This window comes from Microtus oregoni, unplaced genomic scaffold (assembly GCF_018167655.1).
Source record: "Microtus oregoni isolate MIOR12 unplaced genomic scaffold, Mior012 000016F_ref0000370, whole genome shotgun sequence".
Lineage (NCBI taxonomy): Eukaryota > Metazoa > Chordata > Mammalia > Rodentia > Cricetidae > Microtus > Microtus oregoni.
In genome coordinates, this window is record NW_024543075.1 from 19,476,911 (window position 1) to 19,619,049 (window position 142,139).

General features: G+C 47.8%; 3 protein-coding genes and 1 pseudogene across 11 annotated transcripts; 2 read left to right on the forward strand and 2 right to left on the reverse strand.

Moving 5' to 3' along the window:
* Positions 1 to 24,413: 24,413 nt before the first annotated feature.
* On the forward strand, positions 24,414 to 55,794 carry Nsmce1 (NSE1 homolog, SMC5-SMC6 complex component). 4 transcript variants are annotated; one of them, XM_041665952.1, is made up of 8 exons: positions 24,414 to 24,471; positions 30,988 to 31,133; positions 48,998 to 49,119; positions 49,281 to 49,358; positions 50,202 to 50,348; positions 54,141 to 54,257; positions 54,970 to 55,090; positions 55,554 to 55,794. In XM_041665952.1, exons 2-8 carry the CDS (start codon positions 30,998 to 31,000, stop codon positions 55,631 to 55,633), a joined length of 801 nt encoding a protein of 266 aa, XP_041521886.1. In that variant the 5' UTR covers positions 24,414 to 24,471; positions 30,988 to 30,997; the 3' UTR covers positions 55,634 to 55,794. The 4 variants fall into 4 exon arrangements, with proteins under 4 accessions (XP_041521886.1, XP_041521887.1, XP_041521889.1 ...); XM_041665953.1 differs by lacking the exon at positions 24,414 to 24,471 and adding an exon at positions 24,482 to 24,634; XM_041665955.1 differs by lacking the exon at positions 24,414 to 24,471 and adding an exon at positions 25,519 to 25,540.
* LOC121457312 (ubiquitin-conjugating enzyme E2 L3-like) lies at positions 42,036 to 42,739 on the reverse strand. The gene has a single exon (XM_041665956.1). It carries the CDS (start codon positions 42,721 to 42,723, stop codon positions 42,259 to 42,261), a length of 465 nt encoding a protein of 154 aa, XP_041521890.1. The 5' UTR covers positions 42,724 to 42,739; the 3' UTR covers positions 42,036 to 42,258.
* Positions 55,795 to 58,806: 3,012 nt separating the features above from the next.
* Positions 58,807 to 81,070, reverse strand: Kdm8 (lysine demethylase 8). Of its 6 annotated transcripts, XM_041666641.1 has the most exons (11): positions 80,880 to 80,981; positions 75,348 to 75,433; positions 75,122 to 75,220; positions 74,839 to 74,946; positions 67,647 to 68,156; positions 65,087 to 65,253; positions 63,455 to 63,587; positions 63,008 to 63,052; positions 60,261 to 60,410; positions 59,289 to 59,381; positions 58,807 to 59,205 (listed from the first exon to the last, which is right to left on the reverse strand). In XM_041666641.1, exons 5-11 carry the CDS (start codon positions 68,145 to 68,147, stop codon positions 59,041 to 59,043), a joined length of 1,254 nt encoding a protein of 417 aa, XP_041522575.1. In that variant the 5' UTR covers positions 68,148 to 68,156; positions 74,839 to 74,946; positions 75,122 to 75,220; positions 75,348 to 75,433; positions 80,880 to 80,981; the 3' UTR covers positions 58,807 to 59,040. The 6 variants fall into 6 exon arrangements, with proteins under 6 accessions (XP_041522575.1, XP_041522576.1, XP_041522573.1 ...); XM_041666642.1 differs by lacking the exons at positions 75,122 to 75,220; positions 75,348 to 75,433 and adding an exon at positions 69,199 to 69,407 and having other exon boundaries at positions 80,880 to 81,070; XM_041666639.1 differs by lacking the exons at positions 75,122 to 75,220; positions 75,348 to 75,433 and having other exon boundaries at positions 80,880 to 81,068.
* A 59,777-nt stretch (positions 81,071 to 140,847) lies between these two features.
* On the forward strand, positions 140,848 to 141,391 carry LOC121457970 (annotated as a pseudogene).
* The last annotated feature ends 748 nt before the right edge of the window (positions 141,392 to 142,139 follow it).

Here is a 142,139-nt window from a genome sequence, read left to right on the forward strand (position 1 = left end):
TGGTTCTTGCTCAGGGTTGCTGTGGCTGTGATGAAACACCATGACCAAAAAGCAAATTGGGGAAGAAGGGTTTGTTTGGCTTACACTTCCACATTGTAGTCACTGAAGGAAACCAGAACAGGAACTCAAATGGGGCAGGAACCTGGGGGTAGGAGATGATGTAGAGGCCGTGGAGGGGAGCTACTTATGGGCTTGCTCCTCATGGCTTGTTCAGCCTTCCTTCCTTCCTTCCTTCCTTCCTTTCTTCCTTCCTTTCTCTCTCTTTTTTCCTTCCTTCCTTTCTTTCTTTCTTTCTTTCTTCCATTTTATTAATTTTAAAAGAATTTCCCTTATACATACATTTGACTGCAGTTTCCCATCACTCCACTCCTTATTAGCCCCTCCCCCTACAATTCTTCTCCCCTCCCCCCATCCACTCCCTCTTCCATTTCCCTTAAAAAAAGAAAGGAAAAAAAAAGATCAGGCCTCCCTGGGATTTAATCCAGGACCACCAGCCCAAGGACAGTTTACAATGGGCTGGGCCCTCCCCTATTAATCCCTGATGGAAAAAAAAAGTCTTACAGGTGCCCCCTCAACCTGCTCTATGGAGGCACTTTCTTCATTTAGGGTCCCTCCTCTCAGATGACTCTAGCTTCCATCAAGCTGATGTAAAACTATCCAGCACAGTCTGTATACATCTTTCTATATTAAAACAATTTTCATCTTTACACCCTTCTAATATTTTCTTTTATTTCCTAATACCATGAGACCTAATAGCATTAACAAATGAATTTTCTGTCTGTTGTGAGACTTTTCCCCCTAAGGGAAAGGGAGACTAGATTATCCCCTCCTCATAGGGTCCCAATGACTAATCAAAGTTTGATTTCATTAATGCTCACCCTGGGGAAACCACTGAGTTTACTGGGTTTACTTAGAGAGAATTGGTAAGGGGCTACTGATGGAAGTGTGGACTACCCAGAAGCAGTCATTCTGAAACGTCTCTACTTAGTATGCCGGAGGGCTTTTTTACAGCCATATAGATAGACCTCCCTTCTGTCAATGTAAAATTGGCTGGGATGGCCCGTTCATCTCCTCCTTTCGTGAAGGAGTATGAACATTGAACATTTCAGCCTGGCACAGTCGAAGGTGTGAGGATGGCAGTGGTTTGCCTTAGAAGACAGGACAGAAGCCCTGTGGTCTGAATGGGTACTAGTTTTTTTGTTTGTTTTTTAAAGTATGTCTGGCTAAACTAAGGACTTTTCATCCATTGCTTGTTTTTAAAGAGGCGGTAGTGGTTTAAAAATCTTTAAAATTCTTAAAATGTTTTTATTTATACACACTATTTGTATACAAAATACATTTAAAAGCACAGACATAAGTTATTCTTATCTAAATGGAGGGCAATTGTTCAACAGGAAAAATGTGTCAGGCAGTAGAAACAATCATCTCTTGAAGTTAATTTATACCCTCAAGCAATAGGGACAACAAGCCAGTTGTGGTGGCACGTGCCAGTAGGATTTGCTGAAGGAGGCAGAGGCAGGAGGATCACGAGTTCGAGGTCAGCCTGGGCTACACATTTTTTTTAGCCAGGCGGTGGTGGCGCACGCCTTTAATCCCAGCACCCGGGAGGCACAGGCAGGTGGGTATCTGTGAGTATGAGGCCAGCCTGGTCTACAAGAGCTAGTTCCAGGACAGGCACTAAAACTTCAGAGATACCCTGTCTCAAACAACCAAACCAAACCAAACCAAAACAAAACAAAACAAAAACAAAAAAGGGACAACATTATAATCAGAATCAGGATACAAGTGAAGGGGATAGGTAATATCTTGACCAAAAATGTAGTCTGGCTTCAAAAGTCACATGGTCTTTCAGTCTCAAAACTATTTTTAAGTCCAAAGTTCAAAATCTCTTCTGATACTCAAGGCAGTGTCTTAATTGTAAAGCCCTGTAAAAGTAAAAAGCAAATTACATGCTGGAGATGTGCATTTTGTTTATAACCATCTTAAGTCCACAAGTTAAGTAAAATATTCATCTCTGTCACCTCTGCAGGGCTAGTTCCGGACCTAGGAGGGGGGGACGCAGGCCTCATGAGAGTTCAGCAGACAGTAGCTCTCAGCTGCACCCCTAACACATTCCGGTCTTTCCGAAGAGCTGTATTTCCCTGCTTTGAGGTTTGACAGTTAAGATAAAAGGCAGGCTTTCTTACCTCCTTCTGTCTTTTCCCTCTGCCGGAGCCCCTGTTGAACTCCTGTCCAACCCTGAGAACCTGGCTGCGACTGATCCCCCGTGTGGATCCTGGATTCCCTCCGAGGCACAGGCAACAGTGCGCTTCTCATTCCAACTCCCCTGGGCTTGCAGCTGCCCGCGGGTGGGACTTCTCTCGAAATGTGTGAAACACCATAGGATTTGTCTTTCCAAACAAAACGAAGTCTGGTGCCAAGGTTTGAAGCCCTAGGGTCTAATAGACCATTTTCAGTGGTTGGTCAGACACTGCCTGTGCCTCCAGAGTGCCACTGCGGTGGGGGAAGGTCCATCAAGGTAGGGAGACACTCCCACTGCCTAGCGAAAGACAGTCTTCTGTTTCTTTGCTTCTTTGATTTGGGGGAGCTCGCCCAAGCCAAAGCCCCCAGATTGCACTGAGATCTCCTGAGCACTTGCCAGTAACCCCTCCCTCCTGTTGACCTGGCTTGCAGAAGAGGCCACACCCTGACCCCTGCTCAATATCTTAGCTCACTGTGCTGTGAGGACTTATTTCCCCTTTGGGGCCTTCTTCTGAACTGTGGTTTCTAAGGTCATGGATGGTCTCACTGATCTTAGCATCAAAAGGCTGAGTCTGGGCTTTCTAACTACAGGACGAGGAGCAAGATTTCAGTACTTCCCTGAGCCTCCATTTTCCTGCCAATACAAGGGAGATAGGCCTTGTAGTGTTATATATATATTCAAGGGAGAGAGAACACTGACTTTTAAAAAAGATTTTATTTTTAATTATATGTGCATGTGTGTGTGAGGGGGTTGTGAGTATGTTCATGTGAGGAGCCAAACCTCTGGAGCTGGAGTCAGGTGTCGTGGGCAGCTTGACTTCAGTGCAGGGTCCTTGGGAAGAGCAGCAAGCGCACTTAGCTGTTGGACTATCTCCCCAGCTCCCAACAACAATGATTTTGTATCAACTCAGCATTGCTGGCCTGAACCAAGCTACTGCCTGTTGATTGTGTAGCACTGTGCCCAGTAAGTGGTAACTGTCAGGTCATAGAGGAAGACAGATGAAAGGACAAATGACTCATGACAAGACAGGCCTTGTCTGGGAAAGGATGGCCCCACAGCAGGCTCTCTGGTGTAGGAGTTAGAGCTGAAGACCATTCACATACTGGAGTAGTTAAAAGGCAGGAAAGGGACAGGGCTGACAAGGTTTCTTATTTGGCCGTGGTTGGTTAGAGCTTGGGGGTAGCTAGGGAGATAAGGTGAGCAAGGAGTTGTAAAAACATCAGTCAATGTATTTTGCCAACTTCTGAGATTTTTCTCCAGAAGTGACTTCAGGTTATGCATATAAATAGGGTTGCTTTTGTTACTGTAAAGAATAAATGTACTTGTTAGTATGATAAAAAAAAATGCAGTCAAATGATACATGGCTGTCTTTGTTGGCCACAACTGGGTGGATGGAGGGCAATAGGCAATAATCTAGAAAAAATACATTGTATACAGTTCTGAGACATGCATTGTTTAACCATAATAGAGGAGCTTTTACGAAATAACACCCCCATGGCTGACAGTATCAGTACCTTTTGTCCTGGTTATTATAATGGTGGTCACCTATCAAACAGTCATTCCAGCTCCATTCTTCTACCATAGCAACCAAACATGCCAGATGCTCACTCCAGCCTCCCTTGTAGCTGGCACATGGACATACGTGATCCAATCCAAGGCAACAGAACTTGGATTGGAGTGTGTAGGAAGGTCTGGGAATGATTATTCTCTAAATTAAGGGAGAGAAGATGAGAGAGAGAGAGAGAGTTTAGACATTGTCATGGAAAGAGAAGGGAAGCTTGGAGCTATGGCCTCTATCTTGTGACCATGAGGACAGAGCTAAGGTTAAAGTCAACACAATTCATGTTCTGCCCTAACCTGGGAACTCCCATTATGCAAAACTTTGTCAGATCCATTCTGAAATGCCTTCATTACGAAGGCGACTTTTAGTCAGATATTCTGGTTCCAATGAATATAGTATTATGGAAATTTATACGTAGTCATTATTAAAAGGCAGGGACAGGATCAAGAGTCAAGATTCTTCAAAGAGTGTCCTCTGCTCCCAAGTCCCACCTCACAACCACTCAGGGACTCAGGGAAAAGCAGACAGATTCTTAAAGAGTAAGTCACAGGACTAGAGATATGGCTCATGGTACAGAGCTTGCTTGAGGATGTAGGAAACCATGGGATCCAGCCTCAGCTCTGCAGAAACAATTTTTTTTTTAGCTGTTGAGGTGGGTAAAAGGCATCTGTTGCCAAGTCTAATGACCTGAGTTTGGTTCATCAGTCCTGTACATTCTAACCCTAACCCTAACCTTAACCCTAACCCTAACAGTTGTTCGTTGACCCCTTACCTGTGTGTGCATACACTCACACAAAAAGCAGAGTGTAATACATTTTCAGTACAAAGGAGGAGAAAGGATATGGAATCAAATTGCATCCAATGAGCTCATGTCTGTAGGCTGTTGCCCTTTCGTCTCATCTCAGCCATATTCATTCATCTGGGCAGCTGGTTCCCCTCACAGGAACAGGGTGCACTGGCTTGGACCATGAACACTTACCAATATTTCTTCCTAGCTTTGCTCTGGTACCTTCACTCTTAGGTTGGAGACCTGAGTTGCTGAGAACTAGGGGTAGGAGGGTGAACTCTGCCTCTTCTGTTGTTTCCAGTTCATTTTTGCCCTCCTCTGTAGTTGGATGTTTCTCTCCCATCCACCTGTTCCCAAATACCCGGTGACTGCTTCCCAAATAATTGACTCGGAGGCTTAATATTGCTTATAAATGCTTGATCAATAGCTCAGGCTTATTACTAATTAGCTCTTACATTTTAAGTTAATCCACATTCCTTATTTACACTCTGCCACACGGTGTTACCTTTATTAGCATAACAAGTTCATCTCCTGCTACCTCTATGTATGACTCCTGACTCTGACCTTCTCCTTTCCATCATCCTTAGTTTGGTCACCCCACCTATACTTCCTGCCTGACTACTGGTCAGTGTTTTATTAAAACAATTTGAGTGACAAATCTTTACAGTGTACAAGAGGATTATTCCACAGCACTTCTCTCAAATATATGTATGGAAACAAAATCAGGCAATGTGTTTTTAAGGCAGCTGCTGATGTTCCTGGGATGATGTGGGGCACAGCAGGAAGAGCTAATGGCTCCTTAAAAGGTCGTGTAATGTTTTACACTTCTTGGCCTGTCAGAAACCGTGGTTTGGACATTGACATGGTGTGTCCCCACCAAATGTTCCTAATGGGGTAAAATAAGAGTTGGTAGACCTTTAAGAGGTGGCAATTACTGTGAGGGGTGTAGATCATTGAGGGTTAATGTAGTTCATTTGTAGCTCTGATTACCCACCACAAGAACAATTTATTTTAGGGAGGGGGTACTGGAGAGATGGCTTCACTTCATGATTTGCTGCTCTTGCAGAGGACCCCAGTTTGGTTCCTGGCACCCATATTAAGTGGCTCATAACAAACCTCCTGTAACTCCAGTTTCAGGGGATCTAATGCTTCCTTCTGGCTTCCACAGGTGCCTATATAGATAGATGTAGCAGACACATACAGATACACAAACACAAAGACATATACATACAGAAACATACACAGAGATATATACACACATTTAAAAAATCATTAAAGAAAAATCCCCCACCCTGCATGCCAATCAGCACCACAGGCTGGGGGATTCTACCCTCCTACCCCCTGGCCCATGACTGGACTTCAGAGAAACTCCCACTCCACACCATGGAGCCAAACATACCAACCAGGAGCCTACCTGGCACCTATGTGGTAGGGCACTATAATGATCTCTGTGTGATGAGGAAGTATGGTCCAGCAGGCCACCAGGGTGTCCTAGATGGGCCAAGGAGTTCTACACACAGTCTGGGCCTATTCGTTCCAGGGTCTGAGAAGAAAACATAGGCCCACCTGGTCCCTTGCAGCACCAGCCAGATGGATACAACTAGTGTGAGAAGAGGTATGGTATGGCTGTTCACGGGAGGGAGAGAGAGAGAATGGTCCAGGTCCTGTGGACAGAGGCATATCTGAAGAGATGAGAGAGGAAAGGAGTGGGCTGAGATGCCAAGGGAGCTGATCTCTTGATCAGTGGCAAGACATGGGAAAGCTTGCCCTGCACTTTGTCTGGGCAGCACAGCAGAGATCGCCCTGTGCATGGGAGCACAGGTGAGCCAACCCTGAGAAAGCGACCACCCCTCATCTTCCACAGGCTGGCATGGGCTGGGGAGAGATGCTCTCTCTTCACCCTTGTCCATCAACGTCTAAGGCAGATGGGAAAGTGGACCCTGGAGTAACAAGGGTGGGAGTGCTACTCCTGCTCCCTAAAACACTCGGGAGAGCAGGCCCTGTACTTTGCCAGGGCAGCACAATAGAGCCAACCCTGTGAATACAGGCGGGGGGGGGGGGGGGAGGGTGAGCTCTCCCCATTTCTCATTTGTCTTCTGGTGGTATGGGCGAGGGAATGATGCTCTCCTGCCTGCCCATTAGTCCTGAGGCAGATGGTAGAGCTGGTCTGTGGTCATAAGAGTGGGAGACCTATTCTTAAAAGATAAGAAGAAAGAAAGAGGATGGGGGAAGGGGAGGGAGAGAGAAGGGGGATAGAGGGGAGAGTCTGACTTGAGTCCCTCTGATTCCTATCTTGCCGCATGACTTCCTCTCTCTTGCACATGCTCCCTGTGTGGCCGCCCACCATATTTGTGGTGTGCTAGATGCTGAGCTGAGAGAGGTCCTGGGCTTTCAGCCTCCAGAGCATAAAGAAACCACTTTTCTTCTTACAGTAGCCGGCCTCGGATGTTTTCTGATGCCAACAACAAGCTAAGCAGGGTTTGAGGACGTGAAGAGTGTTTTGTCTACAGCTTTCTGGGACATTTGACTCATGCTTTAGTGTGGCCCTTGTTCATGTAGTCCAGAGTTTTATGACCCACCCTGGTGGCCATGTCCCTTTAGTCGTCTTTTTTTTTCCTCTTTTCCTTTCTTTTTCCTTTTTTATTTTTTTTACTTTATAAATAATACCATTCAAAACTTTCACTTCCTCCTCTCCTACCTCTTTCCTTCTGCTCCCCCACTCACTCTCCCCTCTCCCCCTCCAGTCCTAAGAGAAAGTGGGGTTCCCTGCCCTGTGGGAAGTCCAAGGCCCTCCCCTCTCCATTCAGGCTTAGGAAGGTGTGCATCTAAATAGACTAGAATCCCCAAAAGCCAGTACATGCAGTAGAGACAAATCCCAGTGCCATTATCATTGGCTTCTCAGTCAGCCCCCAATGTCAGCCACATTCGGATGGTCCAGTTTGATCCCATGCTCGTTCAATCCCAGTCCAGCTGGATTTGGTGAGCTCCCATTAAATCAGGCACACTGTCTCAGTGGGTGAACCAACCCCTTGCGGTCCTGACTAGAGTCTTCACTTTTAGTAGTCTTTTGACCAGCGTCATTGTCTGGACCCAGGTTAAGTTCTTCTCTGTGTGCTCAGCCTCAGGGATGGCGTCAGTGTCCAGTGTAGCCAGCTGATGTGATTTGTCACTTACCTTCCTTCCTCACTTCCTGCTCTCCGGCGACCGCCCTGACCTGACGTGGCGGAGGGGGGGGAGGGAGGATGGGGGAGCGGATGGGGGGCTGTCTCCCCCCCTCTGCTCTCAGTTTCACTTTCACGTGTCCATTTTCCCTTCCCACTGCTCTGTCCCCGTCAGGCCCTCACACCTGTCTCCCTGCCACATTCCATTGCTTGTGACATACTTTTTCCGGATCCTAACAATAACTTTCCCTCCATGTCCTTTGCTATTTGATGCCTGAGAATGAATCGGGCCTGGCAGTTCTCCTTTCCTTAGTGGATTCTTGCTCTGTCTGTCAAGGTTCTCCAGAGAGGCTGTCGACAGAGGATTTCTGTCCGGCCCGGTCCTGAAGCCGTTCAGTACCCCCCCCCCCAAAAAAAAAACCACACACACATAGGTCTACATTAATCATAAAACTAGTTGGGCTATTAGCTCAGGCTTCTTATTAACTATTTATTATGCCCTAAATTAGCCCATAATTCTTGTCTGTGTCAGCCACATGGCTCGGTACCTTTCGCAGCACTAATGGTGTAACTATGCCTGTCTAGAAAAGATCAGCATGGATTTGCTGGCTGGACCGACACTTACGATGATGAAAGACTCAATGTCTCATATAGAAATTCCCTCTGCAGATGGAGACCTCAGGATGCTGCCCGAAAGGCAATGTTTGGAATCTCAGGTTTCTCTGTGGCTTGCATTAAGGGTCTGCCTGTCAGCTGATGGGCTTCTGAGAGAGTGGGTCCCTTATAAACACACTCACACAGAAACAATCTCGTGGGGTTCCACCCCTAGACAAAGAACTTAGTATAAGAGAGGGAGAATTAGCTTCTCCTAGGGATGAGCCCCCTAACTGGTTATCCAATGCCAGTCAGTCAGTCCTGAAATCATGTACACACAAGGCACACTAAACGGACCAAGCAGGTTGTATGCATCTATTTATACATATACATGTATCAGTAATAATAAAAGAAAAAGAGGCATCCCTAACTTGAGAGGGAGTAAGGGGTTAGAGGTAGGAGATACAGGTGTTAGAAGAAAGAGCTGGGGAAACTGATGTGATTATATTTTAATTTAAAATGTTGTAGTAATCTGAAAAAGAAGAAGTTAAGTGGGTGCTGAGAACTTGGGGTGACCGACTGATGAGTTCCTAGCTGAGCAGATCATTAGGCAGGGTCTGCCTGGAGAAAGGTCCTGGGGCATCCCTTTGAAAGGTATGTCTTGTTCGTGGACCATTCTCTCTGACTCTTTGTCAGCTTCCATAAGGGGAGCAGCACTGTGTTGTATATGCTCCCCAAAGAGATGCCACAGTCCAGGAACAGCAGAGCCAAGAGACCATGGATTGAAATGTCTGACTCTGTGAGCCAAGACAGATCTTTCCTCCTCCTCAGTTTGTCTTTCTAGGTATTAGGTCACAGAGATGTAAGGGTATTGAAAGGCTTATTCCATATCTGGACATTTTATTTTGAGCATGTTATGTCTCATTCTGAAGGCCTGAGGACCCAGAATGCTGTCTCTGCTGCTTTTGTCGTGAGCCTGGAGTTCTGACATCCAAGGTCAGAAGACTGAATGCTGCCCACACACTGAGCGAGTCCTCCCCATAAGCTCATGGAGAGTCAGAAACAGTTCTTCAACACACACACACATACACACACACACACACACACACACACACACACACAGAGAGAGAGAGAGAGAGAGAGAGAGAGAGAGAGAAAGAGAGAGAGAAGGGGGAGCGCAAATATGCCCACCCAGAGTTCTGTATTCCTTAATTTAATTGGCTGAATTCCTAAAATCAACTGTCACTTTCCTGGCTAATCTACATCGTGAGCTGTGGATGTGATACAGTCCTGGCCAATAAGAAATGGGAGGTGTCCTTGTTAGTTTCATGTCAACTTGGCCCACACTAAAGTCATCTGGGAGAAGGGAAGAGCAGTTAAGAAAATACCTCCTTAAGATCCAGCTGTAAGTCATTTTCTTACTTAGTGATTTATGAAGGGAGGGACCAAGCCATTTTGGATAGGGCCACTACTGGGCTGATGGTCCTCAGTTGTATATAAGAAAGCAGGCTGAGCAAAGTCATGAGTGTAAGCCAACAAGCAGCACTCCTCCATGGCCTCTACATCAGCCCCTGCCTCCAGGTTCCAGCCTTGTTTGAGTTCCTGTCCTGACTTCCTTCAATGATGAACTGCAATATGGAAATGAAAGCCAAATAAACCCTTTCCTCCCCAAGTTGTTTTTGGTCATGGTGTTCTGTCACAGCAATAGAAACCCTAAGACAGGAGGTATCAAGGAAATAAAAGAACTCACACAACAAAAGGTTTAAGACAATGAAGAAAGACATTGAAGAAGACACCAGAAGATGGAAAGACACTCTGTGTTCTTGGATTAGTAAGCAGGATTAAGATTGTGAAAATGGACGGTTGCCAAAAGCAATCTACAGATTACAATGCACTCTCCATCAAAATCCCAGTGCAACTCTTCACAGAAATTGAAAAACAGTCTACAAATTCATATGGAAACATAAAAGACCAAGGAGCCAAAACAAAACAATTGTCCACAATAAAAATACTAGAGAGTCTGAAGTGTTGGCTCAGCAGTTAAAAGCATGAATTGTTCTTGCAGAGGATCCGGGTTCAGTTCTTAGCATCTACGTCAGACTGATCACAACTGCCCGTAACTCCAGAGACCTAAAACCCTATGGCCCCTCAGGGCACCTGTATGTATGTGGCACACATAAACTTGTATGTGTGCGGACATATGTACATACACACAAAAAATGAAAAAAAATAAATCTAAAACAATAAAATTACCAAAGGTATCAACATCCCTTGACTTCTAGTTATACTGCTGAGGGATAAAAACAGCTTGGTACTAGCATGAAACAGAGAACAACAGACTAACATCGAGGATCCAAATATAAGTTCATGCTCCTGCAGCCACCTGATTTTTGACAAAGAGACCCAAAACATACATTGGAGAAAAGCTAGCATCTTCAACAAATGGTGCTGCTCAAACTGGACAGCCACACATAGAGAAATAAAATTAGAGGCTTTCCTCTCACTTCGCAAAAGCTCAACTCCAGATGAGTCAAGGACCTCCGCATAAGACCTGATGCCCTGAAGTAGAAGTACAAATCATCTTATAGATACAGGAAATGCTCTTCTGAACAGCACAGGCATTTGACACACAGGACCACATATGAACTCACAGCACCTGTGATAACATGTATAAAAGACCTACAAACGGTCAAGCCAGCCAAAATTCCAGCATGGATAGGGGAAGGCATCATAAAGTTCTACCCCGAGTTGAGAAGATTTTGGCAATGGTGGGCTTCTGGGAGAGGGAGAACCTGTTTTCTTCAAGGATGCTGCCTCCGTGAGGCTGCCCATGCTCCAGTAGATTGGCCTACCACACACACACACACACACACACACACACACACACACACACACACTTGCACATGGAGGCAGCGTTAGGTAGACTTAGAGGACTTTTAAAAAAGAACATATGAAACTGGGTGGTGGTGGCACACGCCTTTAATTTCAGCACTCAGGAGGCAGAGGCAGGTGGATCTCTGTGAGTTTGAGACCAGCCTGGTCTATAAGAGCTAGTTCCAAAACAGGCTCCAAAGCTAAAGAGAAACCCTGTCTCAAAAAACAAAACAAAACAAAATAAAAAAGAACATATAAAATTGGAGGGGAATGTGGTAGTGGTAGAGGGAATAGCAGAGGAGTTGGAAGGGAAAGGATGAGAGACAGATTTGATCATACATACATGAAATTACCAAACACTAAAAAGAACATATATATCACTAAACTTGCAAGAATGGAGGCACAGGGAAGATGCCCTCTGCCTGTCTCTGGAGAGAAAAAAAAAAAAGAAAAGAAAAGAAATGGGAAGGACTCCTCAGGTCATTACAGGGTCTGGAACTCAAGGTCACCTCTTCCTCTGAAATCAATGACTTCTGCCAAACAGGTGGTGTTGCGCAACTTTAATCCCAGCACTCAGGAGCCGGAGGCAGGTGGATCTCTTGTGAGTTTCAGGACAGCCAGGCTGTTACACAGAAGCTCTGTCCTGAAAACCAAGAAAAAAAAATGAGAGAGAGAGAGAGAGAGAGAGAGAGAGAGAGAGAGAGAGAATGACTTCTAATATGGCTAGATGAGGTGAGAATGTATCGCAGGGTTTTGCTGATCTGCATCCTTTACAAAGCCCAGTTTTGGAACAGCTGAGAAAATGGTCAATGTTATTTTTAGGTGTTGTTTTCCTAGAGATTTTTAAGAGCAAATATGATATTTTGGGTTATTTCTAGGTCAGTGGCATGTCGGAGCTTCTGGACTGAGAAACGCTTGTTATAGACTAGGGACCCACAAAGCGAGTGTAGACTGTAGCCGACACAGGCACCCACTACAGACTTGCGTTATGTCCATTATGGGGAATAAAGTTTTCCACACAAGCACATGGCCCGTGTGTTTTATGATGCTTTTCTCAGGATATGTGTTCAATCTTAATTTTGTTGAAATCCTTTTCTTTCTTCCTCTTGAAAAATAAATTCCAAAATGTTGTTTCTTGTATCACCCATCATGAAGAAATGTGTTTCTTTTTCATGATTGGCAGCTTGCATCACAAAAAGAGCATCCTGTATCACTGTTTTGTGTATCGTGCTCATTTTACAGGGCTTCATCCTAAACGTCAAGCTATGTAATTGATTCTTTGCCTGCTTATTAACAACCTGTGTTTCTTTCTTTAATAAAAGCTAGCGGGCTTAGTGTGGTGGTATGTGCCTGCAATCCCAGCATTCTGTGGACTTAGACTGCAACACCGCCCTTTTGTGCATTCGAGACCAATGTAGGCTACATGGTGAGTTCAAGACCAACATGAACTACAAAGTAAGATCCTATCTCACTGATTATAGGAGAATATTGTAGTGGGGGCACAATAAACAAACAAGAAATGAATGAATTGGAAATGGGTCTGTGAAGAGACTGTCTGCCTGGCCTGCCCACAGCGTCACATTTTCTTTAGGCTCTAGAAGTTTGGACTCTTTCAGCTAGCAGTCCAGCTCCAATGCCCTTTCCTACAGCATTCCCTGCCTCTCACCAACTTCTCCACTGGGTTATGGCAGGAACACAGTGTGCCTATATCCTCCAAAGTCCCTAGATGAAGCTGCTTCCCAGCCACTTGCTCCCAGGCACCATCCTTCTCCCCCACTACCACCCTAACCCTGCATAGGTCCTGTGAACAGATTAACTTACAGCACGGGCTGTGATGATTATTATTGCCAATTTGATGGAACCTAGGATAACCCCTGGAGGTAAATCTCTGAGCATGTCTGTGAGGAAGTTTCTAGATTGGGTGAACTGAGGCTAGAAAACTACTTTGAATAGGGACATTGCCATTCCATGTGGGACCTCGGGGAAACTCTGAGGGGCCCGAGAGACCCATGGAGGCCCAGGGGCAACCAGCACTGAGGGAAGAGTGCAGTGGCCTGGTGCTTGCTTGGATCCTGCCCTGGGATGCCCTGCTGAGCTGCAAGATCTCTCTGACTCTGGGCAACAACAGGATATCTGAGATGACTCTCAGCAACGGTCCAGTATCTATGATGCTTCAGAAACCAGAAATCTTGAATCCAATGACTCACTGGAATAAGTATTTGCATGTAAAGCTGTTTGAGTGAAAAATAATATATACTGTGTAACACACAACAGTTTGCAAAGCTACTTTGATGAACAAATGTTTGCTGGAGATGGGGGAAGGATATCGGAAGAGGGCAGCGGGTGCACAGAGACAGAATTAGAGACACAATGGCAGCAACAGGTGTGTAGCCTGGCTGTGGTGACTGAGGGAATGCGTTATGCCGAGCAGGGCCGAGGGTGGTGCGCAGCAGCTTGTGTTTGCATAGACTCTGCCCCCAAACTTGCGGCTCAGCTGCATAATCACCCTGGCTCTGGGCAACTGCAGGATGTCCGAGATGGAGATAGATTCATTTTCTGGACTGGGTCTCCTTGAAAGGCCTTCATGGGCTGTGCTGCCACCAGAGACCACGGTGATGTTCCTGGTCTATTTTACCACTGGAGGACCTATGGCTATATGTGTCCTGGGCTGTTGCCTGAGGCCGTGTCAATTGCCTGTGGTCAGTGTTACCACCAGAAGCTATGCGGATGTCCATGGTGGTCTGTGCTCCTGATTAAGGCCATGTTGATGTCTGTGGTCTGTGCTTCCACTGAGGACCACGTTAATATCTATGATCCCTGTTGCTGCTGGAGGCCATGAGGATGTCCATAGTCTGTGCTTTGGCCGAGGACCTTATTGATGTTTGTTGTCTATGCTGCCGCTGGTGGCCATGTTGAGATCTGTGGTCCATGTGGCCACCAGAGGCTGTGTGGTTGTCCACGATCTGTGCTCCTACTGGAGGCTATGTTGATGTCCGTGGTCCATGTTGTCACTGGAAACCATGTGGAAGTCCATGATCCGTGCTACCACTGTTTGTTACAGGCATGGAAACTTCTTTTTACAATGGTATCTGTGACTGCAGACTCATAATTGAGAATGAGAACTATTGAAGGCTTCTGTGACAACTCCTGCCACGCCCACCAAAAGAAACAGTCTGGACAGGAAACCATTGAAGAGAGCCCTTAAAATTGTGATAGAGATGCTGAAGTGTAGCTCCTCACAGTTGATAGCTTCTGGCAGGGTGGGTGGGGGAGGCTCAGTTTTCTTTAAGGGACTGAACACTGGGAGTGTGAGCATGCTCCAGAGAGGATATGGGCAATACAAATTGAACTTGGTGTACTTTTTCTTCTTTTGTTGTAGGGTAGGGGGGATGACAAAGGGTGGATCAGGGTGCTTTGTGTGAAATTCCCAAATAATCAATGAAAATATCATGTTGGAATGAGAGAGAACCAAGCTTAGCACCAGCGTTTCTCTCTCCTTCTGCTTCCTGATTGTAGGTGCCACGTGACCAGCTGCCTCACGCTCCTGCAGTTGGGCTATATTCACCCTTCAAACTGTGAGCCAAACAAACCCTCTTTCTTAAGCCGCTCTTGTCAGAGCAATGAGGAAAACAACAGAGGCAGCATTCAAGGGGACAACACGCCCAACAGTCAGCGGCCTTAAGGAGACCTAGCTAATGCTGTTTCTGCTCTGCCAGCAACCTTGAGTGAGCCCCTGATGCAAGACACCCAGATTTCCTGAGCCAGTCTGTGAGGAAGTGTAAGACGGTTGCCAGGAAAGGCCCAAATGGGTGTATGACTGGGGCTCCAAATTCAGCCACATACCACCCACCTCCCCAAGCCATCATCACATAGAACGTTAGCAAACCAGGTGAGTTGGTGTGGGAAAGTAATCAGGGGTCCCTTTTGCTAGTCATCTGCATAGCCTCTCTTCCTTGCTAAAGACTACTCTGCTCTCTTAGCCTGGGCTGGCTTCCCTCTTCAATGACTCAACCCCATTTGTCAAGCCTGGTCTTGAATGCTATCTCTTCTTGTAAAGCCACTGTGGAATTTTGCTTCTTGCTGTGGCAAACTATCTGATGGGAAGGAAGGATTTATTTTGGCTCGGGTTCCAGGTGGTTCCTGACATTGTGGGCTGGAGAAGAGCAACACAATGAATGTCAAGGTGGGGCTAGGTGGGGAGGCATGGGAACGCTCACATCCACTGGTTTTTCTCATTCCCTGTGGGATGGTGCCTGCTCCACTCAGGGTAGCTCTTCCCGCTCTGGAAACACTTCACAGACACTCAGAAGCCTGTCTCCAGGGTCATTCTAAGTTCCTTTTATATTTATTATTTACTGACACACAGCATGCAACAGGCACGCAAGTGGTTCTCACACCATCTTTTTTTTTTTTTTTGGTGGTGGTGGCAGTAGGATGGAGGATGGGGACAGCACTGGAGAGATGGCTTAGCACTTACAAGTGCTGGCTGCTCTCCAAGAGGTCGTGGGTTCAATTCACAGTATCTACAAGGCCATTCAATCCCAAGGAATCTGAAGCCCTTTCCGGGCCTCCAAGGGCACACAGTTGGAGCACAGACATACAGGCAAAACATCCCCTACAAACTAGAGTTGTGGGATGTGTGTGTGTGTGTGTGTGTGTGTGTGTTTACACATACATATTTAAAGCCTGTGTCCAGCTTTGGTCTGTCTACCCCATCACACAAGATTGTGTTTTAGATGGCACAGCTGTAGATGGTGGAGTTTCCAATTCTCTGAGTCCCTGGGTAAGCTTGGAGGCAGAGCCAGCTACCACTGAATGGGTCTGGAACATTCTGAAGGCCCGTGGGCTAAAGCTTGATCTCTAGCTTTCTGCTTTGGGAAGTGCAGGAGCCTTTCAGAGTCAGGGCTTGGGGTCTTTAGGCTGTTGGGGCATGCTCTTAAAGGGGGATTATGAACCCTTAACTTCTCTGTCCTTTTCATCCTCACTTTCTGGTCATGAGGTAAATACATTTTCTCCCTCATCTGCTTCTCCCAGGGGGCCTTGCCAAAGGCTTCAAAGCAATAGGGCCAAGAAATCATGGACTGAGGCCTCTAAAATATGACCCCAAACACACATTTTTTAATTTTATTATCACAAACATTTGTAATAGTGACAGAAAGCTAACATGAGTCATAGACTTTTGGCATATGTAACATGGCCTAGAACAAGAGTTGTATAACCTAGCCTATCCTGACTAATACACTTTTTGCCTAAATTATAGACAACATTTTTGCACTTAATGACTTAATTATACTCTATTAGCACTCAGTAATTTCCGTCTAGATTCTCCTTACTAATCTCCTCTCAGCAATCAACTTGACTGTAAAGACTATTTTTAAAAGTTTTTATTGCATTAATTTATTTTGTGTATGTGGGAGAGGATTGGTGAGTATGTGGCATGACCCAGACATGGAGGTCAGAGCACAGCTCGAGGCACCAGCAGGAGCCAGTTCTCTCCTTCTATGAAGTGGGTACAGGTGTTTGAGCTTGGGTCATCAGACTTGGCAACAAGTCCCTTCTACTGTTGGTCATCTTAGACTGTTAAAGTTTGTCTCTGCGGGACTGGCGCATTGCCATAGAGTGCTTGTCTGGTAGGAACAAAGTCCAGAGTTTGATCCCCAGCATACATATGTGTGTGTGTGTGTGTGTGTGTGTGTGTGTGTGTGTATACTCACACACACACATATATAATATTATATACATATATATGTATATACCTTGCTGTATGCTTCTAAAGCTCTTGATGAATGCTAGGATGAGTGCCAAAAGTGAATGAAAATGAAAACTTCAATGAGTCAACTCGAGACTTTCTTTTCAACTGTGGTTTCCTCATCTATTTTCAAGTGAGTTCTAAGTAAGAGAGACTTAAAAACACGGTTTGACTTCCATCTTTGGGAAGATGAGCGCCACATGTGTAACACGCGTTAGAATCACACTGTCGTTGTCATTCCAGTCACGCTCCAGGGAACCCCTGTTTCATGATGGTCGTGGTGCGTGTCTATGAGGTCAATCATCTTACAGTTTATAAGCTGCCACAGGGAGCCCACCAGACAGGGCCACTCCGACACAGTTTGTAGCCTAGCCAACTGAAAGTCTTTATTCCAGCCGGCTGGGACCAGGCTCAAGTATTTGGGTCCGAAGTGTAGAACAGAGAGTGTCTGGAACACAGGGTTTTTGATGGCAGAAGCCACGTCCTGGTCCTGGTATCTTGCTTGGCGGCTGCAGTAGGGGCTTCTCATAAGAAGCAGTTTGACAGAAGCTGAGATAAGCGGTTAGCTGGAGGGGGTTCCGCACTGGCAAGCAGTTAACAGTAGCTAAGATAACTTAGCTGGGGGCATCTTGACCTTGGGTTCCCAGAATAGAGCTGGGTAATTTTCCATGGGATTCTCCATCAAGGAGATCGAATTCTAGTTAAACCTGAAATGGCTTCAGCAAGAATATAAGATGCAGGAACTTCTACACTGTCTTGTCCTATTACACTTCAAAAAACTTCGTTCGGCCCCAAAGAGTAAAAATGTCTGAAATATTAAAACAGTGTTGCTCACCAGCTCCTAACCTTTGACAAACATCTTTTCACCCCTCATGCCCCGCATTCCATCCAACCCTGGGGCTGGTGGTTTCCAACATCTTACTGGAGACAAAAGGAAGAGGAATGATTCGGAAATTTGAAAAGAATTGTCTGCTGTTCCAAGAGGAATGAATCACCTTCAAATCAGACAAAAGCTCCCCCCTCCCCAGGCTGCTGCAGCCTGAAGAGAAAGGCAAGGAGCCCACTCCTCAGTGTCTTCATTCTAAAAACACTGAGTGTGAGATCGTCTCCCAGTGAGAGAATGAACAGAGAGGGCATGCGGCAGGGTGGGAAGGAGTTAATGCCAGGTGAAGATTGATCACGCTGGTCCGTCTCATTGTGCCTCTTCTCTTTGCAGATATAGAGAGGGGACTCCAGCTGCCTGACTGTGTAGACTCCCGGCTCCCAGGTGGTTCTCTGTACGCAGGTTAACTGTAGATTGGAGGAGGCACAGTAAAGCCTCCTTGGAGGGCGATCTGGGACTTTGATTAGCTTGCTCCGAATTCAGCTTTTCATCAGTGTTGGCTGAGACGCTGGGAAATCATTATCACCTGGCATCTTATCTACAACTAAAGTCTCTACCTTGTCAGAAAGCAGTCAAAAATAGTTAAGAATGCGGAAGTAGGCCAAACCGAGGGCTGAGGAGAGCAAACGGGTGAGGCAGGTTCTTACACCTGGACACTTTACTGACTTTAGCCTTTCTGTTTAACCACACAGGCTACATGGAGTTAAAAGAATGTAATTAGCTGGGCATTCATGGTCACAGCTGCTCCAGAGGTTTCTATTACATTAATTTGGTGTGTGTGTATGCATGTGTGTGGGCATGCGCCCATGGCCCAGATGTGAAGACCAGAGGGCAGTTTGCAGAGTTGGCTCTCTCCTTACACCATATGGGTCCTAAGAGTTGACTGCAGGCTTCTTGGCAAGCACCTTTACCTGCTGAGATTTCTTGCCAGATATATATTTTCTTTTTACTTTAGGTAGGGTCTCACTAAATTGCTTAGACTGGCCTTGAATTCACTCTGTAGTCTTGATTTTCTTTTTTAGACTCTTTTAATATGCCTGGCTAGGCTTTTTGTTTGTTTGTTTAATTCAGTAACTAAACAAATTCAAAGGGATCCAAGGCTATCAGCCAGCACCAGCAGATAGAAGTGGAGGAGTCACTACATCAGACCTGCTAGAGGGAGTTCAGCTCTGTGATCAACTAAGACTCCATCCATCACTGGCCACCCAGGACCTACTAACTGAGGTGCCAACTAGGCTTTGGTTACACACAATGCCACAGCACAGAGGCATCCTCAAGATACATCAGGCTAACATCTTAGAAGTATGGTGAAGGCCCCCAAGACTAAGTTTTCCAAAGATTCTGGTCTAAAGTCAGCAAACAGTCAGACCTGGAGTAACAGACATTAGAGACTTATGTAAATGGTTCAACTGTCTTCAGGATAGTCGGCTGTGTTCACCAAGAGCCCAGATGTGTGTGCATCCTTCAACCCCATAATTCTACTTCTGGGCATCTGAGAATGCAGAGATGTCTTCTTTAGTTAGTGTGCACAGAAGGCATCTTAGACTTCACGGTGTTGGGGAACATCCACTTGTCAGCAAGGGCTTAAAAAGAGTGATGGTAGCAAATGATAATTCTGCAAAGATTAGGAAGCCTAATTATCAGGTTTTCAAGAGTATTTAGTGCCAGAAAAAGAGCCACAATGCAGCATCATATTTAAAGAGAGGACAAAGATTAGAACTAGGATTGGGGACACATATCTGCAATCCCAGATACTTAGGGGTTTGAAGTGGAAGCTCAAGGTCTAGTTGGATCTAGAAATACTTTTAATACTAGTACTTGGGAGGCAGGCAAGAGTTCTCTGTGAGTTTGAGGCCAGCCTAGTGTACATAGCAAGTCTACATACAAGCAGGACAGCCAAGACTAAATAGAGAGATCCTGTCTCAAAACAAAACAAACAGCAAATAATCAACTAAAATCTTTAGTAACTAGAGCCCTAGGGTGCAGAGATGTCACACATCCCTCATTTTTTTTCTTGTATCTCACCAATCTTGCATAGATAGTAACCCTAATGCATGTATCCTTTTGTCTTGTGGTTTTATGTTTGCATGTGTGCATGTGTGTGTGCGCATACACACACAGGTGCATGTGTGTGTCCTTGTGAGTGGCCACATGTGTGTGCAAAGGTCAGAGGATAGTTTGGAGCAATCAGTTCTCTCCTTCCACCTTGTGGGTCACAGTGATCAAAATCAGGTCTCACTACTCTCTTCCTCCTTCTATGCTTTCAGGACTCACACGTGAAGGTGCTTATGAGTCTGAGTTAACTCATTCCTTTTAAGGTCACAGGATATTGGCACGGACATATTTTGCTTTTTCATTTCCTTGTCACTGGATGTGTAGACTGTTCCCATCTTTCCTCTCTTGCAGCAATCTTCTTGGCACACAAGTGGGATTCTCCAGCTGAGTTCCAACAAGTCGAATTGCTGGATGAGCTCTTGCAATGTCAGAGACACCAAACTGTCCTCTGTGGTGGCTAGGATGCTTATATCTCAGCATGTGACCACAAAATGTTGTTCTCTTCTTACTCTTGGCAACAGTTCACCACTTTCATGAGTGAAAATTTATCTTTGTTTTTATTTTCAGTGAGAGTAAGGTTGAATGTTTCCAATTATCTTTTTAAAAAGATTATTTATTTTATGTATGTTTTTTTTTGCCTGCATGTATATTTGCACAATAGAAGAGGGCATTGGGTCCAACGGGACTACAGTTATGGATGGTCGTGAGCCACCATATGAGTGCTGGGAATTGAACTCAGGACCTCTGGAAGAGCAACCAGTGCTCTCAACCATAGAGCCATCTCTCCAGGCTGCTCCACACCTTTTGCTACACCAGTGTACTGGTCAGGGTTCTCTAGAAAAGCAGAATATGTATTTACACACACACACACATGCATTCATATATATGGTACTTATTAAAGTGCCATACAGGCTGTGGTCCAGCTAGTCCAACAAAAAGTCCAAGAATCCAACAGTTGTTCAGTCCCCGAGGCTGGATGTCTCATTGGAATCCTAAGGACGTAGGCTCTAATGCCAGCAAATTGAGAGCAAGGGTAAGCAGCAAAGAGCAAAAGCTTCCTTCTCCCACGTCCTGGGAGGAGTGGGAAGGTGTGGTCCAGATTAAAGGTGGATCTTCCCACCTCAAAAAGTCCGGTTTAAAGGTGTGCATCTTCTCACTTCAAATAAAGAAGAAAAATCGCTCACAGGTGCATCCATACTCAGCTTCTTGGGTTTTAGTTAATTCGAGGTACAGTCAGGTTTGCAACCAAGAATAGCCATCACAACCAGTAAAGGGAATTTTTGCATCTGTGTCTTGATATAGCTGTGCTGGAGGTGGAGAGGAGCTCGGTGATTAGGAGCATGTTCAGCTCTTGCAGAGGACCCATGTTTGGTTCCATATATATACTTTCTTCATCCACCTTATTTTACAGGTCTGTAACAGAGCAACAGCTTTTGGTTTCTATAACTTCATTTTGTGCCATTTCTGCTTTTTTATTATTATACCCTTCCTTCTGCTTTCTGTGTTTATTTAGCTGACATTTTCCTACTGCTTATCTCTGTGACGAAGGCCATTAGCAAGAGCTCCCTCCTAATGTCTGTTGGATCGCAGTCCAACAGTCTTGCTATGCCGGCTTTCACACTCGCTCCCTTCGGATTCTGTTCCTCGGGTCAGAAGGCTACTTTGCCGTCCTAGCTTTAGGCACTCACTTCTGAGTATTTTGCAATTTCAAGCCTGCTTTTCTTGTTAACCTGCATGTAATTTTCAGTTTTTCAGATAGGTTATTTTTCTTTTCCAAAAAATGTATAACAAAAATATTTATTGTTCAGACAGGCCACAAAGATGAATACAACAAACACCTGTGGGTACATCTGCCATGGGCATCACTTCTCTTCAGAAAGAAAACTCAAATGTATACTTACAATTTTTAATTTTATTTTTTTGCAAATAGGTGCTTACAGTAAAAAAGAAAAAAGAAAAAAAATCGCCTGACTTCCTGGCCCCTTCCTCAGAAGCAGCTGCAGTAACGGATTTCGGGCACTGTTTGCGCATGGGCTTCTGGCCTGGCATGTTGTTGACTTCTAGTCTCGCTGAGCTGTGGTTCGTTGAGTGTGATCTGAAGATTCTCTGGAAGTTGCCGAAGCTTTGAGGTCCAACATACAGTCAGCTTCTATACCTGTTCCAGGAATAACTGAAAAGAACACATCAAAGCTCCTTCTCTACACTACAAGGCTAAGCTCATAATTTCTCTGATCCCTTCCAGAGCATTGAGGCGAATGACCCACCTGACCGGAAACTTCCTCCTCAGCTCAGGCCTTGACTACCCTCCTCAACATCCTTTGTCTTGCACAGCACTTCTGTGCGAGCAAAGTTCTCTCACATTTCAGACTCAACATTTCCCGGGAGCACGTGAGCAGCAACGCTGTCATGGAGTGGATAGTTAGTTCAGTGCTTGGTATCAAAATGGTAAACACCGAGCCAAAAAGAGACTTTGAGTCTTCATTACTGGGGTGACAGGTCTGTTCTCCCTGGCGGATCTCAGTCATTTCTCAGTATCTGTTCCTACGGAACGGTCTTGTTTGTGGGTTCAAGAGGGACACTGAAACAAAATGTTGGGAGTATGACGTTTATTAGAAGTGTTATTAATGTCATAGACAGACAGACGGCAGCGTGGAGCAGGCTGTGAAGGGAGGAATCAAGGGCCCACAAAGCAGAAACAGGAGGAGTACTTTCATGAGGATGCAGATGGTTTCACAGTGTAAGCCTGCAGCCTCCCTTTCTGACTCCAAGACCAACACTCTGTTCTATGTAAGCTCACTTCCCCAGCACTGAGACTGTTGGAGATTCAGAGACCACGTCTCAGAAGCTGTCTTTCTCCGTGAGAGGGAGAAACTCCTGCAGACATTGCAAATGGATTCCAATACCACATTCTTAGGCCCACTGCACCAGTTCACCTCACTGAGCCCTCTGTCTGACTTACCCTCCTCATCCTCATCTGCCGGAACGGCGTCAGGGGTTGAATGTGAACAGCCGGCAGCCTTCTGGTTTCTGCCATCTTCACATCTCAGAGTGAGCTGCGCAAGCCCAACCAAAGGCCGCTGTAAGATGACTCTGTATTAGCTTGTCCTCTGAGCGTGGTTCAGCTAACCATCACACTTGCAGTTGGGGTGCCAACCTTAGCCTCTCTTTGGAACTCATCTTGACGTATGTTCCAAATCTTTTGGCTCCATCCTCTTACCCGTCCCCCTCAGTACTTCCTCAGCTCCTATAGGCAGAAGAATATTCCTCTATAGAGAAGATATAAAGTCAATGCTGTGGCGCCAGGCTGTTCACCTCCCATTTCAGGGACAGTTTATATAAGTTTTTTTTTGGGGGGGGGGGGCAGGAATGATAGTTTACAGTTACTGAGGGTTTACCCCACCCCCAGTGGTCCACAGTTCATCTTCACAACCCTGCCTGTCCACAGTCTGACACTAATAGTCTTCCTTTACAGATGGGGCAAGGGGTTCATTCAGTGCTTTGTTACAGAGTGCAGAGATTTGGGGTTCAAGACCCAGGATTTGACCCCGGCCTTCTGCCTCCAGAGATCAAGCTTTTAGCTACCTCGGTGCTATTAGTCAACCTACTTAGTTGAAGACCTCTCCAAAGGTTAAGGAGCTGTGTAAGACTCCAGGGTGGATGAGAGGCAGAGTAAGAATGTACTTTCAGAGATTTGACTACGCACTTTGTGCAACTGCATCATCAGTCACTCTTCCTGGGCCACGGTGCACTTCCAGCTCAAGAGTCGGGTCTGGAATGTATGCAAAGGAAATGCCTTTAGAGGTCAACTGGAGAGACTTCAAAGAAGTGACTCCTTTTGGTAATTTCATCAGGTCTCACAGTTCTTAGGGGAGCGTGGCTAGGGCTTAACCAGCACCATGCCACACGTCTCAGCTGCTCTCCTAGCTCTGGCAGCAATCAGTTCTTTGAAAGCTCGCGAACACTTCCGTATTCAGGACTTTTATTTGTGTGTGTTCGTGTGCGTGATGTGGAGGTCAACTATGTGGTTCCTCAGATGCTAGCTATGGAGCCAGTCCTGGGGATCCGCTCTGTAGACCAGGTTGGTCTCGAACACACTGCCTGCCCAGTAAGCACTTTGCAGACAAGAGTTATGTAACCGACTGTTATTAACCTCATTTAGCAGCTCCACAAATGGCCAACGCTCAACTACTAACGGCAAAGCCAAGTTTCTAGCTCAGGCTACAGGAAAACAAAACCCACATTCTTCCTCTCCAGTTTAAAGCCAGCATTTTTAACCCACAAGACAGAACGTGGGCTCTTCTCCGCAGAGCTGGCAGCGGGGGCGGCGGAAGTCGTTCCGGGAAGTACAGAAGCTGCCCGGGAAACTTCGTAGTTTGGGACTCAACCCACAGCTGTTGAGGCGCCATAGCAACGGGGGTGGGGGGGCCGGAAGTACTCCCCTAGTGAGCGGGAGAACGCGAGTAACTCACCAATAGGTGTTCCCTATTGCAGCTCTCCCCGCCTCGGAGGCGGGCCCCAAGAGCGACTTCCGGCGTGACCGCTGCTGGTCGGCTTCCGGGCGTGCGGTGCGTATGAAGGCCGCGGGGCGCTGCGGGGACCAAAGCGGGCGTCGTTGGGGCGACGGGAGGACGGCAGTGGGGTCTGCGGGGCGTACGAGAGCGGTGTCCGGCTCTGACGGGGATATTGATGCCCGCAAAGGGCACGGATTGGGACCTAGCTCCGTAACAAGTTAATTGTTTATTTCTAATTTAATTTTTTTTTTTAAATATTGACTTTTTGAGACGTGGTCTCACCATGTAGCCTAGGTTGCTCTGGAACTCCTGTAGCTCCTGTCTCTGCCTCTTAGTGGGCCAGGCGGAGAAAGTGCGCCTCGTCACTGTGTTCACTGTCAGGTGACTGCACGTACCTCTCTGTCCAAAACAACCACCCCAGCCTCGTGCCTGCCCCCCCCCCCCCCAGTGCCCCCTTTGTTTGTTTGTGGAGCCGGTATTTGAAAGCCCGAAGCTAAATGTGTTCAGAATTATCGGTTTGTCCGATTTGGGAAAGGTTTAGGGTTCCTGTATTATGTTGCACATAGTACTGATAACCCCAGATCACATGGCTAACCCTGACCAAGTTCTCAAACAGAAGACTGGAGAAGTATAGATAAGGAGCCTAGACTGCGGTTTTACTTATTTGTGATTATGTGTACGATCATGTTTTTCAATACGGAGTTTCTCTGTGTAGTCTTGACTGTCCTGGAATTCACTCTGTAGACCAGGCTACTCCGAACTCAGAGATCCACCCGTCTCTGCCTCCTGAGTGCTGGATTTAACGGTGTGCTCCACCACTGCCCAGCAATCATGATTTTATTGTCTGTCGAGTTCGTTTTTTTTTTTGTTTGTTTGTTTTAAATCTACTGGAAGGGGCATAAGAACAGAGACTGCTTTTGTTGTCCCACCCCCTTCTCCATCTCCGTCACCTGTGTCCCTTTGTAACTTCAGTTCCTTCCTCTGTGAAAATGCCCCTCTTGAGGTTCTGGTGAGTTTGAAACCAGGCTGTGCGGTCGGAACACCAACACTACCTAGCACAGGCCGCCCGTTGGTGCCCAGGCTTTGCTTATCGTATGGACCCCTGAATTTTAAAGTCCTTTGGGTAAGCAGCCAAGTAATCCTCTCTCAGTCTCTCTCCTATGGCTGTCATAGCAGCATGCAGGCATGGCTCCTGGGCACCTTTCCTACTCCCACTTCTGACCCCCTTCCCCAAGTCACCCCATTTGACCTTTCCCTCTGCCATACTTCTCTCTTTGACTGTATTTACATATTTTTTATTATGTTATATGCCTATAATCTGTAGAACAAAATAAAAAGCACCTACATGTGTGCCACCACCAAATTAAGTATACTATTCCCCCCCCACCACCACCACCACCAGAGTCCTCTCTACTCCTCAGAGTACTCACTGCTCTGGATTCGGCTTCCTTGCTGTTGGTAGGTCTCACTGACTGTGTATGGTCCTGTGATGAATACCATTTTCAGTGTTTGGCATCCTGTGTGAATGTGTGACTTGCTCTTTGCATCTGGTATAGTTTTGTATTGTTGTTTTTTTTTCTTTTGAGACAGAGTCTCTCTGTATCACTGGCATTGTAGAACAGGCTGGCCTTGAACTCAGATCCATCTGTCTCTGCCTCGCTGCTGGAGAGAAAGGCATGCGCCATTATGTCCAGCTTTCATGCAGTTTTGAGCAGCATCCATGCTGATGTGAGTAGCCCTGCTTTCTTCACTGTACTGGTCCACGATGTGATTAGAATCCTTTTAGATGGCTATTCCTTGGTTGATAGGCATTCATAGTGTTGCCAGAGTTCCGTTACGGGATGCCTCTATGGACACATTTCCTGGGGCCAGTATGTATATAACAATAGTGTCTCTGGGGCCACTCAAGACTGCTGGAATCTACTCCACCAGAAGTGGAGGGAAGTCGTAGTCACGCATTCCACTCTTCACCCATCTGAAGATCCCTTTCCCTCCTGTTCCCTCCCTTTCTTTCTGTTCCTCTCTCTTCCTGTTTTCTTCTCTCCTTTGGATTTAGTGTGTGTGTGTGTGTGTGTGTGTGTGTGTATGTTCATGGTGCCCTCAGAGGCCAAAGCCTTGGATCCCCTGAGTGTGCTGGGAACAGAACTCCAGTCCCCAGCAAGAACAGGGCATGCTTTTAATCCCTGAGCTGCCTCTCCTTTCTCTTTCCTTTTTGATAGGCAGTCTGTCTCTCTAGCCCACACTGGCCTGATCTCAAACCTGCTCTTCCTCCTGCTAATGCCATCTGGATTCCAGGATTCCTGGGTGTTGCTGTAGTGGTGTCAGTGTGGCGCTGTATTCACTTGCCTGACCACAGTAAGACTTTTTCTTTCTTTTTTTTTCCCAAGACAAGGTTTCTCTGTAGCTTTGTGGCCTGTCCTGGAACTAGCTCTCGTAGACCAGGCTGGCCTCAAACTTACAGAGAGATCCACCTGCCTCTGCCTCCTGAGTGCTGGGAGTAAAGGCGTGTGCCACCACCACCGGCTGACTGCTCAGCTTTTTAATGCACTCTTGTGTACACCAGCCTCTTACACTGTTTCTGTGCTATTCTCTTCAGTTCTTCCTTCTTGTTCTGTCGGGGTTCTTAGTGTATTCTAAAGAAGATTCTTGTGGTTATGTGTATTTTAAACACCTTCCAGCTTGTAGCCTCCTCCCCTTCCTCCCCCTCCTTTGGTATTTTTGGTGCAGGTTCTTTAATGAAATCAGTCAGCAATGTATTTTATGCTTTGTCCTTTGTGGCTTTTGTAAAAGGACATCTTTTTCTACTCTTGGATTATATGTTCTCCTAGTGTCATTTAAAGTTGTAAAGTTTTTCCTTTTTAAAAACCATGACCCTGTAGGTTTGAGTTTGTATATGGTGTGAGGTAGTGGTTGAATTTTATTTTTCACATATGGCTAATCATTTGCCTCAGCACTGTGTGTATGTGTGTGTGTGCGCGCGTGCACACACACACACAGCAGGAATATATACCACTGCATGTAGGTGTAAGTCGGAGGCCTACTTTTAGGATTGGTTCTCCTTTCACAGTGTGGGCCTGGGGATCAAGTTCAGGATGTCAGACTTGGGCTTGGCAGCAAGCATCCCCATCACTGACGGATTCAGCCGAGAGCCCACCATGGCAGCTTTCACAGAAGGTTTGCTTTGGCCCGAGCCCTGTGCTCCACCGTGGCGCGTCTCCACACTCAGGCACACCTCCTTCTGAGTTCTCCATTCTGCTCCACTGGTCTCCTGTCAGTTTCTGTACCCTTACCATGGTTCGTTCACCATTCCTATTCTGATGTCTGGTGGGACTAGTCTTTCCACCTTTGTTCAAAGATATTTGACGTTTTGTCTGTAGTTTTAGAATCAGCTCGTCAATCACATTTGGATAATTCACAGAGCCTGCTTGAATTTTGATTGACTTCGTATTAGTCTGATAGCACTGGTCCAGTGTCATTTTGAAGTGGCTTCTTTCATTTTTATGTTTGCTGCCGTTATTTTTATGTGCCATTTTGTTGATTAAGACAATTTGTGCAGCACAAGAGCTCCGTGGTAGAGAACCTGTCTATCATGGGTGTGGCAATATGTTGGACCCCCCGCATCACACATATGCATGCATACATGTAGTTTCCCTGCTTTTTATCTTTGTTAGCTTTTTAGTGTGAATGCATTTTATCAACTTGTTTTTTTGTGTGAACTGACTCCATATTTGCTTTTTACCTTTATTCTGACTCCCACTTTATTGATTGACATCGTTGCTGGAATGGATTATTTATTTATGTCTCTTTTTTTCTTTCTTTCTCTCTTGCTTTCACCCTACCAAGGCCTAGGATCTTGGGGCCCCTGCATCACCAGACCTGGCTAGGAGGGATTATTTATAACTGCATTCCTTAAGCTTTGAACAAATGGACTTTTCTTAGTCACCTCTTTGCTATTGGCTTCTGACTTCATTGCCTCGCGGTCAGTCCAGTCTGTAGCCTGTCTCTCCAGCTGCCTTGGCTTGTCCTGTTCTGCAGCCAGCATGGTGGGCACAGTCATCCCCTTCATCTTCTGCTCTTATGTACACCACCTCTCCCTGTGCTCTGTGTTGTGTTCGCCTTGTGAACCCGAGGACTGTGAGCTCCCACCTAGTGTGGACTAGTGTGTGCTGCCAGGATCCTGATGAGTTGACCTTGAGGCTCATGAGGCCTCATTGTAAAGGCCGAACATTTTAAGCAGTTGTGTGTTCTTGTGTGACCTTTTGCCACTTTGTGATGCTCTCTATTTCTGCTAATCCTTCATTTATTTTACTAGAAAGTCTATTTTGACTCATTAATAAAAGCTCTCTCAGTTTGCAGGATAGTTAGGTTTCTAGCATTTAGAAATAATGGAACATACTTTAAAATCTTGTCTAAGAGTTTTTAATCTTTAAATTGGTTTTCCTTTCTTCTCTTTTCTTCCCTTCCCCTTTTCTCCTCTTCTGTATCCCAGGGGTTGAACCTAGGGCCTGGTGCATTTTAGGTGAGCTCTCTGTTATTGAGCTATTTTTCTTCATTGTTATTATTAATCTAATTGTGTAACCAGAATTCATGTTACCTGTCACGCAAAGGCAGAAATTGAATCTTTAAGCCATGCTTATTTATTGAGCTGGCAAACTGGGAAGACAGAATTAAATTAAAAAAGAAAAATGTAAGCCAGGCACGGTAGTGCATGTCTTTTGTCTCAGCGTGCTCAGGAGACAGAGGCAGGCAGAGGCAGGAGGATTTCTATGAGTTTGAGGCCAGCCAACATAGTGCTTTTTACATAGTGCATTTTAAGCCACCAGGACTGCATACAGAGACTTTTTCTCAAAAACAAACACAAGTCTACCTTCCTTCTCTCATCTTCAGAAAGTTAATTGACGGGGCAGGAAACAGGCTGGCATCACTGCAGGGTGCAGTCTTGGCCCTCTGCTCTGGTGGTCAGCCTAACCTTCAGGGCTCATGATGCTTTTCTGGGTATCCTCTGCAAAGTTTTCCCTTTTATAGTCTTTCCTTGTGTTTGGGGAGAGGAGGACCAGAGTGCGATGCATGGGTGTGTGGCTGCTGGCCTGCATGGACAAGAGTAGATAACGGAGGGGGCAGACTTAGGGCTTGTTGAAATGTACATGCTGGTGAAGTGTTCTTGAAGGTGGCTGGCAGGCAGGCAGTCAGAGAAAGTGGCTATGAGGAATGTACCTTTCCAGCTTAGAGAGCCAGCCCATGAAGCTGACGACAGTGACACAGATTTTTATTTTTATATCTTTTTTTCATTAAGTTCTTGGGAAGCCTTTGGTAGTCTTATTTCACTTAAAATCAGGTTTTTTTTGCCTTAAAGATATGTTTTCTTATTGCTTTATAGACAAACAGACTGAGCATAATAGCTAAAAATGTTCTCAGTCTGTTGGCCTAACGTCTTGGCAATATGCTTGTTGGAACACAGGATCACCTCAGATGAGTGATAACTGCTTCACAGTGCTGAGCTGTGCCATGAGCAGCAGCCAGCCAAAGGGGCTCGGTTGTAGTACAGCGTAGATGCATGTGAGGACCAGGCAGGCCTGGTAAGCAGGACTCTCAGTGCCTCCACCCAGCTTCACACCCATGTGCTTAGTGCTTACAGGGCCCCGCCTGCCTGGCAGGAGCAGGTGTTTTGATCTGCCTTGTGTCGTGTGCTTATCAGCTCTGATCTTTGTGGTTTGTAGAAAGATAAGTTTTTATTACATTTATTTTTGTGTGTGTGTGTGTCTCTGTGGGCGTGGATTGACACATGCTGTAGCATTTGTGTAGTGGTCAGAGACAACTTGCACGAGTTGGTTCTTTCTTTCTACCATGTGGGTCCTGGAGATTGAACTCAGGATGTGAGCCTTAGTGGCAAATGTCTTTACCTGCTAAGGCATCTTGCTAGACCCAGAAGATAGCTTTCTGAGAGAGTGCAGTGGACTCTAGAAATAGCCCACAGTCCTCCTGTGATAAATGCTTTATTGGCAGCTGGGGAGAGTGGAAGGAAACCAGAGTCAAGTGCTTCTCGGGCGTGTTCTCAGCAGTGGGTGTTATGCTTTTATAGGGAGAATTCAAAGCTTTGACTTAGTTTCTCAAGGCTGTTGAGCTGGTAAGTGGTCCAACTAGGGTCCAGACTCAGAACTGTCCAGTCGTAATTGGCACAGGGTTGGTGTTTTTTTTTTTTTTTGTGGCACTAGGCTATTACCTGTGTTAAGTCACCCGAGTTACAGAAGTTCTTGGGAGAATATTTCTGTCATTGTTCCCACTCTGCAGGCCAGAAACTGAATCATATGGAGACTTCAGCTGCCTGCTTACCACTTCATACACAGTTAGTCCAGGAGGCTGTGGTTCAGCTGTGGCTCCAGCAGCTCTCAGTCCACACTGCTCAAAACCAGTGGCACGAGCTTGAGCCCTGACCCGATCTCTTCACTCCTGCAGTCATCAGCACAAGGAGCCGAGCTCTGACAACCGCAGCAGTGTTTGCTTGTCAACACAGACTAGGGCAGACCCCCCACCATTGCTCTCCCGCAGGTGACGGTGGCTCTTCTTTTTCAGCTCCCCCGACATGCAGGGCAGCACGAGAAGAGTGGGTGCCATGACGGATGTCCATCGGCGCTTCCTCCAGCTGCTGATGACCCACGGTGTGCTGGAGGAGTGGGAGGTCAGGCGTCTGCAGAACCACTGTTACAAGGTCCACGACCGTAAGTGTTGTGTCCCTGTTCCCAACAGCCCCTGGTCTGTATTGACCTAGTAATTTTGGGATAACAGCATGAGAGGTCATCTGGTAGTCCTGACCCGACCATTCAAGACTCTGATCTCATCTTTCTCCACCTCCCTGAAGTGACTCTGACGCTTAGTCTGACAGGCAGAAGCCTGGACTCTGAAGGCGTAAGTTACAGTTCACAACAGGGCTCCAGTGTATACTCCAGCTTTGATGTCTGTCTTAGCTAGGGTTTCTATTGCTGTGAAGAGACACCATGAAAACAGTAACTTTTATAAAGGAAAACATTTAGTTGGGGTGGCTTCCATTTTCAGAGGTTTAGTCCATTATCATCATGGTGTGACATGGTGACGTGCAGGCAGACATGGTGCTGGAGAAGTATCCAAGTGTCCTACATCTTGATTTATAGGCAAGGGAATTGGTCTGTCTCACTGGGTGTGGCTTGAGCATATAAGAGACCTCAAAGCCTGCCTCCGCAGTGACACCCTTCCTCCAACAGGACTACAGCTCCTCCCAAAAAACCACACCTCCTAAGAGCACCACTCCCTTTGGGGAACATTCCACCTCCTGGTCTCCAAAGGCTTGTAGCCATATCATAGTGCAAAAATGCGTTCAGTCCAACTTCAAAAGTCCCCCATAGTCTATTATTGTTTCAAACCTATTTATAAGTCCAGAGATCAAAGTCTCTTATCTCTTAACTGTAAATCCCTATAAAATCAAAACCAAAAGCAGATTACTTACTTTCAACATTACCAAATGCAAGGAAGGGAGCATAGCAAGGAAACTTGGACAAAAACAAGACTGAAAACCAGCTGGGCAAACTCGAAGCTCTGTGTCTCCATGTCTGATGTCAAACACCCTTGAGATCTCCAATCCCTTTCATTTTGCTGACTGCAGCACGCATCCTTTCTTGGGTTGGTTCCACTCCCTGCCAGCAGCTCTCCTCAGCAGGTGTCCCACGACTCTGGCATCTCTAACATCTTCCAGTCTCCAACAGACCAGACTTCAGTTTCGCAGCTTCATGCAATGGCCTCTCTAGGCCTCATTCAGGGACACTCCTGACACATGCCTGGCCTCAGTGGCTTTCCTTAGTCGCAGAGACAAATTCCATAGCCCTTCCTTTTCTTCTGTCCCTAATTCCAGAACCACATCGCCAAAGCTGCCAGTTCTGCTGCTTATTGGGGCTGGAACATGGCCTTCTGGTTCAATTACATCTTCACCAGCTCTCTGTTTTCCATGGTTTCCTTCACTGTCTAAACTTGGCTGTTCTGGAACTTGCTCTGTAGACCAGGCTGGCTTTAAACTCAGAGATCTGCCGGCCTCTGCCTCCCATGTGATGGGATGAAAGGTGTGGGTCACCATTCATGGCTCTAGGCTTCCTTTTAGTTCCTTCTCACAAATTGGAAACTTAGCTGGGTGGGATCTTGCCCTGCAGTCACCATTCTCTTTATTCTATTTCTTAATATATTTATCTCCTTGAACACAGGATTTAGCTCTGTTCTGCTTCCTGGTGCTCCTTTTCTCCTCAAATTTTACATTTTGTTATTTACCCTGCTTAGCTTTCTCCTTTTCATTATAAATCTCCATCAGAGTTAACACTAATAATCACACAACAGAGTCTGTACTAGGCTGTTTGTAGATTTCTTCTGCCAGCAGAATAAATCCAAAATACTTTAACCTCAGACAGACTTTTGGATAAGGACAAAACCACAGTCAGGTTTACCACAGCAATACCTCAGTCCCTGGTATCAACTTCTGTCTTAGGCTTTCAATTGCTATGAAGAGGTACAATGACCATGGCAGTTTTTATAAAGAAAAAACATTTAATTGGGGTGACTTCCATTTTCAGAGGTCTAGTCCATTGTCATCACGGTGTGACATGGTGACGTGCCGACAGACATGGAGCTGGAGAAGTAGCCAAGTGTCCTACATCTTGTCTGTCTTGTGGGACATGGCGTGAGCATATATGACCCTCAAAGCCTGCTCCACAGCGAGACACTTCCTCCAATAAGACTACACTTCAACAAGACCACATCTTCTAGTACCACTCCCTTTGGGGGCCATGCTCCTCCAAACCACCACAGTGTCCTTGTCTCCAGGGTGGGGAGAGTGAGCATAACTCACGGGATCCTGAGAGTTGAGTGTTTAAAGCAGAATGCCTGGTACTGGAGGAGTGCTAGGTGGCTGTTGTTAGGAAGAGGGCAGCTTAGCAAACTGGCGGGGCACAGCCTTAGACACAGCCAACCATGGAACAGGTGCCAGTTGTTCCCTGGGCTACCCTTACGCATTTGGAACCTCTGCTCTGCAGGTCATGGGAGGTGTGAGATGGTACTTGGGGATGGGGGTTGGCACATACTGAGGCCTCCAGTCATTGGGGACAGTAGAAACACGAGGTCAGTGGTGAAAGATCCCTGGAAGCACAGAAAGCCGACCTTGCTGAGTGTCTATATGGGCAGATTGGTAACCGAAAAGGAAAGTTGACATTACTTTGCAGTATTACTGTTAGTTTCTGGGAAAGTGCAGAATTATTTTCCTTGCTCAGAAAAGTACCAGAGTGGACTGGAAGGCTGTGCTGTGTACTCAGAGGTGCTGGCTTTTGTGTGGGAAGGTGCAGAAGGAGATGGTCAGTGGGAACCAGACACTCCTTATGCTGTCTTCCTTTATGAAGGAAGAAAACTGAAACTGAACACATTAGAGTGTTAGTGTACTCCTTTTTTGTTTGTTTTTCAATACAGGGTCTCTGTGTAATATAGCCCTACCTGTCCTGGAACTCCCTTGCTTGCTCCTTAGACAAGGCTGGCCTTGAACTCACAGAGAGTTCACTGCCCACCTCTGCCTCTCTGGGATTAAAGGAGTGCGCCAAGACCGCCTGGTATTGTTAGTGAACTCTTGACAGTCTCTTTTAGCTCATGGCAATAAAAGTGTTTGGTTTTGTTCTGCATTTTTGTTTCCCTCCCTGTATTTCTAATTTTCAAGGGAAAAATGGTTTTTAAAAAAGCGAGCCCAGGCAGGAGGAGTGAGGAAAGGGGTAGGGCCGAGGATAGAGAGGAGAGGACACCAGGAAAGCACATGCAGTTGGAGCTCTATAGAAGGAGGTGGTGCCCATAGAGACGAGGGCCAGTGGACCGAGAGAGGAAGGCAGACCGTAGAAATGGGGTTCCTTCGAGATGTGCCGTGGGGAAAGAGTGAAGGAAGGCAGGAAGAAACCTGTTCTCCAAAGCAGTGGGTCATGAAACACTCTGGGAAGTTCCAGAAATGGGCTGATGCTCAGGAGCAAGCGGAGGCTAGAGGCCTGAGTGGAGCAGCTTGCTGAAGTGACCTCTGCTCTGGAGCTGAGCTTACTGGCCTAGACAGGACGGAGTTATGTCAGATGATGAAGAGCTCTGAGCCCCGGCAGGGTTTGGAGCAGGGAAGTGTGATTAATGCCTGCTTGGGAACTGACCTCTAAGAAGTCTGTGAGCTGCAGTTGCCTGAACAGCAGTGAAAGGGGAACTTGAGGGACTTACTGAGAGGGAGTCTTAGACCTGTCTCCCTGCTTCAAGCCCCATAGGACTTGACATGTACTCCTCAGCATCCTCCAGAGGTGGCCTGGCCATGTGCTTGCGCTCTCTCTCTCATGCATATGGAGGTCAGAGGGCAGCCCTGGTGTTGGCATTTACCTTCTACCTTGTTTGAGGCAGTGTCTCCTGCCCATGCTTCCAGGATTCTTCTGTCTCTGCCCCATCTCCTCCTGTGAACACTGGGATTAGATGCGCACCACTATGTCTGCTTTCCCTGACTGCTGGGTATTGCAGCTCAGTCCTCAGGCTTGCACAGCTGAGACACATCTCTCTAGCACAAGACCATCTCTTAGTTATGGGGCAGTTTCTGCCTCTTCCTTTTGGTTTCTTGCTGACAGGATAGGTTTGTGGTGCTGTGCTGGAGCTGTACAATGCCTTAGTGCTGGTAATCAAACTGTTCTTGCCTTTATTTGACCTCTAAGTTGTGACCTAACTTTGGAAAGTTCTGTAGACTGTGGTCTAGGAATGGATTTACAGCAGTACTCCCTTATCTGCTGGGATATGTTCTGAGATCCCCGAGTGCACGGCTGAAATTAGGACTAGGACTAAAGCACGGATGTAAGCACAGCAGGAGACTCCCACAGTGACAGAGACCAAGCGAATGTGTACTCCTGTCCTCATGCCACCGTCCTGCCCTGTCCTCACTCGTCTGTGGCTGGCACATGGTAAGTAAAACACCAGAATGTGGCACCTTGGCTAGGCGAGGCTTCTGAAACTATCACACTGTGTGTAGCCTTTCTTCCTTTTTCTTTTCTTTTCTTTTCTTTTTGTTTGAGACAGGGTCTCTCTGTGGTACTGGAACTCACTCTGTAGACAAGGTTGACCTTGAATTCATAGAGATCTGCCTGTGAGTGTTGGGATTAAGGGTGTGTGCCACCACACCTGGCCATTGCACCAGTTTTTGTGCCTGCATGTGCTGAAGCAAACAGGATATAGCCAGTCTGTCATTTCCTGCCCACTATTAAAGAAATAAAAGGGCCACTTTCCAAGAATTTTTGTTACTAGAGATTTTAAAACAAATAATAATGGAGATAAATGATGTGAAATTAAAAATGCTTACAAGACCGAGTATTTCTTTTATATTTTGAAGCAGTGCCTAGGAAGGTCCCTTGTACAATGAGAAAAGCATTTTAAGTGTACAAAGCAGCAATTGACCTGTAGGGCATTGCCCTGCTATTGCCGCATTCATGCGCACCAAAAGCCCTGCTTGTTCTAACCTCCCCTTTTACTGCCTGTAGGGGAATGTTTATTCCTCATTCTCCTTCCAGGGCAGAGTGTAGATTTGTCCCGAAGTTCTGGTGTAAAGCCTTCTGGCTCCTCAGAAAGAATCTGGAGACTTGTCTGTGTTTTGAGAGAACTTGAATTCTATCCAGGGTTTCCATCCATGTGCATGTACATTGTTCCAGCAGTACGGCCTGTGGCTGTCAGCTCAGCTCTGTGCTAGGAACTGGTGACCTGAGTCTCACGAAACATATCATGTCTGCAGACGCCCCTTATAATCATAGGTACACAGGACATTTAGAGAACAGAGGTCACGACCTAAGTGGAGGGTTTCCATATTGGGTTTACCCCAAGCAGTCCAGAGATGGACAAGGTGCCAGCGAAGGCCAGTGAGCTCTTGAGAGACAAACTGTGGGGTCCCCTGCCCCATACTAGACACAGACTGCTTTCTCCATTCTCCAGAGAGTGACTGTTATCCAGCAATTCACTTAAGTTTGACACTCTGTGAGATTAACATCAGATTCCACAAGTTAAAGGGTGACAGTCCCACACACTGTCCCAATTCCAGGTGCTAGTTGCAAGTCTTGGGTCACCTGCACTTCTGACTGTAAATCAAGGGCTTTTGTGACCCCATCCCCCTGTTAGATAATTTGCCAGACTGACTCAGCACTCAGGAAAGTACTCTTATCTATATACATTTGCTGGTTGATTATTAGTGGCTTATCTGCCCTAGTGATGTTGTGATATGACATCATCTATAGCTGTTCTGAGATGCATGTGGCGTGTTGGCTGTAGGCTGGCCATGTCTGCTGTCAATTATATAGCTCAGACATAGGCAGATAGAGGAAATGTGTAGTGTGGGGCTTGGAAGGTGAGATGGCATGGTGCTTTTGAGCCTTCTAAGTATACCACCCTCCTGGAACCTGAAGCTCCTGGGGCCCCACTACTGCTCAAAGGTTTTATGAGGGTCTCATTCCATAGGTCTAATTGATTAGACTGTACCTATTTATAACTCAGTTTCTAGCCCTTCCTCTCTCTAGAGTTTGGGGGATTTTGATGCTGACAGTATCTTTCTGGTGACCAACCCCTACCTTGAAGCTACCTAGAGTTTCCTCATTAGAACAAAAGGTACCCCCTTCACCTTTGTCACCCTGGAAATTCCAGGGCTTTTAGGAGTTCTGTGTCAGAAACAGGGCAGAGGCTGGGTGACATTTCTTGTATGATAGGCAGCAATGCGGTAATACTGCAGCTGACCCGGCTGTCAGCTGTGCAGGGCACAGCCATGGCAGCCTGCCCAAGCTGAGCTGGAGGCACATCCAGAGCACCTCAGAGGCTCTCAGTGTCAGGAGAGTCCCTGTCCCCAGAGAAATGACCTCTTGAAGGCCAGAGAGCCAGGCAGCTTCTGGGAAGACTGGAAGAGTTGCCACTTCTAAGCCCAAGAACCCTCTCCGTAAATTTAAGTAAGAGATATAGATTGGTGGCTGGCTGGCAAGATGGCTCAGTGGGTAAAGGTGCTTTCCACTAAGCCTGATGACTTGAGTTCACTCCCCAGGACCTACGTAGTGGAAAGAGAAAACTAACTCTCTGGCCCTTGCAGAAATAAACAACTGTAAAAGAAACTCAAATTAAGAATACAGATTAAGCATTCCTAAAGCAAATGCTCCACAATTTGAAACCTTCTGAGTACCAGCCTGGCACAGACAGAAGGTTCCTCACCGAGACTTGCGTGCATATTCTTTAAGCTATTATATAAAATTGTCTTTGTCGTCAGGTGTGAGTAAATTTCGTGATTAGACTGGGTTCTCATCCCAAGATGTCTTGTTATGTACAGTCAAGTCTGAAAAAGATCCAGACTGCCTGCCTGTAATTCCAAGTCTGCCCTGACTCTGAGGGAATTGTGGTAAAGAGAAGGCAGTACCTATTCCTTTATTTTGTGAGGCCTGTGTCCTGTGTCATTGTCTCGTCAAGAAACAAGTCATAGACCGCGGTTTACCATGAGCATCCCAAACCTTGATGAGCTGAACCCAACAATGTATGAAAAGATGGTACAGATGAGCAAGTGGGCTTGTTCTGGGAGTGGAGGGTGAGTTTGGTGTTTGAAAAGTCAACCAGTGAGGTCATGGAGCTCAGCTGCTAGTGTTTACCCAGCATGCATGGAGTTCTGGGTGTCCCTCTCAGATGGGCTGCAGCATGGAGGAGATGCTGTGCTAGGATTCTGCTCACTAAAGTGATTGATACGTATTATGTGGGAAGATGCTTTAAGAAATACGTTTTACTGTTTTGTGTGTGTGTGTGTATGTGGTATAGGGGTTGCCTGCCAAGGTGTGCTTGTGAAGTCAGCTTCTGTGCAGTCTGTCCTTCCACCTTTACCTGGGTTCTGGGGCCTGAACTCTGGTTCTACTGCCTCCATGGCAAGTGCTTTGCCAACTGAGCATCTCTGAAGCCAGGAGACATTTTGAGACAAGGTAATGTCCGCTTTGACCCACTGGCTCATCATCCACTAGCATTTCTCCCTAAATTCTTCTTCTAGGGACTGTTGGTACCACTGACACTTTGGTGTTGATTTTCCTGTAAGTTTTATGTTAATTTTTAGTCAAGTTTAAAAATTATCATTTTGGAGATAAAATATCTAAAATGTTAGGTATAAAAAAATTAAGGGTTGGGCAAATGCCTTTAATCCCAGCACTTGGGAGGCAGAGGCAGGCGGATCTCTGAGATAGAGGCCAGCCTGGTCTACAAAGCGAGTTTCAGGACAGCCAGGGCTATATAGACCCTGTCTCAAACAAACAAACAAACAGACAAACAAAAATATTTTTGGCTAAAGAGATGGCTCAGGGTTTAAGAGCTCAGGGATGGCTACTCTTCTTTTTCTGTTTTCCTTGTTTTTTTTTGTTTTGTTTTGTTTTTTTTTGTTTTTGTTTTGTTTTGAGACAGGATATCTCTGTGTACTCCAAACTGTTGTGGAATTCACTATGTTAGCTTCAAACAGAGATATACCTGCCTCTGCCTCCCAAAATCTGGAATTAAAGATGTGTGCCACCACTGCCTATCATTTGGGGTGGCTACTCTTGCAGAGGACCTGTGTACTTAGTTCCCTGCATCCACACTGTGGCTTACAAACATTTGGAACTCCAGTTCCAGGGGATCCAATACCCTTTTCTGACCTCTAGCATATGGAGTGCATAAGCATCCAGGCAAGCAAAACACCCACAGATACTAAATAAATAAATACCTCTAAAAAATGGAAAGATTTGAAAACTTCGCAGTAAGCCTAACACACAACAAGTGCCTGCCATCTGCTGTATAAACAGCTCAGTGAGTTTGGTATCCACCGAACATGGGAGTCTTCCCAGTGTTTGCAAACCTTTCCCTGCCTCACCCTGCTGTGACTCCAGCAAGCTGCTGACACACCTGCATTGCTTTCCTTGTTCTGGTGAGTCACATCATGCTGACCTTCTAGCTATGTTCCACTCTGTCATACTGTCAACACCTCTTCCCAGAGTAATTAGAAGCTGGCTCCAAATAAAATGATCTTGTATTTTTAATGAATTCATTGTGCATCTATCTTCCGTGGCTGTGATGAACAGTTAATAGGCGCACCTGAGTCTGGGTGTGTTTCCTCTGGAAGGGGTGCTAAGATGGGGTGGAGTTCTGTGGGTGAGCCACTGGACTTCATCAGGAGAGGGACTGTGGAAGGAGAGAGGGTGTGGGTAAGAGTAAAGAGATGGGCCTGAAGGTGGGACACGGCATTTGGTTCCACTCGGACAGCACATGGAGCAGGGCAGTCATTGCCTGAGTGCAAGGTGCAGGGTATCAAATGAAGGTGAAGGAGTGGCCTGTGCAGAGGGGGACCCTAGAGTCCTGGTGACAGTGCATGCCTGCACCCACATCTAGCCCCCAGGGATTGTGCTCCACCTCAGACCTGCAGGATAAAGTATTGAAGGACAACAGCTGGGCTGTACAGCAACTGGGCTGTGTAGCTGTTGGCTTCGAGCCTGTTCTGTACAGGGACTGCTCCTCCCTGGGAGGAGGAGTGTGGAGGCCTTGGGTAGGTTGGTGCAGACTGCTGGCCTGGGGAAGCTGGAAGCAGGCAGATCCAGGGGATGCACACTTGGCCTGAGTTGAAGCAGGGAAGCTTTTCAATTAATATGTCCTGGCCATGATGACCCTGTTAGCTCTGAGTAGGAGCTTTGTTTCCTGTGTTGGTTGTTAGGGCTGTGGTCTGACTTCACAAGTCTAGTTGGAGCTTGAGAAGCTGCCTGAGCTAGGTGTGTGGCTGCCTGGGCTACCGGCTCATGGTTAAACTTTGAGTATGGTTGACCACTGCCTGTTTGTCCAGTTTTTGGAGAAGATATCTCCATCCTGCCTCAGTCAGAAACTACAACTTCATCAGATGGCCAGGGACCAAGGTGGATCTTTAAATCTCCTCACAGGAGGCTTCCAGCCCACAGTGGAGTTTGAGAACTGGTAGAGCCCTGTGGTGTACACTGCCCTGAAGGGTCTAAGTCAGTAAACATGCAAAAAAGAAAACACCATGTGTGTGTCTGCTTGGTTGTTTAATAAAAACCTGACTGAGTGCGCAGTTGTCATAGCCTGCCCCTTAGGTGGAAACCTGAGAACCTTGCCCATCAGGGATACAGTAAAGCTCTGGTTTCAGCTGGGCCTCTCCTGTCCCCTGAAGTGCCCCCTATCAGATACTCCTCGAGGGCACTGGGAAGCACAGAACTGTCACAGCTGCTGCTTCTCTAGAGGATAGGTTGTAAGAGTAGTTGCAGTAGAATCTATACGAACAAGGTCACCAGTAAAATTCTGCTCCAAGTAGTTTGCATAGTCTGTGGCGATTTGTGTTGATGTTCAGAATTCAACCATGCTGGAAAAAGTGGCAGCGTGGAGGAGTGCTGCACAGCAGAGCTCTGGCCAGAGGAACGTGCTTGTGTGGCTATACTGTGTACACGGTGGCGGTGCTCATGGGCATTCAGGCCAGAGGCTGGACGGTTAGGTGCTCTGTAGTGAGCACGCCGCCTGTCTTATTTTGGTGCAGCTGAACAGACTTGCTTGCTAGAATGTCTTCCTATGGTAAACTGTGGCTACAGCATGTTTGGAAATGGGCCTCTGAACAAAGTGTCTGCAACCTGAACTGGCTGACCCATGCAGAGAGCTGCAGGATGACCATGAGTCTATTGAGGTCAGCCAAAGAGACCCTGTCTGAAAACCAAACAAAAATACCCACATCCTTTTGTGTTGTGCTGGTTAGTTTTATGTCAACTTGACACAAGCTGGAGTCATTTGGGAAGAGGGGACATCAATTGAGAAAATGCCCAGACCAGACTGACCTATGGACAACTCTGGTGCTTTTTCTCTACTGATTGATGTGGGCAGGCCCAGATCATTGTGTGTGGGGGTGCCACCCTTGGGCTGGTGGTCCTTGGTGCCATAGGAAAGCAGGCTGAGTCAGTCAACAGCACTCCTTCACATCCTCTGCTTCAGTTCTGCTTCCAGGGTCCTGCCCTGAGCTCCTGCCCTGCCTCCCCTCAGCGATAAGACTGTGGTGTGGAACTGGTTTTTTTTATTTTTTTAAATTTATTTATTTATTAAAGATTTCTGTCTCTTCCCTGCCACTGCCTCCCATTTCCCTCCCCCTCCCCCAATTAAGTCCCCCCCCCCCCCTCAGCCCGAAAAGCAATCAGGGTTCCCTGTCCTGTGGGAAGTCCAAGGAACCCCCTCCTCCATCCAGGTCTAGCAAGTTGAGCATCCAAACTGCCTAGAAGCTAAATAAGGAGAACCCAAAGAAAAACATATAGGCATCCTCCTGAATATTAACCTTCAGCAGGCGATGAAAGGAGACAAAGACAGAGACCCACATTGGAGCACCGGACATAAATCTCAAGGTCCAAATCAGGAGCAGAAGGAGAGAGAGCACGAGCAAGGAACTCAGGACCGCAAGGGGTGTGGTGTGGAACTGTAAGCAGAAATAAACCCTTTCTGCCCCAGGTTGATTTGGTCATGGTATTTTATCATAAGAATAGGACCTGCATAAGGCAGGAAAGTCCATCTCCTTATCCCAGCCTGGAGTCAATCTGCCAGGTGCCCTGCAGGCTATTTTTTTTTTTTTTTTTTTTTTAGAACATCTGAATTTTTTAATCCTTCTTTACAGGTTACCTAGACCACTTTTGATTAAGAAAACTGTAGAAAGTTAGTAACTGCCACAAGCGGACGCCAGGTGGTGGCACGTGTCAATTTTCCACAGAGTCCTGCTTTGCGGGGTATCTGAATGCACTGCTCGGGGGCTCTGCTCAAACTTGCTGGAATCACTCATGGCAGATTTTAGTCCACAGGTCGCTTTTCCCCATATTTCTTTGTAAACTCTTCAGCATTCTTACAGAATTTTTTACGGTCCTTAGAGTATTCTTCAGCTAGGTCAGCCCGGAGTGGGTGCTCAGGCTGGGGGTCGTTCACCAGTGCTATGAGGGACTGGATTACTTGGTCGGTTTTGGTGGCTGGCTTCCAGTTTTCAGCACTAATTACCGGCAGACAGACCTGCCCCTTCTCATCAATGTTAGGGTGGTAGATCTTGGTTTTAAATGTGATCTTGGGTGGTTTGAATGGGTACTTTGCTGGAAAGTTGATTTCAATTCTGAAGGCCCCCTTGTCATATGGAGGGTTGTCAGGAACAATAAGCCCTTGCCAAGTCAATAAATTAGCTTCATCAACCTGGATGTTACGGAAGTTTTTCATTCCACATTTGCGGATCTCTTCAAGCTCCTTCATCAGCCTCCTGCTGGCCGCCATCTTGGATCTGGTGCTGCTGCTTTCCCCTATGTTTCTCTTTCTTGACCTGACTCCTGATAATGGAGGAGACAAGTTAGGCAGTCCTGAGCCCAGGGGTTTTCTTTTTAAATGTTGTTGCTTGGAAGAATAGCCACAGAAGATAGAGACCAGTGCAGGAGGCTTCCATCCATGCTGAACAAGAAGGATGACTTCCGTAAGATATTCTCTCTGACCCGTCACAGCATATTGTCCTGGGTGGTGGTTCCTGAGGGTTGGCTCAGAAGAAAAGACCAGTGCTGGGGTAAGCTGATGTGCCTGGTACTGAGAACTGTCAGATTATTCTATGCTTCATGAAAGGTGCTCCACCTCTCACCCCGCCCTCCCAGCATGGCACACTGCTGCACTCCATGAATGTTGCAAGGGAAAAACCCAGAGCCCTTATGCACTCTTTGTGTCCTTCTTGCCAGCTTTTCCTTTGTTCAGTGGTTCTCAACCTGTGAGTCGAGACCCCTTTGAGGGTTGAACGATCTTTTTACAGGATCACATATCAGATATCCTTATCAGATATTTACATTATGATTCATAACAGTAGCAAAATTAGTTATGAAGTAGCAGCGGAATAATTTTATGGTTGAGATACTGTAGTAGAGGGTCTCAGCATCAGGAAGGTTGAGAACCACTGCTCCAGCTGAAGAGTCTGAACTCTCAACAGCTTTGCCCAGCACTGGGATCTGTGGCAGGGCCTGGCTCACTGGTAAACTCAGCAGGGCCTTCCTGTTATCATAGGACAAGTTGGCTCACAATGGTTTGGTCCCCAGGGACTGATTTTTACTCTTATTTTCTCTACCCAAAAATAGCATTTTCTATCTTTGGTGCCTCATTTAAAACAAAAATACTTGTTGGCCAGTGGTTAGGGCAGCAGACTTCCTGGCCGCCTGCTGTCAGGGTACAGTGTGCAGTGAACTGTAGTCCCATAGCCTTAGGAGCAGGCTCTGATTTAGCAGGAAGTACATCAGGAAAGGCAGACTAAACTCAATTATAAAAAAAGGAAAAATAAATCTAAGCCAGGGAAAAGTGCTCAGTGGACTAAACTCTCAAGTCAGAGGATTGCTTTGTTTGGTGCGACACCACCCCGTAAAGCTGGGCCCTGGGTTCTAATTGCTTCTCTGTCAGGCATGCCCTAATAGAGAAGCAGCAGAGCCAACCCCGCTTGGGTCTTTGCCTTTGCCTTTGCCTTTCTGCAACCCATCCTAGTGTGGGACCAGACAAGGACTATACCAAAGGAGGGGGGCTAGACTTGGCATGCTGGTAACAGCTACTTTCCAGCGCATCATCTCTGACTTCAGGAGCCCCTCTGGTGACTTCATCTGGGGTACTATAGTTTTTGTGCTCCACTCCCTTCTTCTGGCAGAGCTCCGTTTTGTGACTGAAGTGATATGATGGGGCTGAGGGCTGGTATGGGAAGGCTGAGGGCGTATGGCTTAGTGCCCGGGGCTGAAGATCTGGAGTCTGGCGGGCCAGCTCCATGTCCAAGTTAGGGAAACTCTGAACACGTTGTTTACTTTCGAGGCAGCCAGTATATAAAGAGGACATTAATATTGCACCTGGCAGGGTAGTTGTAATGCCAAGAGCACCCCACCAGTGTCCAGTGCCCAGCAGGCCGTAAGGTGCATCACAGCTACATAATCCCAGCCTAGAAGAAAAGCAGATGCGTGCATGACAAGTAAGGAGAGAGATCCTGGTTAGGCCCAGAGCCTGCTCTCCTGTAGCTCTGCACTCCACACTGATTAGCTCGCGTGGCCCTTGGTGTTTGAAGTATGTGCCATTTTTCAGGAGGTTCAAGATGCTGAAAGGAGGTTTGGTGTGAGTAATGGTAATCGACACTCTAAATCCTTCACATTAGGATCTCATGACTGGAAATAGTTGCCCTAGAGTCACGTGGGGCCACATGCTATCTCCTGTGACTTTGCAGGCTTGCAGCCTGTAGTTTCTGACCAAGACTTCTGGAGCAATAGAGGCAGACCAGTGACCATTCAGTGTTCAAAGACTGCAGGGGTGGGAAGCACCATCCTATGTAGCCCTGGCACCGGGTGACAGCATCCTCAGTTTTGGTAGCACGAGAAAGACCCCAGGACTGGCTAGATTAGAATGGAATGTGCTGGGAGGCCTCTGGGAGGACATGGGGCTGCTTGACATTCGGGGCCAGGCTAGGGACCAGGTACAAAACACACGCCAGAGTGGTCTTCCCTGTCCATGTGGCTGCTGGGCTGGCGGCAGCACCAGAGTGGTCTTCCCTGTCCATGTGGCTGCTGGGCTGGCAGCAGCACCAGAGTGGTCTTCCCTGTCCATGTGGCTGCTGGGCTGGCGGCAGCACCAGAGTGGTCTTCCCTGTCCATGTGGCTGCTGGGCTGGCAGCAGCACTAGAGTGGTCTTCCCTGTCCTAGTGGCTGCTGGGCTGGCAGCAGCACTAGAGTGGTCTTCCCTGTCCTAGTGGCTGCTGGGCTGGCAAAAGCACTAGAGTGGTCTTCCCTGTCCATGTGGCTGCTGGGCTGGCAGCAGCACTAGAGTGGTCTTCCCTGTCCTAGTGGCTGCTGGGCTGGCAAAAGCACTAGAGTGGTCTTCCCTGTCCTAGTGGCTGCTGGACTGGCAGCAGCACTAGAGTGGTCTTCCCTGTCCTAGTGGCTGCTGGGCTGGCAAAAGCACTAGAGTGGTCTTCCCTGTCCTAGTGGCTGCTGGGCTGGCAAAAGCACTAGAGTGGTCTTCCCTGTCCATGTGGCTGCTGGGCTGGCAGCAGCACTAGAGTGGTCTTCCCTGTCCTAGTGGCTGCTGGGCTGGCAGCAGCACTAGAGTGGTCTTCCCTGTCCATGTGGCTGCTGGGCTGGCAGCAGCACCTAGCACACATCCATTGGCTTTTGGGTCCCCTTCTGGCTGACTTAAGCTCTTGGCTTCTCAGGGACTTCCTGTATCTGCTTTTCTGAATAGAAGTCCCTAGAATTACTCCCACCCAAGCCATGTGATAGAGAAAGACAGATTGGAGAAGAGAGGAAGCTGTGGTCTTGATTGGCTGAGTTAGCCAGACATTATCAGGTGCAGGTGACTCCAGATGTATTAACGGGGACCATGCTGAAGCACTGCTTGAGAACTATGGAGGGCAGAGCTGGGAACTCTGGCTAGTCTCATCCAGGATGAGCCTGGCCAGGAGGCTGTGGAGAAGAGAGGGTGTGTAGGCCACACCTACACTGCTGAGAGCTGTGTAGGCCAGCTGGAGTAGTTGAGGGAGGGTCAGAGGTAAAAAAAAAAATGTATTGGCCTTCAGAGATGAAAGGGGAGATGTGCTCAGAGAAACAGGTCTCTGCTGCTGGCCCTGTTGCCACCAAATAGCAAAGCCAGTTTGGAGACAGTGAGGGTTTGGGGACCTGTTGAATACAAGGTCATCAGTGGAGGCAGCCACAGAGCCTGGCCCCTCTGGAGGATTGTGTGAAAAGAGGGTTGGATCTCATCTCACCCCCAGGGTACTTGGAAAGTACAGTTTGCTAGAGTGCTTTTGATCTACCCACAGACTACATTTTTCTGAATGACACCTTGAGATATTTCTTTGGTGGAAAATATGAATTGTCTCTTTCAGAGGGAGGTAAGACTTGTTCCTTATGTCACTTTGGGTGAACAGGGCTGATTCTGTTTACAAGGGTTATTGTTATTTACTCAGTGAGAGGTGGTGATGTAGAAGAAACTCAAAGTAATAGAATTGATCTTAGAAGAGATCATTAGTCGATTTGCTGAGGAGACCTTCAGTCACATAGTGGAACTTAGCTAAAGGAGCTCCGCTCCCAAACACCCCAGAGGGTCTGCCAACCAGACCTGTGGGAGATGAGGGAAATTTAGGATGCTAGGGTATAAATGTTTGTTCACCAGGATTAACCAGCCTTTAGGCTCCATTTTCATAACAAAGGACACAGCACTGATATAGAACCAGGCATTAGGCCTATCCCCCAAAGATGTACTTCTAATAGCAACTCAAGGGCACAGGGTCACAATCCTTAACAGTTCTGATCACCATTAAGTCCCTGTGCTTTTAGCAGGAAAAGCACTCACTATTCTGCCAGGTGGGAAGGATAGATCTGAGCAACAACTATTGGAAAAGAATAACACTGGTGTGCCTAAGAGCTATTTCTGGTAATATTTTTTCTCTGTGTGAATCTCCCATCTTTCCAAGTAGACAGACTTGCGGTCGCCTGTCTCTGTTTAAATTGTCTGAAGTGTGACTTGGGGCTGGGACCTGAAGGAGACTTAAGGATGGTAGAGTATGTGAAATGCTTAAGTCCACAGTATATATAAGTTAGTGAAACTTTCTGCTCAAGGCCAGCTCTTCCTTCAGCATCAGCCAGAGCCGGACACACTTGTCATTCATGTCTAAGCGTGTGCAGTGATTCCTCCTTGGGAAGGAGTGCTGTTTCTAATACAGTGGCTCTCAAGCACCTGGCTCCCTTGCCAGAGTCAGTGTCAGTCTTCCAGAGTTGGTGCTTGGGGGTCAGAAAGCATCCTCAACCTGCAATGGGCCTGGGCTATGTGGGGAGCCATCTCATGCCCAGGGAGGCTCTCATGGTGGGAGCCAGCAGTGGGAGGTGAGACTCAGTTCTAAGTCCTGGCTTCCATCTGCATCACTGTTTTCCACCTATTAGCTACTATTGATTTTTCATTTAACTTGTATTTATTAAAAAGAAAGAAAAAGAAAGCCAACGCAAACACGTGTATGTTACTGTTACAGTGATCTGTTATTAGCCGCACAACCTGTCCCTTTGGTGACCTCAGTGAGCCTGGTTCCTTAATGTGGCATGTCCTCTGCTACCAATATGACCTTTTGGTTTTTAAACTATCTTCATTTTCATTACACAAGGTTGGAAATACCTGCTTGCTGTAGGAAGCCAAATGGCCACAGCTTATGTCCCTGTGACGACCCCTTTCTGAGTCTCCTTCCTAGTACTAGCCTTAGTCATCTACACAGAGTAGGAGAGCAATTGAGCCCTTCCCTTGTGTGTGATTCATTTGTTTCTGTTATTGTTTTAAACATAAATGGTGGCATGTTTTCTGTTGTTTTTTTTTTTATTTTAAATTTTGTTTTGTTTTGTTCTTTTAGAGACAGGATTTCTTAGTGCAGCCCTGGTTGGCCTGGAACTATGTAGACCAGGGTGGCTTCAGAGACCTGTCTACCCCTGCCTCCTGAGTGCTGGGAATTAAGGTGTGCACCATCACACCAAGCTGACTTTGTTGTTGTTTTTCAAGACAAGATTTCACTATGTAACAGTTATAATTGTACTGGAATTCACTGTAGACCGGGCTGGCCTCCAACTCACAGAGATCCGTCTGCCTCTGCCTCCTGAGTGCTGGGATTAAAGGCGTGTGCTACCACTGCCCAGCTTGAAATTTTTTTTTTGTAGTTTATTTAAAATATATATTGGGGTGGGGGAGCTGGAGAATGGCTCAGCAGTGACGATTAATTGTGGCTCCAGCTTGAAATTTTAATAAATGAAAACAGTAATACTTGGTTTGAAAGTATCACATCGTGGGAGCATAATTCCAGCACAGAGCTGGCCATCTCCCTTCTCTGTGTAAGGTGTGTCCCCTCCCTTTGCAGCCTCTCCTGTCCTTCCTCACCAGCTAATTGGTGTCTGTTCACCTGAGTTGCATCACAGTAGTGGTTCTGGATTTGCCCCTCCTCAGACTCAGGGCTCTTAAGGCTGTGCCTCCTGCTGGTGGCACAGCATGAACTTCTGCTAGAACCAGGCTTCCACAGCTCATACCAGCCCTGCCTGTGCTCGGAGGGGTGCTAGGGCCCAAGCAGGGTCAGTGGGAGGAAGTTTGAGCAATGGCTGCAAGGAATATGCCTCAGAATAGGACCTCTCATGGCATGGCATGGGTCTGTCTCTGAGCCTCTCTTACCCTGCTGTGGCTCTGTACTTAGGCCTGGGCTGGCCCAGGGCCTGCAGTTGTGGCCTTGGATGGCTTCCTTGAATGAGGGCCACTGGCTGGGGATGAAGAGTGGGACAGAGGAAGGAAGGCCACAGTCTCAGTGGTCTGAGATAGTAATCTCTGGGGCCTTTCTGCCTTATTACACCCTCTCTGTCTCAGCTTATCTCTTGAGCACTCTGGGAAGAAAGAAACCGCACAGCATTGGCATTAGCCCAAGAGAGCCCAAACATTTCTGGTTGGGCTGCCAGTGAGGTCAGGTGCCAGAGCGATTGAAACAGGCTGTGTGTGCTTTCTGATGAATCCACTCTCCCTCCCCCCATATTTCCAGGAAATGCTACTGTGGATAAGCTGGAGGACTTCATCAGCAATATCAACAGTGTCTTAGAGTCTTTGTATATTGAGATAAAGAAAGGAGCCACAGAAGACGACGGGAGACCCATCTATGCTCTGGTATGTGTGAGGAAGTGCCCTCTAGTGGCACTTTGGGAAACTGGAGCAGAGGCCTCTACAGGTAGCATTCCTGACCTACTCTTCTGAGAGTGGAGAAAGAGGCAGTGGCGGTCAACTCTCTGATGGAGACACAGCTTGATTCCTGTGTGGTTTATTTTTAGGTGAATCTTGCTACAACTTCAATTTCCAAAATGGCCTCGGATTTTGCAGAGAACGAGCTGGACCTGTTTAGAAAGGCTGTGAGTACAGCAGTTCTCACTGCTGCCTTGGCTGTGCTTCTAATGGGAGGGAAGAGGAGCTGCAGTTGCGGAGGCCACTGTCATGCTCCCAGCTTCCTGGGTCTCACAGGGAGATGCAGACCTCAAATCACCTGCCAAATCGTGCTTGTTGGAAAGCATGGAATGTTAAACCCAAACCTGCACTTTAATGAGGTGTTCACTGAATGCTGATGTGCTAGGGTCCTGTTCTTCCAAGCTTTGGAGCAGTTTGCTCAGCCCATCTGTTACACATGGCTAAGACAGTGGTTCTGTCCTGGAAGCATATAGCAGTTATTGAGAAGGTAAGAAAGGAGTGCCCTCTTTGGCCCCACCTTGGCTGAGCCCTTCAGGACAGGTGAACTTTCTAGTTTTATGGTTTCATAATCATCCTGGGCTGTCAGCAAAGGTGTGGAGAATAAGGCTGGGGCACACCTGTGCATACATAGACACAGGATACCTGTCCTGCCACAGACAGAAGTCTTAGGGAACATGCCCGGCCTGCCCAAGTCCTTGCAGCCTCTTCTCCTAACCCACACTGTCTCTGCTCCTCCGCCTCTGAGTGAGGAGAGGTGCTGCCTTATGGTGCTCAGTCATTTTTCTCCTTCAGGGAGATGGGGGCAGGGCAACAGCCCTATTCTGGCATCTCATCAGTTGGACTGGACATGTCTACTGATGTATATTATAAAGTATCTTCCTGAAGGGCTGTCAGTGGTGTGCATGTGTTGGGCTGTTTTAACCCATCCCTGCCAGGACTGGCTGGTGGCTTAGCTACTGTGCTTGCTATCACATAGATGTAGATGAATGAGACACCTCTTTCTCTTGCAGCTGGAACTGATCGTTGACTCAGAGACTGGCTTTGCTTCTTCTACAAACATTTTGAACCTGGTTGATCAACTCAAAGGCAAAAAGATGAGGAAGAAAGAGGCGGAGCAAGTGTTGCAGAAGTTCGTGCAGAGCAAGTGGCTGATTGAGGTACCCTGATGGCCTTCTACCTGGGTCTCTTGAAGGTGCCCAGCAGTTTTTCTGCATTCATTTATATCCAACTGATGTCAGTTGAACGAGGCCCATCTGTGGCAGTCCCTTCTCTGCTGAAGGTTGTCTGTGACCTATGAGGAGTGCCTGTGTTCCCTGACACTCACATGGTCTGTCTTGTGCTGCAGCCACAAATGGAAGAGGCTGGAGTCGCTGAAGGGGTCCTCTGAGCCCTGATGCAGACAGAGGCATTGTGTGGTGGTTTGAGTGAGAAAGGCCCCCACTGACTCATATGTTTGAATGCTTGGTCTCCAGCTAGTGGAACTGTTTGGAAAAGATGAAAAGGTGTGGTCTTGTTGGAGGAGGTGTGTCACTGGGTGTGGGGCACTTTGAGGTTTTAAGAGACCAGCCTGGTCTACAAGAGCTAGTTCCAGGACAGGCTCCAAAACCACAGAGAAACCCTGTTTCGAAAAACCAAAAAAAAAAAAAAGAGTCTCATCATCCCCAGTGTGCTGTCTGTCTCCTGCTTATGGATCAGGATGTAAGCTGTCAGTGCCTGGCCTGTCTGCCATGATGGTCATGATCTCTAACCCTCAGAACTGTAAGCTCCCAATCAGATGCTTTCTTCTATAATTTCCCTCAGTCACAGCAATGAAAAAGTAACTGAGATAAAGGGCAGGAGGCTGGGAGGATCCTGTCCCTGACCCCTGCCTGGCTCCGATGGCTGGTGCAGAGGACCGCCCTTTCATTCCTGTACCCGGGGAGAAACAAACCCTGGCATGGACAGGACAAGTGTGAGTGTGGAGTGCCTTGCAGAGCCACCTGCCACAAGAGGCCTTTAGAGTGCTCGTTGTGATGGCGCTGTCAGTGAGACATTGCTGGGGTCCAGTGCTCTTCATCCTTCCACTTAGGACACTGACCCACAGGTGCAAAGAGATGGGTCTTTGAGAGAAGCAGGCTGTGCGATGAGGCCTCCTGACCAGAGTGAAGCAAATGCCTCGGGTTTTCCCATAAAAGGCACTGCTGTTCACATAAGCCCAGGCCTGGGCTCAGGTTGGCCCTGTTGATCACAACTCTGTCCCCCACAAGAGCCCTGGCTTACATCTGCTGGCAGTGCTACCTTGTCCCCCACTTCTTCCTTAGGAAGTCAGACCCATAGTCTGAGGCTGCCATTTGTAACCTCAGTGGCCCTTAACCTCCTCTCTGGGAACCTTGCTAGAATTCTAATCTTCGGTATCTGCTGGGAAGAGAGGCAGTAGTCCCTATGGGGAGTAAGAGCCAGGTTGGGGACATCCTGTGTGTCCCATGAAGGTGTGTGTGTGTTGACCACAGCTTGGTGGTTTGCTTATGTTGACACCCTGTAGACATGAAGCCCAGGTAACAAGCCTGGCTAGGTGCCTGGAACAGACATCAGTGGCTCTCAGTTTCAGTTTCTTGTCCTCTCTGGGCTGGGGTTGTCAGTGCCGAATGTTCTTGGTGTGCTTTCTTTGAGGCTAACTTTTTGAGAGCAGGGGTTCTGACTTCATTGTCCTGTTGCAGAATGTGCCTCTTTCCTGTAGTGTTCAATAAATGCTTGCCTGAATGGGTGACCAGGCTAGCAGAGATGATGCTCCAGAGAGATGATAGGAGAAAAGTTTGCTCGCTGTGGACAGTTCTCTTTGCCCAGCTCTTTTCTGCTGAGAGGAAGGTTCCCACCTTCAGCGTCTTGAGGCCTACCATGGTATCCATGGCATCCAGGCCCCGTCCTTCTGGTGCCTTCCTTTCAGAATGGAGATGCTGGCTCTGCCTTCTGCAGGGAAAGCTGAGCTGTTACCTGAGCTTGATGAGAGTTCTGAAGAATTCTGTGAGCTACTGTGGAGGGAGTGCTGCAGAAACCAGCATGCCAGCTGCCCCTGCCTTGGCACCCTTCAGCCCCTCATTCTCCTCAGCTCTGCCATTGGGCACCTCTGAGTTCTTGTTCACCATGTATCTGGTGAAGGAAGGCGTAGGCTCAGGCAGTCGGGGTTGTGGTTGGGAGAGTACCTTCTGGCTCCTCCACTGTCTCTGGCTGTGTTTTCTGATTGGACAACCTGGGCAGGACAGCTGTGAGTTCTGTGGGGAACTCACTGAAGGACTGATGACTGAGTTGCTGGCTGGTCCCTGACGAGCCTTCCTAGGCAGCCAGATCCTTGATCAGAGGGACTTTATTTAGGCTCATCTTTGGCCTTAGAGATGCAGCCTGTGTCTGCTAAGAGGGCTTCCCACATGTATCGCTCACGGGCACTTTTCCTCCCTGGGGCCCTAGCTTGGCTCTGAGGTGCTATCAGCTGTGTGGTCCACTGGGAGGTTCTGGACTGGAAGGTGGCACCTTATTAGCCATATCTTCCCACGTGCCAGGTTGGCTCCTTCTAGTGGGGTCCAGCCTCAAGAGCAGGGAAAGGTTGGTCAGCGAGCTAGCCAAGTAGTGGGCCCCCACTGTGGATCTGGATCTTTGGGAGATGATAGCCACAGGACTGAGAATAGCCAGAGAGCCATGCTCCCACCACACCTGAGGCGGCTCAGTCTCCACTGCTCAGGACACTAGTGATCTGTGTAAAAAGGCCTTCCTAATTTTGCACTCCCTTTCCACTGCCCCTTCTTGCTCCTAGCCCACCTCTACTTCCTCCTTTGGTCACCAGGCCAAATAGATCATAATACATGGATCTCCGAGCTTCCGCCTTGGAAAGGAGCCCAGCTTCCACAAGCACCCCCCCCCCCACACACACACATGCACACCGAGTGGTGGGTTGGGAGGGAACTGTCCCAGACTCAAGTCAGCCCTTTCTGTGAAAGACAACGACAGCAGAGGACTGTTGGGGGCCGTATGCTCAGCCTCCATTGCTGCAGCACCATCTTATGTGGCCTGAGCTGTCAGCTTCCCTCAGCCCACATCACATGCCCAGAACCACCAAAACTCCACACTGGCCCTTCCAGCGTCCCATCAAAGAAGCAGGGATAGCAGTGAATGTGACTGAGTCCACATTGCTCATTGTTGGCTGTGATGAAGCCCCTCCAGCAGCCTTGCCTCTGCCTGTTAGGCGGCGGTGTTTGCTCCACAGTTATATAACTACGTGTTCATGTTGCCTGGCCTTCCTAAGGTATGAACTGTACCCAGATATGGAGACCAGAAGGTCTGGCTTCCTTTGGAGGCTCTGCCACTCACACTGATATGGGAGCTCCTTCCAGCTTCATTTGTAAAATGACAGGACATGAAAATGGCTGTGACGTGGGAGCAGTGGTGGGAAGGGAAGGAGAAGTGGGTACCTGACCGGGTCTGTCTTGGGTCACCCTTTGGGACACTGCCTCTCTTACTTGCCTCAGTCTTCCTTTGCTGAAGCCATTGACTGTGACTCACTTGTGGGGCAGCGGTCATCACATCTGTAAAAGCACAGGTGTGGTCTGAGGTCTGGGGGTGACAGGATCCTCACCTCCACTTTCTGATCATGTTGTCATCAGTCTGTAAAGGTGACAGGAAGGTCTGAGGTCTGGGGGTGACAGGATCCTCACCTCCACTTTCTGATCATGTTGTCATCAGTCTGTAAAGGTGACAGGAAGGTCTGAGGTCTGGGGGTGACAGGATCCTTACCTCCGCTGTCTTTTCCATCTCTACCTTGGTTACCATTTCTGAGGTTTGGGTAAGGGGACACTGCTGACATTGGTTGGCTGGGATCGGTGACATCCTGCAATGACTAGACCATGTCCTCCTGCACTCTGGACTGTGGGATCAGGGGAGTCAGCACTGAGCCAGCATGTGAGTGTGTTTTGTCCCCGCAGAAGGAGGGGGAGTTCACCTTGCATGGCCGGGCCATCTTGGAGATGGAGCAGTTCATCCGAGAGTCCTACCCGGATGCCGTGAAGATATGCAACATTTGCCACAGCCTCCTCATCCAGGTACTGAAGACACTGGGAGCAGGGTTCTGATGCTCAGCCCACTTGGCCTCCACTGTTGTGTCCCCAACAGTCAGCGCCTTCTGGACAGGCCATGATCTACTCCCTTGCTGGTGCACCCCTGGTTCTCTCCCTAGCCATTCCACTCTAGCCCAGGGTGCTGCTGGGTGTTGCTGATAACTTTGGTAGAGGGGGTTCCTTAAGTCTTGGTGGCTCTGTGACAAATGTCTCTCTGTACCCACCCACCGTTGTGCTTCTCACTGCAGGCTTTCCCACCATTCAGCCAGGCTGGTTGCCCATATTTGCTTCGTTTTATCGTGGGCAAGCAGGTTCCATGCTGAGCTTCTGAGTGCGTATCCACAGGTGTCTGTGGTCTTTCCATGGTCAGACTCTGGGAGGTGGAGTCTGTGGCTTACCCCATGCTTGTGTTGACCTTAAGTGTGCGATACATGTCGTCATTCAGCCTACTGCACAGCTCTGCCTATACCTCCCACCTGGGGATCTCTGAACAGCGAGCCTGACTCTGGAGCTACAGGGGCCTAGTAGGGAGTGAGGTTTTCAGTGTCTCCACTTGTTCAAAATTCTGTAGTGCAGCATTAAGTTGGGTTCTAGAAGTTTAAATCTCCATCCTGCTCACCATTTTCTTGCAGCTTTCTGAAGTTTGTGAAGTTGAGGGATGTCCTTGCTTCATGGTCATCGGCCTTTCTTGTTTCAGGGTCAGAGCTGCGAGACATGTGGTATTAGGATGCATTTGCCTTGTGTGGCCAAGTACTTCCAGTCCACCTCTGAGCCACGCTGCCCCCACTGCAATGACTACTGGCCCCATGACATACCAGGTACATGACCCCAGAGTGCCCATGGGAGGGAGCGGCCTTGTGATGGGCTGTCTGTGGGACCTCAGTTCTGTGGCTGGGCACCAAGAGCACCCTTGGAGGGAGGACTGAGAAGGACTCCGAGCATGAAGGTCAGTGTTGGTGACCGGCTGAAGCACAGGTGAAAGCTGCTTGCCTGCCTTGTTCTAAAGGGATCCAGATCCAAGGGAAACCTCAAAGCTCGTGAGAGTCCCAAAAAAGGCTTGCCTCATAGCCCGTCCAGGAAGAGGGATGGGAAAGCCATTTCCCAGCACCCTCAGTGAACTTTGCTGCCTGGCTCAAGTGCTGAGGGGGAGAAGGGTTAGCAGTGAATTACAGACAGGACAGGTCCTCTGCATGGGAAGTAGTTGTAGCTATCAGCTGTGTTCTGTGTGATCAGTCCATTGATCACACAGCTTACTGTGTCTCCCTGCTGTTCTATACACAGAAGTCTTCGACCCTGAGAAGGAGAGGGAGGCTGGCATCTCCAGGTCGAGCAGAAAGTCCTTGCGGACCCGTCAGCACTAGCTGTGTCCTGCATGGCTCTCGCTGTTGGTGGACTGATTGATCCTCACGACCCATTCAGACCAGGGCCCTGACACATGGCACATGAATTGCCTCCCTTGTTATTTGCGCTTAACATATTTTTAATAAATGTTTCCTGATGGTTGCTGTACTCTGCAATCTCGAGTTTGTGTGGGGCTGGGTTCCCCAGTCAAGTGAACTGAACGGCAGCACTGGGTCAGAGCCACTGCCAGTCCTGGGCAGGTGTCTCTGTGTCTGGCTCTGGGTGGTTTTGGTCGATGACCTTGGCCTTAGTGTCCATAGCTACAATAGCATCTTACTCTGGCCCCAGTGTAGTAGCTCCTGCATGCTGGGCTGGACTCATTTTGTGCTGTTCACATAGGGCCTTTTGTCCACTGGTTATTTCAGCAAGTAGCCTGAGAGCCCAGTCTCTTTGTCCCTGGCAATCTATATGAGGTTATCCTCAAAGCCCTTGCTGTTTGGCCCCACAACTGCTGTCCAAACCAGAACCTACCCCATCACCAGCTTAGCAGCTGCTCAGGTCCTGGTTCCATTCCTTTTGGACAGTCACATGCCACACCCTGCTGAGACCTGTTTTGATTTAGGATGATTGAATTGAATTAGGACACACAGTGGGGTTCTCACCTGCTCACCTCAGCCTTCCTTCCTTTCTCAACTCCTCCCCTTTGGTCCCTGGACTCACCACCGTAGTACCCAGTGCCCTTCCTTGATCAGTTCTTGCCATACTGTGGTTCTCTGCCTGCTTCTATTTTGCCCCAACACGTCAGAACCCATATTGGCCCAAATGAGGACTGATGTGGCCACAGGTTCCTTCTGGAGGGGCTAGGCTTGTGGTTCCAGTGATGTCACAGGAACCTTTGTGATGTCACTTTCTGCCTCTGTCGAACTCTGGCAGAAAAGCAGAGCCCATCTAGAAAGGCCAGGGCTTTTTTTGAGTCCCCAGTCCCAGGATGTCCTGTACCCTCAGAGCTTTTAAGGTATAGCTCAGGAATCCCTGTAGCTCTGCCCTAGGACTACCCTGGGCATGGTGCCTCTCCAGTCCCTGTGCTGGGATGTCCAACTGCCTCCCTGTCCTGTGTTGCAGTGTTACAGTTCAGGCCATCCCTGAGGTGACCAAGGAGCTCTGGAGATAGAAGCTCTCCTGCCACCTGTCTCCCTATCTCCAGCGTTTTCCCAGGGTACCAGCCAGTCATATAAGCATCTCAAAGGGATTGATACTCTCCACCCCAAACCCTCACTATCCCAGACCCTAGTTTGATGTCCTTTACAATCTGTTCTGCCCTCTCTGCCAGTGCCCTCTGGTCCCACTGGTGCCATGGGTGGGAATCACTGACTGGACCAGGCCCCTCCTGTTCCCAGCCTTCCCATTTCCAGGTCTCGGTCTACACTGTGACATCGAAGACCAGTGGCTTCAGCCTGTGCTCATTCCTGATACTGCTCCAGTTGTGCTGTCCCTTCCTTTCCCTTTCCTGGGCCTAGCCGATCCTCTTGGGGCCTGTCCTAGTTCACTTCTGTTGCTCTGGTAAATACCATAGCCAGGAGCCTGGGGAGGAGAGACTTTCTCCTTACAGTTTTCAGTCCATCACGAAGGGCAGGAACTCAAGGTAGGAGAGACCTGGAGGCAGGAACTGAAGCAGAGGCCATCGACGGGTGCTGCTTACTGGCTTCCTTTCTTTCCTTCCTTTCCTCCCTGTGTTCTCTCCCTGTGCCTGTGCCTTACTTAGTCTGCAGAGGCAGGTGGAGCAGAGCAAGCTCCAGGACAAGCACCAAAGTCACAGAGAAACCCTGTCTTGAAAAACCAAAACAAATGAACAAACAAAAGAAAAAGAAGAACATGCCCTACAGACTTGTCTTGAAAGTCCTCTTCCTAGATGAGTAGCTTTTGTCAAGTTGATAACAAAAAAACCCAACCCAACCAACCAACCAGCCAAACAAACAAAACCCCAACCAGGACAGGGCTGCTAGTGCTGTGTTTCCAAGACAGCTTGAGAGTCCATTCTCGCCAGTGAGTAGAAGGCAGCCGTCCAGGCAGGTTCCAGCAGCAGCCTTGGGACCTGCCCATAGGCAGAGCCATTCCATCCTCCCTGTCCCTCATCTGGTGATTGCCATCTCTCTGCTGCTCAGCAGTGGCCCAGAATAGTATTGAACTTGCTGGTTGTTAGAGGGGTACAGGGTACAGGCTGGGCCAGTGCCCCCCACCCTCCTGGGGATGGGTGGCTCATCATTAGGGCACATCATCTGGAATGCTGGCTTTCCTACTCTATGCCTTAGTGCTCCGAGCAGCACTGCTGTTGTAGTAATTGTCCAAGTGAGATGATGTAAGCAACTGCTAATCGCCAAGAGGATGCCAACCTCAAAGGCCCCTGCTGCCTACTCCCTGGGCTTCTGGCTGCCTCAGCCTGATGTACATCCCTCCCTGCCAAAGCTAGCTGTCTAAAAAGGCATACTCTGATGGTCTAGACTCCCAGATCCTGTGTGACCAAGCTTAGATTTCTTGGCCTGGTCATCTTCTTGTCACTGGGATGGGGTGGAGCTGGAAACTAGGCCTGTCAATCATCAGCCATCCCTGAGGCCACAGGCCTAGCCACCAGCATCCTTACTGGTGATTCTTGGTCTGAGGTAAAGGGTCCAGCAGTTAGTACTGGGGGTCAAGATGTGGAGAAGGAGATGAAGTCAGAGCTGCCCTCTTCCCCGTTCCAGAAAAGGGAATACAGTGAAACCAACTGGAGACCAGAGAAGTGGAGGAGGGAAGGTTGGGAACCATGGCCTGGAGTGGAGACCTGTTCCGAGCCATCCAGGAGTGCTGTAGGAATACACGGGTCTTATGTAAGCTAGTTAAGGATAGTTTCATCACCAACAAGCCAGGCCAGCCCATCGAGAGCTAGGCCTGCACACTCTATACACCTTTAGTTATAGCCTGCTCTGCCAGCCTCCCAAGGCTCCAGAGTCCCCACCTACTGTGCAGGCCCCTTGGTCTCTGCTTTTCTGAGCCAGCCTCTGTGTGACACATTTGGCTCCCTTCCTTCAGCACCACTTACCAAGAGAGTTCATGGGCAGGGGTGTCTCCCTTGAGGGCCCATATTCCCCACCCTTCCTTTTCCAATGCCTCTGTGGTTGCCTGCTCTGCCACAGGCAGGAGGGAAATTTAGTTGAATTTAGAAAATATTTTTATTCATGTTATTGAAAAAATGTATGTTACAAAGAAAAGGAGCATCCATAATCGGGATCCATAACCTGGGTGCGCACAGCAGCTCTGCACACAACGCGTCCTACAGAGAGTATCTGGGGAAACGGGACTCGTGGACTCTAGCAGCACCCAGGGCTTCCTACCTGGCTCACTTCCTTTGGTGAGGTATCTGCCCAGTGGGTCCTTTGCACCCTGGCTCTGGCTACGACCACCAGAAGCTCACTGAGAAACTCAGGTCCAGGGAACGCACATAATGCCAATACTTAGCAGGTATAAAGAGGGTCTCTCCTGGGGACAGGATACAGGACAGGAATGGGGCCTCAGCAAACTTGGGGAACTTGTCTAGGTTGGGGTTCTCCACATCAACCTGTAGAAAGCAAAAAAAAAAAAATTTACCTGCTGGTCTCTAGGCACAGCAGGCCCCATGCCACCGATTCCCCGTGTGCCCACCTGGCTGGTGTTATGAAGAAGGTGTGTCTCATGAGGGTACACTGCCTCAGACTCTTGCGGGGAATACAGCCGGATGTACTTCCTTCCTAAGACCTGGGAGAGAAGAGGCCTGTCAGCTTCACTGTCCTGCTCACTATAGGCCCACGGTCCCTCCCGTCATTCCAGGCCTTTCTGGTGCCTAATGTCCCGCAGCCTCGTCCCACCACATGCTGGCATTCTGAGAGTGCTCCCTTCAGGTACTTACAGATCAGTGTTCTGCCTCTAGCTAAGCTTCGCCAAGCACTGAGTGTGGACCTGGCTATAAATCTCAGAGGAGTTTCCTCTTCATGTGGAGACAAAGTGTTGTTCACATTTACTAAGGTGACAACTGGTAGCCATCCAGGCAGTGGGCTCATGGGCCCTGGCTCTTAGCTGCTCCTGAGCTGCCGTGCAGGGCTGGCTCAGTGCTCTGCAAGCATGCTCTCATGTATTAAGTCTTCTTAGCAACTGAGCCTGTGCTAAGTTCTTAGAGCAATGGGTGTGTGCTCTTTCCCTTGTGACAACCTTTGAGTCTCTGGAACATCACAATGGCTAAGAGACCTGTCCTGTCAGCCATAATCCACAGATGCAAGCTAGCAGTGGGGATGAGGGTGGCTGGCAGGCGGCAGTGATGGCATAGGGCTGCTAGAATGTGCCAGGCCCTCCTTCCAAGAGCTTTCCTGCCTGGTCCCAGAGAAATCCCACTTGACTGTAGCCTTGACTTGGGAGAAGCCCTATTCCAGGGCCTCAGGGCTATTTTTTAGTTTTTCTGTCTATATCCTTTTCACTTCCCTTTCCTCCCCCACCCCCTTTTGAGATCAGGTCTCCTGTAGCTCAGACTGGTCTTGAACTGACTAGGTGGATGAGGATGACCTTGAACCTCCAAGTGCTGGGATTTTGGGTATTTACCACAACAAGCTCCTTACTAAGCCCCTGTCTGGCATCAACTCCTACCTGGACCAGGAAGTTCTGCTGGGGGTCATGATGCAGTGGGGAGATAGTTCCTTTGGGACCAAACCAGGCATTGATAGTGATCTCTTCCTCTTCCCCGTTGCCCAGGCAACAGTAATCGGGGATGCTGATGTCCTGTTTCAACTCTGGGATCTGAGGGTAGTGGGAGGAAGCAGAAGACAGGGCTAGGTATGCCAGCCAGGACCCAGCTGATACCTGACTGCTTGATATATTCCTTGATTCATTTTGTTGTTTTTGAGACAGTCTCTCTGCTTCTCATCCTCTTTCCTCAGCCTCATAAGTACAGGTATTGCAGGTATGTGCCATTCTGCTCAGTTTAAGTTCATATTCTAATGAATAAAATCTTAGGATGTAAACAATAGATAAGAATTATAATCTTCATATTTGTTTCTATATCATAGATTTTTTTAAGAAACCTGGTATTGTTGCTTTATTACCCCCCCCCCAAATCATTCTGTTATTTAAGGGTAATGACTTTTTGTTTTGTTTTATTTTGTTTTTGAGACAAACTCGCTTTATAGCCCTGGATGGCCTGGAACTCACCACATAGATTAGAATGATCTCGAACTCACAGAACTCCACCCCCCTCTGCTGGCGTTAAAGGCCTGAGTCAGCACACCAGGAAAGCATTAAGTTAAAAACAACAATCGAAAACAACCACGGGTTTTGAACTTGTTGGTGCATACCTATAATTCCAGCATTTGGAAGGCTGAGGCAGGAGCATGACAAGTTGGAGGTCAGCCTGGGTAACATAGTGAGACCTTGTTTCAAAAACAAAAACAATACCAAAAATCAAATGCACTGGATATTCATCAGATATCTGGCGGGGATGGCCTTCAAAAGTTACTATCTGGGTTTTGATCCTACTGCATGTACTGGCTTTGTGGGAGCCTAGGCTGTTTAGATGTTCACCTTATTAGACCTGGAAGGAGGTGGGAGGTCTTTGGACTCCCCACAGGGCAGGGAACCCTGTCTGCTCTTTGGGCTGATGAGAGAGGGGGAGTTGATTGGGGGAGGGGGAGGGATATGGGAGGCGGTGGCGGGGGAAGAGACAGAAATCTTTAATAAATAATTTTTAAAAAAAGTTACTATCTGTGAAGAAATCAGATTCACAATTCGTATATTTTAAATAAGTTCCTACAAAGACCAACCAAGTAGGCTGCTTACTAAACTCTGGGACAGTGTTCAGAAAAGAGAGCTTTAGGACCAAGTACAAATGCTTGCCAGTCCCCATGGGATCAAGGCAGGCCCTCAGAAGCCAGTCAGTGGTGAGGAAGGCTTTGGGTCTTATTAGCAAGTGAGCAGAATTGACTCAGCAGTCAACATCCCACTAACAACACAGCCAAGGCTGAAGACGACCTGGTATAATGGGGATAGGACAGACTGCTGGACCTTGGTCCAGACAACGACCTGGTAACAGAACAAACTTCCAGAGCACTGTGGGCTGACCAGCTGGAAGGGGACATGCTGTGGTCTTAGCTCCCCTCAGAAGGAGCAGTGAGTACCATCTGCCTCCATGATGCCCTTTGCTTCTGCCCCTACTTTCCCCTCCCCAGCCTCCTCCACCCTCTTTGAACAGTTTTCATTCTGATCTCCCTGGGAGGGGGCATCTCTAACAGTGGTGTGGATTTTTCTTGGCTTCTGGTTTTTCACAGCCCAGGCTTGTGCAACCATGGCACTTGCTTCCTGGCAGGATAAGGCTGAGCAAAGAAACCACCTAAAGGGATATGACTGAGAGGTGATATACAAAGTTTCAGGGATGGCTTCTGCCAGGGAATAATGAATGCCATTGTCACTTCCAGTGTGGCTCAGTGTGCTGGCCTGGCCTCTGGCGTGCTCCCCCACTGACACGGACTTCCCACTGTGTACCTCAGTCAAGGCCCCAGAGAAGCGGAAGGGCCAGGGCAGGAAAGAAACCCAAGTCTAATTTCCCCAGGATGAGCCCCTGCCATTGTTTCAGGCCTCGTGACCTGCTCTTAGGGCCTGTGCTGGGTGGGTTACTCCAGGAGGGGCAGGCCTTGTGACTTGCTCTTCAGGGCCTGTACTGGGTGGGTTACTCCAGGAGGGGCAGGCCTTGTGACCTGCTCTTCAGGGCCTGTACTGGGTGGGTTACTCCAGGAGGGGCAGGCCTTGTGACCTGCTCTTAGGGCCTGTGCTGGGTGGGTTACTCCAGGAGGGGCAGGCCTTGTGACCTGCTCTTCAGGGCCTGTGCTGGGTGGGTTACTCCAGGAGGGGCAGGCCTTGTGACCTGCTCTTCAGGGCCTGTGCTGGGAAGGGAAGCTGCAGCACCTCTCTGTGCAGTCACGTGCATTGTCTCTCACAGTGCCTAGGATCTCTAGGGAGGCTTCTTGCTCATCAGGGGCCTCCCAGGACTCCACCATGTCCATTTTAAATCCAGAGTCCTGGGGTGGCCTTCAGGACCTCTACCACCTGGCTCTCTGGCTCTTGTAAATAACCTCCTGACTGGTGGTCTCTGTACTTTGGGGCTGGGGTGCTTCTCAATGGGAACATTTTCCTACCCCATCCCACTCCTGCTCAGCCAAGCTCCTCCTTCAGTCTCTTCATTCTGGGTATCCAGACTTGGTACACTCAATCTCTCAAGCCTGGGGGTTCAACTTGCCTTGCTGCTGCCTATGGTAATGAGAGAGAGCCCTCGCTCCAGACAGCAGCTCCCTGGGAGGAGAGGAGCAGGTGAGGGGTACAGGACAGGAACATGATCTCAGACTTACCTGGTCGAATAGCTGGTGCTGAGCAAGGTACCCAACATCCTTTGCCTGAGCCAGAGGAGGAAAGCAGAGATGACTGTAGGTTAGTTTGTGCTGGGTACCTCTTGATGGCCCTATTGCTTAGTTGGTTGCTGAGCCCCACCGGCCACTGTCCTGTGGAGCCTCCTTCCCCAACCCAGGGCCTGATGTGATCAATGATCTCCCAGGCAGGACAGAGGTGAAGGGCAGAAGACTTAGAGCCAGGGGTGCAGCTCTGCCCTTTCGGAATGAGCTACCAGCCCCTGCAGCTTCTCCTTTAAGCGGACAATGCAGGTGTAGCAGGCACACAGCCAAGGGCTGCTGCTTTTTATTAGAAGCTGTTTTAAAAATCATGGTGAGATATACATGATATAAATTTTGCCTTTAAGTTCAGTTGCACCGTCCACCTGTTAAATAGTAACTCCCATATACCTCACTCAGGATGTATTTGTGGATGAACTCGTTGACGGTCATGAGGGTCTGGGACCAATCTTCATCTGTGTACCTTGAACCCACTTCCACAGGGACAGTGCGGCAGCCAGCAACCTCCTGGATGTACTGAAGACTACAAGAGTGGACATTGGAACTGTCAGCACAGGTGTCAGCAGGCGTCATTGCTACAGACATCTAGGAATGGATTTCTTTGGCTCTCTCATGCTCACAAAACCTCATGAGGCGGAGACCACTGTTGTCCTCGCTCTCCTGACAGAGGTTGCACCATAGAGAGGTGAAGCTACTTGTCCAAGCCCACACAGCCCAACCCTCAGGTTCAACCTCGGCCACATACATTGTATGCTGACAACTTCTGGTGTCCAGGATCCTGCTATCTCTTCACTCTTCTCACCCTGTCACCAAGCTGAGAAACCTTGTGACAAACGGAAGGCTGTATGGGTGTGTGTGTGTGTGTGTGTGTGTGTGAAGTGCTGGCTCTGAACTCTGAAAGTGTGGGGTGAGGCAGGGATCCTTCAGTGAATTTCTTGACCTTCCTGAGTCCCTGCACCACAACTGTTAAAGGAGGTGATGCCAGCCTGCCTCATTTGGAGCATGGCTGCTATGCTGTGGCTCCTACAGACTCCTCACTGGAGTCTCAGGCCACTTCCTCCACAAACTCAACCCACTCCCTTGAGCTACAGCTCTCTTGCAGAGCGAGTGTCCAGGGTACTGCCTACATGACCCCTGTGGATGCTGAAATCTCAGGACTCTCCAGTCCTCATTGGAAACATCCCAGTGTTTGTGAATGAACTCTACGCTAACACCTAACATTTCTGAGCCCACAACTTGGGTTGTAGCAAGAGACTGCTTGTTCATTTCTTGACTTCCCTGACTCAAAATAATCACTCAGAAACTATATTATTTGCAATACTGTTTGGCCAATAGCTTAAGCATATTTATGGTTATCTCTTACATCTTAAACTAACCCATCTCCATTAATCTGTATATCACCACATGGCTGTGGCTTACCAGGTAAAGTTCCCTCCTGTGTCTGTATTTGGTGGGGCTATATGGCTTCTCCCGATACCACCTTCTTTCTCCCAGCATTCAGTTTAGTTTTCCCTGCCTAGCTCTATTCTGCCCTGTGCAGGCCCAAAACAGTTTCTTTATTAACCAATGGTATTCACAGCATACAGAGGGGAATCCCACATCACTGGGTACTCTCAAGGATGGGCTCAGGGTAAACACATGTCAGCGAGCAGCTTAGACCCCTGGAGCTCAGGATACCTCACTTACAGTTTTAGTTAATTTTGAAAAATTCATTACTTCATGTGTGGGAGGCAAGCATGCCACTGTGGCACAGGTGGAAGTCAGAAGACAACTTTGGGGTTCTCTCCTTCTACCTGTGTGGGTCCCAGGGCTTGAATTCAAGGCCACTAGGCTTTTACAGCCATCCTGCCAGTCCCAGAATATCCCACTTTATAGTCTTCATTAATCCTCTGCAATCAATCGAGGGGCTTTTGAAGGGTGATCCGGGGCAGTGACTTATGAGTGGCCAGAAGACGCCTTCAGGGAATCCTGGGGACACTTAGATAGGAGGAAGGACCTCAGCTCTCTACAGTGGCCACTCACCTCCACTTCTTCATGCATGGCCAGTGGTCAGCCACACCTTCCAAGATCACAGGCCTCCCAGGGACTAGAAAGTGCTTCCTGAAGTACTGCAGAGTTGGACAGCGAAGCCTGGGCACTGCCCGCTCTAACACCACATCGGGAGCTGAGTTGGCATCACACCTCGTCTTCTGTTTAGAATTCAAACAAAGCAAGATTGGGCAACTGTCTCTGGAAGCTGTATCACTGGCAGGATGTCTTTGGTGTCGTTATAAACAGCAGACATTTCTTTTTTGTTTTGATCCGTGTGGGTTTGTGTGTGCACATGTGTGTGGCAGGGGACAACCTCAGGTGTTACTCTTTCTCCTGCACTATCTACCTTATTGAGATGGGGTTTTCTCCCTGGCCTGGGGCTCACTGATTCAGCTAGGCTGGCTGGCTGGCAAGCCCCTGGGGTCCACCCATCTCAACCTCCACAGCTCTGGGATGACAAATACAAGCCACCATGCCAAGTTGATCCCAAGTGGTTCTAGGGATCAAACTCCAGTGCTCCTATATGTGTGGGAAGCTTGACTGAGATATCTCCCCAGTCCCATGCTTTGTTTTATTTTTGAGATGGGATCTCAATAGCCCTGGCAAGCTTCAAACCCACGGACATCACCTGCCGCTACCTCCCAAGTGCGAGGGGTAGAGACTTGCACCACTACACTGAGCTTGTTTTGTGCTTTTGAGACACGGTCTCACTAGGAAGCCCAGCATGACCTTGAACCCAGAATCCTCTTGCCTCAAATTCCAGAGTGCCTACCACACCCAGCAGTAGATAACATTTCTAAGGTCATTTGCTTTCACCAGCTCAAGGTCCCTTTTTTCTTAGCCAACTCATAGTCTTAGAGCATGCTGGCGGCAGTAGTCCTGAAGAGTGAGTAGCTCTGCCTTTGCATCCAAGCACTACCCTAGGAATTTCCACACTGCCACCCAATGGCTGCACCATACCTTCCTTATCCATTTCCCTCAGGAAAGCTAAGTGGGTCATTTACTATTCCTGGTGGTGACAACCACATCCACGTGTGGTACCCAGGACCACTGGCTGGCCTGAACTGGCCATTTCTTTTGTACTGTCACCACGCTCAGCACAGGCCTTCGTACAGCCTCTCACAGCAACAGAAGATTCTTCTACAGCCTCTCAGGACTGTAGCTCTGGGGGTGGAGATGGGGATATTCTGTGTACATGTTCAGCAGGTTCATCCAGCACTGTCGGTGCTCTCTTCCAGTAAGGGACTGAGGCACAGAGACCCTGTCTGATCAGACGGGGTGGAGCATGGGAACTGAGCTCAGACAGGCTGACTTAAGGCCTGTACTCCCTCCTCTGTGGCTATGCATCCCATACCCCACCCCAAAGAGGATCACTTTGGGCAGGACTTGGGACACACTTGGTGGGAAGATGGGGGGATGCCCTTAGGTCAGAGGGGACACGTTTGTCTCTTGAATTGCAGACTGCCCTGCTCTCCGAAGACTAAAGCAGCACACTACCCCACAGCCCCGCAGATGGTACGGGCATCACATAAGCACTGGCGGCTGGCTGGCAGTCCCCGAGGCTATGTGCATCTCTCTTAATTTGTAACTTATTGTTATTATTGATTCACTTCATGGTTTTTGTTTGTTTTGTTTTTTTTGTTTGTTTGTCTGTTTTTTTCTTCACTGTAGACCTTGCTGACTGCAAACTGTCCATCCTGTGCCTCTCCCTCCCAGGCGATCAGATTACAGATGTGTGCCACCATGCCTAGCTTCTCTTCACTGGGTAAACAAAGGCCAGGCCCATTTCATTAATGGCTCTATGTCCTCATGAATGGTTGGCTGTCCAGGCTTTAGCTTTTCCCTACCAACCTCTCCAAGTCCTCAGGTGAAAGGTTCAGCCCTGGCTCTCTTCCTGGCTTGGGGCTCTCATTCCACTGTGGGCACACTCATGTGTTGACATCCGTCATATCTGTCTTATACGTAAATCACACTCAACAGGAAATTCTAAAACTGCAGGAAAGCACTGAGAAACCCATGGGAAACAGTCCAGAATTCCATGGCTGGTATCCAGCACAGCCCTGACAATTTATAGAAGTAGACACCGAAGCCCAAAGGAGATGGTTTCTGGCTTACCCAGCAGAAGCCGGGTGAAGTCTGTAAACCATGCTCCAGGTCTGGAAGGAACTCTAGGATACTTATTCAGCAGGCCAACCTCCATGCGGACTGGAGGGGCAGAACACACCTCAGTTGGCTGGCTGAAGTATCTTTCCAGACTAGGTGAGAAAACATGCTGGAAGCAATCTCCCGGAGGCTGCAGCAGCCTAGCTCTGCCTCGTTCCTGTGAGCTGCCTCTCAGAGTAACGAAGCTGCCACCTCCCCTCTTAAAAGGCACTGCCTTTGCAGAGACTTATGGGTCCAGCTGTTCATTCCCCAAATCAACACAACACCCTTTTTAGCAGAGAGGCTGCCTGTGAGAGGTTGTACCCAGGGAGAGGATTGGATTCTTCAAGAAGATGGGTTGGTCTGCTGAATGGTTCAGCATGGACAATGACTGACTACCCATACATACCTTGGTAACAGGCTCGTCCTGGTGGGGGCCACAGGCAGGCTGCTTTCTTGGGAGCAGGTGTGTCTGGAGGACGGTGACAACTTTGAGAAGGATGTCTCCAAGGATGGCTGCCCCCATCAACAGGCCCATGTCACACACCCGCAATGCTTCAGCCACTGCAGTGGCCTTCTGTGGAGCCCGGCACAGGCACAGGGCCTTCAGGAGGCAGCCGAAGGAGTACACCCGGCGCCATTCCTTGTCCACATCTTGCCAGGGCCCAGTGTTGAGCTTCTCCCAGGAGTAGTCCAGGATGACCTCGCTGGCCTGCAGGCACTCCTGCCAATGTCCTGCATAGAACAACCCCACAGCTTGCTGTAGCAGCATGGTCAGGCTCCTGCCCACCTTCTCACTGAGCTCCAGCTTCAGCTCCTCCTCTGTGTCAGGCAGGAGTACCCTGAGGTCCTTCCAGAGGGTACTAGGCCCTACCAAGGGCTCGGTAGGACCCTTAGTGTCCTCTGACATGGTCAGCACCTGAGAGGAACAAGACAGGAATCAAAGACCACACACAACCCTTATGGCCCATACCAGAGCTTTTAAACAAAGTCTTTGCTGCTTGCTGGCTGCCTCACTGGTGCGGGGCCGTCTTTTGGGGGTCTCTGCTCTACTTTCAGGGCCTTGCACATTGCCTGGCTCTCAGTGCACACTCAACAGATGTCTGTTCAGGGAGAGATGTGTGCTGTCCTCATCTGGAATGACCCCAACACTCCTTCTCTCTTGATGTGTGGTTTACCTCTCCAACTCTGGGCTGTGGCACATCCCCACGTTGGTTTCCCTAAAGCCTAAAGCTAAGTCTCAATACAGATACAGAAGGAAGCGCTCTGTTTAAGTGTTCCCAAAGAACTGTGTGTTGAAGGTAGTGGAGACATGCCCATAAAGTTGGACACATTTAGACCCCAGCCTTGTTTCTTGGTCCATAAAGTAAAGAGGCAACCTCTGCCTCATGCCCCCACGATGATGCATTGAGCTGCCACAGGTCCAAAGTAACACGGCCATGCAGCCCTGGATTGAAACCTCTAAAATTGTGAGCTCACACAAATCTTTTTAATTTATCCTAGGGATCTGTTACAGAAACGGAAAGCTAACAAACACACAACAACCCAAGCAGAAAGAAAATAGCACTGGCAGCTTGGTGGCTTAGCCTGAGTGTCATGTGTACATGACAGTCACTGTGCTAACAACAACAGGAGCTGCAGCTCACAGACAACCATGGCTACCTGCCCTTCTCTCTGTTCTTAGCACTATCCCAACAGCTCTGTCATCTGCTACGGGTTAGATGTGATTTATCCCTAAACTTTCATAGGCTTGGAATTTGGTCCTCAATAGGGGACATTTAAGAGATGGGCCCAGAAAGAGGTGATTAGGTCATTAAGGGTACCACTGTGGGAGGGTATCAATACCGACCTTACAAGAGTGGGCTAGTTTCTCTGAGGGTGGTTAAGGGTGGTTGGTATAAAGTGAGGGTGCCCTCATCTAGCTTCTTGGCATGTGTCAGTGCCCCCTCCCACTTCTCTACCTAATGTGTGATACAGCTTGGTGGCCGGTGGCCCTCATCAGATGTCTGTAGCCAGCTGTTGGGACTCTGCAGCTGTCAGAATTGTGAGCCAAGGAAACTTCTCTTCATACGTCTCCCAACACGTGTCAGACAATCTGTTCCAGCCACCTCAGATAGAACAGGACATCCTCTGCTTCCCATCATGTTGAGTGATGAGGAACACTGGGTTTCTGGCAGAGATGTAGAAGGTCAAATATGAAACATCAGGCTTTGCTGTCCACATGGTCACAGTTGACACTACTCTGCTATTCACGAACCAGAATAAACAAATAGGGGTGGGTGTGTTCCAATAAAGCTTTATTTATAAAAACAGAGGGTACCAAATGGTAGTCTACTAACTCCTACTCTTTGTGTACTGGAGTTTACCTCTGGGTTTCATCCCTGGCAAGGGATAAAAGAAAAGAATGAAAAGGAAAAGATTCCTTCCCCCCACCCCATTTTGAGACAGAGTCTCTTTGTGTAGTCCTGGCTGTTGTGGAACTATGTAGCCTAAGCTGACCAGTTCAGAGATCCACGTGTCTCTGCCTGTGCCACCATCGACAGGTAGAAAAGATACCCTTTATCTTCTTCCTGGCTACTGTGACAGAAGCAAGTGCTACTGGAATATGTGCAGTGACTGATGTCTGGTCATAGACACCTCCCATAGGTACCCTAGAAGGTGGAAGTGGAATGTTCTCAGGCTCTAGGGAATAAAAGTCCCAGGGAGCAGGAAGCTGCCATATGGAAAAGGGAATTGTGGGAAGACCACTGAGCTAGCCTGGATGGTCCACATGGAAAAGGCATGAGCAAAATATAAGCATATTTAGCTTACAAATTAGTCTGCGCTGACGGACAGATAACAGTCCCTACAGATGTTCATATCCTACCTTCAAATGGTGATTATGTCACCTAATAGAGCAAAAGGGCCTCTGCAGGTGTGACAGAATGGGACCTGAGATGGAAGATTACCCTGGATTATCTGGATGGGCTCCTGTATTTTATTATAAGGATTGCTTTGGGCTAAGGTCAGAGTTGGAAGTCACGTGGCTTCAGAAGAATGGTCAAAGAAAGGCGAAGTGGCAGGCTTTGGTGACTAGTTAATGGACCACAAGCTGAGAGGAATTCAGAGCAACTTTCAGAAGCTGAGAAAAATCAAAGAAATTGATTCTGTCCTGAGGCTTTTTTGAAAAGAAGGCAGCCCCACTGAGCCCTTGATTTCAGTCCAGCAAGATTTTCAGTCCACAGATCTGCAAGGGCAGCAAGCCTGCTGCCTACAGCCAGTGCTTATGGTAGCCTACTTCAGCAGCACGAGAAAAAGAAACCAGTGGGGCTGGGAAGTGACACACCATTAGTGACTCTACTGACCACTCAGCTAGTATGTGTTGGCTCATGCCACCATGTTGGCCACGGGCAAAGAGATGAAGTGAGCCTATAGCTAACAGAGAATGAGGAGCAAGAGACTCCATGTCCAGTAGCTGCCTGTCCCCATATGGAATCCGGACAACAGAAACTGGGGGGCATAGGCCCCTGTCCAGTTGAGTCTTTGCACCGGACCATAGCCTTATAAGGGTTTCTGACAGAGGGCCTGGCCATGCCAATGTACACACACCCACTCAGAACAACAGTCCTAAATGTGCATTGTTTAAGCCACTGAATTTACAATCTGCCAAGCAATGTCACACCTCTCACTCGCTATCTTAACTTCAGGGACACCTGGGGTTCCTATTGTGCCCAATAAGGGAATTCCTGTTGCTTAAGCTGAGTTCCACAGACTGGGTAATTTGGAAGGAATAAAAGAAAAACCAAAAAAAAAAAAAAAAAAAAAGTTTAACTAGCTCCTGGTTCTGAACACTGAGAAGTCCAAGGGTACCTTCCAAGGACCTTCTTTTTAGCATGGGCTTTGTAGGCTTTGAACCCAGCTGTTGGCCACAGAACCCGTGACTGTACAGATGAGGGAACTGAGTCACACTTTCAAGTGATGTGGTTTTTTTTTTTTTAAAAAAAAAAAAAAAGCTTTATTTACTCATTAAGTACAGTGTTCTGCCTGCATGTCTGCCTGGCCAGAAAAGGGCACCAGATCTCACCATAGATGGTTGTGAGGCACCATGGGATTGCTGGGAATTGAACTCAAGACCTCTGAAAGATATAATACTTGAGGTTCTAGCTAGAGCAATAAGACAACAAAAGGAGATCAACAAAATACAAATTGGAAAAGAAGTCAAACTTTCACTATTTGCTGATGATATGATAGTTTACATAAGTGACCCCAAAAATTCTACCAAGGAACTTCTACAACTCATAAACACTTTCAGTAATGCAGCAGGATACAAGATTAACTAAAAAAAAAATCAGTAGCCCTCCTTTACACAGATGATAAAGGGGCTGAGAAAGAAATCAGAAAAACATAAAACATCACCCTTCACAATAGCCATAAATAGCATAAAATATCCAGAGTAACTCTAACCAAACAAGTGGAAGACCTATATAACAAGAACTTTAAATCTTTGAAGAAAGAAATTGAAGAAGACACCAAAAAATGGAAAGATCTCCTCCCATGTTCTTGGGTAGGCAGAATTAACATAGTAAAAATGGCAATCTTACCAAAAGCAATCTACAGATTCAATGCAATGCCCATCAAAATTCCAGCAAAATTCTTCACAGACCTTAAAAGAACAGTAGTCAACTTCATATGGAAAAGCAAAAAACCAAGGATAGTCAAACAATCCTGTACAATAAAGGAACTTCTGGAGGCACCACCATCTCTGACTTCAATCTCTACTATAGAGCCACAGTACTAAAAACAGCCTGGTATTGGCATAAGAACAGACAGGAGGACCAAGGGAACTGAATCAAAGACCCAGATATTAATCCACACACTTACAAACACCTGATTTTTGACAAAGAAGCAAAAAATAAAATAAAATGTAAAAAGAAAGCATATTCAACAAATGCTGCTGGCATAACTAGATATCAACATGTAGAAGAATAAAAATAGATCCATATCTATCACCAAGCATAAAACTCAAGTCCAAATGGTTCAAAGACCTCAACATAAAGCCAGCCACACTGAACCTCAAAGAAGAGAAAGCAGGAAGTACACTTGAACACATTGGCACAGGAGACCACTTCCTAAATATAATATAAATATACTGTCAGCAGCACAGACACTGAGAAAAACAATTAATAAATCGGACCTCCTGAAACTGAGAAGCTTCTGTAAAGTAAAGGACATGGTCAACAAGACAAAATGACAGCCTACAGAATGGGAAAAGATCTTCACCAACCCCACATCAGATAGAGGTCTGATCTCCAAAATATACAAAGAACTCAAGAAACTGCTCATCAAAAGAACAAATAATCCAATAAAATAAATGGGGTACAGACCTAAACAGAGAACTCTCAATAGAGGAATCTAAAATGGTTGAAATGCTCAACATCCTTAGCCATTAGAGAAATGCAAATCAAAACAACTCTAAGATTCCATCCTATACCTGTAAGAATGGCCAAGATCAAATACATTGATGATAACTTACGCTGGAGAAGTTGTGGGGTAAAGGGAACACTTCTGCATTGCTGGTGGGAATACAAGCTGGTACAGCCCCTTTGGATATTAGTATGGCGATTTCTCAGAAAATTAGAAAACAACCTTCCTCAAGACCTAGTGGGTAAATACCCAAAGGATGCTCAGGCATACCACAAGGACATGTGCTCAACTATGTTCATAGCAGCATTGTTTGTCATAGCCAGAACCTGAAAACAACCTAAATGCCCCTTGACCAAAGAACGGATAAGGAACATGTGGTACATTTATATAATGGAGTACTACACAGCAGAAAAAAGTAATGATATCTTGAAAATTGTGGGCAAATGGATAGATCTAGAAAACATCATATTGAGTGAAGTAACCCAGATTCAGAAAGACAAATATCATATGTACTCACTCATAAGTGGCTTTTAGACATAAAGTAAAGAAAAACCAGCCTACAATTCACTATCCCAGAGAACCTAGACAACAATGAGGACCCTAAGAGAGATACATAGATGTAACCTACATGGTAAGTAGAAAAGGACAAGAGCTCCTGAGTAAATAGGGAGCATGGGGATCATGGAAGAGAGTAGAAGGGGAGGGGAGAGGAAGGGAGGGGAGGGGAGAAAAATATATCACTCGATAAAAACAATTTTTTAAAAAGGGCTTTGAAAGAGCAGCCAGTGCTCTTAACTTCTGAGCCATCTCTGCAGCCCACTTCTTCACTCTTAATTCCAGGGACTAACAATATTTCACTCCACAGCCCATAGGTAGCATCTTGGTCATCAGAAATGCCTTCCCCTCCTGGCCCCAGCCCCTGATCCCACTAAGGAAAGACACAGTCCTCCAAATGCTGGATGACTTACCTACTTTACCTGGCAGAGGCATACCACCCCACCCTGGGCCCCAGGACCCCACAGAATTATTCTCCTGACCCCGATAGTCACTAAACTAGAAAAACTTCCTGTCCTGGACACACCTCTCCTGTCTTAAAAAGCCTGCCTGTCATACAAAACAGTCCCAGCTGGACCCATAACACTACAACTCTAAAGCACGATTAACAAACATTCACAAAGAGAAAGTGGGGTTCAACCCCAGTCCAGGAATCTCAGGATGAGACTGAGAAAGAATGGTCTCCTCCCATTTTATAATCCTCTCTAGGGCTGAGATTAAAGGCGTGAACCACTGGGATTAAAGGCATGCACTACCTGGTTTCCATGGCGACTAGTGTGGCTACTGGGATTAAGGGTGTGTGTTACCATTCCTTGGCCTGTATGGCTGACCAGTGACCAGTGGTGTTGTTTAATTCTCTGTGCTTCAGGCAAGTTTATTTATTAAAATACAAATTAAATGCTGTAGAACTTTAAGACAATTCTGAAGCCATTTCTGACAACTCTCAGTACTTCCCCTCCTCCCCTGGGAACCAAGGACATAACAGCTATGCATGCATGTACGGAGATACTGGGAACTTTCCATCTCCCTGAATAGGGGCAAGATAACCCTTAGGTGTTGACTCAGTTACTGATGTTTTGACTTAGTCCCTGGGAAGAGGCAAAGTGACCCTCAGAAGTTTCCCTTTACCTCATCTGATCTGGCCACCACTCTCCAGCCAATTATTGGTAATAGCCTTTTTGAACAAGCCAATCATAATAAAGAATAACCCGCAGACACCCCCTTCCTTCTGTGGTTTTTCTCTTTAAAAATAGCCTGTACCAGACATTCAGGGTCTTCTAGCCTCCCTACTGCTGGAAGACCCTGTCATGACAGAATTAATAAAATCCTCATGCTTTTACATCAGCTGTGATGAGAGATGGTCTCTTGGGGTGACTCCTCCTCCTAGGTGATTGGACACTAGGGTCCAACATTGCTACTACATAACTCATTAGGCTCCCTTCCACCCCAGAACTGACCCCAACACTCACTTTCTTCCAATCTGTGCTAGTCAGGGTTTTCAGGAGAAACAGAATGGGCAGAATGAATGTATATGGGATTTATTAGAGTGACTTACAGCCTGGGGTCTGGCTAGTCCAACAATGACTGTCTGCCAACAGAAAGATGGGGGGGGGGAACAAGGGGGACTTATTAGGATGACTTACAGGCTGTGGTCCTGATAGTTCAATAACGGGGGGGCTATGAACGGAAAATCCAAGAATCCAGTAGTTGTTCAATCCATAGGACTGGATGACTCAATTGGTCTTCAGTATCTGCAAGAATCCCAAAGAAGTAGGCTCTAATGCCAGTGAAGAAATGAGGAAGCAAAAGCTTCCTCATTCCTTTTCCTTACGAAGGCTTCCAGTAGAAGGTGTGGCCCAGATTAGACCTGGATTAAAGGTGTGGTTTCCCATCTCAAAGATCCAGATTACAAGTAGGTCTTCTCACTTCAAATTAAGCAGAAATCCTTCACAGGTGTGCCCGCCATTTTGGGATTTTAGTTAATTCCAGATGTAGTCAAGTTGACAACCAAGAACAGCCATCACACTGGGGAAAACAAAATTTTGACCTCAAATGGTATCTTAGTTACGGTTTCTATTGTAGTGAAGAGACACTATGACCATAGCAATTCTTACAAAATAAAACAAAAACCATTTAATTGGGGAAACCTTACCGTTTCAGAGGTTTAGTCCATTGTCATCATAGTGGGACGCATGGTGGTGAGAAGGAACACATGGTACTGGAGAGATATCTGACCATCTGTGTTGGTTTGAATAAGATTAGCCCACGTAGGCTCATATATTTGAAAGCTTAAGGAGTGGCATTAGGAGGTGTGGCCTTCTTGGGATCAGCAGGCAGAAGGAAGCACTGGGCTTTTGGGGCATTTGAGACCCCACATCCCACTCCCAGTGACACACTTCCTCCAACAAGGTCACACCTACTCCAACAAGGCTATACCTCCTAATGCCGTTCCCTGTACATTCAAATACATGAGCCTATGAGGACCAATGTTATTCAAACCATCACAGGTGATTATAGCTAATGGCAAGGACTTCTCTCCAAAGGCCACCCTCCACCTGGAGGTGAAGGCTGTTGACATCTTTGTCCTCATTCATACCGTGGATCCATGAGGAGTCTTGTGTTCTCTCTCCTCAGAAAAATCAAGCCAGGTGAACCCCAACCAAACCTTTGGACCTCAAGGTTCCCTTTCTTAAAATGCTTGCCCTCATAAACCGTAGCCATGAAAATGCTCTCTAAAATTCTGCTTGGAAGAGACTGTTGGATATGCCTGAGGATAAGGCAAGTTACATAACTGGGCATAGGCTTAACCAAAATCCATTTAACCAATCACTCCGTGTCTAAATCCTGTCTTTGGGCCTTGCCTGTACAAACTGTGGGTAGAGCTGACTGTGTGGGCCTCCATCCTAACTGCAGTAGGCTAATCTCCAACTCAAAAGTCTCTGATGATGCCTATGTTACATGCCCCAAGGAAGACCTCTGATCTAGCTACCCCTCAATTACCCCATGTGCTAAACTGTATACTTAGTTCCTGATCTTATAGTCATCCCTGGGAATGAAATAAATGACCACTCCTATCTAAACCAAAAGGGATTCCATATCATTTCTAGTCCTATTGGGGGTAACCATGGCAGGGGTTGTGACCCTGTGGGGAATGACCACTGGACTCCAACAAGTACAACATAGCCAACTTGCTCAACAAATCAAGGCTGATCTTACACTGGTACAAGAGAATTTAAAAACTCCAGACTTAGTTGGACCCAGAAGTCATGATGCTACAAAACAGAGTGGGATCCGATCTCATTATGGTAGAGAAAGGGGAAATCTGTGCTATGTTAGGGGAAGAATGTTGCTTCTACATAAATTTATCAGATGTCTAAGGAAGAATGCCAGACAGCTAAAACAAAGAACAGATTCATGAGTCAGATGCCCACATCAAGCTGGGCAGGCTTCTGGGCAGGCTTCTGGGGTACTTGGAGAACACGGAGAACCCCCTGCATTGGGCCCCACATCCTGACAGTTTCAGCTCTAATCTTCTGTCCTTTGTCCTCTCTAATCTGTTGTAGCAAAGAGCAGAAGCCCTCACCTCCTCAGTTACTGCTCCACTCTTCTTTACCAAAGCTGCTACCTCAGAGCCCTGGAACCAGATGAGCCCAAAGAGCCAATACATGGGCTTGAGGAACATATACCTAAAGTCAAAAGACCCTGAAAACCACCACATTTTCTCCCTACCCCTTACAATGACCCACCTCAGCATGAAGCAGTAAAAAAAGAGATGATGCCCCTGGACCGCACATCAGGGCTTAGAATGATAAAATGCCTTGGTTGTAAAACAGGATTCCACAGGATGCAACCTGACTCAGCTGTTGTGTCAGGATCTCTAGAGCAGTTGCCCTCAACTTTCCTAAAGCTGCGAACCTTTAATAGAGTTCCTTATGCTGTGGTGACCCCCAACCATGAAATTATGTTCATTGCTACTTTATAACTGTAATTTTGCTATTGTTATGAAGTGCAATGTTACTATTTGATATGTAAGATATCTATCTGTGACCCTTGTGAAAGGGTAGTTCAACCCCCAAATCAGTTACAACCCACAGGCTGAGAATTGCTGTTCTAGAGGAACGGAACTGATAAAATGACATGTGTGTGTATGTGTGATTTATTGATTTATTAGAGTGTGGCTTACAGGCTGTGATCCAGCTAGTCCAACAATGACTGTCTACCAACGGAAAGTCTGATAATCCAGTAATTGTTCAGTCCCATGAGGCTAGATGTATGTCTTAGCTGGTCTTCAGTAATGCTGGAATTCTGAAGAAATAGGCTCTAGTGCCAGTGAAAGAATAGAACTGACATCAAAAGTAAGGGCAAGCGAGCGAAGAGCAAAAGCTTCCTTCTTCCACGTCCTTTATATGGGCCGCCGGCTGGTGTGGTCCGGATTAAAGATGGTCTTTCCACTTGAAATGCTTTAATTAAGAAAACCCTCAGAAGTACACCCAGGCTCTTGGGGTTGAATTAATACCAGATGTGGCTGAGCTGATAACCAAGAACAGTCATCACAACCCAGACAGGAATGTTCCAGAGAGAGCCTGTCTCCCAAGATAATCTTGCTTGAAACAAGAGAATTCCAGGAAATAGGGACCGAAACCCACATGGCCTACAACTGCAACAATTTCTTCATTCCTAAGCCCAGCACCCCAGCATTTTCTCTTACAGGCACCCCCTTTCTCATGGCAGATTGTCTGTCCTTCACTGTCTGAAATAAACACTCCGGTCTGTTGACATCAGATGCTGGGTTCTCTCTCCTTGTCTCTTTATGCTGCCTCAGAAGTTTACAATTTCTATACCGCCACTTTCAAAGGCCTCCAAGAGAAGGACCTCGTGCTGCAGACTATGTGAAAGAGCATTGTGGGAGACAGCCTTACATTGGCTGTAGTAAATCATCCTCATGATCACATGAGCTAGCCCTAGTAATTAAAAGCAATTTAAATGACACCTATTAATTTGTGTGTGTGTGTGTGTGTGTGTGTGTGTGTGTGCTCATGCACACACATGTGCTATGGTGAACTTGTACCATGGTGTATGTGTGGAGACCAGGGGATAACTTCAGGACTGGTTTTCTCCTTCTACCATGTGGGGCCTGGGAGTTGAGCTCAAGTTATCAAGCCTGCAGCAAGTGTGTTCCCTCGCTGAGCCCCACCTTAGGAATGCTGTTTGTTGAAATGCAGTCATCAGAGATGTCTAAAACAGCTGACGTTAACAGTCTTCCAGATGTGGGCATTTCAGTTAGGTAAGTTTCTGTCCCGTAATAGCTGTCAGTGGCTACTTTAAGTGGCTTCTGACAGGTCTACTGATGGATGTTAGACACCAGTTGCCCACGGGGTCTTATGTTGGCAGTGTGGGGAAATTCCATGGTGAGTGGAATGTTGGCCTCAGCGGGCTCATGGCTGCCTCCACAGCCTTTCCCGGATCCTAGTTGGCCCTTTTAAACAGTCACTGTCCTTGTATTACACAACAGACATCCAGCCACAGAGTAAAAACAACAGACCGCCATGCTCCTGTGTTCTCAGTCTGCCTGTTTAGTCTGCCTTTACGAGAGCACTGTATCAACCAATGGTACTTGTGCTGGGTTTCCCGCGTAAACAACTTTTATAACCAAAGCGAATGCACAGCTATAATCTTTTTTTTTTTTTTTTTTTTTTGGTTTTTCGAGACAGGGTTTCTCTGTAGCTTTGGAGCCTGTCCTGGAACTAGCTCTGTAGACCAGGCTGGTCTCGAACTCACAGAGATCCGCCTGCCTCTGCCTCTGGGATTAAAGGCGTGCACCACCATCGCCCGGCCACAGCTATAATCTTAACTCGTGTACTCCTCCATGTATCTGACCCAGACAACAGAATTGAATTATGTGCTAAAAGCAGTAATTTACAGAAATTCAAAGTGAATTTCTAAACTCTACCATTGAAGTTGAAAGCAACATTTATGAATTTTGGTTGATAAACAACGAGGGGCATTGTTTGAGTCAGTTGGAGCCAGTCAGTGACATAACCCCTTTGTAACAGTCTGTTAAAGATGTCTGAAAAGCATCCCATTCTTTTCCCATGTGATGTTTTCTGTGTTGTTCAATGCTATAAGAATTTTGTCTACATTGTGGTCCGATGTCCAATGGAATAATTGTCTTTCTCTATGGTCTCAAGCCCAGGCTTCAAGTCAACGCTCCAGTGCTTGCATGCTTGCCCAAACCCTGATCTGAGACAGGACCAGCCTGAGTGGCTCTTATCTGGCTGTAAGTATGCACTAACTTCCTATAACCTCTCAAGAAGCTGCCTCCGAGAAAAGGCTATATTAACTAAATGGTGTATAAACCAAATATGTACCTAAATTTTAAGTCTTAAAAAAAATTGGCTCCCCAGAGTACCATAAAAGAGTTTATTGTGATTTGGGTAAATAACCTTCTAATAATCAGGTATAGATGAGCTAACTATGGAATCTGCCATCTAAATTAGGATGCTATAAATTTAAGTGCCCAGATAAAGTCTGAGATCATTCCTGGTAAAATGACCCCTTTACTTATCGAAACACAGGCCACATATATTAGTCTCAATGGCCTCAACTGCTCACATTACACGTTTCTCTTCCCCAAATGTAACAGGTATAGGCCTTAAGGATGTCTGCTGGCCATAGCAGGCTTTGTGTTTTGCTCTTGAAGGTGGTGGCAGCTCTTAATGTACAGTCTGAAGACATGTGCCCTTGCTGGCAAAGCAGCCTTCAGGTGCTCCATGGCCACCTGTCAGGTCAAGGCACCGCTTTCAGACAAAGGTCCATTGTTGGCTGCAGAAAACAGCTTTTCTTTGGGACCCTAATCTAAAAGGTCTTTAAAGGCTTGTTTGTTGATGTGGAAACCCGAGTGATTCTGTTGGGCTCCATCAGTGAACCAACCTAGCAGGAGCTAAGGTCTCCTGCTGCTCACACCAAGAACAAAGGAGCCGATAACAGGCCGGCTGTACTCTTCACAGAAACCAGTCTTGGTTGCTGTGAGAACACAGAAAAAGCGGGCTGCTGGAGGCTTTAGCGTGAACAAACTTGTAGGAAAACACGCGCAGTCCTTCTCTCAAAGCACCGGCCAAAACCCGCTGCTCGCGCCTCCCTGCTCAGTCGGGAGGACTGCTAAGTGATCTAGGCAGAAGATGCTCTGTCCCAGGAAGTCTCTGGTCGGCTGCGCGGGCCTCTGCTACATTTTGGGGGACAGCAGGGTTTGGGCGGTTACAGGGAGGAGGTTGGACACTGGCCCTTTTCCATCAGTGGCCAAAGCCACACTTTCCTGACAGACGACCCAGGCAGGTCGTGCGGTCCATCCAGCCACTCGGCCTGTCCCCACACTTCAAACTAATCAAAGCCACACCGGGAAGAGTAGATGGATGTGGAGGGAAACATCACAACGACTCGGACGCACGACAGTACGGTCGCCGAAGCAGTTCCGCGTGCAAGCGCCATCTGATACCCCTAGAAGCTTAAGTAACGCACTGACACTTTGCCCAATCCTTTGGTCGCTAGCAACCAGCTACAACTCACGTAGCTTCTCCAGCGACTCCCAGTCCTACCAAAGCGCCTGCGCGAAGCCGTCCCACCGCCCGCCCGCTCTGGAGCTTGAGCGTGGCGCCTGCTGCCAGCGCTCTGCGGAGCTTCAACTAACCTCTCTGATTCTTGGACGGGGCTGTGTTTCTCATCGCTGGCATCGACTGGTTCCGCCGGGGCGAAAATTCCACGCCCGGCCTTCTCGTCCTCACGAACTACACCGGGGAGCATCGATCATTCCCGACTCGGCTGATCGCGACGAGAGCCTAGAGGAGCGCCGAGCGATCGATGCCCAGCCCCGCCCTCTTCGGGTCAAAGACTGGCGGCCTGAGCTATTTTTTCCGGGTTGTGCCTTGCCAGTTTCTCATCCACGATTTTACCTAATCCTTCCAACTCAGATGACTAGTTGTCCCTATTTTACATCGTAGGAAGCCACAAAGTTTTGAAAGTCACAAGTATAATTTGAACCCCCGAGTATGGCAGCTAGAGCTGGTTCCGGTGAGGCGGCCTCGGGTTTCCGTGCAGAGACGGGCAGGTGCAGAAGGCTTGGGAGTCACCGCTAGTTTTGTGTTTTGAGCATTCTTTCCCGGTGGGTTCCAGAGGTGCTGGGTTTGCAGCAGCAGCTGATGCCCTGTAAAGCTCCGCTAGCCTTGGGTTTGGAGTGTGGTCAGAAAAGCGTGAGGGAATTTATTTATTGCTCAGCAGGGACGAGCTGGTGAGGCACCCCTCGGTTTTCATCCTCTCAACAATCCTAAGTAGCGATGAGGAAGGGGTGTGATGTTTGCTCAAGGGCAGCGCTAGGGAACAGTAGTTTTCTAGGTGCTGTGGTTGGTAATATAGTTTTGTTTTCTGTTAAAGAGTTAAAAGGCAGGAAAAAAATCTCGAATTCAACAGGTAGCAGCAGAGAAATCTCAAACACCACAGACAGCAGCAAACACACGTAGAAAAAGACCCTCTGCAAAGCTGGTGGAGTGGGGTTGGAAAGCCAAAAATTCCAGTCTCTTTACGAGACTTTTTTTTAAAAAATAAATTCCTTCCCTAATTTGGGGTGGTGGGATTTTGTTTTGGCTCGGTTTGGTTCTGCTTTTTTTCGAGAGAGAGAGTTTCTGTGTAGCTTTGGAGCCTGTCCTGGAATTCGCGCTGTAGACCAGGCTGGCATTGAACTAGAGATCCACCTGCCTCCGCCTCCTGAGATTAAAGGCGTGCTCCAACATCACCAGGCAGGGTTGGTGGTTTAAAAAAAGGATGTTTGTCCAGCAACTGTTGGGTGGTAAGTCCTGATCTGGTCCTAAACTTGTTGAGCCAGTCGATCAACAGGAGTCCTGCTAGTGGGAGACAACGCCTATAAGGCCTTTGTTGTAAGATGTCAGGCTTTTGTCTCAAGTCAGAAGGGTCAGGAAGAAGTCGGCCATCTTGAAAGTGTGATACCTTATTAAGTAGCCATGGCTCTTCTCCATATCTGTGTGCCTACCAGGAAGTCTAACGCCTCTCACTAGAGTGCATGCACACGCACATATACACACACATGCACACCCTTTGAAAACTTCAAAGCCATACCTAGCTGTTGCTGTTATCACCGACCCCAGGTATGGAGGGAGGAAATAGAGAGCAAAAAATCTGTCATTCTCTGAACCTGGCTTACCTTACCTTCACCACTTAGTGAGTGCTGAATTTTACCTGAGCACAGTATCCTTGGGAAACAGTAAAGAAACACATCTTATCAGCTCTTTATATTGCAGCAAACAGCTTACGGCAGAACAACAGCCTTCCCATAGTGCTTAGGCAGAACTCCTAATGCTCCTTCATTCCCTGGGATGGGCCAGGCAGTCCCTCCAATCCCTGGATGTTGGTCCCCTATAGCCACACACAGCATGACCCCAGGGTACAGTGACTGACCTACTAGGCAGCATCCTTCCTTCTTCATTTCACTCCCTGAGTTTTCTAGTTTTGAATTTCTTCTCTGTGAAAGAAAAGTTCAAACTAGGAGGATGATCCATCAGTAAAGTTTGTTCTGCAAGTACGGAGTTCTGAGTTCAAGTCCTCGGTACCCAAGTGTAGGAGCAGGTACCTTACAGTTCCAGAACTAGGGAGGCAAAGACAGGAAGATTGCTGGGTTTGCTGTCCCGTCAGTCCAACAGAATCAGTGAGGTCCAGGATCAGGGAGAGATGCTGTCTCAAAGATAAGGTAAAGAGCAATTTGGGAAGATATCCAACCTCTGAATCCCTTATGTTCCTCTCCTAACCCTTCTCTCTCTGTTCTTTTTGTCCAACCTTCAGGGCACATAGTGGCATTTCATTTGTATTTTAATAAATAAAGCTTGCCTGAGGATCAGAAAAGTAAAACAGCCACACTGGCCAGCCTTACAGATCAGGCAGCAACAACACACACCTTTAATCCCAGTAGCCACACTAGTTTGCCATAGAAACCAGACAGTAGTGGTGCATACCTTTACTCCCAGCACTAGAGAGGAATATAAAATGGGAGGAGACAGCTTTCAGTTCCAGTCTCACTCTGAGGTTTCCTGGAGGCAGGATCACCATTTTTGGACTGTTGGGGTAAAAGCCAGTGACTGGCCACTTTGCTTTTCTGGTCTTCAGTTTGAAGCCCAATATCTGTCTCTGAGTTTTTATTCATCATGCTTCAAGGGCACTTGCAGACCTCCTGGCCACAAACTCTCTACTGCAATAGATGAGTGGAAAAAATAAAATAAAAAGGAAAGGAGATGACCGCTCCTAGATAGCGCATGGTGGAGGAGAAAGTTTGTTGTAGGTGAAAGGGAGCCATAGTCAGAGGTAGGGACATCAGGGAAGTCCCTGAGCGCTGTGCGGAGAGTGGGGAGGGAAAAGAAGAGGGGAGGAGGGGGAACTAGGTGTAGCAGCCAGGAGGCCAAAGCTATAAAAGGGGCAGGTAACCAAAATGACTGGACTATATAGGGAAGAACCTCTGAAGAGAGTGAAGCCCAGCCCCCGCTGCGTCTCTTTCCTCCTTTCAAATAAAAAACAAAACCTCTTTCCTAGGCTTGAATTTGATCTTTATTTGGCAGTGGTTAGTGGGTGAGAGGTTATAGGGATACTGTGGTCGGGTGGACGTTAGATTCTCAGTTGTATAGACAAATTCCACCGCCATCATGGAAGGAGACTTGAACCTGGAACCTGCAGGTCCCAAAGTCCTCTCGCACTGTGTTTGGGAATAGGATTCTGGCAGCAGCCTCTGGCATGGAGCGCTGCCAGCCAGAGAGACAAACACCCCTTTGTAAGCTTGATTATGGCTTTCGTTCAGTGCTGGAGATAAAACTCAGGGTCTCATATAGACTAACACGCTCTCCCACCGAGCAACACGGCTGGCCTTGTTTGTGTATTCAGAACCAGCTCATGATGAATTACAGGCATAAAGAAAATGTCTCCTTAAAAGAACTGTAATTTTTCGCCACTGTAGGGGTTTTACTTCCTGTCATCTTTTTATCACAGCCCCCATTCCCAGCAGCTTTGGAATTGGCCATTAAGCTGCCAGACCCATTTGAGAGCCATGAAAGGCACCAAACAAACAAAAGGAATCATTAATGCCCATATTTGTGATTTTTCTCCATTAGATCAGAAGCCTATAATTTAAATATGTCCAACTGCTATGGGAACATTTGTGGCTTAATTATGAAATTTATTTAAAATATACAAACAAGAGTCTAAACTCAAAAACAACATTTAGCGTGGCTGTGGGAGAGACGTTTAATGCACTTCAGTTCCACAAAGAGAAGAGTGGAGACCTCCTAATGCCTGGCTCTTCCTTTGTGTGTGATGGAGGGCTGGTTACTATGCTATGCCCTTATTCCAGCTACATCATTGCCTCAGCAAGGAGCTGGTGAGCAAACCTACAATAACCTCAGCAAGGAGGTTACAGTCACCTTAGGATCCCAAGAAACGTGACCTTGGATGTTAGAACAATAAAAGCCAAGACACAGAGTCAGGCTGGCTGAGGGCCTTACTGTCATCCTCCTCCTCCATGGACTGGGCATAATGATCTGTCTCCAAGAAAAGACTGCTGAGCATCCCAAGTCATCTCTCTTGTTTGACCTGTCTCAAAACCCATGTGTTCCAGCTCCTCCTAGTAATGCTGTGCCATCTTTCCTGCTTTGCCTGAGGAGCAGTTTTCTCTGAATTGAAATATTTCATCTGAAGGGAAGTTCCTTGGGACTCAAGGAATTCTAAAGAGAGGCCCCTTAAGACTCAGGAAGTACCTGAGACCAGATGCATGAGGTCCCTCCCTCCCTGAGATTAAACAGTAGTAAGGACTGCGGAGGGGTGGGGACTTGGCAAACTTTCCAGATGTCTACAGGTGGTGCAGAGAGCTGCAGGGTTCCATCGCCCTGATACCTCCAGGGATCATCGCTATTTATTAGATTTGGATCTAAGGTGTCCTCCCACTACCTTTGTAGATAGCTTTGTCCCCACCTGATGGTGTTTTTCAGACAGTAGTTCTCATTCGTCCTAATGCTCATGTCGTGGTGACCCCCCAACCACAAAATTACTTTTGTTGCTACTTCATAAGTCTGATTTTGCTACTGTTATGATTTGTAATGTAAATATACAATAGGCAGGATATCTGATATGTGACCCTTGTGAGAGGGGTGGTGACCCACAGGTTGAGAACCATTGTTTTAAGAGCTAAATAAAATTTTAGGTGGTAGGTACTCTCTTTTGGAAAAAGTAGATTTTTTTTAGAGGTGTCTTAGGACTCTAGGTGCTTCTCCTCTGTCTTTGCTTCCCAGCTTCCAGGGGGTAAACAACTTTTCTCAAACACAGGCTCCTGCTGTGACATTCTGCCTTAGCACAGACCCAGAGTGATGGGGCCAAGTGACCATGGATTTAGACATCTAAAACTACGAGGAATCTATGCCTCATACTCATACCCTTTCTCCTTTAAAGTTGATCTCTCTCCGGTGTTTTGTCCCAATGAGAAAGAGCTGCCCAACACACCACCTTGGGCCTTTGGAAGATAAAAAGGTCTTGTTTGGTCTTCCTTTCCCATGTGCATCAGCTGCTTCTCACGGTGGCGAGAAAACGCCTGACAAACGCAACCTAAGTAAGGAAGGATTGATCTTGACTTCCAGTCTATCCTGCAGGGCGACATGGTGGCTGGAACACGAGGCAGCAGGTCACACTGCACGCATTATCAGGAAGTGGAGAGGGATGGGTGCTGTTACTCAGATTTTCCCTTCTTATTCAGTCCCAGAGCCCAGTTAATGGAAGAGTGTTGCTCACAGTTGGGTGGCTCTCTCCAACTCAATTAACCCAATCTAGAAGCTCCCTCCTAGCCATGCCCAGAGATTTGCCTCCTAGGCTAGTCTAGGTTCTGTCACATTGACAGTCAGAATCAGCCAGCAAAGGGGTTGCTTTGCAAGCATGAGGGCCTGAGCTTGGATCCCTAGGAAAACTATTGGCATAATGTGAACTTTCAACTCCAGAGATGGTGAGACAGACGGCAGAGACACGCAGTCTGTAGAGCTCACTGGCCAACTAGCCTAGGCTACTTGGCAAAATTCCGGGTCAGTGGTCCATCTACTGACTTTCCCTTGCCATCGCATTCTGATGTTGACGGACAGGGGGGTTCAGACTCCCACACTTCCTCAGAGGATATCCCTCCTCCTGTAGAGAACTCGGTGTTCTTCTACTAGAAGATGGGGACAGAGCCAGGCAGGTCTCCTGGGGAGGCATTATGGGCCAGACCTGTTAATTGTCACCTCCTTCTCTGTGTATTGCTGAGCACAGGGTGACTGAGAAATACGTCTAACTGCACACCCAGGACAACACGGAGGAGCTGCACACGTTTCCCAGGATCTTAGTCCCTAGTAACTACTGTGTCAACAAAAATCTTAGCTGCTCCTGAGACTGAGTGAATTGACTGGATTCCATAAACGGAGGAGGGAGTGTGGAGAAGAGGAAGGAGAGGGGAGAATGCCTAGGATAGGAACCTCTCTTCTGCTCTGGAATTGGGATGTCACAGCCACCAGGCATGGCTACCTCCTTCCTCCCTCCCTCTTCCTTGTTCGCTTGCCCTCTGGAATCCACCCACAAGCTCTGCCATTGTTTGCCTGATTTCATTAAAATGCCACTGAGACACAGCTCGGCAGTCGCCACTTCAGTCCTAAGTGGGGCATTTCTGCTGGATGGATCAATGTTTTAAATGACAGCATCTGTTTGCTTGTACACATTTATTTATAATTCTTCCCTTGGTGATTAGAGCGGGGGAGCTGGCAAGCAGGAAGCAGCTGTTTGCATTAGTGGAAAGGAAGGTGGCGATTTGATTGGTGGAGTTTCAAAGCTCTGGCCAGAAGCAATAAAAAGGGAACAGATGCCCCCCAAACTCACAGTCCCCTAGTGGGACCCATAACTCACATGCTGCCAGGCCCAGGGAGAGGTTGGGGAGCTGGGGAGTAGGGAGAGCCTGTGAGAGCCCATCCCAGGCTTGTTTGGCCTCCCTGGGATCCAGGGAAGCCTGTGGTGGAAGCAGTAATGGAGTGCCTACTGTATGCTCTCCTCCTCCCAACTCCTTCCCTGAACTGTCGCTCACAGGTCTGTGCTAGAGGCTAATGCTTAGACTTTTTGCTTAGCCTTAAGACCACAGCCCTACTCTCTCATTTCAGGCTTCTTGGCCCCCTCTCCTCCTCTCTGTCTTTTAGTTTTCCCCTCTGATACTTGTAGTCTTTCTAAACCCCTTTTTGCTCATGGATTTTCTGTCAGTTACATAGAATTTAATGGGCCCTGGGCCTGGTGTGTCTCTTACTGCTGACGCACGCCTGGCACCAAGCAGTTGCTCAGTGTGTACAAAGGCAGTGCACAGACCTTTCATGTTGGTAAACATGCTGTCACTTTTCCTACCCTTTCCCTGAAATTTGGGGGCCACAGAAAGCCTAGGTCACTGAGAATGGCTCTCTGGGAATACCAGCTTCTCGTTATAAGCTTTGGGTGCCAGGAGCATAGTAAGTATTTAGTAAACACTTTCTTGTTGTAAAGAGAGCTACTTGTTTGTTCCCGACTGCTCAGCCCTGAAATAATTACACAGAAACTGTATTATTTAAGTCACTGCTTGGCCTATTAGCTCTATCTTCTTATTGGCTAGCTCTTACATATTACTTTAGCGTACTTCTGGCTAACTCATATTCTAAACTAACCCATCTCCAGTAAACTGTGTATTGCCACGTGGCTGTGGCTTCCCAGGTAAAGTTCTGTCCAGTGTCTGTCTCCTGCGGGGCTACATGACTTCTCCTGACTCTGCCTCCTTTCTCCTAGCATTCAGTTAGTTCCCCACCCCACCCTGCCTAGCTCTACTCTACCCTATCACAGGCCTAAGACAGTTTCTTTATTAACCAACAGTATTCATTGCATACAGAGGGGAATCCCACTTCACTTGCTCAACAAGGAGATGACTGGGACCCAAGAGCATTTAAGGCAAAGCCAGAAGACACCCTGTGCTCTTCTTTTTCAGGCCCACAACCACCAGGTGCAGACAACAGCACCTCCAAGGCCTGCTTTCTCTGCACATAAGATCTGCCTCGAACTCCTCTTTGGAAGCCACCCTCACTTTCTTTCAGCTCCCACGAAGTTTTGGGTGCCCCCCCCCCCCCGCCTTGGGCTCCTGCACTTTGGTCTCCAGGCAGTCTGATCCCCTAAACTGTCAGTCAGATCAAGGTCATCCTCCAATGATGACGTCCTAGCCCTTCCCCCGTCCCAGTCCCTGTCTGGTCTGGTTCTTTGTCTGCGGTCTTCCTTGACTCACTGGGCTGGGCCATGCTGACTTTGCTTTCTCTGCCATGCGCCAGGCCTTTGGTCCTCGCAGTTCCCACTTCCAGGCCAGTCTTCTCCCCAGCTGGTTTCATGAATGACCAATGCCCTTCAGGTATCAGCTTCCATGTGACCTCCTCAGGGAGGCCTTTCCTGAGTACTTACTCTATTGACCACTAAGCCAGCAACCCAAGAGGTAAGTAAGGGCTGGGAGGCAATGGGTGGGACCCATCCAGATGGGACCAGACCTCTCCACCACCTCCCATCTGCCTCTGTCAGCAAAGCTGTGTGTTTTGACATATTCATTTGTATCTTTGGGCCTGCCTCCTCTGCCTGCCGCCCTCCCCCCTTTATTCTGATCAGGCACGTAGCTATTGCCTTGGAGGGGAGGGAAGAAAGATCCCTTGTGTTTTCTGATTCTTCTCTTTCAGGAGAATCCAGAGTTCTCGGCAGAGGAGGCAGGACAGGGAAGGTACCACCAGGGGCTTCAAGAAAAGTGTGTGTGTGTGTGTGTGTGTGTGTGTGTGTGTGTGTGTGTGTATGGGGGGGGGCGGGGATCAGATATCCCGCAGACTGCAAAGAGTCTTTTTTGCTTGGGGAAGGAGGGGAGGGAGCAGGGCACTGAGCCTGATGGGGTTTCGTCCTCAGCCCCCCTGAAGCAGCTTTGTGGAAAGCTGGGTCATGCTTGTCTTGGCCCTTGCAGAATCCTAATTTTTTAAAAAATTGTGAAGCTGAGATGACTCAGCCGGTCATGGTGATTACCATCAAATGTGACGGTCTGAGTTCAATATCCAGGACCACACGGTGGAAGGGGAGAACCAGTCCTCCTAAGCTGGTCTCTGAATAAATAAATGTAAATTTAAAAAAAATTGTGGCTGACATTTACAAGATTGGATATTTTAGATTTCTCTTGGAAATTCAACCACAAATGTGACCTTTGCCTAGAAAAAGAGACCATGTGGCAATGGGATGTCTTGAGGGTCCCCTGGGAGCCTGGCAAGAACTTAATATTTATAGTTCCCACCTCTGCCTGCCAGCTCAAACGCTGCCTCCTCAGCCTGGCCTTAGGGTGTGTGTATGTGTGTGTTGGGGGATACTTGAGTTCTCAGGCTCTGGATACTGGGGTCAGAGGCAGCTTCAGTGATGGTTCTGGGATCTCCTGTGTGCACCAAGAGCCACAAAGAACTTAGGTTTAGAAAGAGGTCATGTGGTCAGGAATGACAGGGATCCCAATGGTCACCATATTCACAGAGTACATACACTCCGGACAAGCCCACTGCAACTGAAGTATTGTGCATGTCCCCAAACTCTAAGGCTCAGCCTCACAAAGGAGTGGAAAGGTCAGGGAAGATTCTGCTGGGCCATCAGGGCAGAATGGAGGGTGAGAATCCAAGAACCAGTGGCTTGTAAGTTGCTCTATTATTTATTATGTTGGCCGTTGGAACCCAGGACCTTGTGCATGATAGGACTGCACCCTTAGAACACAGGAGATGCTTAGAAAGAGACCCATTTCCTTAGCTGGGTTGTTGATGATCTGGAAGGCTGTCACACACCACTCATTCTTCAGGGTCCAGGCTGTAGCTAAAAAGAATTCATTTGCTGCAGGGGGCATGGCTTATCCCCCAGGGAGCCCTATGTATGCCTTCTATAGTTAATGTCAGCATTTAGCCTTCACACAGGCTACTGGGCCCAGCCCCAGGGTGTATCAGCCAGTGTGGACTGGCCCCTAAGTTTCCTTATAGTTTGGAGGATAGGCATCCATGCTGTTCTAGGCCACACTTTGAGACTCATTTGTAGGGTTTTTGTAATGACTTTCTCAACTTATTGTATAGAGAAGGGCAAGAAAGAGAAGGAGGAGGGAAAGGCTAAAGAGAAGAGGAAGAGGAAGGAAAAAAGGAGGAAGAGGAGAAGAAGGAATGTCAGGGGATGGGATAGAGGAACAGAAAATTTGCCCATAGTCACAGCACTGGTTCTGGGGAGACTCATTTTCTCCCTGACCTTCGGGTTGCTAAGCCCTTTCCCAGCGTGGCCCTGCCCCTGGAAGGTAGATCTTGTTCAGGGGCCTCATACAGGCCCATCATAGAGCTACAGAGAGGTGATGGTGAGCAGAGATTGGCCCTGGGGTTTGAAGATGGGCTTTTCAGACCCTTGCTGCTGCTAAAACCCACTGGGGAAAGACCATAGACTGGATTCAAATAATAACTGTATGAATTTATCCGTTACTGCTAGCAGTTCGAAGGTGTGTCAGGCAGAAGAGGCTAGAGGAAGGAAGGGTTTTTAAAGGTGGCAACTGCGGTGATCTCATTGTGTGAAGTGTGCAGCTGAGTGAGACTCTGCTTTCCCTCCCATCAGGTGTGAGGGACTCTCTCTCCCCTGTAGCCGATGATAAAGGACTGTCTCACTCCCTGGTACATGGCGATAAGTGGGTTCACAAAAGCCAGGCAATTGGCTAATTATCTCACAGCAGTTTTTCCATTGTGGGGAGGGGAACAAGGAGCCAGAGTTCCTGGGAGCTTATCTTGTAGGAATTTAGAATGGGAGCATAGCCCAGTGGAGTCCTCCTTAGACATCACACTGCCACTTCCAATTGTGTGATCCCTGGCAAAGCGGTTTCTCTCTGAGCCTTGGTTATTCTAGCACCAAGATGGTGATCTAGCCTGCCAGGTTGTGTGTGGGTAAGGTGACCACCACAGCCTACCCCGAGCCTTCCACACCTTGGGGAAGATAATCTGAGTCGCCAGTGACGTCTGGGATCCCATTTGGAACCTCACATCTGAGTTTTCCCAAGAACTCTGCGCATCATCTGGGCCAGGGCTTCATCCTAGCTCATCTGGCTAAGGTGAGGTCACAGCATAGGTGTTCTGGAAATTACTTTTGAATTGCTTTGACAACATTCTTGAAGGAAACACTTTAAGGGTAAAATGACTTACTTTGACCCCGGATTGGGGTGGTATGGCTGAGCAGTTCAGTCTGTGGCAGGGGGTGTGCACTGTAGAGGCTGGCCACATCATAGTGGTCCAGGAAGCAGAAAGAGGGAGGGAGGCAGGACTGGGGTTAGGGGTGTAACTTTCAAAGCCACTCCCTTCCTGTTGCCACCTACTTCAACCACCTAGGCCCTAAAGGTTCCACAGCCTCCTCAAAGAATGCTATCAGTCAGGGAGTAAGTGTCCAGTACACTAGCATTCCCCACCCAGGTCACTGTCCTGTGCAGCTGAGCTATGACCGCTCCCCTGATATGGGAGGGTGGCTGTCAATGGAAATGCACCGGAAGTAGCATCCTCCCTAATCAGGGATGGGATCCAGCCTCTCTAGTGTGCAGGAGGATGGAGCTAAGGTTGACCTTGGCCTCCTGCCTGGCCCGCCTCCAGCTGGTCCTGTTTCAATGGTTAGGAGCTGAGTGCTACGGGAGAGAGCACAATAAGGTGCACAGAAGCCTGCAGCAGGACGATCTGGTGCTTTCCACTCAAACCTCAAGGCAAAGCCCACAGAGGAGGGGCCACCCCCACGTCAGCCTGCTGGGCCCTGGACTTTCTCTCTTTCCCATCTGCCCTATTGAGAGTGGCAGGTGCCAACACTTACAACCAGCTCCGACATGTAGGTTCATGTCAAACACAGAAGTGCCTTGATTTCTGAGCTGTTACCAGGTGAAACAAATTTCAATCAGTTAAGATGACATGCAGCAGCTGACATTTGGACACCTCTCTTTGCAGGAGTGTCAAGTAATGCCACTTCAGGGCAGTTTCTTCCAGGGATGGAAGGAAAGCCTCATGCTGTGACCTTGGTTGTTCACATTCTATTTCCTAAGAGGTGGGTGCCTGCAGTTACGGGGCTCAGGGGAGCCAACTGTTCATATTTGACATTTATGGATGCCAGACACAGTTCTAGGTAGTCTACAGACTTTAATTCAATTAAGTTTGTACCTCAACCCACTAATATTGGTTCATTTTATTTTACATTGTTCTCGTTGCTATTTTACAGAAAGCGAAACTGAGGTATAGATGAATAGAAATCTCTCAAGATTCCATTCCTTAACTGGTTAGTGGTAGAACAGGAATTTGGGTAGAGATGTCCTGCACCAAGGGTGATCACTTGTCTGCTGTTTCCACCCATGTCCAAGGAAGAGTGGGAGGCTCACAGATCTTCTCTGTGATGCTGTGTTTCCAAGGTGTAACTCAAGCCAATACTCCCATTCAGTGACACATTCTGTCTTCTGCCCCGGATGCTATCTCTTCCTAGGTGCCCAGAAACCAGGACTGCCCCAGGCTGTGGACTCCTTAGGGTTCTATGCTGGAGTGTGGTGCCTGGGGGAGCCAGGCAGTGATTGCTGATGGGTAGGCCACTTGTGTAGATGGAGCAGTCAGTCACACTGGGCAAAGGAAAGGGAGAAATAAGGATGACTGCTATGTTTGGGGTTTGGTTTGAACTCGAAACCTTATTCATATGCTCCTTGGCCCCAAGGCTGATGTCTTTGATGGTTTATTTCATCCCTCTCCCCTATGCTGTGTGTGTTGACTTTAAGGTCCTGATATCCTTCCTGTCCCCAGGAGAGCAGGAGGCTCTGATAATCCTGAGAAGATAGCATGGCTGACGGAGCCCCAGCTGCTGCCTGTGTCCATAAAGTTTTCTGTAGGTGGGGTTTCTCTGCCCTGACAATCAGCTCTGTCCCGCCAATCAGCTCTGTCCCACCAGCCAGCTCCCAAATAACCACACAGAGACTTATATTATCTATTATAAACGCTTGGCTGAAAGTTTAGGCTTATTACTAACTAGCTCTTACAACTTAAATTAACCCTTATTTCTTATTTGTGCTCTACCACACGGCAGTGCCTTTTTTTTTTTTTCAGTATGGAATGTTCATCTGCCTCCTCTGCCTCTGACTGGCGACTGTCCTTCTTCCTTCCAGCATCCTCTGTTTGGTTCTCCCACCTAACCTCTCCCTGCCTAGCTATTGGCTAGTCAACTCTTTATTAACAGCAAGAGCAACACATACAAAAGAGTTATTCCATAGCAGTTTTCTTTGGGCATAGCTGTCATTCTTGTACATCCTGTATTTGAGTCATTTGTGCCACAATGGCAGAGTCAAATATGACAGAGACCACATGACACAACCAAAATAGCCTTTCATGACAAACTGCTCTGGAAGGTGACAGGGTCACATCTGGGTAGAGCCAGGCTCTCTTGATGCCAGAAATCCCCACACTGAGGATCTGTGAGCAAGAAATATGTGCCTTTTTGGGTAAAATCCCAATATTCTCGAGGCTGGCTTGTCACAGTGCTCATATTGCTTGCGCTAACCAACAATGCCTGGCATGCAGTAAGCACAGTACCCTGCTTGGGTTCAGTTGCTGTGGTAACACAGCCCGATGGAAAGCAGCTTGGGAAGAAGGGATTCTTTGGATTACAGTCCCAGGTTACAGTCCACCAGCACACTTTCTTCACTCATAGTCTGGGGTCCAGTTAATCAAAGTGTACTGCCCACATTCAGGGTGTCCCTTTCCACCTCAGTTAACCCAATTAAGAAGAATCCTCATAAACAAGCCCACAGGTCAACTCACTCTAGACAGTCTTGAGGCTCTCTTGCCGTGTGATTCTGTATGGCAAGGTGACAATTAAATCTAACTAACATCACACAAGTCAACAACGGCTTACGTCTTTGATTGGCATTTACAGAGCATCTGTATACAATGGGTGAGTGAGCCAATTTTTGATGCTGTAACAAAATGCCCGAGACAGTCCAGTTCGAGAGAGGAAAAGTTCATTTTGGACCATAGGTTTGAAGTGTCTGTCCTTAGCTGATAACCTGTTGCTTAGGCCTAAGATGAGACCCATCATGGTGGAGGAAACTCTTCCTCATGACAGCAGAGGAGCAAAAGTAACCACAGGAAGGGGTTGGACCCCACTAGCTCCTAAGAGGACACACCTTCTTGATTCAAGACTTCCCACCAGGCCCTATCTTCCCAATCTCCGAACTCCAAAGGTAAAGTCAATCTCCAAATCCCAGAGGTAACCCAGACCTGATGGCATACACCTTGGATCACAGTAAGGGGCTGAGCCAGGAGGATCAAGAACTCTAGGCAAGCTTGGGCTACGTAGTGAGACTGCCTAAAAAAGAAAAAAAAAATCAGGGTGTGGGTGTAGCTCATTAGGGCTTGCCTAGCATGCACAAGGCTTTGGTTTCAGTTTTCAGGCCTGCCAAACAGACAATCCTAATCAAGCAACCAAACAAAACAACAGATTTAAGAACTGAAACACAAACACAAACTGTGGTAATGGTGTTTGGAATAGACTGAGGGACAGGTTGGATTCCTTTTAACTTTTCCTTCACCTGAGCCTTATGCACAACCTGATATTTTGTGGAGAATTTTCCTTCCCTTTCCTTCACCTCATGGCTTTCTGTGAACCTTCAAACTTTCCTCCTCGACTGTCCCCAGGATTAGGCGCCTCTGTTCTATGTCCCTGAATAGCCCAAGAGAGTGTCTTGTGGAATCTGTATGCACGAGAAGCTTCTGGCATGGACCAACAGATGAGTCCTGCCAGTTATAAGGGATTACGATGCAGTGGGAAGAGGGCAGGTTAACTGGAACAGCCCGGGAACTAGCATGGAGGCTCTGAGCTGTGGGAGGCTTGTTTGAGTTAATAGAGATCTAAATGCCCTCTCCAGAGCTTTTCAGGATGGTGTGGTGTTGGGGACTGCAGACCACCAGACCCTGAATTTCCTGTAAACAACTTGTTTACCTCTGCTTTGAGCAGCCTGCAGCTGCTCTGACCATGAGACCCTGATGGCAGGGGAGTGATTTCTGGTGGCTTGCAGCTGGAAGATCCCAAGAGCTGGGGTGTGGCCAGAGCCCTATATGAGCTGACAATAAAGGGGGCATTCTTGGAATTCTTGTTTTCAAGGATGACCCGTCTGTGTGTACATGTGTTTAAATCTACAGCCCCTTGCTCAGCTCACAAAGGAACTCATAGTGCAGGCACCACACTACAGGCATAGTACCGTAGTACATGTAGTAGCACGGACACTTACAGTGCAGGAGGGGGTAGGCTATAGGTGAAAGAAGATCATGGCTTTCCTGACCAACAAAACCCCACTTTACAAGGTTTCAGAGGTATGCTGAGTGTTTCCTGGGTGAAAGTCCAGCCTGAACGGAACACAGATTGCCTTCTTGGGAGGTTGGGACTTGACAGTCATTAGATGTGAGCAATGTCATGTTATTGCGGCGTGGTAGGTGGTTTTTGGAACTTAATGAACTATCTCTTGTCTCAATATTGAAGATGACAAAATCTGCTTCTTATTGCCAAGGTTGTGGGGGGTCCTTTGGAAGGTTGCTATCTCTTGGGGATTGGGTGGGGCTTCTGGCGAAAACATCTGTTCCCAACTAGACCTCAGAGAGGAAGGAAAGAAGCCAAAGTCAGGGCCTGGCCACAGACGGCAGACCAGCAGGTGCTGGATCCCACCCATTTCAAGAGCCTGGTTGGACATGTGTGTGGTTGGACATGTGTGTGGTTGGCTCTGCTCCCCGACTCCCACATCTCCATCCCTCACTGTGTTCTCATCTACCCTGTCTGTGCCTTCCTGTCTGATGTGAGAAACATATTTGACTTTGTGTGTCTTGGTTTCTTTACCTGTAAGATAGAGACAGTAATACGGTCTACTTCTGTTGTACTTACTCAGAGTGACAGCAGATCTCTCTTAGGAACTATGATGTTATCAAAACAGACAATGACAATCAGGTTCTAAGATGAGGATTCGGTGAGTCATTAATCTAATTATTGCGGTTCCCACTTCCCATAGTTCTCACAGCTGGGCAGTGGCTTTTCTGGAAGGGCTGAATAGAGGCAGTGAGGAGACAGGCTTAAATCCCATTCTGTTACCCCCTTGCTGTGTGACTTTGGGCCAGCCCCTTAATTTGTCTCTGCCTCTGAAGTTGTAAAATGGGAATACTTGCATGGCCATGTGCTTAGCACACAGTTCGGGGAGCAGGAAGTGCTTCCTGTTACAGTATCATTCCATCAGGAAGCTGGGCAAACACACTGGGCAGTCTAGCAAATTTTGACAGAAAACCTGGTGAGGATGGAGGACCTGGACTAGGAAAAGGGAAAGAAAATTTCCAGGAAACCACCCTTAAGGAGGTCCATCTGCTCAGCAGCGACCCCACACATACACAGAGAGAATGCAGTGGAGTGCTAGTGCATGCAGAGAGAATGCAGTGGAGTGGGAGTGCATGCAGAGAATATGCAGTGGAGTGGGAGTGCCTGCAGAGAGAATGCAGTGGAGTGGGAGTGCATGCAGAGAGAATGCAGTGGAGTGGGAGTGCCTGCAGAGAGAATGCAGTGGAGTGGGAGTGCCTGCAGAGAGAATGCAGTGGAGTGGGAGTGCATGCAGAGGGAATGCAGTGGAGTGGGAGTGCATGCAGAGGGAATGCAGTGGAGTGGGAGTGCATGCAGAGGGAATGCAGTGGAGTGGGAGTGCATGCAGAGGGAATGCAGTGGAGTGGGAGTGCATGCAGAGGGAATGCAGTGGAGTGGGAGTGCATGCAGAGAGAATGCAGTGAAGTGGGAGTGCATGCAGAGAGAATGCAGTGGAGTGGGAGTGCATGCAGAGAGAATGCAACACTGCCAGGCACGGTTTTAGTTTTTGTATAGCAAGTAAGTGTGCTGAGCCCATTCCCTCCAGGCCCCCTACCCTCCCTTCCTCATCCCTCCTCCTTCCCTTTAGTTCCCTCTGTGTCCCGGGAAAGTTTTACTGCTACTCTCATGTCATATGTATCTACAGAAAGTCTAGCAACCAAAAGTGAGGGAAAACATGACATTTGTCTTTCTGTGACTGCCTTAATTTGCTTCATATGGTGGCTCCAGTTGTGTCTAGTTTCCTACAAACGATATACGTTTGTTCTTTCATGGCTAAAAGAACTCCCTTGTGACTCCTGACACCCAGGGAGAGTCTCCTTCCCTGGACCTTCCAGTTCCCTCTGCTGAGCAACTGGCCTTGCAGCTGGTAGGACTGGACTCCCAGCCTGTGGATTGACAGGGGCCTGGCAGGTGTCCTGGGGCCTGACCTAGAAACAGCTGTGCCCTTTGCTGTAATTCTCTCAGTCTAATCTGATAGCTCTCCCTTGGGCCCTGGTCAGTGCATCATGGAGGTTAGAGGCAGTCATTACTCTTAGTCCTTTGATTTGGAAACAGTCTTGCTATGTAGTTCAGATCCCTCAGACTCCCCATCCTCCTGCCTCAGCTTCCTGAGTGCTGGGATTACAGGTCTGGGTCACCACACCCACCTCCCGAGAGGGCTAAGGCTGGTACACTGGTACCCTGAAACTTCAATGAGCAGCTCCCCTCCTTTGCTTTCCTTTCCTTTCCTTTTCTTTTATTCCATTCCCTTCCTTCTTTTCTTCTTTCATTTCTTCCTTTCTTTCATTTTTTGAGATAGCCTTCTCTGTAGTTTTGAAGCCTTTCCTGGAACTCACGCTGTAGACCAGGCTGGCCTCGAATTTACAGAAATCTGCCTGCCTCTGCCTCCTGAGTGCTGGGATTAAAGGCATGCACCACTATCATAATTTTTCAGTTCTAGAAACAGATCATACATCTCTGGGAACAACAGAAAGAAAAAGCTGTGGTAAACTCAACACAGTACATCCCCATGGCCAACTCTGATGTGTGGGCAGGGAGGGAGCAGAGTTGGGTCTTATAAATAGCCCTGCTGGGTCCCTTCCCTTGGGCATTTTCCAAGGAGTGAGTATTCAGTGTGAATCAGAGTCCCAAGGTAGGAAAAAAAACCAAACAAAACAAAAGTCTGCCACTGAAACCAAGGAGTTCACCAAGTTCTGTGAAATTTGCTCAGTGAGGGTTTAGGGAAGATTAGAGAGGGCTGTAAGAGACAAGCTCTGAGCCCCAATCCTGAGGAGGAAGGGCTGAAAGCTGAAAGTTTAAGGTCAGACTGGGTGGCATTGTGCGACCCCGTCAAACATAACTGTTTTACCCAACCCTGGGCCACACCATGCTCACGTGTTTCTGACATGAGGCATTGTAACCCCCCCCCCCTACACACACACCCACACCCACACCCACACACAGTGAGAGAGAAAGCGAGCAGGGGAAACAGGGATAACTGTGACTCCTAACCCATAAGCAGATGGCCTTTTCAGAATTTATACAACATTTTCATTTCTCGAACAACATTACTTCAGACTCCACTTCCGAGAGGGGAGGGGCAAATGTAGAATCTGCATTATTCCATATTTTGATCATACGGCAAGTCTTTATTAGTGTTTTATAAATACCTCAATGATGCAAATTTGCATAATGTGGGATGGTTCGTTTGGGGGTTCCCTGACAAGATTGGGTGAATTGGAAGGCTTTTGAGGGCTAGGAAATTTCTCCTTGAGTACTGGTCCTCCATGTCTGTGGTTGGGGCTGCTGTCAGAGTGGAGGGGAGGAAACTTACAATGGTTTATCAGGTAAGCCTTACACTTTCTGTGTCAGCATGAGGATCTGAGTTTGAATCTCCAGCACCCACATAAAAACAGAACACGGCTGTGCATACTCACGTGTCTGTAGCCTCAGCTTTGTGGGGCGTGGATAGGAGGGTTCTGGGAACTAGAATTCTGGGAGCCAGCCTGGCCCAGTGAGCTTATGGCCCAGGGAGCTTATGGTTTAATAATAGTAATAATATTATTAAAATAATAAGGTAGAGGGGCTAGAGAGATGGCTTAGCGGTTAAGAGCACTGGCTGCTCTTCCAGAGGACCTGAGTTCAATTGCCAGCAACCACATGGTGGCTCACAAAACCATTGACAATGGGATCTGATGCCCTCTTGTGACGTGAAGGTGTACACGCAGATAGAATACTCATTCGCATAAAAGAAATAAATCTTTAAAGAAGTAATAATAAAGCAGAGAGCAATTGAGGAAGACACAAAGTGTTCCTCTGCTGTCTACACACATGTGCATGGGCGCATAAACACACAGATGCAAAAGGCCCAGGTGGCCCAGGACCTTGATGTGGGGAGAGAGAATGCTGGGAGTGTGAGCTCCATGGAGGGTGTAGTTACTTGTTGCTGGAGCAGAATATGTGACAGGCTCCACTTGAAAGAGGGAGGGTCTACTCTGCCTCATGGTTTCAGAGGGTTTGGTCCATGGGCACTTAGTCCCCTAAGCTTGGCCAGAGCACCACAGCAGTGGAGCCTGTGGTAGAGGCTGTTCTTCACATCACTACAGGCTGGAAGCGCAGGGACAGAAGGGTCTGTGCTCACCCACGGACCCTACATCCTCCAGCCGGATTCCACCTCCTGAAATACACAGCATCTCCTAAGAATGCACTACCAGTTGGGGACCAAACATGAGCCTGGGGCTTAAGGACATTCAGATCAGAGCACAACAGAGGTACTTATCTGGACAAGATGGACACAGATGGTCTCTTTCGCAAAGGACCCTCCCAGGAGGCAGCAGAAACAGACTTATGATCCTTGAGGCTTGGATCTAGTGCATGGAGCCTGAAATGGCCTGCAAACACACAGAGGACCCTTAGGACTGCCTGCCACCTCCCCAAGGGCAGGTGCTGACGAGCATTGCCCAGCATGATGACCTTGGTGGAAACACTGATTAGCAACTTGCTGAGTGTCAGTCACGGCTCTCCCTGGTTTAAATATACCGGCTCATAGGTCTCGTTATTACCCTTGTTTTACAGGTCAGGACATTGAAGCACAGAGAAATGTAGTGACTTCTTCAAGGTCATACAGCCAGTGAGTGGCAGAAAGAGACTTGGATTTGGGCAAGAAGCTCTCTTTGGCTCTGCCTTATGGCTTCAAACAAGAAATGGGAGAACGAAAGGAAGCTCCATGGCCTGGCGCCAAACCCTGGGATGTTGTCTGTGAGATCAGAGAGGAGGGACTCTGGGAGCCACCATTATTGATGGGGCAGCTTTTTCTAAATCAACCCATTGATTTAAAAATGTGAAGAACGGCTGAGGTGAGACACATTCTAAGGAGACACCTGGGCTGTCTGTGGGGACGATGTATCCAAGGTGGCATTTCTCTAGGCATCTCACACTTGGGAAAGGGAAAGGCTGGATCTAGTGAGGACAGAGGAGCTTATCTATCAGAGAGTCACAGTTCTGACAGCTTGTCAGCCCACCCTGCAGAAGAGACTGAAGCCCAGAAGAGGCTGGTCAGTGATGGACGGCCCCACCCTGATTGGGACTGCTTAGCCATGCACACCTCCTGTCCTTCCTTTGACCTGGAAGATGAATTTAGGAGGTCGCTGGACATCTTTGATTCTTTGTTCCTCTCCCCAGTGTGACCACCTTTCTCTTCTCTTCATTGTTCCCTGCTGTTTGGTTGGTTTGTTAAGGAACGATGGTTGGGCTTAGTTTGTTAGGGTGACCAGGGTGCTTCCTGTTTCTACGCTCCTTGTGAGTTCAGGTGCCTGTCACTTTAAGACCTGATCCACAGCCTAGAGAAAGCAGGCTTCCATATGCCTCCCTGGACCTGCTCTTGTCTTGCTTAGGCTGTGGGAGACACTGCCACAGACCTGATGGATTCGGCAGCAACCTTGGCTCTCCCCAACTTCAGGTGTTGGCCAGTTCATGATCAAGGTGCCTGCAGACCCAGGCCTAGTGATTAGACTTTGATCTTCAGCCGCAGTCTCTCTGTGCCCACTGATGACTGAGTGACATCTCCATCCATTCTGTCCTGTGCTTCAGCTGGAGGTGGGACCCTTTTAACATGGAGTTTCCTCCAGCCAGAATTGAGGAGAAGGATGCCCCTGACACACTTGGCTTTAGTTCCTATGCTCAGGGACAGAAAGGTAGCTCCCAGGGATGCCAGAGGAAAAAGAAGGCATTCATAGAAGTGGACCTGGTGGGCGCCAGGGTGGAAACTGCTGAAACCCAGGAGACCTCAAGCTATTGCCCCCACCAATCTTGGAGTCAGGATTTCCATGAGTGACATTCAGGAAAAATAGGGAGTGGGTGTATAGGGCATTGGAGATGGGTGTGTTTATGCCAGGTGAAGGTCTGAACCCGTTTTTTTGGTCCAGGCATCCCCAAGTATTGGGACTCACTATTTTGGTGAAAGGGGCAAAGGGCAGCCATGGGAGCCCCCTGGTGGCAAGCCTGTGTTGCCCAGGTTGGAGAGAAAGGAGAAATTAGTTAATTATTCTAAGTTGCAGTCAGGCTTACGTGCATATAGGAGACCAAACAAATGCATACATCTCTATGTACACACATGTAGACATGTGTGCTCACACATGCACATGCATGAATGCACAGCCCTATCCTGCTATAACTGACCTGTTGTCTAGTTAAGGCTCCAGAGAGGTAGAGGAATAAATTATAGAAATAAATTCTGTTTATTAGCTGTGGCTTCTCCCTGGCCCCCTCATGGGAATCTCCTGACCACATTCCTTCCCGAGATGGGAGGACAATCTTGAAGTGACCTTGACTTTAGATGTTTGGAAAGACACCAGTGAAAAACTTAGTCCAACCACCTGGGCATTTCTGTGAAAGGGACTTTGGAAGTTGGGGCTCTGTTGGTCTCAAAACTGGATTTTCCAGTACTGGGACCACATCTTCACTTAGGGAAAAAAGCAAAGGCAGGACACAGTTCTAAGAGTGTCTATAGCATACATGGATCTACATAGGAAGGAGAAAAAGACAAGATCTCCTGAATAAACTGGGAGCATGGGGGTGACGGGAGAGGGTAGAAGAGGAGAGGGAGGAAGGGAGGGGAGTAGAGAAAAATGTATAGCTCAATAAAACAATGAAAAATAAAAAAAAGAGTATCTATGAGCTGACCTTCTCAGATTCCAGGAGCTCACCTCTGGCAGCAGCTAGTCTGTCTGTCTTTCTTTTCTTCTCTCTCTCTCTCTCTCTCTCTCCTTCCTTCCTCTTTCTTTCCTTTCTTCTTTCATTCCTTCCTTCCTTCTTTCCTCCTTTCCTTCCTTTCTTCTTTCCTTTCTCTTTTCTGTTTTTGGTTTAAATTTTAAATTTAAAATATTAATTAATTAATTTAGTGTATGTGTGTGAGTGTATGTATGTTTGTCTGCTTATTCCATGAGACACACATGACAGCCAAAAGACAACTTGTGGGACTTGGTTCTTTCTTCCCACTCTGTGGATCTGGGGAATTTCCTCTGGTTTTCAGGCTTGGTGGCGAGTTTTTACCTGCTGAGCCATATTGCCAGCCTTCAGTGAACATGCTGAGTGCTTGCTTGCTGCCTGCCCATTGCTGGCCTTGCTTCTTCCCTTTGCTCAGTCCTTCCGAGCACGCTGATGCATTCTAAGCACTCGGGAAGTTCTACAGGAATAACCGAATTAGCCTTCGAGTGGTGTTTTATCATGGTCGTCCCCAATTATGTTGAGAGACTATGTCCCAACTCCTCAGTGGATGTCTCAAGCAATTGCCAAGCCTTTACACACTGTTTTCTGGGTGCCACGTGGTGTTGCTGTAGAGCACAAGAAGGGATCCATTCTGTCTTTTGCGCCCAGGTGCCTCCTTTCAATGCTACTCTTGCTCTCTGGAGCTGATGTTAAGTAAACTATTGAACACAAGCGCTGTGACCACAGCAGTCAGTTTGGTTAAGTGAGGCAGCTAAGTGGGTAACAGATGATCGGCACGGACAATGCGGATGCACGGCACACAGCTGCGTGCCATGGTCTGGACAAGATGCTGTCTTAGCTACGTTTCTGCTGCCATAATCAAATGCTGTGAGCAAGGCAACTTAGAGAAGAAAGAGCTTATTTGGGTTTATGGCTGCAGAGGGATACGAGTCCACCATGGTGGCACAGGTGAGGCAGCAGGTCGCAGGCCTGACAGCAGGAGCAGGGAGCGGAGAACTCACATCTTAACTGCTAGCATGAAGGGGAGAGAGCAAGCCGAAAGTGGCTCAAGCTCTCAAAGCCCTGACCTCAGTAACCTGCTTCCTCCAGCAAGACCTCACCTGCCCAAACAACTGCCTCGGTATATGGTGGGGGTGGCGGGGTGGTAGTGGGGGGTGGCGGTGGCAGTGTCTCATTCAAACCACCGCAGATGATTTTATCATACTGCTCAGAATGGTGCATGGTTTAATAAGATTTTCAAAAAGATTTATTGATTTTTTTATTTTATGTGATTGTTTGCCCGAGTTCATGTGTGTGCACTATGTGTGTGCCTGATGCTTGCGGAGGGCATTAGATCCCATGGGAAAAAAGTTACAGATGTCTGTGAGCTGCCGTGGGTGCTGGGAATCAAACCTAGGTCCTCTGTAAGAGCAACAAGTGCTCTTAACCATGCTCTAATGCATGATTTAAATCTTATGTGCTCTTTGTGTGATTTTCCCTGTAATATTCTCAGAGCACAGTTGACTGTAGGCAACTAAAATCATGGGCCATGAAACCCTGGATAGGATGATCACCCTATTCCCCCATTGCTCTCTGCCATCATGTCCTACCTTTCCCTGATTATCCTGCATGCTCCCTTCCCTAGACTCACTTCAGACATCTCCACGGCTGGCTTCCTCTGCTCCTCCAGGTCTTCACCCCAAGGTCCTTTTCTCATGTGCTTTCTCCTGGATCTAGAACCACATCTGGAACCACAGGATTCCTCCTCCCTGTCCTCTCTGTTGGTTCCCTAAGATTACCTGTCTTCTTTTCCCTTTCTAGGTGCATTACTTTCTGGTCCTGTCCATCATTTATCCCCTCCCAGGGACATGTGGTCCTGCTGCTTCCTTCATCCCCCTGAGTGTCTTCCAAGCAGGGGCTCTGCAAACCTGGGCTGGACGTGGGAGAGAGGACTGGCTTCTCTTTTTACAGACGAGAAGACTGAGGCCTAGACAACCAAGCTGATCATTTGTCTACTGCACGGGGGGGGGGGGGGGGGTTCAAGCGCCTCCTGATTCCGAAGTGTGGAGGCTGAGATTGCCTGGCTGAACGGAATTCCTTTTAGGTCTCTGGTTTCTGAAATTGAATTTGTAGTCTATAGGAGCATGCGAGGAGGGGCTCCTGCCATCCTGCCAAGGAAGTTGCCGGTAGCCACAGACAGTGGAAGGTTTCATGGGATACAGGCTTGCCTGGCCATCACCTTTATTTTGTTTTAAGGGATGGGAACTCTACCCCTCACCCTGCCAGACAGGGTTTCACCAGGAAGCCCAGGCTTGCATTGAATTTATTTGCTACCTTCTGCCTCCCCAGTGCTGGGATTCTGGGCACAAAGACATCTGAACACACAAGTCCAGAAACAAAGCCCCTTCCCACGAGGACCCCGAGGCTTATCTTACAGAGCACGAGAGCGAGCTGGAAGTTTGGTCTGCACGAGGGCAGTTCTGTGGTTAATGACACCAGCGTGTCCATTAGCTGACATAATCAGCAACTGAATTAACTTCTGCTTTCGAGCTGTATTTTAAAGGCATTTTTTAAATGCAGGTTTTTTTTTTGGAGCCTCTGCACTCTTCAGAAATTAAATTTAGACTGTGATTTTATTACCCTTTTTATTTAATTTATCCTAACGGTTGCATTCAAGCTGCGAACCAGCTGTTGACTTTGAAAAAACATTGTTCAATTTGAAGGGAACATTTTAAAACTTAATGTAATGGCTGTTAGTAATCACTACAGCGATTATACTCCCTCGCGCTGTGTGGCACGCACGCCTCAGTGGGGACCAGGAACAGGATCGAGTGGGCAAGAGGCGGGGCGGGGAGGGGTATGGACCCTGGGGTGGAGGGGACAGCTGTCCACAGAGGCCTGTTGGGACAAGGTTGTGAGGAAGCACAGATCTGGTTAACTCTGACTTCTGTTCTCTCTTTGGCCAGATACTCCCCCTGCAGCTCTGCCCTTTGTCACTGCCAGAAGAACAGAAGGGGTCCTGGAGAAAGATGAAATCCAGGGTCTCAACTTGGACACTACCATCAGCTTCTCCCTACTGCTTTTGTGCCCAGTCACCTACCCATTGGCTGCATCCCCAGTCACTGTGGAAGGTGGCATCTAGAACTGCAGGCCTTTGTGGCCTCGGGGCCCCGGGCACATATCCTTCTTTTGTTGGGCATCTGTCTTTGAAGTACATCTCCCATGAGGAAGTGAAGCCTAGCCAGTCCCTGTTTCACGGTTCAGCTTGGTCACAGGATGATCACCTTGGGGTGTAGGGCAGATGTGATGTCTGCAGAGGCTGGAAGAGCCCCCGCTGCACACAAAGACTGGTCTTTTTTTGAGACCTGTAGACTCAAGCGGAGGGCCTAGGCCAGTCTGCAGGATGACGAGCCCGCCAATGGAGCACAGCAGAACCGGCCTGGCTCATGTCTCCTTGTGTGGTAAACCATCTCCATGAGCCAGCCCAGTAAACTTATGAGATCATGAGCCAGATAACGCGGCTGTGGCTTTATGACACTGTGCTTTGAGTGGCTCACTTTGTGTTAAGAGTGAACTGAAATGGTTGGTAGGTATTAATAGCCTCATCGACGCCAGGCATTGTACCTGGCCTTGGGGATCTACAGTTCAGGGTGGGCATGAGTTTGGGCTTGGGCCATTGGCACACTGCAGCGCTGTGATCATACCTCTTGTATGTTGGCAAGCCTGTCCCTGTATGGTTGAGCCGTCCTTGTCCCCTCACTCTGCTCCGCAGACCTGAGTGGGTCCCAAGCCCCAGGTCACTTGACATTTCCACAGATGTCCAGTGGGCCTTGCCAAAAGGAGTAGGAAAGATTAGCATTTGGCCAACAAGGGATTCAAACCCTTTTATTTTGTCCTGCTATGAAGGGATAGAGCAATGGGAACAACTGATCACGGACAGTTGTCTCCTGAGTGGCAGGTCTCAACCTGTGGCTTGAGACCGGTTATAGGAAAGCACAGATGTTTACATGATGATTCACAACAGTAGCAAAATGACAGTTATGAAGTAGCAATGAAAATAATTTTATGGTTGGGGTCAGCACCACATGAGGTGCTGTATTAAGGGATCACAGCATTAGGAAGGCTGAGGACCACTGCTTTAAACTGTAAGCCCAAACTAATCATTTTTTTTTCTCTCTCTCTTTTCTTTCATTTTTGTGAGGGGGCAGGGGGTCTCTCTATTTAGTCCTTATTGTCCTATAGCTCCTTGTGTAGACAAGACAGGCCTCAAACTCATAGAAATCCTCCTGCCTCTGCCTCCCAGGTGCTGCTGTAAAAGGCATATGACACCGTGCCTGGCCTCATCCTTTCTCTTTATAACTTGATTATCCCAGGTATTTGAATAACAGAAAGTTGGCTAACACACTTGTAAGTGACAACTACCATTGGTTTTTCGGGCAGGACAGGGATGGAACCTTGGATCTCACGTGTGCCAGCTAAGCGCCCCACCACTGAACCCTAGACCTGGCCCACCACCATTGCTTTTTTACTGCTTATATTATTGCCAACTGATCGAGGTAAATTACTAGCATAGTTTCTGTGCCAAGGCTTTCCAACCCCTGGTAATGATCGCTCTGGGGGCATCAGGTTGACAGTCCCCATACTGCCTGTGTGTGTTAGTTAGAGGTCTTGCAAGGAACACAATAGACAGAATGAATATGGGAGGGGAGGGGTCAGGATGCCAATATATCTGCTCCTCCAGACCCCTCATTTCCTCCCAGGTCCAGCTTCCTAAAGATCCCACCGCCTTCCAGAGGCAGAAAAGTTGGTGACCAAGCCTTTGGGGCTATTCCATATTCTAAGCATGAAAGGATGGCTAGTGTTGCTGGCTGGACAGTCTGGCTCTCTTGTTTGGGAAAGTAGGTAGGGTCATGTGACTCTGTCTGACACACTTAGGCACTTCATTCTCTAGGTTGTAGTTTCCTCACCATGGTATTCCTTGTAAGGTTCCATAGAGAAGCAGAGATGTCTGTTTCCCCAATACCCAGCAGGCATTCAATAGCAGCACTTATTCTTATTGATTGAAAAGTCTTGTAATTCATGGTTTGTTTGCTGGAGAATTCTTTTGAGTTGATGAATACAAGACCTCTTTGGATAGTGGTGGTATGGCGTGGAGGCAGTGTGCTCCCCAAAGGTTTATGCACTGGATGCTTGGTCCCCAATATGGCAGTGTCGAGGTGTTGGAGCTTCTAGGATGTGGGGCTTGATGGAGGTCTGAGTCCCGCCCTGTGGCTTCCTTTTGCTTCTTTTCTATGTGTGAGACAGCCCAGGGGCTCTTGGAGACACGAGGATCTGCAGTTGTGAAACTTCCTCTGTTAGCATGGTGAGGCAAATAAACCCTTTTACTTTAAGTTACTCAGCTTGCAATACCTTGTTATGGTAACAAAGACTACGGCGGGGGATGGAGGCATAGAGGGCACAGTGTTCTTCCTGTCTCTGTGTTTTTTAGAGAAGGGCTCACTACATCTCAGGCTAGCCTAGAACTCATTATAAAACTAGGCTACCCCAGACTTGCAGTTCTCTGCCTTAGCCCCGCAAGTGCTGGGGTGACAGGTGTGTGCCCCTGTTGTTGGCCCTGCCTCCCCTCTCTTCTCTGCTTTGTCAGGATCTGTCCCACTCTCTCCACCTATCCTTTTCTGCATTCATGTCTGGTACAGTCTAGCTCAGAAGGGAAGCTTTTGTAGAGTCTTGGGGTTTCAGATGCCCAGCTGCTCCTGCTGAAGTGACTGTCTCTTGGCTGGACTTAAATGCAGCTCCAAGGAATAGTGGTTGAGAAGGGGCCAGGCAGGCCAACTTCCCAAGAAATTGTCTGGAAGCAGTGTCATGGGCAGGCGTAGAAGCTTTAGCACAAATGAAAACACATAGATAGGTTGCTGTAAACCCTGACTGGGCCTTTCAGAGACTCTGGGAAGCTTAGATAGCAGTGGTGGCCGGGGAGGAGGCAAAGAGCCTGCCGCTGGGCCCGCAGACTTGAAGCAGCAGCCTGGCTCTCCTGACTACAGAACAGGTAGGATGGCGGCCTCCCGTTCCCATCACTGCTGTGGAGAAATAGGAGCAGAGTGAGTCATAGAGGCTGTGATGATCAGCCACAGTGTTTAATAACTCATGAAGGGTGCCCATTAAATAAATTATGGCTTTTCCATAACTGGTAAAAATTATGAGACAGATTTACACATACGGCTGTGGTAGAGTCTCCAATAAATAAAGAGGGGGAAGAGCAAGCCTGTGTGTGTGGTCTGTCTCCTCTAAGGGGGACGACGGGGAGACGTGTCCACTTTACGCAGATGCTCCTAGGTTTACGTCGGTCATGTCCCCATAAGCTCACCGTAAAGCGAAATGTCCTAGCTCAAAAGGTGTCTTAATATACTAAATTCACCGAGGCCCATTGCATACCCTAAACATGTCAGAGCGTTTACATGCCACATTTGGGCAAAATCACCTCGCACAGAGTTGATTTTTTAATAGTGCGTGGAATTTTCCATGTAGTTTATTGAATGCTGTCCTGAAAGCGAGAGGCAGGAGGATTGTGTCTATGTGCTTCACACCATTCTAAAGTAAAAAAACAAAACAAAACAAAAAACCATGGGTACAACCACTGTTTAGTTAGGGACTCTGTGTGTGTGTGTGTTTACACATGTATGCACAGTGCTGTGAAATGTTCAAACACTTGGTAATGTCTCTGCTTGGGAAGGTTGCAGAACCCTTAGAAGGTGAAGCCCTGAGGTCTTAAGGTCTGCACACTTTCTGCTTCTTTCTGTTCCTCAGATTCAACGTGACCAGCTCCCTTCCACTGCCATGTCTTCTCCGCCTTATGGACTGTATTCCCTCAAACTGTGTATCAGACTTAATCTTCCATTTTTAAAGTTGCTTTTGCTGGGTAAAAGTAACTAATACAGAAAACTGATACCAAGAGATAGGTCTGTGTCTGTGATGAGCCTGTCTGTGTGGTCCTTAGGCCTTTGGCACTGTTTTGAGGGAGGAAAGTTTGGGATTTTGCGCTAGAAAAGTCCTAGAATGCTGTAAGTGAGCCATCCTGGTGTGAGTTTAGAAGATGAGAGGGCCAAGGGAAATGTGGACCATAAGGTTTCAGAGAACTAGGTCTCTGGGCTGGAGGTCACTCAGGTCAGGTTCTGGTAAAGAAGCTGACTTCTTTCTGCTCCTGCCCTGAGAACTTGAGTAAGGCTAAATTCGGTAACAGACAAATAGGTTTGGTGCAGGATGGTGCTCAGACTGGGGCGGCAAGGTTATTGCACATCTCTTTGCCTGTGTCCAAGTCGACAGTAAGAAGGAATGACATGCAGGACAGAAGACAGAAAAATGTGCAGCTGCCTGAGGAAAAGAACTTGTACAAGCTTAAAACTGCAGTGAGTCAGGAGCTGAGAAAGGACGTGCTTGCTAGTGAGGAAGCTGCCAGCTTCCCGGGACCAGGAAGGTGTCCCAGGGCAAGACTCCACCCACAAAGACTCATGAAGGTGCCAATCCCTGGGGTTGGGCTTTGAGGGCTTGTAGCCCATCTCCCCATTCTGTTCACTTTGTTTCCTGACTCCAAAGGCAACACCACCAGGTGCCTCTCGCTCCTACTGCTGTTCCCTCCCAAACATGATGGCGGTATCCCTTCAAAATCGCAGCAAAAATGGAGTGTCCTTACATGGTTTTGCCTGACCCTTTGTCACAACAAGACAAAAAAGGGACTGTAGAGACTATCTAGGGACGATTCCCTTGGACTTGTTAGAGTGGGGGCAGAAATGGAAACAAAGGGAGTTAGGCAAAGCATCAGCTGCTGTGACCTGGCTCCTGAATGTCCCCCCAGATCATGGACCGGAGGACTGGTTTCTAACAGATGCCTCTGTTGCAAGGTGGCGGGAACTGCGGGAGGCAGAGGCAAGTTATAGGAAATAGGAAATTGGAGGTTTTCAGTTGCCAGCCTTCTTATTGCCAGAGCTGTCAGGTTCAGGGCAGCACATAGCTAGAGGAGAGAACCATTTTCTCTTCCCTGCCTTTCCCACTCTGACAGGTTCTTATGTAGACCAGGCTGGTCCCAAACTCCTGGTCCTCCTGACTCACCTCCTAAGTTCCAGGAGTGCAGGCCTGTTACACTGTGCCTGTCTGTCTTAGCTTGTTAAAGTTTCTGGAGCAGGAGACAAGCTGAGGAGCACCCCAGACAACTCCAGCAGCGGGGACGTCACACCTTTGTCTTGCCCAGCAGGAACTAGCTCATTTGCACACATCGGAATCAATTTTTTGTGAGTTTAATTAATCACAGTTTACATGCTAATAACCCTTGAAATATTTTATGGGTAAATAATGGATATTCCCTGATGTGGGGGGATTGCTGGATTCAGATTTATTTTTATTTCCTATTGAGTGATTAGGGGGGTACCTACAGCTTTGATAAAGAAGATCTGGTATTTTCTGCATGGATGGGAATCCTGCAACAGTAGCCTCTTCCTTAGTAGACATTTCATATCAGGTGGGGCAGCAGGAGGGTCAGTCTTGGGTGATCACTTTCATTATGAAGCCTCCAAGGTAAAAGCATTTTGAAGATAATTCTAATATCATCTTCACCATCACCACCACCACCACATTTATCAGTCAGTACTCAAGCAAGGTTCATAATTACTACACTACCACCACTGCCAGTGTGACTACCTCTGTCCATTACCATCACCACATCGGCCACACCATCACCATCACAGCTGTTACCATCATCACCACCACCATCATGATGACTACCACGCTATCGCCACAATGACTACTACCTTCTCCACCATAACGATGGCCACTATAACCACCATTGCCACCACCATCATCACCACTGTCATCTTTACTATCACCAGCACCATCATGATGACCATGATGACCACCATCACCTCCATCATCACCACCATCATCACCACCATCATCACCACTGTCATCTTTACTATCACCAGCACCATCATGATGACCATGATGACCACCATCACCTCCATCATCACCACCATCATCACCACCATCATCACCACTGTCATCTTTGCTTTCACCACCACCATCATGATGACCACCATCACCACCACTACGATCGCCACTGTTCTTATCAAGCCAGGTTTATTACTACTACTCCATCACCATGCCTCTGCCATGATCATATCTGTCATATCTGTCACCGCTACCGCGCCCATCACCAGCATCGGCATCATCACCACCATCGTGATATCACCACCACCATTACAATCACCACCTGTCATTGCCATTATATCAATCCCCTGCTGTCATTACCACCATTTTCCTCCCCCTCCCCTCTCTCCCATCACTAGCATGCCTTGCCTTCGCCTTCTCCATCTTCCTTGGGTTAGACCCTTGCAATCTTCACTCGATTTGCTGCAGAATGGCTGTCTGTGTTTCCATTAATGCTGGAGTGTTTTCTTATAGGGATGCTTGACTGTGTCCCCTCTGCGATGAAGACTTCTTTGCCTCAGGAACAACAATGCTCAGACTTGAGGTGTGTGGCAGCTGAGGAATGTTCCCTGGGACACACTCTGCCTGACTGAAACAAGGCTCATGCAGCCCATGATGCCTGATCTATGGAGACTGACGGTGAGATCCAAAGTGAGCAGAGGAGCTGCAGGTGATTGCTAGAGGCTGCGGATGTTAGATTCATGCCACCTTCAAAGCCAAAGCGTGAGAAAAATTATGTTGTAGAATCAAGGACAAGAGAAGTTCATAAAGAACTATCAGACTGAAACAAATTAGGAAGGAAGTAAATAAAAGTGCTAAAATTCGAATTAACATTATTTATGTAATGTGATAGATGATGTTGTCCTGCTGGAGGCAAGCTGCCACTTAGCCAGGATAAATTATTGCCCTGGCACAGCTGGCCTGGCTCAACTCTGCATACTGCCTTGGCTGGGTTGGGGACTCCATTCGGTCTTTTTCTTTTGGTAACCCGTGAGCGAGTGAGCCTTCATCTGTCCTAAATGTATCAGTTATGACTCAACTATCCTTTTAGTCTTCCCCTTGCCTCAGGACAAGGATAATATTGCAAGACCCCCGGAGTGACTGCAAGCACTAACATTTTGAGACCGCTGTGCTGGTTTCCAGAGCAACAACCTGGAATAGGGTAAGGTGTGGTGAACAACTGAACTCAATAGATTCTTGCTAACAGCTCAGAAATCTAACTACATAGTAAACCAAAGGTTCCCAGATTTTTTTTTTTATGACATCTTTATGGTCTTCAAGATCAAATCCAATCCCCATGTCAGACAGACTGCCTTATCTCTGGCCCTTCCTGTCTCTCTCTGGAACTTTAAGGGGCATCTTGGAGGTGCCTGAAAGCTCCCTTAGTGCCTAGCTCTGTGTGTGCTGTTCCTTCCCTCTCTGGCTCACACCAGACCCTGCTCCTGGGTTCTGGGCTCTCCATAGCTCAGTGAAGACGTCTCTGGTGTTTCAGGGAGTCAGGCAAGTTTGGCACAGACCCTCAACTACAGTGTCGCAGTCCTCTTTGCAGTGCTCCACAGAGGGCACAGGTGAGGGGCTGACATGCTTAATAAAGACCTTTCATTTCTCTGTCATGCATACCTCGCATGCTGCCTTTTGTCTAACTTCTTCCTCCTTCTGGTTTCCTCTGCTCTTTCCCCCCACCCTCTCCTCTCCCCATCCATCCTCTTCTCTTTCTCTCTTAGTCCTGGTCTCTTTCTTTTCCTCCCTCCCTCCCTCTCTCCTTCCCTCTCTCCTTCCCACCCTCCTTCCCTCCCTCGTTCTCTCCTTCCCATATTCTTTTCATCCCCCTGAATTGCTCAGCATTCGGTATTACTTACCACTTTGGTTTTGATATAGAATGTCTCACTGGCCTGGAACTCATCAAAGAGGCTATGTTGGTCAACCAACCCCGGGGATCCACCTATCTCCTCCTCAGCACTGAGATTACAAGCATGCTCCGCCACGTCCAGCGTATCCTGAGGGTTCTGAGGATTGAACCCTGGTTCTTCTGCTTGCACAGCTTTGCCAACTGATCCTTCTCCCTAGAACTGCCACCACGCTTTTAACCTAGACATCCCCTGGATGGACGCAGGTGCAGAGGGCCCTTTGAGATCCTGAAGCCCAACTCCTGGGAAGGGAAGGTGGGCTCAGGGATATCTCAGGAGAGTTGAGGCAAGGAGGAGACTCTTGGAAGCCTGCTGAGCAGGGAGCTCCTTGTCAGTGTTTCTCTGTTTGCCTATTCTCTCCAGAGAATCCAGTGGGAAAGAATCCAGTGGCCCAGGGAAAGGCACTTTACATTTTTGTGTCTCCATTTATGTCATTAAAATGGAGCAACATAAGGTGGTGGTGGTGGTACACACCTTTAATCCCAGGACTTGGAAGGCTGAGGCAGGTAGATCTCTGTGCGATCGAGGCCAGTCTGTCCTACAAAGTGAGTTCCAGGACGGTTAGGTCAATTGCACAGAAAAAAACCCTGTCTCCAAAAAAAAAAAAGGGCAAAAACACTGGCTATTTTCAGGACTTTGGGAAAGTTGAAGCCTTATGTATAGGTGCTCAACATTGTACTGGTATATAATATATGCTCAATAAGCACAAGTTTATCCGTCATTTCCTCTTGTCTTTAAGACTGAAAAGGCTTTGAACATGGAAGCGTTAGGTGGAGAACAGGCTGAGTTCTGACACTTGTTTCACTACAATATGACTTTGGGCAGGTATTTGTCCATTTTCTATCCCTATAACAAGATCACCGAGGCTGGATGCTTTGCAAAGAAAGATTTGCTTAGGTCATAGTTTTGGAGGCTTAAAGTCGAAACAAACGACCTGATCTATCTGGGCTCTGGTGAGGGGGTCCAGATAACTACTAGCGGAGAGATGGCCTCACTTTATTGTGCCTACCCTCAGAAGAACTAACAGGGTCACTTGTAGTAAAATCTCTTCTCCCTAGACCAGTATAAGAGGGTTCTCATCAGAGGAATTAAGTTAAATTTAATTTAGAGTAATTAAAAGGCTGGCAGGCCAACAGAGGACGCCCGTTAGTCGCCCTATGACAATGGCCTGGAGGAAAACATCTCCGGGAGGGAAGATTTCCTTCAGCTTCTAGTTCCAGAGGTTGGCGTCCTTGGCCGGTTGGGCTCCACTGCTCTTAGGTCTATGTCAAGGCAGAAGGAGGGTGGTGAAGGGGATCATGGGAGAGAGGCGCTCATACGTCAAAGCAGAAGGAGGGTGGTGAAGGGGATCATGGGAGAGAGGCGCTCACTCCACAGCTGCCAGGAAGCAGAGAGAGGAAAAGACTGAAGACAGGGTCTTCCTGTCTGGCACACGCCCCAGCCACCTATTTCCTCCAACCAGGCCCCACTTCTGTTTGGACTCTGGTGAGGGCCCCCTGACTACTCCACAGCAGGGCAGGGAAACGGGATGGGGAAGAGTCACGTGCATAAGAGGCCAAACCCATGAGGAGGCTTCCCTTGAAAGAGCTACCATTTCCAGTTGTCAGCACTGTCACATGATGAGCCCATCAAGGGCTGGCACCGCTGATGGTGAGCTTTGAACCAGTGGCTTCTGGAAAACACCACCTCTGAATAGCGCATTGGTTTTTAGGATCTGTCCTATCCAAGTTACAGCAATCTCCAATCGCGGTCACCTCTTTCTACCTGTCTCAGGGCAGAGCTGCTACTCCATCCAGGACGGGAGCTCCGCTTGAGTCTCCACAGCCAGGCAGGGCGCCAGCACCAGGCAGACACGGACTTTTCAGAGCACTGGGGGGAGCAGCATGTTCCTGCTTTCTATTTTTGCTTTCCTTCCTGTCTGCCGCATTTCTACTTTTATTTAGAGCTGTGTTCAGTGCTGTAATTACTTTCTGAATCGGTAACATCCCTGTCTGGGGCATGTAGTTGCCCGCCTTAGCTGGGCCTGGCGCTGTAAACTACCGTGGGTGCTTTGGTTGGGATGTTCGCTCTGAAATATTGCCTGAAATAAACAAAAGGCAAATTAGATACTGGAAAATAACTTTCAATTACATTTGAATTTGTGGGGAATTTCATCTTACATCTGTGTCAGGGACAAATGAGTTTGCGGAGGATGGTACATTTGGAGTGAGTGCCCAGGGAGGTTGGGTGGTAGCTGGGTCCAGGGGGAAGGTAAAATCCACCTTAGGGAAATGAAATGGGGGGCATAGAGGGCTTCACAGGGCTGATTCTGAAACTGAAGTGGAAAGGGAGAGGAGTAAGTCCCTGGAGACCTTGGATGGATCTGTTGGGCCCATGGTAACTGTAAAGGAAAGCTGCTAGGTTAGTTACTGGGTTCATTTGGGGGTGAGGAGTGCTGATGGGATACTCCTGCTCCTGGGGACAGGGTGTCTGGAGGACCAGTTCTGATGATGGAGACTTAAGATACAGGTGTTGATGTTGTTAGTTCCAGCAGGTAGACAGGTCCCTGAGGCAGGCTCTTCCTGGGGCAGCTTCCTGTGGCAGGGAGGACTGTTTTCCAGCTGAGCAGGCAGAGAGGAGGGAGTGAGCAGTACTAGTTACCTGTCCGTTCCTGCACCCCTAGAGCAGGCTGCCCAGCAATGCTTTAGCCAGAGAGTCCTGTGACATCTGATGTGCAAAACCTAGGGTCTTTCAACTGTGCAAGTGGAGAACATGGACAAGACCCCTGCCTAGGCAGACCTCCCGAGACCATGGAACCATGAGTCCTAGGCCCTTGTGACCTGCTGCTCCCGATCTGTATGTCATCTACTTTACGTGACTCATGCGCAGCCATGGAAGTTACTGCTCAAGGTGCCACCGTGCAGTGCCCATGTTGCCCCTAGGATGGTCTTAGTGCAGTCTGCCTCTGTACCACCCTTGTCATAGACTCCTGGGACACACTGACAGAGCATCCTCTGTGTCAGCTGAACACAGGCGTCTGCATGACAAGCACTGATAATAACCTACTCCTCTCTGCTGCAGCATGGACCAGATGAGCCAAAAAAGCATGAGAGCTGTGGGCTATGTGATGTGAGAGCAGAGTTATGACAGTATCCCGTTCTTTTTAGTTTGTGGATCTAGGTCTCAGACTCCCAGCATTCATTCCAATCCCATGCCCATGCTTTTGCTGTTTCTTGGTGCTACCTGTATACTGTCTGCATCAGTCAGGCTATGCTGCTATGACAAGTGTTACCCAGGCCTCTGTGGCTCACAAGGAAAAGGGCTGGTTCTCCCCTGTGTTTTGTGGTCTTTGTGTCTTTGCTGTGGCTCTATTCAGCCATTTCACTCCAGAACCCAGGCTCTTTCTAAGTGTCTCCGAAGGGAAGGAGGCAGACTATGGGAATAATATGTCTACCTTTAAAAACTTGGCTGAGATAGGCCGTATAGCCAGCTCGATGCCAATAAGGCAGGAGTGTGTACTCACCCAGCTCCAGGGGAGATCAGCAATGGTTTTCAGTCACAATGGTATCTGCCATCTTTCCTAATGAAAACAGAGCATTTTGTTTTTATTTAATAAATTTGAGGAACAGTTTCACTCGCCACAAACAGAAGATAAGCATGGAAATAAATGAACAACATTATAGAGCAAACTGCTCACAGATGACTGAGCAGTGGTAACATGCTGGGAAACGGGCCAAGATCACCAGAGCTAGAAGGGTACTGTGGTCAAAGCTATGGGCATCGCAAAGACGGTAAGTTTGCCAGAGCGCCCAGGACACTCCCTGCCTGACTGTATGACCTTAGGGGTGTCAGTGTCTCTGAGCTGTTCCCTCATTTTCCCCATAGCAATCGGAGGACTGGCTCCCAGGCGCCTGCCATATTGGTGTGCTTTTTAAAGGAGCAGATGTGTACATGGCCCTAACACGAAGCAGGGTGACTGATTCCACTATTAATGTGAATTTGCTGAGCCTGATGCCAGCCACTATACCAAATACCTCACAAACGCTGAATCAGGGCTAAAGAGACGGATCGGCTGAGAGAAAGGTCTGCAAAGCAGGCGTGAGGACCGGAGCTTGGGTCCACAGCATTCACATACAAAGCTGGGTGCAGGGATGTGACCTTGCAACTCTGGGGCTGGGGAAGCAGAGAAAGGTGATCTCTGGGGCTTGCTGGCTGGCCAGTGTAGTCAAAACATCAAGCTCCAAGTTCCCCGAGAGTCCTTGGCCCAAAACTTGGTGTTGATCTAATTCTGGTCCTGATTTGTAGGGTGGGGTGGGAAGGTGAAGGGGAGGAGGAGAGAAAGGGCTGGAGAGGCTGAGCTGCTTTAAGAGCGCAGGAACCTGCACAGCTCCAGTGGGACCCTGGGGTGCAGTATCCTCCCTAGCTACCCAGCTCTCCTGTCTCCCTGGCTGCTGAGGAGATGATGTGACATGAGAAACAACGATCCCTACTTCATAAGAGTCCCGAGACTCAAGAGCAGTGGAAGCAAAACTGTTTATTTTACACCTTTACAGGGTTGGCTCTTGGGTTGGGAGTTTGAGACCAGCCTGGGCTACACAGTGAGGCTCTCAAAACAAACAAATCAGACAGCTAACCAACTAGACAACCAAAAAAAGACAGAAGCCAATATTAGTATCTAAAACAAAGAAACAATGGGAAAAAAAACCCAGGGGAAGAACTTGGTGCAGGTCTCGACCTCTTGGATGTGGCATTAAAGGGTGGACAAGAAAATAAAGCCAAGCAGAAGCACGTGAAGCCACGTTCAGCTAGCGAGCTTCTTCCCAGAAGACTATCAGCTGAGCAAGACGGCCGGGCACGGAAAAGGAGAAGACACTGAAAAGCCCCTCTATGGAATAAGGGGTCAATAAAAAAACACACCAGAAATGTACGACTCAGTAGTAAAAGACAAGCAAGCAAGCAGCAAACAAAAAGCCAAACACAAACAGACCTTCTTAAAAAGAGGTGAAGGGGTTGGGTGAGATGGCTCAGTGGGTAACGGTATTTGCTGATAAGCTTGCCCACCTGAGTTTGATCCCTGGTACCCACATGGTGGGAGGGGAGAACCAGCTTCTTCAGGTCATATTTTGACCTTCAAATGTGTGCAGTGACACACGTGTGCACACGCACCAGCATATGAATAAATAAAATAACAAATTTAAGGAAAGAGACAAAGGACCCCAGTGAGCATAGAAAAGGTGTATAAAAGAGTGACAGTTCAAGCAAAAGTCCTCAACACCGTCGGGCACACACCTTTAAATCACAGCACTCGGGAGGCAGAGGAGGTGGATCTCTGTGAGTTCCAGGCCAGCCTGGTCTACAAGAGCTAGTTTCAGGACAGGAGCCAAAGCTACAGAGAAACTCTGTCTCATAAAAACAAACAAACAAACAAACAAAGATCCTCAGCACCATTGATTACTAAAGAAGTGCCAATCAAAGCTGGCAGGAGCTGTCACCTCACACCTGGTATGATGGCTCTTACCAAACACACAAGAGGTGACAGTCAGTGGGCAGGAGTGTAGAGAAAACACACTTCTGCATGGAAGCCGCTACCGACGCTGTAGGAAGCAGTGCGCAGGGTTCTCCGTCAGTTAAGAACACAGCCACATACGCAATTTATTTTTGCTTTCCCTTTCTGAGAGCGTCTCTCAGTGGAGCCCAGGCTGGCCTTAAACGTGTGATCCTCCCAGCTCAGCTTCCTTATTCACAAGTGCCAGGATATACAAACAGCACTTTTGAGTACACTGGTGGATAAGAAAATGGGGTGCCCATGCTCCACACATACATCATTCGTACAGTCCACACACACATAGATTCACACACACTGACAAAGGGTTCTTGCAGGTTCTAGGGAACCCAAGGCCTGATGCATGTTGGGCAAGTGTGCTACCACTGACTGAGCCATGCTGACTCTCTGTTTTTTTTCTGAGATAGGGTTTTACTACATCGCTCAAGTTGGCCTTGGACTTCTAGGCTCAAGTGATGCTCTTGTTTCAGCCTCTTGAGTATCTGGGATGACAGGTGACTCACTGACCCTGGCTCACAGTGAATATTATTCAGCCATAGAAAGAAGGAAGGTTCTGTTGTCTGTGATGACATGGATACATCTGGAGGATGCTCTGCTGAGGGAAACAAGACCAGTTTCATATGGTATTAATGTTTAAGATGTTCTCTCTCTCTCTCTCTCTCTCTCTCTCTCTCTCTCTTTCTCTGATGACAACTTGCAGGAGTCAGTTGTCTCCTTCCACTGTATGGGTCCCGGGGATTGAATCCAGGCCATCCAGTTTGATGGCAAGTGCCTTTACCCACTAGCCATCTTGTCTGCCCTGTGACCTCACTTTTGTGTGGGATCTAAATACAGTCTAGGTAGAAGAAGTGGGTGAGGGATTGGTGACGTGGGAGGGGATGTTGGTTCAAGGGTGGGACCTCCCCTTCTAGGATGAATGAGTCTAGAGATCTAGGGGCCAGCATGGTTGTGTGGGGTGCATTCGACTGACCATGGTTATCAGTACACAATGGGTGTATTGAGTCATCACCCTGCGTACTCAGACCACACAGTCTTTCTGTCAATTGAAGATTTACAATAAACAGCAGGGGCTGGCTTGGAGCAACTTTGCTAGACTTTAATCATTCACACTCTCTTCAACACATTTTGTCAAACTCACGCACCATCTCGGCCTGTGTTAGCATCAAAATAGGGGAGCAATGGAAATGAATGGACAAATGAGCAAACAAGCACATGCATGCATTTAAAAGGAAGCCCAGGGTGGTAGCCATGTGCTTAACCCTAGTACTCTGGAGACAGAGTCAGGTGGATCTCAGGCTTTGAGGCCAGCCTGGTCTGCATATTGAGTCCAAGCCCAGCCCAGGCAACATAGTGAGATCCTGACTTCCCCGTTCCCAAAACAAATGAACAGCAAAACAACAGCAACAACAACAACAAAATGAAAATTCAACTGCCATCCAACCGAGAAAACTGACATTTACCATACGGGGGAGGGAATCAAGAAAGTCAGTGTGAGCAGAGGAGACAACTCCTTAAGGTACTTTGTTCTGAGTTTGATCCTCAGAATCCACACAAAAAGCCAGACCCTACAATCCCAGCTCTGTGGAAGCAGAGACAGGCAGATAGCTGAGGCGCCCAGCCATGCTCACTGGTGAAGTCAGACCAATGAGAGTCCCTGTCTGAAAGGAGGTGGATGGGGCTGGGGAGGTGACTCAGAGGTTAAGAGCACTGGCTGCTCTTCCAGAGGACTCTGATTCAATTTCCAGCGCCCACATGGCAGCTCACAACTGTCTGTAATGCCAGTTCCTGGGATTCTGGTAACCTCACACTGACATACATGCAGGCAAAATACCAGTGCCCATGAGAATAAAGATAAACAAATAAGAAAAGACTGGGCAATAGTGAGTGGCTCAAGCCATTAATCCCAGCACTCAGGAGGCAGAGGCAGGCAGATCTCTGTGAGTTCGAGGCCAGCCAGGGCTGTTACACAGAGTAAACCCTGTCTCCAAAGGAAGTGGTTGGTGTTCCTGAGGTTGATACCCAAGGCTGTCACCTCCATACACATCTGTACCCACTCAGACCACATACATGTGTAATCGCAAAGACACACATTAAAAAAAAAAGAAGAAGAAAACCCAGTAAGATGCCCTGTCCAGAGTCTGAGGCTGTCATGTCAGGACATGTCATGGACACGGATTGTGACTTTAGCATGAGGTGATTACCACGCAGAGACTTCCTTGTCCTCTCAAGGCCTTTGAGATAAGCGCTCTGTGAACAATTTGCTCATTTTGCAATTAATATTTTTCTCTGACTTATTCATTTTCAAGGCAAACTATCCGCAATGCCATCTAAGGTCACCCGTGTTCCAGTATGAGCCCGCCTGTGTGGTAGGAAAACATCGGTGCTCTCCAAATAGCCGTGACCTTCTCCAACCTTCTCAGCTTCTCTGTGATTGTGGGACCAGGTCCTGACCCGGGCCTGTGAGTAGGTGGACCGTGTGGCACTGTGGGGCTGTGACAGTTAACTGCTGGTGCACCTGACCACCTTGTGTGAAGGTCACATCATCCAGAGAGCAAGCCTCAGGGGCATGCTCCTAACTTAGTCGTGAATGAGAACTAAGATCACTGTGTCGAGGTGCTGAGGTTCATTTGTTATAGCAACAGAGTTTAGGGGATTATGACAGTTACATGTGGGCCACTGGGGGGAACATGGGGTCCCAAGCATATGATGGCCAGACTTACAGTCCTTTTGATTTCATTATGGTGCCAAAGTGATACATTTGTTTGTTTGTTTGTTTTCCTGGCCACAGTTTCCCCTCCCTCCTCTCTTTCCACTCCCTCCTGCACCTCCCCTCTGCAGCCTATTCTCCCCCCCCATAAACTCCTCCTCCATTTCTATTCAGAAAAGGGCAGGCCTCTCATGGATATCAACTAAGCATGGCATATCAAGTTACCGTAAGACTAAGCACCTCCCTTGGTATTAAGGCTGGACAAGGTGACCCAGTATGAGGAATAGGGCACTAAAAGCTGGCAGAAGAGTCAGAGACAGCCCCTGCTCCCACTATTAGGAGTCCCACAAGAAGACCGAGTTTACACAACTGTCCCATAAATGCAGAGGGCCTAGGTCAGTCCCATGCAGGTTTCCTGATTATGGATCAGTCTCTGCGAGCCCTTATGAGCACAAGTTAGTTCTTTCTGTGGGTTTTCTTGTTGTGTCCCTGACCTCTCCGACTCCTACAATCCTTCCTCCCTCTCATCAGCAGGATTTCCTGAGCTCTGTCTAATGTTTGACTGTGGATCTCTGCATCTGTTTCCATCAGTTGCTAGATGACGTCTCTCTGATGACAATTGGATTAGGTGCCAATTATGTTTGTTTTTCTGGGTCTGGATTTCCTCACTCAGAATGATTTTTTTTTTGTGGTTTCATCCAGTCAAAATGATACCTGATTAATAGAAATCATAACATTTGATTTTGGATGGGTTTTATGTGCTTGGCATCTACAGTGAACGACAGGCTGGTGGCTGAGTTAGGATCATCTGTGGTATTTTTGGGTGTCAGCACTTGTTGGACATTGATCCTTGGGTTCTCACACTCTACAAAAAGTCTACAAAATGCCCATCTGTGTGTGTGTATGACCACGAAGCAGCACCCTTTTCTAGAAAAGACTTTGTGCCTGACAATTTTGCCTTATTGGAGACTAACCTAAGCTTTGGGTACATTTCAGAGAGTTGAGGATGGAGTTTGGCAGATGAGGGGCACCAAAGAAGTTTTGACTTAGCTATTTTCAACCTTGGAGGTTTATTGGGGCATGGCCCCATTGTAAACCAAGGAATCTCTGAAGAATCAACCTCTAGAATCACATTCCGTTCCCAGTGGGGCCTTATTGTCTCCTCCTCCTCTCTTCCTCTCTTTTCCACTTCCTCTTGTCTCTTCCTCCCCCCTCTTTTCTCTCTTCCTCCTCCTCCTCTCTCCTCCCCTTGCCCATCCTCCTCTGACCTTCTCTCTTCTTCCTTCATGTGCATACTAAGCTAAGTAAGTCCCAGACTGATTAAATCACTCACCTGGGTCTTGATTGCCAGCTCAAAGTCTATTAAGCCTAAAATGGGCCATTGCTTTATCTAATAGAGCCATCTCCCCAGGTGGGAGTCACCTCTTCACACCCTGACACCCTCCTGTTGGAACTGGGAATTCACTTACTCCCAACGTGATCCCTTCCCTCACTGGGTGATTCCAGATAGAAAGGGATTTTATTATTGTTATTTTTCTTTTGGAGGGCTGTTGGGGTTAAACCTCGGACCTTGTGTGCACCAGGCTGGTGCTTTATCACCTAGTCAGCCCCAGAAGTGTCCTCTGTGACTCATCTGACCCCATTTCACTACTCCGGGCCGCTTCTGTCCTTTCCCTTCCAGTATCCTGTGGAATTGTTCCCCTGGTCCAGTAATAGCTGGCAGAAGCTCAACACCTCTTGAGGCTTCTCTCTAATGGTTCGTTTGTGTTGTGAGTGTGCCCTATAAAGGGGCCCAGCGGGTGCCACGTGGCAGAGATGAGCCCCAGTCCACGGCACAGTTCATTTTATTCATTCAGTTCATTGTTCTTTTAGTCTACGCCCATACTTCGAGTGGTGGGGAAAAAACTCAGTCAACTCAGGGTTCCCTCTGTTCCTTGAGTTGCTTCTAACTCCCGTGGGAACCTTTGGAACCCCAGCAAGAAGGACAGCTGGAGGAGGTGCCTGCAGAGGGACTTTGTTGCTGCTGGCACAGGGAGATGGGGATAAATATCCCTGCCCATCGTGTGGGCACTGTCAACCTCTCCCACAGGTCAGAGAGCAGAAGACTGATGTCGAGGTGGGCCAGACTGTGTGAGCATGCACATGCGTGCTTGCCTGAAAGCAGGCAAGCTATTCCAGTTCAGGGGGCATGAGGTGTCACCACGTGCACGTCACTCCCAGCTTGGAGCTGCTGAAATGATGGGTTTATGACCTAACAGCCTCATGGGGACTGAGGTGTTCTAGAAGGAAAGTTAACATTGTGGAAAATGTACAATAAGGAGAGCTACACACCAAACCTATCGGCGTCTGCCACTTCCTGACTGCAGGTAACTGACCTGTACAAAGTTCCTCTTCTCCACCCTATAAAACCTCAAGGACCCCCCCCCCCCACTACACCATGTGAGCATAGCCTCGCTTTCACGGAGAGACTGCGGCCCTCCAGTAATTCTGATCCAAGAGCAGTTCTGCTCTGGAGACGCCTGTCCACTTTCTGTCATTTCCACATCTCCCCCACCAATCCCTAACAGAAGAGGTGAGTGATCTAAGCTGTAACTGTGTTTGCCTCCTTGGTTACTATGAAGACATTGGTGATCTTGGAGTTGGGACCTGGAGTGTCCTTCAGAATCACGGTCCCTAGCCTGTGGGAGGTGCTGGAAACTTTAGAAGGTGGCCTGGGGAGAGGGAGTTAGTTTTTGTGGGTGTGGCCTCTGAGGGGTTATTGGAGAGCCTAGTCCTTCCCTCTCTATCTTTTCGCTTCCTGAATTTCATGGCATGAGCAATGATCCCCCACCATGTGCTCCCCCATGATGTACTGTGCCACCCCGGGTCCATATGACCACGGACTGAAATTCCTGAAACTATGTGCCACAAAAAAACCTTTCTTCCTTTTCAAATCTTGGTGCTCCATCCACAGAACTATGATCTTGGTTTTCGTCTGTAAAATGGGTTAGCAGTAGCATCTACGTCAAAGACTTACTGCAAGAATCAGTGATGAGGAAGCATACGAAGGCATGTGCTGAGCAACACTCAGAGTCCTGTGATCTCCCTTCTAAAGCCAGGGTCAAGTTCACATGGCTTGAGCTGGGCTCCCGATTCCCTCCGAGCTTCCTAGTCTCAGATACTGTACCCCTAGACTCTAGGAGTATGGGTCAAGGGAGGGGAGCTGGCTTTCGAACTGTCACGCCCTGTTGAGGTCACAGCTGCACATATAGGTGCAAACTTCTGAGTGCTGTGTAGGTGCCAACTGCAGAGGTGACTTCCAAGAGCTGGGGACATGGAGCTCAGAGGAACACAACGCAGGTGGGAGGGGCTGGGATGTCCTCAGCCTCACTCACAGCAGCTAAGGTCGTCCTGGGGTGCTGGAAGGGACTGAAGCTGGGCCACTTCAGAGAGGGCCTCCAGACACTTCTTCCGTGCTTTCGCTGTGATGAAGCCTGCAGTTCTAAAAGAGCCCCCTGGTTGACTAGGTGCCCTTATCTCTCGAGGGTCTCCGGTTCCTCCTTGCGACATGGAGATACTTACCTACCAACTTCAGAGCTTCTCCTGACGAAGTGAGCTGGCCTGTTCAAACAGCCTGGGAGGGGACGCGTTCAAGGGGTACTGCTGCGTCCTGAGTCCGGGCTGCCCTTGAACTTATGACTCTCCTCCTCACTTTGCCTTCTGAATGCTGGGATTGCAAGCAAGTAGGGGCACTATCACTCCTGGCAGCCCTCTCAAAAGGTCTGATCTGGACCCAGCAGGGATTCTCTGGCCTGTATTTCCTGGTTGCTTGAGACTTCTTTTCAGCAGCACAGTTCGCATTGGACCTGTCTGGCTCCATCTGGCCGCTGGGCTGCAGCAAAGAGCTTCCCTTGACGCTTCCAACCACACTGGGGAAAAAAAAGTAGAAAATCTTTCCTGGATTGCTGCCTGCGGCAGACACAGTTTAAATTAACTTAAACCATTTTCTCCAACTACCCACCCCCCAAAAACCCTTTACTGATCCTTTCTCACGGAGAACGGAATAGAAGGCCTTTTTAGGAAAAAGCTCCAGGAAGCACCTTTCTGCTCTCCAGAGGATGCCAGGCCAGGAGATGGTAAAGTCTGCAGCGAGCAGAGCAGGGAAGTGGCTTTTAAGGGAAAATTGTAGGGAATTCTGGTGTAGAGCACGGGTCCCTAGGGGAGAGCTCAAGGTCCCGTCGCGCCGTGTGTGGTCGCTAGGGGGCACCCGGGTCCCGTGGCTGCCAGAGCCAGAGCGGCTCTGGTGAGGAGGCTGGTACTCAAGGCTGGGAAGCCTGAGACCCGACCTGGCGCGGCGCTGCGCTGCGCAGCGGCTTCCTATGACCCTAGCAAACCCAGCAAGGCGGCTCGTGCTCCACCCTCCTCCCTTCCATTATACCTGTGACTCATTCATTCAGCCATTTTTTTCCTTTCTTCAAACCTTCAAGCTCCCCTCCCGCCCTTCCTCTCTCCCTCCCTCCCAGTTTCTTTCCTCCATTCCTGCCGCTCATCTTTTCACAGTGTCTCCTACCCACCCATGCTTCCCTCCTTCCGTGCACACTTTCTTTCCCCCTTCCCCGCCCTTTCTGCTTTCTCACTTTCCTCTCTGCCTTCTGGATTCTGGATTTGGCCTGAGCAACTTAAGATTTTCTGACAGCCGTCTGGACTGTCAGTTTGTCTGTACACCAGACCAGTCTCAGAGGCTGTGAGACGGAGGCCCGCCCTGTATACGGGAAGCGGCGCGCCTACCCGGATACATACTCGAGTTGTGCTTAAGATCTCCAGGGACCTTTAAAACAATACCGAGCACCGGGATGGGTAGTTGGGTGGTAAAACACTTGCCTAGCATGCAGGAGACCCTGGCGTGCACCCCAGCACCACAAAGAAAATTTTGGGTTTTGGGAATCGCAAGCGTCCCCCAAGCCCCCAATAGGCAGCTTGCAGAGCACAGTCACTGCTGGAGGCTGGAAATGTTCTTGATTGCTGTCCAGCAGTGTGAGGGGAAAGAAGCGTTTACACGGGACTTAGCGATGCCTTCTACACTGTCCAAGGAGTACGCAGAGAGGTTCCCTCAGACTCAGCTCCAGTCTCGGCAGGCATCTCCACCTCCAGGTCAGCAGTGATCAGCCTGGCTGTTCTCTGGGATGCCCTGTCCTGGCTAGAGCCCCAAGGGAATAAACAGCATTTTCTTCCGTGCCCTAAGCCTGTCCATTTAAGGGTTCTCCCTGGTGTGGGGAATCCCCAGTGGGGGCAGAGCTTGGGTCAGTCTCTAGAGGCTTGACCTGGATTTTTTTCCTTTTTCTTTTTCTTCTTCCTACTAGTTTTACTGTGAAGACTCAAAGCCACCCACAGATCTGACGCTTTGGTCTACAGAGACTACCAGGTTCGTGCCCTGGAGCTGTCTGAAGGCCTTTCTGGTCAAGACTGATGCCTGGGTGAGCAGCTCCTCTCTTGGAGGGGAAGTAGAAGGGTTTTGTGTCCATGGTCATTTAGTGAGCACCAGTAAAAATACATGGTGAAGGGTACTATTTGACCCAAGAGGTGATGGGGGTGGACCAAGGGGAAGCTGCATGGTCATTTCCAGGTGGGAAGGAACAAGTGTGCATCCCAGCCAGTGTTTTCAAGCTGTGGTTCTGTGATAGGCACATTTCAAAGTGGTCCCTGGCATCCCCTGCATAGCGGAACATGTTCAGCCCAGCCACCTTTTCTACCAGGACGAACGAAGGCTTGGGGAAGCTTAACAAATTCCACGAGATCACTGTACTAGATGGCACTATTGGCATATTTTGTTCTTTCCTCCTTCCTGAGTACATTTTCTCATTTCCCAGACATTTTCAGTTAGGGAAATCTATGTATGTGATTCATTCTGGCCGAGGGAAATGTGGGTGGGAATGGAACAGGTACATCATTTCAGTCCAAAACAGGAAGCTTCCTCTGTGGTTACCTAGGCTCTCCTCCTCCTACTATTGGTGGAAACAGTGAATCAGACCTGGAAGGCAGCTCTCTGTCACGTTTCCAGACCTGCAATAGATGTGCATGCAGACAGACTTCTTTATGCTGTTAGCCACTGAGCTCTGGGGACTGTTTGTTATTGTAGCAGATCCCAGCTCATTCTGACTGATTCATTACATAGTTAGGGAGAGGTGTGACTGGAACTGAGGTTTAACCCTTTCTGATCTTGGATTATTTTCTTTTGCCTCAGATGTAGAATCCGGGAAGGTATGCAGGGCAGTTGATTTAATGGCGATTGATTTAATTTTTCTCTCCACATTGCCACACTTTGAAGTTAGTTTTCACATTACAATCAGTGGCATCTCATAGTCTTTGCTGGTACTGCTGGAAGTGTGACACAATTGTCTCTACCTGATTTTAAAAAAATGTCACACCAGAGGCTGGGAAGATTGCACAATTAGTCAAGTGCTTGCCTTGCAAGTCCAAGAAGCTAGTTTGAGTCCCTGATCCATGTTAAAAAGCCAGACATGGTGGTTTGTGTTTTAATGCCAGCACTGGGGAAAGGGAGGCAGGTGGGTCTCTGGAAGCTCATTGGCTAGTCGGTTTAGCCTAATCTGCAAGCCCAGAGGGACTGCAAAGATGTCTCAGTGCTGAGCACCGGCTGCCCTTCCAGAGGACTTGTGCTTGGTTCTCAGCACACACACCATAGCTTACAACCTTCTGTAACTCCAGATCCAGGAGATGGGACACTCTTTTCTGTCCTCCTTGGTCATTGCACTAGGCACTGTATGCATGTGGTGTGCAGACAAGCACGCAGGCAAAACACTCATAAACAGAAAGAAGCAAATAAAACTAAAACACAAAACCAAACAAAAACCCAAAGCGGGCAGTTCCTGAGGACCTGTTCTATGTCAGCGGCAGAACTTGGTGAGTGCCAACGCTGGAAAACTCTTGCGGGATGTTTGATGACCATCGGTCCTCTCGACTCCCCAGATGAGAATAACCACTGAACACACAAAAGATGTTAGTGATTCCAAGCTGGAAGTTAGTCGCAGAGTGAGTCAGACCCCAGTCTGAAGATGTCTGAGGGCATTCTGGCCAATTAGTTTTGTAATTGTTTTCTACTTTCTTTATGTACAATACTTGACCAAAAATCTATGTCTAACTAAGAAAGCTCTTTGGATACATACAAAATAAAAGTCCTAAGTGTTAACAAAGCATTGTGTTGTGGTTTCATTGGCAGTATTTTTTTCTTTCTTAGTGGTACAAAAAGATGACCTTTTGATCAATGATGTGCTGGAGATTTGCTGAGATACGGACCCCGTGGACTTAGGAGGCAGGGCTGCTCTGTTTTGCTCCCTGAGGCATCTGAAGCCCCTAAAGTCTGCTGAGGGGAGTAGGTCCATTCCTGGAGGCTCCATTCACACTGTCTTACTGCTCCTTGCACCTGCCTTGATGTTCTCTACAAACTTGCTACTGGATTGTGGCTGCTCACCAGAGCCGACAGAGCTGAGGATAAACGCAGGCTCCACAGAGGGGAAGAGGAAGCCTTGAAATGTAATAAAGAGAAAGCTCCCATGGTCCCTTCTAGGAAAATCAAGTGAAATTTCTGGAATAAAGGTTAAAGTGACTGTCATTCTCCCTTTGTGACAGTAGTCTGGATGGATGTGGCAGCTTTGTCGGCAGGGGAAAACTTGGCAAAGTGGAAAGCGAAGGAAATATTATCTTAGTTCTTCCCCATCCTAACCAAGTACACTCACGAACCCCTATCCTGTATTTGGAAGCAGAAGCCAAGGCTACCAACATACCAGTCAAGGAGGTTACCCCTGAGCTCCGTCTCTGCCTTCCCCTGAACCGTGACTGTGTCTGTCAGGGCGGCATGTTGTGCTGCAGTAACAAACAAGCCCACATCTCACTCCCAGTGGTGCGTCCATGGTCCTTCGACGTCTGATGGGTTTCCGCTCAGTTCTTTTTCACTCGGAGATCCTGGTGGACACAGCCGATGCTGGCATGTTGCCCACAGAAGAAGAGACATATGCTGTTTCTTTTGACACATTACTGCGCACGCGTATTATGTGGCCACGTCGAATGTACAAGAGGAGACCTCACTGCATTTGCAGAAGAATAGAATATTTCTGAATGACCACCAAGACTTGACCCCCTTCTCACTCCTATCCGCATCCCTATTTCTAGGCTCATTGTTGTTTGTAACCACTCCCATGCCACACTCCTCCTGCAGAGTGTCCCCCAGACTCTCCCCTTGTCCTAGTGTTTGCTTAGGAGGTATAGATGTCATCTGTTTTCCTCTGGCCTGGACTGTGAGTTGTGCTTCCCTGGGTACTTCCCTATTGGGCTGGGCTGCAGTTGATGTCAGGAATGTCCTCAAAGGGACTTGTACTGGAGGTTTGGTCCCTGGCACATGGCACCATTGGGAGGTAGAACCATAAAGAGCTAGGATGTGTCAAAAATGAGTTAGGTCATTTTGGAATGTGACTTTGAAGGGCTCCTGGCTCCTTTCTCTTCTTTCTTTGGATTCCCAGCTGTGAAGTGAGTGGTTTTTCTCTACCACGTGTTCTGCCTCTGCCTTGCTACTCATCACAGGCACATACACACACACACACACACACACACACACACACACACACACAGAGAGAGAGAGAGAGAGAGAGAGAGAGAGAGAGAGAGAGAGAGAGACAGCAACACAGCAAGTTAATCATTGAATGATATCTCTAAATCCAGGAGCCAAAGGAGGCCTTTTCTTCTTGGAAATTCATTATCTCTGGTATTTTGTTACAGAGATCCAAAGCTGAGTACATTAATTAACTGTGCAGCCGAGGAGATCCTCAGAGGAGCTGAACAACCTGTCCAATGGCACAGAGCTGCTCTGTGGCAGGAACAGATTCTGTTGCTTACCATCTTTGTAGCCTGCGCATTTTTCTTTTGCTATTTCTTCTTTCTTGTTTTCTTGCTGCTTTATACATGTTTTTTTTTTTGGTTGCATGTAATTTTACTATTTATTTTTTTTTATTTTTTAAATTTATTTATTTATTAAGGATTTCTGCCTCGTCCCCACAACCGCTTCCCATTTCCCTCCCCCTCCCCCGATCAAGTCCCCCCCCCTCATCTGCTCGAAGAGCAATCAGGGTTCCCTGACCTGTGGGAAGCCCAAGGACTGCCCACCTCTATCGAGGTCTCGTAAGGTGAGCATTCAAACTGCCCATGCTCCCACAAAGCCAGTACGTGCAGTAGGATCAAAAACCCACTGCAATTGTTCTTGAATTCTCAGTATTCCTCATTGTCCGCTATGTTCATGTTTATAATGCATTTTGACCATATCCATCCCTCACTACCATCTCTTATGTAAGTCCTCTCCCCCCGGACATCTTTTTCCCCTACATGTCCTTCCTATTTCCACACGTTGTTGTGTTTACAGTCCACTGAGTTTAGTGAGCGCTGCTTGTATGACCGAGTGGAGGGTTGCTCATAACTCACCAGTGACTTTGCCCTGATGTAGGAGGTGATGCATGCTGTGAATATGTTTTATTGCTATTGGTTAATAAAGATGCTGCTTTTGGCCAATGGCTCAGCAGAGTAAAAGCCAGGCTGAAAGAGATGTATAGAGAGAGTAGGCAGAGTCAGGGAGAAGCCACGTAGCCTCCACTGGAGACAGATGCCTCTGCTGGAGCCCGCTGGAACTTTGACGGTAGGCCACGACCTCGTGGTGATGTACAGATCAATGGAGATGGGCTAGTTTAGGATATAAAAGCTAGCTAAAAATACGCTTAAGCTATTGGCCAAACAGTATTGCAAATAATATAGTTTCTGTGTGTTTATTGCGGAACTGGGCAGACAGAAACTTCCATCAATAATGCCCTGCAGGAAATGAGCCAATTTTCCACAGCAACCATTAACAACCAGTAACTCCTTAGTTAGGGGTGTGCCTCCATGAGCCCCTGCCCCACTTGTGATGGAATGCTGACAGCCAGATCTTGGGCAGCAATTGCGTTCTTAGTCACCATGTTCTTGCACCTGATCACACGTGTTCAAAGGGACCCTCATTCTGACTGATGCATTCCTGATGTTGACACTGAAGATGCTATTTACCAGTGGCCTTGCACCCTTCTGCAGGAATCTTCCCTCTTTACTGCTTCATTACCATCTATGGCAGGGGCTCCACCCCATCTCTTCACGATCATGACTGATTGGAGCAGCACTGATCACATGATGTGAAGTCAGCTGACTTAGAGGTTGTCCTACTATCTATTGCTTGTGTGGTCTGGTTTGCAAAGGTGGACGCAGCCCATCAGCTTTTTGTGGAATTTGAACTAACATCCAGAGGAAACTCTCATTCCAAGGTCAAGTCCATTGTCAGCTGAGTTTCCAGAGCCTGGCTAATGGAACACGATCTCTCCCTACGGTTGACACTACACAGGTTTTTGGGGTGGTTGACTGGAGGATTTCTGTGTCTGTCCAGAGTCTGTCCCTATGAACATTTCCCCAGGATATCCTTAGCTGTGGGTAAAAGAGTGTCCTCCTCTCAAGTTGTTCCCACTGACCACTTCTAGAGACAATGGTGGGAATTTCTGCCTTCTCCCACTAACCAGAATGCCTCCAGTCATATGGTGTTTGCCCATGTGATAAGACAGTGTTTCTCCTGCTTTGTTCTGCCCCATGATCCTTCCAAGATAAAGAATTTCCATGTCTTAGTTGTCCCTTAGAATTGGTTGCTTGATGACATACTTTATTTTGCTATTACTATTTGTTGTTTGGATTTCTCTTGTTGATTGACATTTATTTTTTGACAGTTACATGTGTTGCAAACATTTTCTGTGCCAACTGAAATTTCAGATGAGAACTCTTATCTCAGGGCTTGAGGAGATGGTTCGATCTTCAAAGCGCTGTCTGGGTAAGCATGAGCTCATATCACTGGTGTCCATGTAAAGAACTGGGCCCAGCAGTGAGTGCATGTCATCCTAGGGCTGAGGAGAGGGAAACAGCATCCCTGGGGCTTGCTGGCCAGCCAGTCTAGCAGAATCAGCAAGCTTCATGGGAGACCTTAGCTCCAAAAACAAGGTGGGTAGAGATAGAAGACACTGATGGTGACCTCAGGCCTCTGCACTTATAGGCAGACATGAATGTGCACCAGTGCACACCAGTGCACACACACGAATAAAAACACTTAAAAATGGCTTTAGCCGGGCAGTGGTGGCTCATGCCTTTAATTCCAGCACTCAGGAGGCAGAGGCAGGCGGATCTCTGTGAGTTCGAAGCCAACCTGGTCTACAAGAGCTAGTTCCAAGACAGCTAAGGCTGTTACACAGAGAAACCCTGCCTCAAAAAAAAAAAAACCCAACCCCCACAAAACCAACCCCCCAAAACAAACAAACAGCAACAACAACAAAACAAGAAACAAAAATCAAACAAAACCAAACCCAAGGCAAAACAAAACAAAACCAACCAAAACAAAACCAGACCAAACCGGCTTTGACCTACTTTGGCTCAATGCAGCCCTTTCCCCTGGGAGTATTTCCTGGGTCAGAGAAGTCTGTGTGAGGAGCAAGCAGGCCTCTACCATCCAGTGAGGGACAGCTGTGAGCATGCCTTCCAGAAGCTGTGAGCCCAAATACTCATCCTCTCACCACAGTTGGCAATCTTACTTCTTCTGTGCCTGGTACAGACAGCAAGTTGAGTTAGCTAGCTTTCTGTCTCCGTGAGTCATCTGAGTAAAGCACCCGGAGGGAGGGAGGATTTGTTTCAGGCCATGGTCACTTGGCTCTGTGATCCTGGGTTTATCACCATAAACCCAGAGCAGAGCTTTCTGGTTGAGGGACTGGTCACCTGAGGGTGGACAGGAAGAAAAGAGAGAGAGAGGAGCTGGAGATGACGGATGACCTTCAGAGACTGCAACCCATCTCCTAAAGCTTCCCCTGCCTCCCCAAATAGCACCAGCAACTGGGAACCAGGTTCAATACATAATTAATACATAAATGGGGCCGACATTTCAGACTCAAACAAATGCTATTCTTCCTGATGCCACTCTTGTGTTGACTATGGTACCCCTTCTTCCCAGGATTCTCACAGTGAAATCTAATCTGCGTTATCAGGTATTAAGAGGTAGAAGCTTCAAGGGGTGGTTAGGCCTCTGCCCTCCTGTTCACCATGATGAATGGATTAATGCATTATCTTGGGGGTAGGCCAGCTACACAAACCAGCTTGACTGGGTCTTCTCCTATTCCTTATCCCTAACCATCAGCAAATGGAGCCCTTTGATCTTGGACCAGAACTCTGAGTCCAGGTAAACCTCTCTTTCCTAACTGGTCTGTGGAGGCGTGCTACAGACTGAGGTGACTACTCCCATCATCACTATAATTTATTCCTGAAGCTCTGTCCATGACCTGTGTGTTTGTGGACATTACTTTGTTTGTTCTCATGAGCATTCTGGGAGTTACTGCTGTTTTCTGTCCCTCCATTTTAGCTCATTTGTCATGGCATAGTTGCCTTTCTGAGGCTCCTTCTAGGGGATCACAGGTCTTGCAATCACGTGCCATGCGTGGCCTCCACTGACTTGGCCATGTTTTGTCATTATCTGTTTGTTCAGCTGGAAGCGAGGTGAGGACAGCCAGCCCTCTGTTGTCTTCATCATGGTAACCGACACACATTAGGTGCCAAAAGATACTTGCAGGATGAATTCCTATTTCATGGAGGGAAATTGGGGCTCAAAGAGGTGGTCAGTTTCTTCTAGAGTCCTCTGCTGGGAAAGACAGGATGGGGATGCTGATGGGGGTTCTATTGGCTCATGTTCTGCCTTCATTATGCACTGGCTTCCTGGCATGGAGGTGGGGGGCACTGCATGCCAGCGTTCTGACTGAAGGTGAGGTCAAATCAAGAGCAACACTTCACATCTGGCTTCACACCTGGTCCCCCAAGACAGATGCTTTAGAAGTGGCGTTGAGGTTCTTGCCTGGTGAGATGCCACTTGCTCTGAGACCCTGAGCATCCCTCAGGGCCAGAGAGAATGTCAGAAGACAAAGCCTGAGGCTTTGGTCAGTGAAAATGTTAGCAATAGCCAGGGCTTGACCTCTGGGCAGGAGGCCATGATGCCCGGGGGCTGCGGAGGGTCTGGAAGGCAGGAGCGCAGAGATGTGAGCTTTCAGTCTGCCCTGGGTTTGTTCCCTTAGCTCAGCAGCTTTGCGTAGATCCTGTCTCCGCTGTTTCGGACAGTTCACTCCATCCTCACTTTATCTCATTTATCAAGTGTTTGGTCTTAGTTTCTGTATTGTTCTGTGGAGAAGCCTTCTTAGGCTGGGGACACAGGTGAGTTCTCCTGGTGACTTGCACTTTCTGTCAGTGAATGTACTCCAAGGTTAGGCAGCATGCCTCCAGCAACAATGCCTTGCTCCTTCTGGCACAGCGCTAAAAGAGTATTATCTGGGTGGATCTGGGGCTGTGACACGCCCCACTGGGGGGACCAGCCCCGATGCCGCACAAGCAGACGGAACCAAAATCCTCTTTGCTGCTTGGCTTGTGCTATCTTTGAATCCTTAGTCTTCAAATATCCCCTGTCCATTCCACATTTGTATGTTGAAATCTTAACTATCAGTATGCCTGGAGATGGAGCTAATTCAAGTTAAGTCAGTTCATGAGGGTGGGTATGATGAACACCATCCTGAGAAGGTGTGGAATCCTAGGGAGCACTCAGGATCTTAGGGAGCGCTACTTCTTTCTATTGACACACAGATGAAAGGCCCCTGAGGCCACAACCAGAAGGAGGCCATCTGCAAGCCAGGAAGAGTCTTCACAAGAAGCAGAATCTTTGGCACTTTGATCTTGAACTCCCAGCCCCAGAAGTGTAAGGAAATAAACTGTTGAACCCAACGAACTAACCTACGGCATTTTGATATGTCAGCGGAATGGAGCCTAAGACCAGTCCTTCTATTTGGGCAGCACCTGGACTCCTTGTTTTAGCAATAGCATCATGGTTTCTTAGGGATGTGGTCAAGGGGACAAAGTCACATGCAAGATTCAACCAGATCCTGGAAAGGCTCTTTCTGTGACTTTCATTAGGGACAAACTGTCATTCATATGCTTAACTCACTGTTTAACTGGGTCATTGGCAACGTTTTCAAAGGAGTCAGGTTGAATAACAAGGGAGTATGCCTAGTTGTTAGGAAGAAGTTAGAATGTGTCAGCGTGTAGGCACCACAAAGGTACTGCCAAGTCTGTGAACAACACGCATCTACCCAAATCTCTTCCCTTAGGTGGGGACCTTGTTTTGCTTTTCTGGAGGAAATTCTGCTTTAATTATGTTCAGCCTTACAGCATGATGAAATATCAATGGGAGACCCAAAACATATTAAATATTCTAAATTATCCTCCTTATGTTATTCCTGCTTTGCCATTTGCAGGTTTTGTTTGGAGGAGCCATGTGGAGACCACTTGGTGCTAGCTCTGGATTCTTCTTTGGAGTAGGTGTAATGGTTTAAGTAAAATGCTGCAGGTCCCTGAGTGGCAGCAGGCAGCAGGCCCCAGGCAGGGAGCTGCTTGGTGGTGAGAGACTTTGATGGGGCAGCCAGTCCCATAAGGAGAGACAGACAAATAGGCACACCACGAGACCATGCTGCAGGTCTCTGAAGGTGGCTGGTCCTGGTCAGGGAGCCACATGACAGGTGAGAGACAGAGACATGGATAGGCATGCCATACAGAGTGAGGTTGGATATTTATTTAGTGGGTTATGGAGGGGAAGGGGAGAAGGGGAGCAGAGCAGAGAGAGAGAGAGAGAGAAGAGACTCAGGCTGGAAGCTGAGTGGGGTAGTGGGGGGGGTAGTGAGTGGGGGTGGTGGGGGAGAGAGTGGACATGGATTATCTCTTAAAGGGACAGGACAGATTACTACAGTAGGCATAAGCTCCACAACACTGGTTAGCCTAGACTCTGGAGGACGATGCCTGTACAACCCTTGGCTAGCTCTAGCAATCTCATGTTAATGCTTGTGTGCATCCTAGACTCATATTGAAACTTAATTGCCAAAATAACTACAGTAAGAAGTGGAACCTTTAGGAGGTGAGCTGTGAGGGGGGAACCCTCTTGAACAGAATCAGGTGCCCTAAGAGGCTTCCTGAAGACAGTTCATCTTTGCCTTTTAGCCTTGGGAGGGCAGTGCTGGCTTCTCCCTAGGGGAGAACACAACAACCCTCCTCAGGTAGCTGGACAAGTTAGAGGCTGTATTGTGGCCATCCCAGCCCCCAGAACTACAAGAAAGCTAAGTTTGGTCCTCTATAAGCTACACAGTTTTAGGATCTTTGTTATGGTAGCTAAGACTTACCACCAGGACTTACACACCCTTGTCCATTTCAAGGCCAAGTCTCCTTGTTTCTATTACCCATTCTACAGCTTCCCAGATTCAGCACAGCTGTGGTGAACTGTCCCTGTCCCTGTCAGCGCTCCATATCCTAAGCTCTTGGTGAAGTCTCTGTTTCCTTTTCTCCATAGCTATATCCTGTAGTCCAAGGGCCACCAGCAACTCAGTGACACATGCCAAAATTCATCTAAATGACATAAAATTAAAAATTACGTTCTCAGTGGCACTGCCATATTCTAGGTATGGAGCAGCCTCATATGGCTAGTGACAATTGCACTGGGCAGCATGGTCTCTACGGAAAGTTCTAGTAGACAATGATGGTGCTTAGCATGCAACGTCATTCAGGTGCATACACACGAGGCTCAGACATGCTAGGGAGATGGGACCTGGAGGCTCACTTCAGTAAGAGGGGATGGGCCCTTGTAGGCATTGGGGTGGGTGTAGGCATTAGTGGATAGAATCCTTTGATTCCTGTCCCCCAGTGGGCAATTCTGTTCCTTTGCTTGGCTTTTTTTGATCATAGGGAGACAATTATTTTTGTTTTTTTACTTTTTAAAATTTTAATTTTTTTTGGCAGGCTTCTGCAGATCGTACCCCAGGTGCATCAGATAAGTTATGATAGTTTGTGCTTTTTATGGTATTGTTCTTTAACTTGTTAATTTTGTGTGTGAAGAAACATATGCCCATTGATGTCTGTAGGATCCGTACTGATGTCTCTTTATTTCTGGACACTGACAGTTTGTCTATCTGCTTGTAGTTTTTGGCAGTCTTCTGAGAATGAATACAGACAATTAGTTGTATTGAGATAGCTGAGAATCAGCTTTTCATCTAGTTGATCTCTACTATTTATTTATTTCCAACTTTATTGACTTTAACCTTTCTTCTACTTTCTTTAGATGTATTTTGATCTTTTTTCCATGTTGCTAAGATGGTGGCTTAGTTTGTAATTTTAGAGTATTCCTCTATTCTCATGTAAGCATTTAGTGCTACAAATATCTTTTCAATATTCTTTAACTGTGTCTACAAATTTTGTTATATTGCATTTTTATTTTTGTTCAGTTCACTGTGTCTTGAAATTTCCCCTGAGATTTTCTTTTTGGCTCATAGGATTGTTTTAACACTGCATTATTTAGCTTCTAAAAATTTTACCCTTTTCTTTCTATCATTGATTTCTAGTTTTGGCCTCTTGCAAGCAGTCTTTGAACATACTTGGTATGATTTTAATTCTTTTAAATTTCATGTGACTTGTTATGACTTTGGATATAGTCTATTTGGATATTGCTTTGTGCGTACTTGAGCAGTGTGTATATTATTGATATTTCATGGGTTGTTGTAGAAATTTTACAAAAGTCCTGTTGGGCATAGGGTTCTTCTATTCCTTCTATTGCCTAATTTTCAGACTAGTTTGACCAGCTACTACTGGTCATGTATTTCTACTTATCTATTTTTATTATTGATAATTATTTTTGCTCTGAAGTCTGCTTTACCAGATTAATGAATGTTAATAAATAATTAATTAATGATTGATATCTATAGGATATTCTTACTGTAAAGCTACTAGTATTGTGATGTTTAATGGTGGTTTCTTCTGGACAGTACAAAATTGCATCACTCTAAGCAGGGTGGTAGTGGTGGCGCACACCTTTAATCCCAGTACTTAGGAGGCAGAGGCAGGCGGATCTCTGAGTTCAAGGCCAGCCTGGTCTACAAGAGCTAGTTCCAGGATAGGCTCCAAAGCTACAGAAAAACCCTCTCTTTCTCGGAAAAAAAAAAACAAAAGAAAAAAGTTGCATCACTCTTCCAATCTCTGTCTTTTTTTTTTTAAGATTTATTTTTATCTTAAATAATGTGTGTGTGTGGGAGGAGTATGTGCATGTGAGTGCAGGTGTGTGTGGAGGCCAGAAGGTGGTGCCAGAATCCCCAGAGCTAGAGTTACAGTCAGTTATGAGTCATCTTATGTGAGTGTTGGGGACAGAACTTGGGTCTTCTGTAAGACCAATACATACTTTTAACTACTGAACCACCTCTCCAGGACCCGATCTGTCTTTTAATTGTTTACATTTACTGTAGTTACTTATATTATTGGCTAAAGTTGCCATTTAATTTTTTATTTTTCTGTTTTCTTTCCTTTTTACCTACCTGTGGGTTACTGGAATCTGTGAATACTTTGCATTGGTATGGATCATGGCTTATTGATAGGGTGATTAAAAAACAAAAACAAAAACAAAGCAAACCCTTTCTGTCTTTGTCTACTGCTCCTTTCCTCTGGCCTCTCTTTTTCTGTTAATGAATTTATTTGGTCAATGTATTTTCAATTTCCTTTATTCTATTTCTCAGCTCTAAAGTGTACAGCTGTTTCTTTGGTGTCTTCTATGTCGTTGCTCAGTCCTTTGTTTCTTCTATCGCTATCAGGTGTGCTGTAGGTGTGCTTGGAAGCATTTTATGAAGGCTGCTCTAAATTCTTTGCAAGGCGATTCTCTTGCTTTCTTTGTTTTGCTTTTGCTTTTTGAGACCAGCTCTCATACTATGTAGGCAGCCTAATCATGTGTTCGTCATCCTCCTGTCTCACTCTTTCGGGTGTTGGTACTATGGTGTTCACCACCAAGCAAAACAATTCTGATTGTCATTGTATTGATGTTGGCATCTGTTGGTTATCTTCTCCTCCCGAGTTGAAAGCTCTTGCGATTTGGTTGTACAGTGTCCCCCACAGGTCCCAGCTGGTAGATTGGGTCTTTGAGAGGTGCTTCAGGAAGGCTCTGACTCAGTCAATGGGTTAATCTGTTGATGGATTCACAACTGGATGGCATTGTGGGAGGCAGTGGAAACTGGAAAGTGCCCTCGGCCACACACTCCTACTATTGTGAGATTCTTCTCAATTGCACAGGGTCGTTATCTGCAGCTATACCTGGTTGACTAGAGTCCAGGTTCTCCTCCAAGGCCCCTCAACACTATTGGTAGGTGTGAAAAGCTCCCTGACTCACTTTCTTAATGCTGTCCTGGCAGACAGGCACTTTGTGACAAAGTCTTGGCTCCATGTATTCCTAGTTGGGTTCAGATGGACACAGTGTTTCTCTGTGATGTTGACTGGAGTATCCTCATCATCTAAGACGATCCTGTGTGGTTGCCCCTTCCTGTTCCATCAGCTGGAAAGAGCCAGCTTTCACCTGGGCTTTGACCTGGCTCTGAAGATGCTTCTGACTCTGTGGCTTCATTAGTTTTAAATCTAAGGCTAAAAGAAAACCTAAGAAACTCCCCACCATGATGCTCCTTGCTTCACAAAGTCCATGGCATTGGCTCCATCCTCCAGAACCTAGGACTATCTTCTGTATAACAGCCAGGTGTTTTAGCTATATTTGGTGGATGGAGTAGGGAAACATACTTCATTTCCCATAAGTCTAAGTTTATAAATATTTTAATGTAATGTATGTGTGTATGCATGTACGTGTGCGTGCGTGCGTGTGTGTGTATGTGTGTGTGTGTAGGCATTCCCTTGCCATAGCCCTTGTGTGGAGGTTGAGGGCAACATTGTGGAGTTGGTCCTTTTCTTCCACCTTTAGGTGGGTTCCAGGGATTGAACTCAGGTTTACTGGCTTGCATGGCAAACATGACATCCATTGAACCGTCTCACAGGCCATTTCCACGTTTCTCCGTAGCTTTTGGTTCCTGTCCTGGAACTAGCTCTTGTAGACCAGGCTGGCCTTGAACTCACAGAGATCCGCCTACCTCTGCCTCCCGAGTGCTGGGATTAAAGGGCCACCACTGCCCGGCATCATTTCCACTATTTTTTGAGACAGGATCTCACACTGAACCTAGAGTTCACCAGTTGGCTAAGCTTGCTGGCCAGTGACGTCCCAGAATCCCCCAGTTCCTCTCTAACCAGAACTGGGGTTTTGGACACTCTTGCCAACATGTCTAATTTTCATATGAGTTCGGGGATCCAAATCAGGGCCTCATGCTTGTGCAGCAAGCATTTACCAGCGGGGCCATCTCTTCGGCATTTAATGTAGTATTGTTTTTAAATCAAGATGAATACAAGCTCTTCGTCATCTTTCCTCCGGCCGGGCGGCAGCTCCCATCATGAAGGTCGAGCTGTGCAGTTTCAGCGGGTACAAGATCTACCCCGGACACGGGCGGCGCTACGCCAGGACCGACGGGAAGGTTTTCCAGTTTCTTAATGCAAAATGCGAGTCCGCATTCCTGTCCAAAAGGAATCCCCGGCAGATAAACTGGACTGTCCTGTACAGAAGGAAACACAAAAAAGGACAGTCGGAAGAAATTCAAAAGAAAAGAACCCGCCGCGCCGTCAAATTCCAGTGTGCCATCACTGGTGCATCCCTTGCTGATATAATGGCCAAGAAGAATCAGAAACCAGAAGTTAGGAAAGCCCAGCGAGAGCAGGCCATCAGGGCTGCCAAGGAAGCAAAAAGGCTAAGCAGGCATCCAAGAAGACCGCAATGGCTGCTGCCAAGGCCCCCACAAAAGCAGCACCTAAACAAAAGATTGTGAAGCCTGTGAAGGTCTCTGCTCCCCGAGTGGGTGGAAAACGCTAACTTGGTAGATCAGAGTTCTGAATAAAGTCCATTTCAAACTCAAAAAAAAAAAAAGATGAATACAAAACAGGGGTTAACAAAACTCAAACAATTTAAAGAAAGACAGGATCAGAATGTTTGATCTTCCCTTCATCCTGTGCTCTGGCCTGGCTTGTCCGAGTGTGACTACTGATCCTGCCTTTACTTAAAATGTTTTTTCCCTTTTTAATTCATCATGGACCTTTGAGTTGCTCTTGGTTTTAAAAAAAAAAGTGCTTCACTAAAATATTTACCATGATTCTTCACTTTTGGCAGCCCCATCCTTTTTTTTTTTTTTTAATTGATGCAGATGTTTTACTTACCACCTCCCCCAATTTTGACCCCGGCTCCTGTAGCATTTGTAAGCACCCATCCTGGCAGGATGGCAGTGCCCTGGATGGGTGCCTATGTGTGTGTGTGATGGATCCCTGGCTAGAACATGAGTCAGGCGACCATGCAGCCTCTGCATCTGTATGTGTGAGGCCCTGGGGGCCACTCCCGCTGTCCCCAGGGCAGAAGATAAGCACAGGAGGCTCTGCAGGGGCTTCACCTCCCTCCGACTACACTGAGACCCGAACTTTAAAACTCTCAGGCGGCCAGGGAGAGCTCTGGAGAAAGGGACGATCCAGGGATGAAGGAGTAGCAAAGTCCCGGGCAGGGTGTGCCTGGTTCCAGGAGGGGCCCGGAAAGAAGAATCGATGCTGCACAAGGGCTTGTTGCACAGGGAAACCAATTCTATGGTGGCCCCGGGGTTTGCTAAAATGATC

Bases quoted from the DNA above. Each gene is read 5' to 3' on its own strand.
- Nsmce1 (XM_041665952.1), top strand. From the start codon at position 30,998: ATGCAGGGCAGCACGAGAAGAGTGGGTGCCATGACGGATGTCCATCGG. The intron at 49,120-49,280 runs GTATGTGTGAGG...GTTTATTTTTAG, and splicing joins GGAGACCCATCTATGCTCTG to GTGAATCTTGCTACAACTTC. The intron at 55,091-55,553 runs GTACATGACCCC...TTCTATACACAG, and splicing joins CTGGCCCCATGACATACCAG to AAGTCTTCGACCCTGAGAAG.
- LOC121457312 (XM_041665956.1), bottom strand. From the start codon at position 42,723: ATGGCGGCCAGCAGGAGGCTGATGAAGGAGCTTGAAGAGATCCGCAAA.
- Kdm8 (XM_041666642.1), bottom strand. From the start codon at position 68,147: ATGTCAGAGGACACTAAGGGTCCTACCGAGCCCTTGGTAGGGCCTAGT. The intron at 63,053-63,454 runs GTATATGGGAGT...CCTCTGGCTCAG, and splicing joins ACAAATACATCCTGAGTGAG to GCAAAGGATGTTGGGTACCT. The intron at 60,411-63,007 runs GTAAGTCTGAGA...CACTACCCTCAG, and splicing joins AGCACCAGCTATTCGACCAG to ATCCCAGAGTTGAAACAGGA.